This window comes from Rhipicephalus microplus, chromosome 5, assembly GCF_043290135.1.
Source record: "Rhipicephalus microplus isolate Deutch F79 chromosome 5, USDA_Rmic, whole genome shotgun sequence".
In the NCBI taxonomy this organism is placed as follows: Eukaryota; Metazoa; Arthropoda; class Arachnida; order Ixodida; family Ixodidae; genus Rhipicephalus; species Rhipicephalus microplus.
The window spans coordinates 164,469,546-164,585,435 of record NC_134704.1 but is presented as its reverse complement, the minus strand read 5'-3'; the positions used below and the strand labels follow the sequence as shown (position 1 = coordinate 164,585,435).

Genomic DNA, 115,890 nt, shown 5'->3' with positions numbered 1-115,890 from the left:
AACCTTCTGATCTGGAGTCAGACGTGCTAAAGTTGCGCTAGCGAGTTTGCTCAGTACAGCCGTTCGCAAACACGTGGTAGCATGTATTGCTCGGCCTTCTGTCGATGAAGCACAGGTAAAGAGACAAGACATTGTAGAAAGACAAAAAAGTAGATATACAGATGAAAATAACAAAAAAAAGAGAATTTGACCCGCACGCGGTTCCAACACGCAACCTTCTGATCTGGAGTCGGACGCACTACCAGTTCGCCACCGAGTCCGCTTAGGGTAGCTGTTGCACACACGTTGTAGCATGTTTTGCCTGGCCTTCTGTCGATGAAGCACAGCTAATGAGAAGAGTCACTGTAGACAGACAAATGAGTAGATAGACAGATAGATGAAAATAGTAAAAAGAGAACTTGACCCGGACGTGATTCGAACACGAGACCTTCTGATCTGGAGTCGGACGCGCTACCAGTTCACTACCGAGTCCGCTTAGGATAGCCGTTCGCACACACGTGGTAGCATGTTTTGCTCGGTCTTCTATCGAAGAAGCACAGGTAAAGAGACAAGTCATTGTAGACAGACAAAGAAGTAGTTAGACAGAAGAAAATAACAAAAAGAAATTTTGACCCGCACGCGGTTCCAACACGCAACCTTTTGATCTGGAATTGGACGCACTACCAGTTCGCCACCGAGTCCGCTTAGGGTAGCTGTTGCACACACGTGGTAGCATGTTTTGCCTGGCCTTCTGTCGATGAAGCACAGCTAAAGAGAAGAGTCACTGTAGACAGACAAATAAGTAGATAGAAAGAGAGATGAAAATAGTAAAAAAGAGAACTTGACCCGGACGTGATTCGAACACGAGACCTTCTGATCTGGAGTTAGACGTGCTACCGTGTCGCCACCGAGTCCACTTAGTGTAGCCGTTCGCACACACGTGGTAGCATGTTTTGCTCGGCCTTCTGTCGATGCAGCACAGGTGAAGAGTCAAGTCATTGTAGACAGACAAATAAGTAGATAGACAGATAGATGAAAAAAATATAAAAATAGAATTTGACCCGGACGTGATTTGAACACGCAACATTCTGATCTGGAGTCAGACGTGCTACCGTGTCGCCACCGAGTCCACTTAGTGTAGCCGTTCGCACACACGGGGTAGCATGTTTTGCTCGGCCTTCTGTCGATGCAGCACAGATAAACAGACAAGTCATTGTAGACAGACAAATAAGTAGATAGATAGATGAAAATATGAAAAAAGAGCATTTGACCCGGACGTGACTCGAACACGCAACCTTCTGATCTGGATTCGGACGCGCTACCAGTTCGCCACCGAGTCCACTTAGGGTGGCTGTTCACACGTGGTAGCATGTTTTGCTCGGCCTTCTATCGATGAAGCACAGGTGAAGAGATGTGTTATTGTAGACAGACAAATGAGTAGATAGACAGATAGATGAAAATATTAAAAAAAGAGAATTTGACCCGGACGTGATTCGAACACGCAACCTTCTGATCTGGAGTCAGACGTGCTACCGTGTCGCCATCAAGTCCACTTAGGGTAACCGTCCGCACCCACGCGGTAGCATGTTTTGCTCGGCCTTCTGTCGATGAAGCACAGGTAAAGAGACAAGTCATTGTAGAATGACAAATAGGTAGATAGACAGATAAAAATAACAAAAAAGAGAATTTGACCCAGACATGATTCGAACACGCATCCTTGTCATCTGGAGTCAGACGTGGTACCATTGCGCCACGGAGTCCGCTTAGGGTAGCCGTTCGCACACACACGGTAGCATGTTTTGCTCGGCCTTCTGTCGATGAAGCACAGGTAAAGAGACAAGTCATTGTAGACAGACAAATAAGTAGATAGACAGATGAAAATAATAAAAAAAGAATTTGACCCGGAAGTCATTCGAACACGCAACTTTCTGATCTGGTGTCGGACGCGCTACCGGTTCGCCACAGAGTCCGCTTAGGGTAGCCGTTTGCACACACGTGGTAGAATGTTTTGTTCGGCCTTCTATCGATAAAGCAAAGGTAAAGAGACAAATCATTGTAGACAGACAAATAAGTAGATAGACAGATAGATAAAAATATTAAAAAGAGAATTTGACCCGGACGTGATTCGAACACACAACCTTCTGATCTGGAGTCAGCCGTGGCACCGTTGCACCACTGAGTCCGTTTATAGGGTAGCTCTTCGCACACACGCGGTAGAATGTTTTGTTCGGCCTCCTGTCGATGAAGCACGGGTAAAGAGACAAGTCAATGTAGACAGACAAATAAGTAGATAGACAGATATATGAAAAAAATAAAAAAGAGAACTTGACCCGGACGTGATTCGAACACGCAACCTTCTGATCTGGAGTCAGACATGCTACCGTGTCGCCACCGAGTCCACTTTGTCTAGCCGTTCGCACACACGCGGTAGCATGTTTTGCTCGGCCTTGAGTCGATGCAGCACAGGTAAAGAGACAAGTCAATGTAGACTGACAAATAGGTAGATAAAAAGATAGATGAAAACATTAAAAAAGAGAATTTCACCCGAACGTGATTCGAACTCGCAACCTTCTGATCTGGAGTCAGACGTGCTACCGTGTCGCCACTACGTCTGTTTAGGGTAGACGTTCGCACACACGTGGTAGCATGTTTTGCTCGGCCTTCTGTCGATGAAGCACAGCTAAAGAGAAGAGTCATTGTAGACAGACAAATAAGTAGATAGACAGATAATGAAAATAGTAAAAAAGAGAACTTAACCCGGACGTGATTCGAACCCGTAACCTTCTGATCTGGAGTCAGAGTGCTGCCGTGTCGCCAACGAGTCCACTTAGTGTAGCCGTTCACACTCACGTGGTAGCATGTTTTGTTCGTCCTTCTGTCGATGCAGCACAGGTAAAGAGACAAGTCATGTAGACAGACAAATAAGTAGATTGACAGATGAAAATGATAAAAAAGAGAATTTGACCCGGACGTGATTCGAACACGCAACCTTCTGATCTGGCGTCAGACGGACTACCGTTGCGCCACCGAGTCCATTTAGGGTGGCCGTTCGCACACATGCGGTAGCAGGTTTTGCACGACCTTCTGTCGACAAAGCACAGATAAAGAACAAGTTATTGTAGAAGGACAAATAAGTAGATAGACAGATAGATGAAAATAACAAAAAAAAGAATTTGACACGGACGTGATTAGAACACGCAACCTTCTGAGCGGGAGTCAGACGTGCTAAGGTTGCGCCACCGAGTGCGCTTTGGGCAGACGTTCGCACACATGTGGTAGCATGTATTGCTCGGCCTTCTGTCGATGAAGCACAGGTAAAGAGACAAGTCATTGTAGAAAGACAAATAAGTAGATAGACAGATAGATGAAATAATAGAAAAGAGAACTTGACCCGGAGGTCATTCGAACACGCAACCTTCTGATCTGGAGTCAGACGTGCTACCAGTTCGCCACCGAGTCCGCTTAAGGTAGCTGTTGCACACACGTGGTAGCATGTTTTGCCTGGCCTTCTGACGATGAAACACAGCTAAAGAAAAGAGTCATTGTAGACAGACAAATAAGTAGATAAACAGATAGATGAAAATAATAAAAAAGAGAATTTGACCCGGACGCGATTCGAACTCGCAACCTTCTGATCTGGAGTGGGACGCGCTACCAGTTCACTACCGAGTCCGCTTAGGATAGCCGTTCGCACACACGTGGTAGCATGTTTTGCTCGGCCTTCTGTCGAAGAAGCACGGGTAAAGAGACAAGTCATTGTAGACAGACAAAGAAGTAGTTAGACAGATGAAAATAACAAAAAAGAGAATTCGACCCGCACGCGGTTCCAACACGCAACCTTCTGATCTGGAGTCGGACGCACTATGAGTTCGCCACCGAGTCCGCTTAGGGTAGCTGTTGCACACACGTGGTAGCATGTTTTGCTCAGGCTTCTGTCGATGAAGCACAGGTAAAGGGACAAGTCATTGCAGACAGACAAATAAGTAGATAGACAGGTAGATGAAAATAATAAAAAGAGAATTTGACCCGGACGTGATTAGAACACGCAACCTTCTGATCTGCTGTCAGACGTGCTAAAGTTGCGCTAGCGAGTCCGCTTAGGGTAGCCGTTCGCACAAACGTGGTAGCATCTTTTGCACGGCCTTTTGTCGATGAAGCACAGGTAAACAGACAAGTCATTGTAGACAGACAAATACGTAGACTGACAGATAGATGAAAATAATAAAAAGAGAGTTTGACCCAGACGTGATTAGAACACGCAACCTTATGAGCGGGAGTCCGACACGCTACAGTTGCGCCACCGAGTGCGCTTTGGGCAGACGTTCGCACACACGTGGTAGCATGTTTTGCACGGCCTTCTGTCGAAGAAGCACGGGTAAAGAGACAAGTCATTGTAGACAGACAAAGAAGTAGTTAGACAGATGAAAATAACAAAAAAGAGAATTTGACCCGCACGCGGTTCCAACACGCAACCTTCTGATCTGGAGTCGGACGCACTACCAGTTCGCCACCGAGTCCGCTTAGGGTAGCTGTTGCACACACGTGGTAGCATGTTTTGCCTGGCCTTCTGTCGATGAAGCACAGCTAATGAGAAGAGTCACTGTAGACAGACAAATAAGTAGATAGACAGATAGACGAAAATAGTAAAAAGAGAACTTGACCCGGACGTGATTCGAACACGAGACTTTCTGATCTGGAGTCGGACGCGCTACCAGTTCACTACCGAGTCCGCTTAGGATAGCCGTTCGCACACACGTGGTAGCATGTTTTGCTCGGTCTTCTATCGAAGAAGCACAGGTAAAGAGACAAGTCATTGTAGACAGACAAAGAAGTAGTTAGACAGAAGAAAATAACAAAAAAGAGAATTTGACCCGCACGCGGTTCCAACACGTAACCTTCTGATCTGGAGTTGGACGCACTACCAGTTCGCCACCGAGTCCGCTTAGGGTAGCTGTTGCACACACGTGGTAGCATGTTTTGCCTGGCCTTCTGTCGATGAAGCACAGCTAAAGAGAAGAGTCACTGTAGACAGACAATGAGTAGATAGAAAGAGAGATGAAAATAGCAAAAAAGAAAACTTGACCCGGACGTGATTCGAACACGAGACCTTCTGATCTGGAGTCAGACGTGCTACCGTGTCGCCCCCGAGTCCACTTAGTGTAGCCTTTCGCACACACGTGGTAGCATGTTTTGCTCGGCCTTCTGTCGATGCAGCACAGGTGAAGAGACAAGTCATTGTAGACAGACAAATAAGTAGATAGACAGATAGATGAAAAAAATAAAAATAGAATTTGACCCGGACGTGATTTGAACACGCAACATTCTGATCTGGAGTCAGACGTGCTACCGTGTCGCCACCGAGTCCACTTATTGTAGCCGTTCGGACACACAGGGTAGCATGTTTTGCTCGGCCTTCTGTCGATGCAGCTCAGATAAAGAGACAAGTCATTGTAGACAGACAAATAAGTAGATAGACAGATGAAAATATGAAAAAAGAGCATTTGACCCGGACGTGACTCGAACACGCAACCTTCTGATCTGGATTCGGACGCGCTACCAGTTCGCCACCGAGTCCACTTAGGGTGGCTGTTCGCACACACTTGGTAGCATGTTTTGCTCGGCCTTCTATCGATGAAGCACAGGTGAAGAGATGAGTTATTGTAGACAGACAAATGAGTAGATTGACAGATAGATGAAAATAATAAAAAAAGAGAATTTGACCCGGCCGTGATTCGAACACGCAACCTTCTTATCTGGAGTCAGACGTGCTACCATGTCGCCATCAAGTCCACTTAGGGTAGCCGTCCGCACACACGCGGTAGAAAGGTTTGCTCGGCCTTCTGTCGATGAAGCACAGGTAAAGAGACAAGTCATTGTAGAATGACAAATAGGTAGATAGACAGATAAAAATAACAAGAAAGAGATTTTGACCCAGACATGATTCGAACACGCATCCTTCTCATCTGGAGTCAGATGTGGTACCGTTGCGCCACTGAGTCCGCTCAGGGTAGCCGTTCGCACACACACGGTAGCATGTTTTGCTCGGCCTTCTGTCGATGAAGCACAGGTAAAGAGACCAGTCATTGTAGACAGACAAATAAGTAGATAGACAGATGAAATTAATAAAAAAGAGAATTTTACCCACACGTCATTCGAACACGCAACTTTCTGATCTGGTGTCAGACGCGCTACCGGTTCCCCACTGAGTCCGCTTAGGGTTGCCGTTCGCACACACGTGGTAAAATGTTTTGGTTGGCCTTCTATCGATAAAGCAAAGGTAAAGAGACAAATCATTATAGACAGACAAATAAGTAGATAGACAGATAGATAAAATAATAAAAAGAAAATTTGACCCGGACGTGATTAGAACACGCAACCTTCTGATCTGGAGTCAGACGTGCTAAAGTTGCGCCACCGAGTCCGCTTAGGGTAGCCGTTCGCACACACGCGGTAGCATGTTTTGCTCGGCCTTCTGTCGATGAAACACAGGTAAAGAGACAAGCCATTGTGGACAGACAAAGAGTTATATAGACAGATGAAAATAATAAAAAGAGAATTTGACCCGGACGTGATTAGAACACGCAACCTTCTGATCTGCAGTCAGACGTGCTAAAGTTGCGCCACCGAGTCCGCTTAGGGTAGCCGTTCGCACACACGCGGTAGCATGTTTTGCTCAGGCTTCTGTCGATGAAGCACAGGTAAAGGGACAAGTCATTGCAGACAGACAAATAAGTAGATAGACAGGTAGATGAAAATAATAAAAAGAGAATTTGACCCGGACGTGATTAGAACACGCAACCTTCTGATCTGCAGTCAGACGTGCTAAAGTTGCGCTAGCGAGTCCGCTTAGGGTAGCCGTTCGCACAAACGTGGTAGCATCTTTTGCACGGCCTTTTGTCGATGAAGCACAGGTAAACAGACAAGTCATTGTAGACAGACAAATACGTAGACTGACAGATAGATGAAAATAATAAAAAGAGAGTTTGACCCAGACGTGATTAGAACACGCAACCTTATGAGCGGGAGTCCGACACGCTACAGTTGCGCCACCGAGTGCGCTTTGGGCAGACGTTCGCACACACGTGGTAGCATGTTTTGCACGGCCTTCTGTCGAAGAAGCACGGGTAAAGAGACAAGTCATTGTAGACAGACAAAGAAGTAGTTAGACAGATGAAAATAACAAAAAAGAGAATTTGACCCGCACGCGGTTCCAACACGCAACCTTCTGATCTGGAGTCGGACGCACTACCAGTTCGCCACCGAGTCCGCTTAGGGTAGCTGTTGCACACACGTGGTAGCATGTTTTGCCTGGCCTTCTGTCGATGAAGCACAGCTAATGAGAAGAGTCACTGTAGACAGACAAATAAGTAGATAGACAGATAGATGAAAATAGTAAAAAGAGAACTTGACCCGGACGTGATTCGAACACGAGACTTTCTGATCTGGAGTCGGACGCGCTACCAGTTCACTACCGAGTCCGCTTAGGATAGCCGTTCGCACACACGTGGTAGCATGTTTTGCTCGGTCTTCTATCGAAGAAGCACAGGTAAAGAGACAAGTCATTGTAGACAGACAAAGAAGTAGTTAGACAGAAGAAAATAACAAAAAAGAGAATTTGACCCGCACGCGGTTCCAACACGTAACCTTCTGATCTGGAGTTGGACGCACTACCAGTTCGCCACCGAGTCCGCTTAGGGTAGCTGTTGCACACACGTGGTAGCATGTTTTGCCTGGCCTTCTGTCGATGAAGCACAGCTAAAGAGAAGAGTCACTGTAGACAGACAATGAGTAGATAGAAAGAGAGATGAAAATAGCAAAAAAGAGAACTTGACCCGGACGTGATTCGAACACGAGACCTTCTGATCTGGAGTCAGACGTGCTACCGTGTCGCCCCCGAGTCCACTTAGTGTAGCCTTTCGCACACACGTGGTAGCATGTTTTGCTCGGCCTTCTGTCGATGCAGCACAGGTGAAGAGACAAGTCATTGTAGACAGACAAATAAGTAGATAGACAGATAGATGAAAAAAATAAAAATAGAATTTGACCCGGACGTGATTTGAACACGCAACATTCTGATCTGGAGTCAGACGTGCTACCGTGTCGCCACCGAGTCCACTTATTGTAGCCGTTCGGACACACAGGGTAGCATGTTTTGCTCGGCCTTCTGTCGATGCAGCTCAGATAAAGAGACAAGTCATTGTAGACAGACAAATAAGTAGATAGACAGATGAAAATATGAAAAAAGAGCATTTGACCCGGACGTGACTGGAACACGCAACCTTCTGATCTGGATTCGGACGCGCTACCAGTTCGCCACCGAGTCCACTTAGGGTGGCTGTTCGCACACACTTGGTAGCATGTTTTGCTCGGCCTTCTATCGATGAAGCACAGGTGAAGAGATGAGTTATTGTAGACAGACAAATGAGTAGATTGACAGATAGATGAAAATAATAAAAAAAGAGAATTTGACCCGGCCGTGATTCGAACACGCAACCTTCTTATCTGGAGTCAGACGTGCTACCATGTCGCCATCAAGTCCACTTAGGGTAGCCGTCCGCACACACGCGGTAGAAAGGTTTGCTCGGCCTTCTGTCGATGAAGCACAGGTAAAGAGACAAGTCATTGTAGAATGACAAATAGGTAGATAGACAGATAAAAATAACAAAAAAGAGATTTTGACCCAGACATGATTCGAACACGCATCCTTCTCATCTGGAGTCAGATGTGGTACCGTTGCGCCACTGAGTCCGCTCAGGGTAGCCGTTCGCACACACACGGTAGCATGTTTTGCTCGGCCTTCTGTCGATGAAGCACAGGTAAAGAGACCAGTCATTGTAGACAGACAAATAAGTAGATAGACAGATGAAATTAATAAAAAAGAGAATTTTACCCACACGTCATTCGAACACGCAACTTTCTGATCTGGTGTCAGACGCGCTACCGGTTCCCCACTGAGTCCGCTTAGGGTTGCCGTTCGCACACACGTGGTAAAATGTTTTGGTTGGCCTTCTATCGATAAAGCAAAGGTCAAGAGACAAATCATTATAGACAGACAAATAAGTAGATAGACAGATAGATAAAATAATAAAAAGAAAATTTGACCCGGACGTGATTAGAACACGCAACCTTCTGATCTGGAGTCAGACGTGCTAAAGTTGCGCCACCGAGTCCGCTTAGGGTAGCCGTTCGCACACACGCGGTAGCATGTTTTGCTCGGCCTTCTGTCGATGAAACACAGGTAAAGAGACAAGCCATTGTGGACAGACAAAGAGGTATATAGACAGATGAAAATAATAAAAAAGAGAATTTTATCCGGACGTCGTTCGAACACGCAACTTTCTGATCTGGTGTCAGACGCACTACCGGTTCGCCACAGAGTCCGCTTAGTGTAGCCGTTCGTACACACGTGGTATCATGTTTTTCTCTGCCTTCTGTCGATGAATCCCAGGTAAAGAGACAAGTCATTGTAGACAGACAAGAGAGTAGATAGACAGATAGATGCAAATGATAAAAAGAGAATTTGACCCGGACGTGATTCGAACACACAACCTTCTGATCTGGAGTCAGCCGTGGTACCGTTGCACCACTGAGTCCGTTAATAGGGTAGCTCTTCGCACACACGCGGTAGCATGTTTTGTTCGGCCTCCTGTCGATGAAGCACAGGTAAACAGACAAGTCAATGTAGACAGACAAATAAGTAGATAGACAGATAGATGAAAAAAATAAAAAAGAGAACTTGACCTGGGCGTGATTCGAACACGCAACCTTCTGATCTGGAGTCAGACATGCTACCGTGTCGCCACCGAGTCCACTTTGTCTAGCCGTTCGCACACACGCGGTAGCATGTTTTGCTCGGCCTTGAGTCGATGAAGCACAGGTGAAGAGAAAAGTCAATGTAGACAGACAAATAGGTAGATAAACAGATAGATGAAAATAATAAAAAAGAGAATTTGACTCGAACGTGATTCGAACTCGCAACCTTCTGATCTGGAGTCAGACGTGCTACCGTGTCGCCACCACGTCCGTTTAGGGTAGACGTTCGCACACACGTGGTAGCATGTTTCGCTCGGCCTTCTGTCGATGAAGCACAGCTAAAGAGAAGAGTCATTGTAGACAGACAAATAAGTAGATAGACAGATAATGAAAATAGTAAAAAAGAGAACTTGACCCGGACGTGATTCGAACCCGTAACCTTCTGATCTGGAGTCAGAGTGCTGCCGTGTCGCCACCGAGTCCACTTAGTGTAGCTGTTCGCACTCACGTGGTAGCATGTTTTGTTCGTCCTTCTGTCGATGCAGCACAGGTAAAGAGACAAGTCACGTAGACATACAAATAAGTAGATTGACAGATGAAAATGATAAAAAAGAGAATTTGACCCGGACGTGATTCGAACACGCAACCTTCTGATATTGCCTCAGACGGACTACCGTTGCGCCACCGAGTCCACTTACGGTGCCCGTTCGCACACATGCGGTAGCAGGTTTTGCACGGCCTTCTGTCGACAAAGCACAGGTAAAGAACAACTCATTGTAGAAGGACAATTAAGTAGATAGACAGGTAGATGAAAATAACAAAAAAAGACTTTGACACGGACGTGATTAGAACACGCAACCTTCTGATCTGGAGTCAGACGTGCTAAGGTTGCGCCACCGAGTCCGCTTAGGGTAGCCGTTCGCACACACGCGGTAGCATGTTTTGCACGGCCTTCTGTCGAAGAAGCACAGGTAAAGGGACAAGTCATTGCAGACAGACAAATAAGTAGATAGACAGATAGATGAAAATAATAAAAAGAGAATTTGACCCGGACGTGATTTGAACACGCAACCTTCTGATCTGCAGTCAGACGTGCTAAAGTTGCGCTAGCGAGTCCGCTTAGGGTAGCCGTTCGCACAAACGTGCTAGCATCTTTTGCACGGCCTTTTGTCGATGAAGCACAGGTAAAGGGACAAGTCATTGCAGACAGACAAATAAGTAGATAGACAGGTAGATGAAAATAATAAAAAGAGAATTTGACCCGGACGTGATTAGAACACGCAACCTTCTGATCTGCAGTCAGACGTGCTAAAGTTGCGCTAGCGAGTCCGCTTAGGGTAGCCGTTCGCACAAACGTGGTAGCATCTTTTGCACGGCCTTTTGTCGATGAAGCACAGGTAAACAGACAAGTCATTGTAGACAGACAAATACGTAGACTGACAGATAGATGAAAATAATAAAAAGAGAATTTGACCCAGACGTGATTAGAACACGCAACCTTATGAGCGGGAGTCCGACACGCTACAGTTGCGCCACCGAGTGCGCTTTGGGCAGACGTTCGCACACACGTGGTAGCATGTTTTGCACGGCCTTCTGTCGAAGAAGCACGGGTAAAGAGACAAGTCATTGTAGACAGACAAAGAAGTAGTTAGACAGATGAAAATAACAAAAAAGAGAATTCGACCCGCACGCGGTTCCAACACGCAACCTTCTGATCTGGAGTCGGACGCACTATGAGTTCGCCACCGAGTCCGCTTAGGGTAGCTGTTGCACACACGTGGTAGCATGTTTTGCCTGGCCTTCTGTCGATGAAGCACAGCTAAAGAGAAGAGTCACTGTAGACAGACAAATGAGTAGATAGAAAGAGAGATGAAAATAGTAAAAAAGAGAACTTGACCAGGACGTGATTCGAACACGAGACCTTCTGATCTGGAGTCAGACGTGCTACCGTGTCGCCACCGAGTCCACTTTGTGTAGCCTTTCGCACACACGTGGTAGCATGTTTTGCTCGGCCTTCTGTCGATGCAGCACAGGTGAAGAGACAAGTCATTGTAGACAGACAAATAAGTAGATAGACAGATAGATGAAAAAAATAAAAATAGAATTTGACCCGGACGTGATTTGAACACGCAACATTCTGATCTGGAGTCAGACGTGCTACCGTGTCGCCACCGAGTCCACTTATTGTAGCCGTTCGCACACACAGGGTAGCATGTTTTGCTCGGCCTTCTGTCGATGCAGCACAGATAAAAAGACAAGTCATTGTAGACAGACAAATAAGTAGATACACAGATGAAAATATGAAAAAAGAGCATTTGACCCGGACGTGACTCGAACACGCAACCTTCTGATCTGGATTCGGACGCGCTACCAGTTCGCCACCGAGTCCACTTAGGGTGGCTGTTCGCACACACTTGGTAGCATGTTTTGCTCGGCCTTCTATCGATGAAGCACAGGTGAAGAGATGAGTTATTGTAGACAGACAAATGAGTAGATTGACCGATAGATGAAACTAATAAAAAAAGAGAATTTGACCCGGACGTGATTCGAACACGCAACCTTCTGATCTGGAGTCGGACGTGCTACCGTGTCGCCATCAAGTCCACTTAGGGTAGCCGTCCGCACACACGCGGTAGCAAGGTTTGCTCGGCCTTCTGTCGATGAAGCACAGGTAAAGAGACAAGTCATTGTAGAATGACAAATAGGTAGATAGACAGATAAAAATAACAAAAAAGAGATTTTGACCCAGACATGATTCGAACACGCATCCTTCTCATCTGGAGTCAGACGTGGTACCGTTGCGCCACTGAGTCCGCTCAGGGTAGTCGTTCGCACACACACGGTAGCATGTTTTGCTCGGCCTTCTGTCGATGAAGCACAGGTAAAGAGACAAGTTATTGTTGACCGACAAATAAGTAGATAGACAGATAGTTGAAAATAATAAAGAAGTGAATTTGACCCAGACGTGATTCGAACACGCAACCTTCTGATCTGGAGTCAGACGTGCTACCGTTGCACCACCGTGTCCGCTTAGGGTAGCCGTTCGCACACACGCGGTAGCATGTTTTGGTCGGCGTTCTGTCGAAGAAACACAGGTAAAGAGACAAGTCATTGTAGACAGACAAATAAGTAGATAGGCAGATAGTTGAAAATAATAAAAAAGAGAACTTGACCCAGACGTGATTCGAACACGCAACCATGTGATCTGGAGTCAGACGTGCTACTGTATTGCCACCGAGTCCACTTAGTGTAGGCGTTCGCACACACGCGGTAGCATGTTTTGCTCGGCCTTCTGTCGATGAAGCACAGGTAAAGAGACAAGTCATTGTAGACAGACAAATAAGTAGATAGACAGATAGATGAAAATAATAAAAAGAGAATTTGACCCGGACGTGATTCGAACACACAACCTTCTGATCTGGAGACAGCCGTGGTACCGTTGCACCACTGAGTCCGTTTATAGGGTAGCTCTTCGCACACACGCGGTAGAATGTTTTGTTCGGCCTCCTGTCGATGAAGCACAGGTAAAGAGACAAGTCAATGTAGACAGACAAATAAGTAGATAGACAGATAGATGAAAAAATAAAAAAGAGAACTTGACCCGGACGTGATTCGAACACGCATTCTTCTGATCTGGAGTCAGACATGCTACCGTGTCGCCCCCGAGTCCACTTTGTCTAGCCGTTCGCACACACGTGGTAGCATGTTTTGCTGGGCCTTGAGTCGATGAGGCACAGGTAAAGAGACAAGTCAATGTAGAATGACAAATAGGTAGATAAGAAGATAGATGAAAAAAATATAAAAATAGAATTTGACCCGGACGTGATTCGAACACGCAACATTCAGATCTGGAGTCAGACGTGCTACCGTGTCGCCATCAAGTCCACTTAGGGTAGCCGTTCACACACACGCGGTAGCATGTATTTCTCGGCCTTCTGTCGATGAAGCACAGGTAAAGAGATAAGTCATTGTAGAATGACAAATAAGTAGATAGACAGATAAAAATAAAAAAAGAGAGTTTGACCCAGACGTGATTTGAACACGCAACCTCCTTATCTGGAGTCAGACGTGGTACCGTTGCGCAACCGAGTCCGCCTATAGGGTAGCCCTTCGCACACACGCGGTAGCATGCTTTGCTCGGCCTTCTGTCGATGAAGCACAGGTAAAGAGACAATTCATTGAAGAAAGACAAATAAGTAGATAGACAGATAGATGAAAATAATAAAAAAGAGAACTTAACACGGACGTGATTCGAACACGCAAACTTCTGATCTGGAGTCAGACAAGCTACAGTGTCGCCACCGAGTCCACTTAGTGTAGCCGTTCGCACACACGTGGTAGCATGTTTTGCTCGGCCTTCTGTCGATGCAGCACAGGTAAAGGAACAAGTCATTGTAGAAGGACAAATAAGTAGATAGACAGATAGATGAAAATAATAAATAGAGAATTTGACACGGACGTGATTAGAACACGCAACCTTCTGATCTGGAGTCAGACGTGCTAAAGTTGCGCCACCGAGTCCGCTTAGGGTAGCCGTTCGCACACACGCGGTAGCATGTTTTGCTCGGACTTCTGTCGATGAAGCACAGGTAAAGGGACAAGTCATTGCAGACAGACAAATAAGTAGATAGACAGATAGATGAAAATAATAAAAAGAGAATTTGACCCGGACGTGATTAGAACACGCAACCTTCTGATCTGGAGTCAGACGTGCTAAAGTTGCGCTAGCGAGTTTGCTCAGTACAGCCGTTCGCAAACACGTGGTAGCATGTATTGCTCGGCCTTCTGTCGATGAAGCACAGGTAAAGAGACAAGACATTGTAGAAAGACAAATAAGTAGATAGACAGATGAAAATAACAAAAAAAAGAGAATTTGACCCGCACGCGGTTCCAACACGCAACCTTCTGATCTGGAGTCGGACGCACTACCAGTTCGCCACCGAGTCCGCTTAGGGTAGCTGTTGCACACACGTTGTAGCATGTTTTGCCTGGCCTTCTGTCGATGAAGCACAGCTAATGAGAAGAGTCACTGTAGACAGACAAATGAGTAGATAGACAGATAGATGAAAATAGTAAAAAGAGAACTTGACCCGGACGTGATTCGAACACGAGACCTTCTGATGTGGAGTCGGACGCGCTACCAGTTCACTACCGAGTCCGCTTAGGATAGCCGTTCGCACACACGTGGTAGCATGTTTTGCTCGGTCTTCTATCGAAGAAGCACAGGTAAAGAGACAAGTCATTGTAGACAGACAAAGAAGTAGTTAGACAGAAGAAAATAACAAAAAGAAATTTTGACCCGCACGCGGTTCCAACACGCAACCTTTTGATCTGGAGTTGGACGCACTACCAGTTCGCCACCGAGTCCGCTTAGGGTAGCTGTTGCACACACGTGGTAGCATGTTTTGCCTGGCCTTCTGTCGATGAAGCACAGCTAAAGAGAAGAGTCACTGTAGACAGACAAATAAGTAGATAGAAAGAGAGATGAAAATAGTAAAAAAGAGAACTTGACCCGGACGTGATTCGAACACGAGACCTTCTGATCTGGAGTTAGACGTGCTACCGTGTCGCCACCGAGTCCACTTAGTGTAGCCGTTCGCACACACGTGGTAGCATGTTTTGCTCGGCCTTCTGTCGATGCAGCACAGGTGAAGAGACAAGTCATTGTAGACAGACAAATAAGTAGATAGACAGATAGATGAAAAAAATATAAAAATAGAATTTGACCCGGACGTGATTTGAACACGCAACATTCTGATCTGGAGTCAGACGTGCTACCGTGTCGCCACCGAGTCCACTTAGTGTAGCCGTTCGCACACACGGGGTAGCATGTTTTGCTCGGCCTTCTGTCGATGCAGCACAGATAAACAGACAAGTCATTGTAGACAGACAAATAAGTAGATAGATAGATGAAAATATGAAAAAAGAGCATTTGACCCGGACGTGACTCGAACACGCAACCTTCTGATCTGGATTCGGACGCGCTACCAGTTCGCCACCGAGTCCACTTAGGGTGGCTGTTCACACGTGGTAGCATGTTTTGCTCGGCCTTCTATCGATGAAGCACAGGTGAAGAGATGTGTTATTGTAGACAGACAAATGAGTAGATAGACAGATAGATGAAAATATTAAAAAAAGAGAATTTGACCCGGACGTGATTCGAACACGCAACCTTCTGATCTGGAGTCAGACGTGCTACCGTGTCGCCATCAAGTCCACTTAGGGTAACCGTCCGCACCCACGCGGTAGCATGTTTTGCTCGGCCTTCTGTCGATGAAGCACAGGTAAAGAGACAAGTCATTGTAGAATGACAAATAGGTAGATAGACAGATAAAAATAACAAAAAAGAGAATTTGACCCAGACATGATTCGAACACGCATCCTTGTCATCTGGAGTCAGACGTGGTACCATTGCGCCACGGAGTCCGCTTAGGGTAGCCGTTCGCACACACACGGTAGCATGTTTTGCTCGGCCTTCTGTCGATGAAGCACAGGTAAAGAGACAAGTCATTGTAGACAGACAAATAAGTAGATAGACAGATGAAAATAATAAAAAAAGAATTTGACCCGGAAGTCATTCGAACACGCAACTTTCTGATCTGGTGTCGGACGCGCTACCGGTTCGCCACAGAGTCCGCTTAGGGTAGCCATTTGCACACACGTGGTAGAATGTTTTGTTCGGCCTTCTATCGATAAAGCAAAGGTAAAGAGACAAATCATTGTAGACAGACAAATAAGTAGATAGACAGATAGATAAAAATATTAAAAAGAGAATTTGACCCGGACGTGATTCGAACACACAACCTTCTGATCTGGAGTCAGCCGTGGCACCGTTGCACCACTGAGTCCGTTTATAGGGTAGCTCTTCGCACACACGCGGTAGAATGTTTTGTTCGGCCTCCTGTCGATGAAGCACAGGTAAAGAGACAAGTCAATGTAGACAGACAAATAAGTAGATAGACAGATATATGAAAAAAATAAAAAAGAGAACTTGACCCGGACGTGATTCGAACACGCAACCTTCTGATCTGGAGTCAGACATGCTACCGTGTTGCCACCGAGTCAACTTTGTCTAGCCGTTCGCACACACGCGGTAGCATGTTTTGCTCGGCCTTGAGTCGATGAAGCACAAGTAAAGAGACAAGTCAATGTAGACTGACAAATAGGTAGATAAAAAGATAGATGAAAACATTAAAAAAGAGAATTTCACCCGAACGTGATTCGAACTCGCAACCTTCTGATCTGGAGTCAGACGTGCTACCGTGTCGCCACTACGTCTGTTTAGGGTAGACGTTCGCACACACGTGGTAGCATGTTTTGCTCGGCCTTCTGTCGATGAAGCACAGCTAAAGAGAAGAGTCATTGTAGACAGACAAATAAGTAGATAGACAGATAATGAAAATAGTAAAAAAGAGAACTTAACCCGGACGTGATTCGAACCCGTAACCTTCTGATCTGGAGTCAGAGTGCTGCCGTGTCGCCACCGAGTCCACTTAGTGTAGCCGTTCACACTCACGTGGTAGCATGTTTTGTTCGTCCTTCTGTCGATGCAGCACAGGTAAAGAGACAAGTCATGTAGACAGACAAATAAGTAGATTGACAGATGAAAATGATAAAAAAGAGAATTTGACCCGGACGTGATTCGAACACGCAACCTTCTGATCTGGCGTCAGACGGACTACCGTTGCGCCACCGAGTCCATTTAGGGTGGCCGTTCGCACACATGCGGTAGCAGGTTTTGCACGACCTTCTGTCGACAAAGCACAGATAAAGAACAAGTTATTGTAGAAGGACAAATAAGTAGATAGACAGATAGATGAAAATAACAAAAAAAAAGAATTTGACACGGACGTGATTAGAACACGCAACCTTCTCAGCGGGAGTCAGACGTGCTAAGGTTGCGCCACCGAGTGCGCTTTGGGCAGACGTTCGCACACATGTGGTAGCATGTATTGCTCGGCCTTCTGTCGATGAAGCACAGGTAAAGAGACAAGTCATTGTAGAAAGACAAATAAGTAGATAGACAGATAGATGAAATAATAGAAAAGAGAACTTGACCCGGAGGTCATTCGAACACGCAACCTTCTGATCTGGAGTCAGACGTGCTACCAGTTCGCCACCGAGTCCGCTTAAGGTAGCTGTTGCACACACGTGGTAGCATGTTTTGCCTGGCCTTCTGACGATGAAACACAGCTAAAGAAAAGAGTCATTGTAGACAGACAAATAAGTAGATAAACAGATAGATGAAAATAATAAAAAAGAGAATTTGACCCGGACGCGATTCGAACTCGCAACCTTCTGATCTGGAGTGGGACGCGCTACCAGTTCACTACCGAGTCCGCTTAGGATAGCCGTTCGCACACACGTGGTAGCATGTTTTGCTCGGTCTTCTATCGAAGAAGCACAGGTAAAGAGACAAGTCATTGTAGAAAGACAAAGAAGTAGTTAGACAGATGAAAATAACAAAAAGAGAATTTGACCCGCACGCGGTTCCAACACGCAACCTTCTGATCTGGAGTTGGACGCACTACCAGTTCGCCACCGAGTCCGCTTAGGGTAGCTGTTGCACACACGAGGTAGCATGTTTTGCCTGGCCTTCTGTCGATGAAGCACAGCTAAAGAGAAGAGTCACTGTAGACAGACAAATAAGTAGATAGAAAGAGAGATGAAAATAGTAAAAAAGAGAACTTGACCCGGACGTGATTCGAACACGAGACCTTCTGATCTGGAGTCAGACGTGCTACCGTGTCGCCACCGAGTCCACTTAGTGTAGCCGTTCGCACACACGTGGTAGCATGTTTTGCTCGGCCTTCTGTCGATGCAGCACAGGTGAAGAGACAAGTCATTGTAGACAGACAAATAAGTAGATAGACAGATACATGAAAAAAATATAAAAATAGAATTTGACCCGGACGTGATTCGAACACGCAACATTCTGATCTGGAGTCAGACGTGCTACCGTGTCGCCATCAAGTTCACTTAGGGTAGCCGTTCGCACACACGCGGTAGCATGTATTGCTCGGCCTTCTGTCGATGAAGCACAGGTAAAGAGATAAGTCATTGTAGAATGACAAATAAGTAGATAGACAGATAAAAATAACAAAAAAGAGAGTTTGACCCAGACGTGATTCGAACACGCAACCTTCTTATCTGGAGTCAGACGTGGTACCGTTGCGCAACCGAGTCCGCCTATAGGGTAGCCCTTCGCACACACGCGGTAGCATGTTTTGCTCGGCCTTCTGTTGATGAAGCACAGGTAAAGAGACCAGTCATTGTAGAATGACAAATGGGTAGATAGACAGATAAAAATAACAAAAAAGAGAATTTGACCCGCACATGGCTCGAACACGCAACCTTCTGATCTGGAGTATGACGCGCTAAAAATGCGCCACCGAGTCCGCTTAGGGTAGCCGTTCGCACACACGCGGTAGCATAATTTGCTCGGCCTTCTGTCGATGAAGCGCAGGTAAAGAGACAAGTCATTGTAGACAGACAAATAAGTAGATAGACAGATAGTTGAAAATAATAAAAAAGAGAATTTGACCCCGACGTGATTCGAACACGCAACCTTCTGATCTGGAGTCAGACGCGCTACGGTCGCGCCACCGAGTCCGCTTATGGTAGCCGCTAGCACAAACGTGGTAGCATGTTTTGCTCGGCCTTCCATCGATGAAGCCCAGGTAAAGGGACAAGTCATTGTACACAGACAAATGGGTAGATAGATAGATAGATGAAAATAAATAAAAGAGAGAATTTGACTCGGACGTGACACGAACGCGCAACCTTCTGATCTGGAGTCAGACGCGCTAAGGTTGCGCCACCGAGTCCGCTTATAGGGTTGCCCTTCACACACACGCGGTAGCATGTTTTGCTCGGCCTTCTGTCGATGAAGCACAAGTAAAAAGACAAGACATTGTAGAGAGACAAATAAGTATATAGACAGATAGTTGAAAATAATAAAAAAGAGAATTTGACCCAGACGTCATTCGAACACGCAACTTTCCGATCTGGAATCAGACGCGCTACCGGTTCGCCACAGAGTCCGCTTAGGGTTGCCGTTCGCACACACGTGGTAGAATGTTTTGGTCGGCCTTCTATCGATGAAGCAAAGGTAAAGAGACAAGTCATTGTAGACAGACAAATAGGTATATAGACGGATTGATAAAAATATTAAAAAGAACATTTGACCCGGACGTGAATACAACACGGAACCTTCTGATCTGGATTCAGACGTGCTAAAGTTGCGCCACCGAGTCCGCTTAGGGTAGCCGTTCGCACACACGCGGTAGCATGTTTTGCTCGGCCTTCTGTCGATGAAGCAAAGGTAAAGAGACAAGTCATTGTAGACAGACAAATAAGTAGATAGACCGATAGTTGAAAATAATAACAGAAAGAATTTCACTCAGACGTGATTCGAACACGCTACCTTCTGATCTGGAGTCTGACGCGCTACCGTTGCGCCTCAGAGTCTGCTTAGGGTAGCCGTTCGCACACACGTGGTAGCATGTTTTGGTTGGCCTTCTGTCGGTGAAGCACAGGTGAAGATACAAGTCATTGTAGACAGTCAAAAGAGTAGATAGACAGATAGATGAAAATAATAAAAAAGAGAATTTGACCCGCACGCGGTTCGAACACGCTACCTTCTGATCTGGAGTCTGACGCGCTACCGTTGCACCTCAGATTCTTCTTAGGGTAGCCGTTCGCACACACGTGGTAGCATGTTTTGCTTGGCCTTCTGTCGGTGAAGCACAGGTGAAGAGACAAGTCATTGTAGACAGACAAATAAGTAGATAGACAGATACATGAAAAAAATATAAAAATAGAATTTGACCCGGACGTGATTCGAACACGCAAAATTCTGATCTGGAGTCAGACGTGCTACCGTGTCGCCATCAAGTTCACTTAGGGTAGCCGTTCGCACACACGCGGTAGCATGTATTGCTCGGCCTTCTGTCGATGAAGCACAGGTAAAGAGATAAGTCATTGTAGAATGACAAATAAGTAGATAGACAGATAAAAATAACAAAAAAGAGAGTTTGACCCAGACGTGATTCGAACACGCAACCTTCTTATCTGGAGTCAGACGTGGTACCGTTGCGCAACCGAGTCCGCCTATAGGGTAGCCCTTCGCACACACGTGGTAGAATGTTTTGGTCGGCCTTCTATCGATGAAGCAAAGGTAAAGAGACAAGTCATTGTAGACAGACAAATAGGTATATAGACGGATAGATAAAAATATTAAAAAGAAAATTTGACCCGGACGTGAATACAACACGGAACCTTCTGATCTGGATTCAGACGTGCTAAAGTTGCGCCACCGAGTCCGCTTAGGGTAGCCGTTCGCACACACGCGGTAGCATGTTTTGCTCGGCCTTCTGTCGATGAAGCACAGGTAAAGAGATTGACGCGCTAAAGTTGCGCCACCGAGTCTGCTTAGGGTAGCCGTTCGCACACACGCGGTAGCATGTTTTGCTCGGCCTTCTGTCGATGAAGCACAGGTAAAGAGATAAGTCATTGTAGAATGACAAATAAGTAGATAGACAGATAAAAATAACAAATAAGAGAGTTTGACCCAGACGTGATTCGAACACGCAACCTTCTTATCTGGAGTCAGACGTGGTACCGTTGCGCAACCGAGTCCGCCTATAGGGTAGCCCTTCGCACACACGCGGTAGCATGCTTTGCTCGGCCTTCTGTCGATGAAGCACAGGTAAAGAGACAATTCATTGCTGATTGATATGTGGGGTTTAACGTCGCAAAACCACTATATGATTATGAGAGACGCCGTAGTGGAGGGCTCCGGGAATTTAGACCACCTGGGGTTCTTTAACGTGCACCCAAATCTGATCACACAGGCCTACAAACTTCCGCCTCCATCGGAAATGCAGCCGCCGCAGCCGGGATTCGAACCCGCGCCCTGCGGGTCAGCAGCCGAGTGCCTTAGCCACTAGACCACCGCGGCGGGGCGACAATTCATTGTAGAAAGACAAATAAGTAGATAGACAGATAGATGAAAATAATAAAAAAGAGAACTTAACACGGACGTGATTCGAACACGCAAACTTCTGATCTGGAGTCAGACGTGCTATGCTGTCGCCACCGAGTCCACTGAGCGCAGCCGTTCGCACACACGCGGTAGCATGTTTTTCTCGGCCTTCTGTCGATGAAGCACTGGTAAAGAGACCAGTTATTGTAGAATGACAAATGGGTAGATAGACAGATAAAAATAACAAAAAAAAGAGAATTTGACCCGCACATGGCTCGAACATGCAACTTTTTGATCTGGAGTATGACGCGCTAAAGTTGCGCTACCGAGTCCGCTTAGGGTAGCCGTTCGCACACACGCGGTAGCATAATTTGCTCGGCCTTCTGTCGATAAAGCACAAGTAAAGAGACAAGTCATTGTAGACAGACAAATAAGTAGATAGACAGATAGATGAAAATATTAAAAAGAGAATTTGACACGGACGTGATTAGAACACGCAACCTTCTGATCTGGAGTCAGACGTGCTAATGTTGCGCCACCGAGTCCGCATTGGGTAGCCGTTCGCACACACGCGGTAGCATGTTTTGCTCGGCCTTCTGTCGATGAAGCACAGGTAAAGGGACAAGTCATTGTAGGGAGACAAATAAGTAGATATTCAGATTGATAAAAATAATAAAAAAAATTTGACCCAAACGTGATTCGAACACACAACCTTCTGATCTGGAGTCAGACGTGGTACCGTTGCGCCTCAGAGTCCGCTTAGGGTAGCCGTTCGCACACACGTGGTAGCATGTTTTGCTTGGCCTTCTGTCGGTGAAGCACAGGTAAGAACAAGTCATTGTAGAAAGACAAATAAGTAAATAGACAGATAGATGAAAATAACAAAAAAGAATTTGACACGAACGTGATTAGAACACGCAACCTTCTCATCTGGAGTCAGGCGTGCTAAGATTGCGCCACCGAGTCCGCTTAGGGTAGCCGTTCGCACACACGCGGTAGCATATTTTGCTCGGCCTTCTGTCGATGAAGCACAGGTAAAGGGACAAGTCATTGTAGGGAGACAAATAAGTAGATATTCAGATTGATAAAAATAATAAAAAAAATTTGACCCAAACGTGATTCGAACACACAACCTTCTGATCTGGAGTCAGACGTGGTACCGTTGCGCCTCAGAGTCCGCTTAGGGTAGCCGTTCGCACACACGTGGTAGCATGTTTTGCTTGGCCTTCTGTCGGTGAAGCACAGGTAAGAACAAGTCATTGTAGAAAGACAAATAAGTAAATAGACAGATAGATGAAAATAACAAAAAAAGAATTTGACACGAACGTGATTAGAACACGCAACCTTCTCATCTGGAGTCAGGCGTGCTAAGATTGCGCCACCGAGTCCGCTTAGGGTAGCCGTTCGCACACACGCGGTAGCATATTTTGCTCGGCCTTCTGTCGATGAAGCACAGGTAAAGGGACAAGTCATTGTAGACAGACAAATAAGTAGACAGACAGAAAGATGAAAATAATAAAAAGAGAATTTGACCCAGACGTCATTAGAACACGCAACCTTCTGAGCGGGAGTCAGACACGCTACAGTTGCGCCACCGAGTGCGCTTAGGGCAGACGTTCGCACACACGTGGTAGCATGTTTTGCACGGCCTTCTGTCGATGAAGCACAGGCAAAGAGACAAGTCATTGTGGAGAGACAAATAAGTAGATAGACAGATAGCTGAAAACAATAAAAATGAGAAATTGACCCGGACGTGATTCGAACATGCAACCTACTAATCTGGAGTCAGACGCGCTACCGTTGCGCCTCCGAGTTTGCTCAGGGCAGCCGTTCGCACACACGTGGTAGCATGTATTGCTCGGCCTTCTATCGATGAAGCACAGGTAAAGAGACAAGTCATTGTAGAAAGACAAATAAGTAGATAGACAGATAGATGAAAATAATAGAAAAGAGAACTTGAGCCGGACGTCATTCAAACACGCAACCTTCTGATCGGGAGTCAGACGTGCTACCGGGTCGCCACCGAGTCCGCTTAGGGTCGCCGTTCGCACACACGTGGTAGCATGTTTTGCTCGGTCTTCTATCGAAGAAGCACAGGTAAAGAGACAAGTCATTGTAGACAGACAAATAAGTAGATAGACAGATGAAAATAATAAAAATGGAATTTGACCCGGACGTCATTCCAACACGCAACTTTCTGATCTCGTGTCAGATGCGCTACCGGTTCGCCACAGAGTCCGCTTAGGGTTGCCGTTCGCACACACGTGGTAGAATGTTTTTCTCGGCCTTCTGTCGATGAAGCACAGGTAAAGAGACAAGTCATTGTAGACAGACAAATAAGTAGATAGACAGATAGATAAAAATATTAAAAAGAGAACTTAACACGGACGTGATTCGAACTCGCGAACTTCTGATCTGGAGTCAGATGTGCTACCGTGTCGCCAGCAAGTCCACTTAGAGGGTAGCGGTTCGCACACACGCCGTAGCATGTTTTGCTTGGCCTTCTGTCGGTGAAGCACAGGTGAAGAGACAAGTCATTGTAGACAGACAAATAAGTAGATAGACAGATACATGAAAAAAATATAAAAATAGAATTTGACCCGGACGTGATTCGAACACGCAACATTCTGATCTGGAGTCAGACGTGCTACCGTGTCGCCATCAAGTTCACTTAGGGTAGCCGTTCGCACACACGCGGTAGCATGTATTGCTCGGCCTTCTGTCGATGAAGCACAGGTAAAGAGATAAGTCATTGTAGAATGACAAATAAGTAGATAGACAGATAAAAATAACAAAAAAGAGAGTTTGACCCAGACGTGATTCGAACACGCAACCTTCTTATCTGGAGTCAGACGTGGTACCGTTGCGCAACCGAGTCCGCCTATAGGGTAGCCCTTCGCACACACGTGGTAGAATGTTTTGGTCGGCCTTCTATCGATGAAGCAAAGGTAAAGAGACAAGTCATTGTAGACAGACAAATAGGTATATAGACGGATAGATAAAAATATTAAAAAGAAAATTTGACCCGGACGTGAATACAACAGGGAACCTTCTGATCTGGATTCAGACGTGCTAAAGTTGCGCCACCGAGTCCGCTTAGGGTAGCCGTTCGCACACACGCGGTAGCATGTTTTGCTCGGCCTTCTGTTGATGAAGCAAAGGTAAAGAGACAAGTCATTGTAGACAGACAAATAAGTAGATAGACCGATAGTTGAAAATAATAACAGAAAGAATTTCACCCAGACGTGATTCGAACACGCTACCTTCTGATCTGGAGTCTGACGCGCTACCGTTGCGCCTCAGAGTCTGCTTAGGGTAGCCGTTCGCACACACGTGGTAGCATGTTTTGGTTGGCCTTCTGTCGGTGAAGCACAGGTGAAGATACAAGTCATTGTAGACAGTCAAAAGAGTAGATAGACAGATAGATGAAAATAATAAAAAAGAGAATTTGACCCGCACGCGGTTCGAACACGCTACCTTCTGATCTGGAGTCTGACGCGCTACCGTTGCACCTCAGATTCTTCTTAGGGTAGCCGTTCGCACACACGTGGTAGCATGTTTTGCTTGACCTTCTGTCGGTGAAGCACAGGTGAAGAGACAAGTCAGTGTAGACAGACAAAGAGTAGATAGACGGATAGATGAAAATAATAAAAAAGAGAATTTGACCCGCACGCGGTTCGAACACGCAACCTTCTGATCTGGAGTCGGACGCGCTACCAGTTCGCCACCGAGTGCGCTTAGGGTAGCCGTGGCACACACGTGGTAGCATGTTTTGCCTGGCCTTCTGTCTAAGAAGCACAGCTGAAGAGAAGAGTCACTGTAGACAGACAAATAAGTAGATAGACAGATAGATGAAAATAGTAAAAAAGAGAACTTGACGTGGACGTGATTCGACCACGAGACCTTCTGATCTGGAGTCAGACGTGCTACCGTGTCGCCATCAAGTCCACTTAGTGTAGCCGTTCACACACAAGCCGTAGCATGTTTTGCTCGGCCTTCTGTCGATGAAGCAAAGGTAAAGAGACAAGTCATTGTAGAATGACAAAAAGGTAGATAGACAGATAAAAATAACAAAAAAGAGAATTCGACCCGCACATTGTTCGAACACGCAACCCTCTAATCTGGAGTATGACGCGCTAAAGTTGCGCCACCGAGTCTGCTTAGGGTAGCCGTTCGCACACACGCGGTAGCATGTTTTGATCGGCCTTCTGTCGATGAAGCACAGGTAAAGAGATTGACGCGCTAAAGTTGCGCCACCGAGTCTGCTTAGGGTAGCCGTTCGCACACACGCGGTAGCATGTTTTGCTCGGCCTTCTGTCGATGAAGCACAGGTAAAGAGATAAGTCATTGTAGAATGACAAATAAGTAGATAGACAGATAAAAATAACAAATAAGAGAGTTTGACCCAGACGTGATTCGAACACGCAACCTTCTTATCTGGAGTCAGACGTGGTACCGTTGCGCAACCGAGTCCGCCTATAGGGTAGCCCTTCGCACACACGCGGTAGCATGCTTTGCTCGGCCTTCTGTCGATGAAGCACAGGTAAAGAGACAATTCATTGCTGATTGATATGTGGGGTTTAACGTCGCAAAACCACTATATGATTATGAGAGACGCCGTAGTGGAGGGCTCCGGGAATTTAGACCACCTGGGGTTCTTTAACGTGCACCCAAATCTGATCACACGGGCCTACAAACTTCCGCCTCCATCGGAAATGCAGCCGCCGCAGTCGGGATTCGAACCCGCGCCCTGCGGGTCAGCAGCCGAGTGCCTTAGCCACTAGACCACCGCGGCGGGGCGACAATTCATTGTAGAAAGACAAATAAGTAGATAGACAGATAGATGAAAATAATAAAAAAGAGAACTTAACACGGACGTGATTCGAACACGCAAACTTCTGATCTGGAGTCAGACGTGCTATGCTGTCGCCACCGAGTCCACTGAGCGCAGCCGTTCGCACACACGCGGTAGCATGTTTTTCTCGGCCTTCTGTCGATGAAGCACTGGTAAAGAGACCAGTTATTGTAGAATGACAAATGGGTAGATAGACAGATAAAAATAACAAAAAAAGAGAATTTGACTCGCACATGGCTCGAACATGCAACTTTTTGATCTGGAGTATGACGCGCTAAAGTTGCGCTACCGAGTCCGCTTAGGGTAGCCGTTCGCACACACGCGGTAGCATAATTTGCTCGGCCTTCTGTCGATAAAGCACAAGTAAAGGGACAAGTCATTGTAGGGAGACAAATAAGTAGATATTCAGATTGATAAAAATAATAAAAAAAATTTGACCCAAACGTGATTCGAACACACAACCTTCTGATCTGGAGTCAGACGTGGTACCGTTGCGCCTCAGAGTCCGCTTAGGGTAGCCGTTCGCAAACACGTGGTAGCATGTTTTGCTTGGCCTTCTGTCGGTGAAGCACAGGTAAGAACAAGTCATTGTAGAAAGACAAATAAGTAAATAGACAGATAGATGAAAATAACAAAAAAGAATTTGACACGAACGTGATTAGAACACGCAACCTTCTCATCTGGAGTCAGGCGTGCTAAGATTGCGCCACCGAGTCCGCTTAGGGTAGCCGTTCGCACACACTCGGTAGCATATTTTGCTCGGCCTTCTGTCGATGAAGCACAGGTAAAGGGACAAGTCATTGTAGGGAGACAAATAAGTAGATATTCAGATTGATAAAAATAATAAAAAAAATTTGACCCAAACGTGATTCGAACACACAACCTTCTGATCTGGAGTCAGACGTGGTACCGTTGCGCCTCAGAGTCCGCTTAGGGTAGCCGTTCGCACACACGTGGTAGCATGTTTTGCTTGGCCTTCTGTCGGTGAAGCACAGGTAAGAACAAGTCATTGTAGAAAGACAAATAAGTAAATAGACAGATAGATGAAAATAACAAAAAAAGAATTTGACACGAACGTGATTAGAACACGCAACCTTCTCATCTGGAGTCAGGCGTGCTAAGATTGCGCCACCGAGTCCGCTTAGGGTAGCCGTTCGCACACACGCGGTAGCATATTTTGCTCGGCCTTCTGTCGATGAAGCACAGGTAAAGGGACAAGTCATTGTAGACAGACAAATAAGTAGACAGACAGAAAGATGAAAATAATAAAAAGAGAATTTGACCCAGACGTCATTAGAACACGCAACCTTCTGAGCGGGAGTCAGACACGCTACAGTTGCGCCACCGAGTGCGCTTAGGGCAGACGTTCGTCACACGTGGTAGCATGTTTTGCACGGCCTTCTGTCGATGAAGCACAGGCAAAGAGACAAGTCATTGTGGAGAGACAAATAAGTAGATAGACAGATAGCTGAAAACAATAAAAATGAGAAATTGACCCGGACGTGATTCGAACATGCAACCTACTAATCTGGAGTCAGACGCGCTACCGTTGCGCCTCCGAGTTTGCTCAGGGCAGCCGTTCGCACACACGTGGTAGCATGTATTGCTCGGCCTTCTATCGATGAAGCACAGGTAAAGAGACAAGTCATTGTAGAAAGACAAATAAGTAGATAGACAGATAGATGAAAATAATAGAAAAGAGAACTTGAGCCGGACGTCATTCAAACACGCAACCTTCTGATCGGGAGTCAGACGTGCTACCGGGTCGCCACCGAGTCCGCTTAGGGTCGCCGTTCGCACACACGTGGTAGCATGTTTTGCTCGGTCTTCTATCGAAGAAGCACAGGTAAAGAGACAAGTCATTGTAGACAGACAAATAAGTAGATAGACAGATGAAAATAATAAAAATGGAATTTGACCCGGACGTCATTCCAACACGCAACTTTCTGATCTCGTGTCAGATGCGCTACCGGTTCGCCACAGAGTCCGCTTAGGGTTGCCGTTCGCACACACGTGGTAGAATGTTTTTCTCGGCCTTCTGTCGATGAAGCACAGGTAAAGAGACAAGTCATTGTAGACAGACAAATAAGTAGATAGACAGATAGATAAAAATATTAAAAAGAGAACTTAACACGGACGTGATTCGAACTCGCGAACTTCTGATCTGGAGTCAGATGTGCTACCGTGTCGCCAGCAAGTCCACTTAGAGGGTAGCGGTTCGCACACACGCCGTAGCATGTTTTGCTCGGCCTTCTGTCGACGAAGCACAGATGAAGAGACAAGTCATTGTAGACAGACAAATAAGTAGATAGACAGATAGATGAAAATAATAAAAAAAGAGAATTTGACCCGGACGTGATTTGAACACGCCACCTTCTGATCTGGAGTCAGACGTGCTACCGTTTCGCCATCAAGTCCACTTAGTGTAGCCGTTCGCACACACGCGGTAGCATGTTTTGCTCGGCCTTCTGTCGATGAAGCACAGGTAAAGGGACAAGTCATTGCAGACAGACAAATAAGTAGATAGACAGATAGTTAAAATAATAAAAAAAATTTCACCCAGACGTGATTCGAACACGCTACCTTCTGATCTGGAGTCTGACACGCTACCGTTGCGCCTCAGAGTCTGCTTAGGGTAGCCGTTCGCACCCACGTGGTAGCATGTTTTGCTTGGCCTTCTGTCGGTGAAGCACAGGTGAAGATACAAGTCATTGTAGACAGACAAAAGAGTAGATAGACAGATAGATGAAAATAATAAAAAAGAGAATTTGACCCGCAGGCGGTTCGAACACACTACCTTCTGATCAGGAGTCTGACGCGCTACCGTTGCGCCTCAGAGTCTTCTTAGGGTAGCCGTTCGCCCACACGTGGTAGCATGTTTTGCTTGGCCTTCTGTCGGTGAAGCACAGGTGAAGAGACAAGTCAGAGTAGACAGACAAAAGAGTAGATAGACAGATAGATGAAAATAATAAAAAGAGAATTTGACCCGCACGCGGTTCAAATACGCAACCTTCTGATCTGGAGTCGGACGCGCTACCAGTTCGCCACCGAGTGCGCTTAGGGTAGCCGTTGCACACACGTGGTAGCATGTTTTGCCTGGCCTTCTGTCGATGAAACACAGCGGAAGAGAAGAGTCACTGTAGACAGACAAATAAGTAGATAGACAAATAGATGAAAATAGTAAAAAAGAGAACTTGACGCGGACGTGATTCGACCACGAGACCTTCTGATCTGGAGTCAGACGTGCTACCGTGTCGCCACCGTGTCCACTTAGGTTGGCTGTTCGCACACACGTGGAAGCATGTTTTGCTCAGCCTTCTATCGATGAAGCACAGGTGAAGAGATCAGTCTTTGTAGACAGACAAATGAGTAGATAGACAGATAGATGAAAATAATAAAGAAGAAAATTTCACCCAGACGTGATTCGAACACGCAACCTTCTGATCTGGAGTCAGACGCGCTACCATTGCGCCACCGAGTCCGCTTAGGGTAGCCGTTCGCACAAACGTGGTAGCAAGTTTTGCTCGGCCTTTGTCGATGAATCCCATATAAAGGGACAAGTCATTGTAGGGAGACAAATAAGTAGATATTAAGATTGATGAAAATAATCAAAAAAAATTTGACCCAAACGTGATTCAAACACACAACCTTCTGATCTGGAGTCGGACGTGGTACCGTTGCGCCTCAGAGTCCGCTTAGGGTAGCCGTTCGCACACACGTGGTAGCATGTTTTGCTTGGCCTTCTGTCGGTGAAGCACAGGTAAAGAACAAGTCATTGTAGAAGGACAATTAGGTAGATAGACAGATAGATGAAAATAACAAAAAAAGAATTTGACACAGACGTGATTAGAACACGCAACCTTCTGATCTGGAGTCAGGCGTGCTAAGGTTGCGCCATCGAGTCCGCTTAGGGTAGCCGTTCGCACACACGCGGTAGCATGTTTTGCACGGCCTTCTGTCGACGAAGCACAGGTAAAGGAACAAGTCATTGTAGAAGGACAAATAAGTAGATAGACAGATAGATGAAAATATTAAAAAGAGAATTTGACACGGACATGATTAGAACACGCAACCTTCTGATCTGGAGTCAGACGTGCTAAAGTTGGGCCACCGAGTCCGCTTAGGGTAGCCGTTCGCACACACGCGGTAGCATGTTTTGCTCGGCCTTCTGTCGATGAAGCACAGGTAAAGAGACAAGTCATTGCAGACAGACAAATAAGTAGATAGACAGATAGATGAAAATAATAAAAAGAGAATTTGACCCGGACGTGATTAGAACACGCAACCTTCTGATCTGGAGTCAGACGTGCTAAAGTTGCGCTAGCGAGTCCACTTAGGGTAGCCGTTCGCACAAACGTGGTAGCATCTTTTGCACAGCCTTTTGTCGATGAAGCACAGGTAAAGAGACAAGTCATTGTAGACAGACAAATAAGTAGACAGACAGATAGATGAAAATATTAAAAAAGAATTTGACCCAGACGTCATTAGAACACGCAACCTTCTGAGCGGGAGTCAGACACGCTAAAGTTGCGCCACCGAGTGCGCTTTGAGCAGACGTTCGCACACACGTGGTAGCATGTTTTGCACGGCCTTCTGTCGATGAAGCATGGATAAAGAGACAAATCATTGTGGAGAGACAAATAAGTAGATAGACAGATAGCTGAAAACAATAAAAATGAGAAATTGAAACGGACGTGATTCGAACATGCAACCTACTAATCTGGAGACAGACGCGCTACCGTTGCGCCTCCGAGTTTGCTCAGGGCAGCCGTTCGCACACACTTGGTAGCATGTATTGCTCGGCCTTCTGTCGATGAAGCACAGGTAAAGAGACAAGTCATTGTAGAATGAGAAATAGGTAGATATACAGATAAAAATAACAAAAAAGAGAATTTGACACGCACATTGTTCGAACACGCAACCCTCTGATCTGGAGTATGACGCTCTAAAGTTGCGCCACTGAGTCCGCTTAGGGTAGCCGTTCGCACACACGCGGTAGCATGTTTTGCTCAGCCTTCTGTCGATGAAGCACAGGTAAAGAGACAAGTTATTGTAGAGCGACAAATAGGTAGATAGACAGATAGTTGAAAATAATAAAGAAGAAAATTTCACCCAGACGTGATTCGAACACGCAACCTTCTGATCTGGAGTCAGACGCGCTACCATTGCGCCACCGAGTCCGCCTAGGGTAGCCGTTCGCACAAACGTGGTAGCATGTTTTGCTCGGCCTTTGTCGATGAATCCCATATAAAGGGACAAGTCATTGTAGGGAGACAAATAAGTAGATATTAAGATTGATGAAAATAATAAAAAGAAAATTTGACCCAAACGTGATTCGAACACACAACCTTCTGATCTGGAGTCGGACGTGGTACCGTTGCGCCTCAGAGTCCGCTTAGGGTAGCCGTTCGCACACACGTGGTAGCATGTTTTGCTTGGCCTTCTGTCGGTGAAGCACAGGTGAAGAACAAGTCATTGTAGAAGGACAATTAGGTAGATAGACAGATAGATGAAAATAACAAAAAAAGAATTTGACACGGACGTGATTAGAACACGCAACCTTCTGATCTGGAGTCAGGCGTGCTAAGGTTGCGCCATCGAGTCCGCTTAGAGTAGCCGTTCGCACACACGCGGTAGCATGTTTTGCACGGCCTTCTGTCGACAAAGCACAGGTAAAGGAACAAGTCATTGTGGAAGGACAAATGAGTAGATAGACAGATAGATGAAAATATTAAAAAGAGAATTTGACACGGACATGATTAGAACACGCAACCTTCTGATCTGGAGTCAGACAGCTAAAGTTGGGCCACCGAGTCCGCTTAGGGTAGCCGTTCGCACACACGCGGTAGCATGTTTTGCTCGGCCTTCTGTCGATGAAGCACAGGTAAAGGGACAAGTCATTGCAGACAGACAAATAAGTAGATAGACAGATAGTTTAAAATAATAAAAAAAATTTCACCCAGACGTGATTCGAACACACTACCTTCTGATCTGGAGTCTGACAAGCTACCTTTGCGCCTCAGAGTCTGCTTAGGGTAGCCGTTCGCACACACGTGGTAGCATGTATTGCTCGGCCTTCTGTCGATGAAGCACAGGTAAAGAGATAAGTCATTGTAGAATGACAAATAAGTAGATAGACAGATAAAAATAACAAAAAAGAGAGTTTGACCCAGACGTGATTCGAACACGCAACCTTCTTATCTGGAGTCAGACGTGGTACCGTTGCGCAACCGAGTCCGCCTATAGGGTAGCCCTTCGCACACACGTGGTAGAATGTTTTGGTCGGCCTTCTATCGATGAAGCAAAGGTAAAGAGACAAGTCATTGTAGACAGACAAATAGGTATATAGACGGATAGATAAAAATATTAAAAAGAAAATTTGACCCGGACGTAAATACAACAGGGAACCTTCTGATCTGGATTCAGACGTGCTAAAGTTGCGCCACCGAGTCCGCTTAGGGTAGCCGTTCGCACACACGCGGTAGCATGTTTTGCTCGGCCTTCTGTTGATGAAGCAAAGGTAAAGAGACAAGTCATTGTAGACAGACAAATAAGTAGATAGACCGATAGTTGAAAATAATAACAGAAAGAATTTCACCCAGACGTGATTCGAACACGCTACCTTCTGATCTGGAGTCTGACGCGCTACCGTTGCGCCTCAGAGTCTGCTTAGGGTAGCCGTTCGCACACACGTGGTAGCATGTTTTGGTTGGCCTTCTGTCGGTGAAGCACAGGTGAAGATACAAGTCATTGTAGACAGTCAAAAGAGTAGATAGACAGATAGATGAAAATAATAAAAAAGAGAATTTGACCCGCACGCGGTTCGAACACGCTACCTTCTGATCTGGAGTCTGACGCGCTACCGTTGCACCTCAGATTCTTCTTAGGGTAGCCGTTCGCACACACGTGGTAGCATGTTTTGCTTGACCTTCTGTCGGTGAAGCACAGGTGAAGAGACAAGTCAGTGTAGACAGACAAAGAGTAGATAGACGGATAGATGAAAATAATAAAAAAGAGAATTTGACCCGCACGCGGTTCGAACACGCAACCTTCTGATCTGGAGTCGGACGCGCTACCAGTTCGCCACCGAGTGCGCTTAGGGTAGCCGTGGCACACACGTGGTAGCATGTTTTGCCTGGCCTTCTGTCTAAGAAGCACAGCTGAAGAGAAGAGTCACTGTAGACAGACAAATAAGTAGATAGACAGATAGATGAAAATAGTAAAAAAGAGAACTTGACGTGGACGTGATTCGACCACGAGACCTTCTGATCTGGAGTCAGACGTGCTACCGTGTCGCCATCAAGTCCACTTAGTGTAGCCGTTCACACACAAGCCGTAGCATGTTTTGCTCGGCCTTCTGTCGATGAAGCAAAGGTAAAGAGACAAGTCATTGTAGAATGACAAAAAGGTAGATAGACAGATAAAAATAACAAAAAAGAGAATTCGACCCGCACATTGTTCGAACACGCAACCCTCTAATCTGGAGTATGACGCGCTAAAGTTGCGCCACCGAGTCTGCTTAGGGTAGCCGTTCGCACACACGCGGTAGCATGTTTTGATCGGCCTTCTGTCGATGAAGCACAGGTAAAGAGATTGACGCGCTAAAGTTGCGCCACCGAGTCTGCTTAGGGTAGCCGTTCGCACACACGCGGTAGCATGTTTTGCTCGGCCTTCTGTCGATGAAGCACAGGTAAAGAGATAAGTCATTGTAGAATGACAAATAAGTAGATAGACAGATAAAAATAACAAATAAGAGAGTTTGACCCAGACGTGATTCGAACACGCAACCTTCTTATCTGGAGTCAGACGTGGTACCGTTGCGCAACCGAGTCCGCCTATAGGGTAGCCCTTCGCACACACGCGGTAGCATGCTTTGCTCGGCCTTCTGTCGATGAAGCACAGGTAAAGAGACAATTCATTGCTGATTGATATGTGGGGTTTAACGTCGCAAAACCACTATATGATTATGAGAGACGCCGTAGTGGAGGGCTCCGGGAATTTAGACCACCTGGGGTTCTTTAACGTGCACCCAAATCTGATCACACGGGCCTACAAACTTCCGCCTCCATCGGAAATGCAGCCGCCGCAGTCGGGATTCGAACCCGCGCCCTGCGGGTCAGCAGCCGAGTGCCTTAGCCACTAGACCACCGCGGCGGGGCGACAATTCATTGTAGAAAGACAAATAAGTAGATAGACAGATAGATGAAAATAATAAAAAAGAGAACTTAACACGGACGTGATTCGAACACGCAAACTTCTGATCTGGAGTCAGACGTGCTATGCTGTCGCCACCGAGTCCACTGAGCGCAGCCGTTCGCACACACGCGGTAGCATGTTTTTCTCGGCCTTCTGTCGATGAAGCACTGGTAAAGAGACCAGTTATTGTAGAATGACAAATGGGTAGATAGACAGATAAAAATAACAAAAAAAAAGAGAATTTGACCCGCACATGGCTCGAACATGCAACTTTTTGATCTGGAGTATGACGCGCTAAAGTTGCGCTACCGAGTCCGCTTAGGGTAGCCGTTCGCACACACGCGGTAGCATAATTTGCTCGGCCTTCTGTCGATAAAGCACAAGTAAAGGGACAAGTCATTGTAGGGAGACAAATAAGTAGATATTCAGATTGATAAAAATAATAAAAAAAATTTGACCCAAACGTGATTCGAACACACAACCTTCTGATCTGGAGTCAGACGTGGTACCGTTGCGCCTCAGAGTCCGCTTAGGGTAGCCGTTCGCACACACGTGGTAGCATGTTTTGCTTGGCCTTCTGTCGGTGAAGCACAGGTAAGAACAAGTCATTGTAGAAAGACAAATAAGTAAATAGACAGATAGATGAAAATAACAAAAAAGAATTTGACACGAACGTGATTAGAACACGCAACCTTCTCATCTGGAGTCAGGCGTGCTAAGATTGCGCCACCGAGTCCGCTTAGGGTAGCCGTTCGCACACACTCGGTAGCATATTTTGCTCGGCCTTCTGTCGATGAAGCACAGGTAAAGGGACAAGTCATTGTAGGGAGACAAATAAGTAGATATTCAGATTGATAAAAATAATAAAAAAAATTTGACCCAAACGTGATTCGAACACACAACCTTCTGATCTGGAGTCAGACGTGGTACCGTTGCGCCTCAGAGTCCGCTTAGGGTAGCCGTTCGCACACACGTGGTAGCATGTTTTGCTTGGCCTTCTGTCGGTGAAGCACAGGTAAGAACAAGTCATTGTAGAAAGACAAATAAGTAAATAGACAGATAGATGAAAATAACAAAAAAAGAATTTGACACGAACGTGATTAGAACACGCAACATTCTCATCTGGAGTCAGGCGTGCTAAGATTGCGCCACCGAGTCCGCTTAGGGTAGCCGTTCGCACACACGCGGTAGCATATTTTGCTCGGCCTTCTGTCGATGAAGCACAGGTAAAGGGACAAGTCATTGTAGACAGACAAATAAGTAGACAGACAGAAAGATGAAAATAATAAAAAGAGAATTTGACCCAGACGTCATTAGAACACGCAACCTTCTGAGCGGGAGTCAGACACGCTACAGTTGCGCCACCGAGTGCGCTTAGGGCAGACGTTCGTCACACGTGGTAGCATGTTTTGCACGGCCTTCTGTCGATGAAGCACAGGCAAAGAGACAAGTCATTGTGGAGAGACAAATAAGTAGATAGACAGATAGCTGAAAACAATAAAAATGAGAAATTGACCCGGACGTGATTCGAACATGCAACCTACTAATCTGGAGTCAGACGCGCTACCGTTGCGCCTCCGAGTTTGCTCAGGGCAGCCGTTCGCACACACGTGGTAGCATGTATTGCTCGGCCTTCTATCGATGAAGCACAGGTAAAGAGACAAGTCATTGTAGAAAGACAAATAAGTAGATAGACAGATAGATGAAAATAATAGAAAAGAGAACTTGAGCCGGACGTCATTCAAACACGCAACCTTCTGATCGGGAGTCAGACGTGCTACCGGGTCGCCACCGAGTCCGCTTAGGGTCGCCGTTCGCACACACGTGGTAGCATGTTTTGCTCGGTCTTCTATCGAAGAAGCACAGGTAAAGAGACAAGTCATTGTAGACAGACAAATAAGTAGATAGACAGATGAAAATAATAAAAATGGAATTTGACCCGGACGTCATTCCAACACGCAACTTTCTGATCTCGTGTCAGATGCGCTACCGGTTCGCCACAGAGTCCGCTTAGGGTTGCCGTTCGCACACACGTGGTAGAATGTTTTTCTCGGCCTTCTGTCGATGAAGCACAGGTAAAGAGACAAGTCATTGTAGACAGACAAATAAGTAGATAGACAGATAGATAAAAATATTAAAAAGAGAACTTAACACGGACGTGATTCGAACTCGCGAACTTCTGATCTGGAGTCAGATGTGCTACCGTGTCGCCAGCAAGTCCACTTAGAGGGTAGCGGTTCGCACACACGCCGTAGCATGTTTTGCTCGGCCTTCTGTCGACGAAGCACAGATGAAGAGACAAGTCATTGTAGACAGACAAATAAGTAGATAGACAGATAGATGAAAATAATAAAAAAAGAGAATTTGACCCGGACGTGATTTGAACACGCCACCTTCTGATCTGGAGTCAGACGTGCTACCGTTTCGCCATCAAGTCCACTTAGTGTAGCCGTTCGCACACACGCGGTAGCATGTTTTGCTCGGCCTTCTGTCGATGAAGCACAGGTAAAGGGACAAGTCATTGCAGACAGACAAATAAGTAGATAGACAGATAGTTAAAATAATAAAAAAAATTTCACCCAGACGTGATTCGAACACGCTACCTTCTGATCTGGAGTCTGACACGCTACCGTTGCGCCTCAGAGTCTGCTTAGGGTAGCCGTTCGCACCCACGTGGTAGCATGTTTTGCTTGGCCTTCTGTCGGTGAAGCACAGGTGAAGATACAAGTCATTGTAGACAGACAAAAGAGTAGATAGACAGATAGATGAAAATAATAAAAAAGAGAATTTGACCCGCAGGCGGTTCGAACACACTACCTTCTGATCAGGAGTCTGACGCGCTACCGTTGCGCCTCAGAGTCTTCTTAGGGTAGCCGTTCGCCCACACGTGGTAGCATGTTTTGCTTGGCCTTCTGTCGGTGAAGCACAGGTGAAGAGACAAGTCAGAGTAGACAGACAAAAGAGTAGATAGACAGATAGATGAAAATAATAAAAAGAGAATTTGACCCGCACGCGGTTCAAATACGCAACCTTCTGATCTGGAGTCGGACGCGCTACCAGTTCGCCACCGAGTGCGCTTAGGGTAGCCGTTGCACACACGTGGTAGCATGTTTTGCCTGGCCTTCTGTCGATGAAACACAGCGGAAGAGAAGAGTCACTGTAGACAGACAAATAAGTAGATAGACAAATAGATGAAAATAGTAAAAAAGAGAACTTGACGCGGACGTGATTCGACCACGAGACCTTCTGATCTGGAGTCAGACGTGCTACCGTGTCGCCACCGTGTCCACTTAGGTTGGCTGTTCGCACACACGTGGAAGCATGTTTTTCTCAGCCTTCTATCGATGAAGCACAGGTGAAGAGATCAGTCTTTGTAGACAGACAAATGAGTAGATAGACAGATAGATGAAAATAATAAAGAAGAAAATTTCACCCAGACGTGATTCGAACACGCAACCTTCTGATCTGGAGTCAGACGCGCTACCATTGCGCCACCGAGTCCGCTTAGGGTAGCCGTTCGCACAAACGTGGTAGCAAGTTTTGCTCGGCCTTTGTCGATGAATCCCATATAAAGGGACAAGTCATTGTAGGGAGACAAATAAGTAGATATTAAGATTGATGAAAATAATCAAAAAAAATTTGACCCAAACGTGATTCAAACACACAACCTTCTGATCTGGAGTCGGACGTGGTACCGTTGCGCCTCAGAGTCCGCTTAGGGTAGCCGTTCGCACACACGTGGTAGCATGTTTTGCTTGGCCTTCTGTCGGTGAAGCACAGGTAAAGAACAAGTCATTGTAGAAGGACAATTAGGTAGATAGACAGATAGATGAAAATAACAAAAAAAGAATTTGACACAGACGTGATTAGAACACGCAACCTTCTGATCTGGAGTCAGGCGTGCTAAGGTTGCGCCATCGAGTCCGCTTAGGGTAGCCGTTCGCACACACGCGGTAGCATGTTTTGCACGGCCTTCTGTCGACGAAGCACAGGTAAAGGAACAAGTCATTGTAGAAGGACAAATAAGTAGATAGACAGATAGATGAAAATATTAAAAAGAGAATTTGACACGGACATGATTAGAACACGCAACCTTCTGATCTGGAGTCAGACGTGCTAAAGTTGGGCCACCGAGTCCGCTTAGGGTAGCCGTTCGCACACACGCGGTAGCATGTTTTGCTCGGCCTTCTGTCGATGAAGCACAGGTAAAGAGACAAGTCATTGCAGACAGACAAATAAGTAGATAGACAGATAGATGAAAATAATAAAAAGAGAATTTGACCCGGACGTGATTAGAACACGCAACCTTCTGATCTGGAGTCAGACGTGCTAAAGTTGCGCTAGCGAGTCCACTTAGGGTAGCCGTTCGCACAAACGTGGTAGCATCTTTTGCACAGCCTTTTGTCGATGAAGCACAGGTAAAGAGACAAGTCATTGTAGACAGACAAATAAGTAGACAGACAGATAGATGAAAATATTAAAAAAGAATTTGACCCAGACGTCATTAGAACACGCAACCTTCTGAGCGGGAGTCAGACACGCTACAGTTGCGCCACCGAGTGCGCTTTGAGCAGACGTTCGCACACACGTGGTAGCATGTTTTGCACGGCCTTCTGTCGATGAAGCATGGATAAAGAGACAAATCATTGTGGAGAGACAAATAAGTAGATAGACAGATAGCTGAAAACAATAAAAATGAGAAATTGAAACGGACGTGATTCGAACATGCAACCTACTAATCTGGAGTCAGACGCGCTACCGTTGCGCCTCCGAGTTTGCTCAGGGCAGCCGTTCGCACACACTTGGTAGCATGTATTGCTCGGCCTTCTGTCGATGAAGCACAGGTAAAGAGACAAGTCATTGTAGAATGAGAAATAGGTAGATATACAGATAAAAATAACAAAAAAGAGAATTTGACACGCACATTGTTCGAACACGCAACCCTCTGATCTGGAGTATGACGCTCTAAAGTTGCGCCACTGAGTCCGCTTAGGGTAGCCGTTCGCACACACGCGGTAGCATGTTTTGCTCAGCCTTCTGTCGATGAAGCACAGGTAAAGAGACAAGTTATTGTAGAGCGACAAATAGGTAGATAGACAGATAGTTGAAAATAATAAAGAAGAAAATTTCACCCAGACGTGATTCGAACACGCAACCTTCTGATCTGGAGTCAGACGCGCTACCATTGCGCCACCGAGTCCGCCTAGGGTAGCCGTTCGCACAAACGTGGTAGCATGTTTTGCTCGGCCTTTGTCGATGAATCCCATATAAAGGGACAAGTCATTGTAGGGAGACAAATAAGTAGATATTAAGATTGATGAAAATAATAAAAAGAAAATTTGACCCAAACGTGATTCGAACACACAACCTTCTGATCTGGAGTCGGACGTGGTACCGTTGCGCCTCAGAGTCCGCTTAGGGTAGCCGTTCGCACACACGTGGTAGCATGTTTTGCTTGGCCTTCTGTCGGTGAAGCACAGGTGAAGAACAAGTCATTGTAGAAGGACAATTAGGTAGATAGACAGATAGATGAAAATAACAAAAAAAGAATTTGACACGGACGTGATTAGAACACGCAACCTTCTGATCTGGAGTCAGGCGTGCTAAGGTTGCGCCATCGAGTCCGCTTAGAGTAGCCGTTCGCACACACGCGGTAGCATGTTTTGCACGGCCTTCTGTCGACAAAGCACAGGTAAAGGAACAAGTCATTGTGGAAGGACAAATGAGTAGATAGACAGATAGATGAAAATATTAAAAAGAGAATTTGACACGGACATGATTAGAACACGCAACCTTCTGATCTGGAGTCAGACAGCTAAAGTTGGGCCACCGAGTCCGCTTAGGGTAGCCGTTCGCACACACGCGGTAGCATGTTTTGCTCGGCCTTCTGTCGATGAAGCACAGGTAAAGGGACAAGTCATTGCAGACAGACAAATAAGTAGATAGACAGATAGTTTAAAATAATAAAAAAAATTTCACCCAGACGTGATTCGAACACGCTACCTTCTGATCTGGAGTCTGACACGCTACCTTTGCGCCTCAGAGTCTGCTTAGGGTAGCCGTTCGCACACACGTGGTAGCATGTTTTGCTTGGCCTTCTGTCGGTGAAGCACAGGTGAAGATACAAGTCATTGTAGACAGACAAAAGAGTAGATAGACAGATAGATGAAAATAATAAAAAAGAGAATTTGACCCGCACGCGGTTCGAACACACTACCTTCTGATGAGGAGTCTGACGCGCTACCGTTGCGCCTCAGAGTCTTCTTAGGGTAGTCGTTCGCCCACACGTGGTAGCATGTTTTGCTTGTCCTTCTGTCGGTGAAGCACAGGTGAAGAGACAAGTCAGAGTAGACAGACAAAAGAGTAGATAGACAGATAGATGAAAATAATAAAAAGAGAATTTGACCCGCACGCGGTTCAAATACGCAACCTTCTGATCTGGAGTCGGACGCGCTACCAGTTCGCCACCGAGTGCGCTTAGGGTAGCCGTTGCACACACGTGGTAGCATGTTTTGCCTGGCCTTCTGTCGATGAAGCACAGCGGAAGAGAAGAGTCACTGTAGACAGACAAATAAGTAGATAGACAGATAGATGAAAATAGTAAAAAAGAGAACTTGACGCGGACGTGATTCGACCACGAGACCTTCTGATCTGGAGTCAGACGTGCTACCGTGTCGCCACCGAGTCCACTTAGGTTGGCTGTTCGCACACACGTGGAAGCATGTTTTGCTCAGCCTTCTATCGATGAAGCACAGGTGAAGAGATCAGTCTTTGTAGACAGACAAATGAGTAGATAGACAGATAGATGAAAATAATAAAAAAAGAGAATTTGACCCGGACGTGATTTGAACACGCCACCTTCTGATCTGGAGTCAGACGTGCTACCGTTTCGCCATCTAGTCCACTTAGTGTAGCCGTTCGCACACAAGCCGTAGCATGTTTTGCTCGGCCTTCTGTCGATGAAGCACAGATAAAGAGACAAGTCATTGTAGAATGAGAAATAGGTAGATATACAGATAAAAATAACAAAAAAGAGAATTTGACCCGCACATTGTTCGAACACGCAACCCCCTGATCTGGAGTATGACGCTCTAAAGTTGCGCCACCGAGTCCGCTTAGGGTAGCCGTTCCCACACACGCGGTAGCATGTTTTGCTCAGCCTTCTGTCGATGAAGCACAGGTAAAGAGACAAGTTATTGTAGAGCGACAAATAAGTAGATAGACAGATAGTTGAAAATAGTAAAGAAGAAAATTTCACCCAGACGTGATTCGAACACGCAACCTTCTGATCTGGAGTCGGACGTGGTACCGTTGCGCCTCAGAATCCGCTTAGGGTAGCCGTTCGCACACACGTGGTAGCATGTTTTGCTTGGCCTTCTGTCGGTGAAGCACAGGTAAAGAACAAGTCATTGTAGAAGGACAATTAGGTAGATAGACAGATAGTTGAAAATAATAAAAAAGAGAATTTGACCCAGACGTGATTCGAACACGCAAATATGTGATCTGTAGTCATACGCGCTACCGGTTCGCCACAGAGTCCGCTTAGGGTTGGCGTTCGCACACACGTTGTAGAATGTTTTGGTCGGCCTTCTATCGATGAAGCAAAGGTAAAGAGACAAGTCATTGTAGACAGGCAAATAAGTATATAGACACATAGATAAAAATATTAAAAAGAAAATTTGACCAGGACGTGAATAGAACACGCAACCTTCTGAACTGGAGTCAGACATGCTAAAGTTGCGCCACCGAGTCCGCTTAGGGTAGCCGTTCGCACACACGCGGTAGCATGTTTTGCTCGGCCTTCTGTCGATGAAGGAAAGGTAAAGAGACAAGTCATTGTAGACAGACAAATAAGTAGATAGACAGATAGTTGAAAATAATCAAAGAAACAATTTCACCCAGACGTGATTCGAACACGCTAGCTTCTGATCTGGAGTCGGACGTGGTACCGTTGCGCCACCGAGTCCGCCTATGGGGTAGCCCTTCGCACACACGCGGTAGCATGTTTTGCTCGGCCTTCTGTCGATGAAGCACAGGTAAAGAGACAAGTCATTGTAGAAAGACAACTAAGTAGATAGACAGATAGATGAAAATAATAAAAAAGAGAACCTAACAAGGACGTGATTCGAACACGCAACTTCTGATCAGGAGTCAGACGTGCTACTGTGTCGCCACCGAGTCCACTGAGCGCAGCCGTTCGCACACACGAGGTAGCATGTTTTGCTCGGCCTTCTGTCGATGAAGCACACGTAAAGAGACCAGTCATTGTAGAATGACAAATGGGTAGATAGACAGATAAAAATAACAAAAAAAGTGAGTTTGACCCGCACATGGCTCGAACACGCAACCTTCTGATCTGGGGTATAACGCGCTAAAGTTGCGCCACCGAGTCCGCTTAGGGTAGCCATTCGCACACACGCGGTAGCATGTTTTGCTCGGCCTTCTGTCGATGAAGCACAGGTAACGAGACAAGTCATTGTAGACAGACAAATTAGTAGATAGACAGATAGTTGAAAATAATAAAAAAGAGAATTGGACCCGGACGTGATTCGAACACGCAACCTTCTGATATAGAGTCAGACGTGCTGCCGTTGCGCCAACAAGTCCGCTTATAGGGTTGCCCTTCGCACACACGCGGTAGCATGTTTTGCTCGGCCTTCTGTCGATGAAGCACAGGTAAAGAGGCAAGTCGTTGTAGACAGACAAATAAGTAGACAGACAGATAGTTGAAAATAATAAAAAAGAGAATTTGACCCAGACGTGATTCGAACACGCAACCATGTGATCTGGAGTCAGTTGGCTACCGTATCGCCACCGAGTCCACTTAGTGTAGGCGTTCGCACACACGCGGTAGCATGTTTTGCTCGGCCTTCTGTCGATGAAGCACAGGTAAAGAGACAAGTCATTGTAGACAGAAAAATAAGTAGATAGACAGATGAAAATAATAAAAAAGAGAATTTGACCCGGACGTCATTCGAACACACAACTTCCGGATCTGGAATCAAACGCGCTACCGGTTCGCCACAGAGTCCGCTTAGGGTTGTCGTTCGCACACACGTGGTAGAATGTTTTGGTCGGCCTTCTATCGATGAAGCAAAGGTAAAGAGACAAGTCATTGTAGACAGAGAGATAAGTATATAGACAGATAAATAAAAATATTAAAAAGAAAATTTTACCCGAACGTGATTAGAACACGCAACCTTCTGATCTGGAGTCAGACGTGCTAAAGTTACGCCACCGAGTCCGCTTAGGGTAGCCGTTCGCACACACGCGGTAGCATGTTTTGCTCGGCCTTCTGTCGATGAAGCAAAGGTAAAGAGACAAGTCATTGTAGACAGACAAATAAGTAGATAGACAGATAGTTGAAAATAATAAAAGAAAGAATTTCACCCAGACGTGATTCGAACACGCTACCTTCTGATCTGGAGTCAGACGTGCTACCGTGTCGCCACCGAGTCCACTTATTGTAGCCGTTCGCACACACGTGGTAGCATGTATTGCTCGGCCTTCTGTCGATGCAGCACAGAAAGAGACAAGTCATTGTAGAATGACGAATAAGTAGATAGACAGATAAAAATAACAAAAAAGAGAATTTGACCCGGACGTGATTCGAACACGCATTCTTCTCTTCTGGAGTCAGACGTGGTACCGTTGCGCAAACGAATCCGGCCATAGGGTAGCCCTTCGCACACACGCGGTAGCATGTTTTGCTCGGCCTTCTGTCGATGAAGCACAGGTAAAGAGACAAGTCATTGTAGACAGACAAATAAGTAGATATACAGATAGATGAAAATAATAAAAAAAGAGAATTTCACCCGGACGTGATTCGAACACGCAACCTTCTGATCTGGAGTCAGACGTGCTACCGTATCGCCAGCGAGTCCACTTAGTGTAGGCGTTTGCACACACGCGGTGGCATGTTTTGCTCGGCCTTCTGTGGATGAAGCACAGGTAAAGAGACAAGTCATTGTAGACAGACAAATAAGTAGATAGACAGATGAAAATAATAAAGAAGAGAATTTGACCCGGACGTCATGCGAACACGCAACTTTCAGATCTGGTGTCAGACGCGCTACTGCGTCGCCACCGAGTCCACTGAGCGCAGGCGTTCGCACACACGCGGTAGCATGTTTTGCTCGGCCTTCTGTCGATGAAGCACAGGTAAAGAGACAAGTCATTGTAGACAGACAAATAAGTAGATATTCAGATAAATGAAAATAATAAAAAAAGAGAATTTCATCCGGACGTGATTCGAACACGCAACCTTCTGATCTGGAGTCAGACGTGCTACCGTATCGCCAGCGAGTCCACTTAGTGTAGGCGTTTGCACACACGCGGTGGCATGTTTTGCTCGGCCTTCTGTGGATGAAGCACAGGTAAAGAGACAAGTCATTTTAGACAGACAAATAAGTAGATACCCTAATGAAACGTTCCGTATGAAATCTTACGGAATATATGTGGACTCCGTAACATTTCCTTATGCTACGTACGGAAAAAATATGGAGTTTCATGGAAATATACGGAAGTTGTATGGCATTTACGGAAAGCTTCTTATGGAGTATAAGGAAGGATAAGGAAATTTTATGGCGTATACGGAATGCTTTTTATGGAGTATACGGAAAGATAAGGAAAATGTATGGCATATATGGAATGCTTTTTATGGAGTATATGGAAGGATAAGGAAAGATATGGAAACTTATGGAGCATACGGAGAGTTCATGATGGAAGATATGGAAGGATAAGAAAAGTGTACGGAGTGTACAGAAGCTTTCATAAGGAAAATGCAGAATGTGTGGTCTTACGGAAATATACAGATTTTGTAAGGTGCTTACGAAAATGTGCAATAGTGTATGAAAGGCATGTGGATTGTTGCAAAAATGTGGAAACTGTACAGTTGTTGTCACACTTTTAGCAGGAAATCCGAGCTCTATAAAGTTATAAATGAATGCACAGTGACATATATAGTACAAAAAAATAACGCAGGGTAGTCTGTGTTGTCAGTCACCGCTGTTCGCCCTTTTCCAGAATGAATACAACTTTTGCAGATGACCAGGTGCTAAAGTCTGTCACACGGAAAATGTGTCATTCACAAGGAATGACAATAACTCATTTTACTTGCATGCTGTCACACGAAAACAAATCAAGCAAAAATGCATAAATTCAAGGGCTCGTTTTTTGGTAGAGACAATAATAATGAGAACTAAATTCAATGTGAATGAACTTGTTAATAATAATTAAATTGTTCTCATTAACATTGGCAAAGAGAAATGTCATTTTAAAATATCGAACATGAGCTTAGCTCTCCTGAGCACCGACAAAAGAAATGAAAATGTATGAAAACTAATTGCATGTAGCCTAAAAATAATTTTTTATTGATAGTATGTGCTCCTACAATATTAATACAGCTATACACAACTTGCCACAGCTTCACGACGGAAACGAGGTAGGGGCAGAGGGAGTGGACAGAAAAATAATTAAGTATGAGAGCACAACTGATATGTACAAACAGATAATGGTGCTTATCATTGATGCATGGATAGTCGTGTATATTGCTGGGTCGTTTTGAGATTTTCAAAAGCATTGTTTCAGACCAACTTGCAGATAACGCTTCAATTGTAGTGCTACATAAGACACAACCTATGGGCCAGCTTTAATGAATAAGAAGATTATAGGTTAAACAAATGCTTTAAAATATATCATATCATGGCTGCATGAACGCATACAAGCTATGTAAAGCGCAATAAAGTGAGGACGCATGAGCTTCTCTTGATGCTTCAGTTTCATAGATGCTTCAACTGTGCTGCAAAGAAATTTAACCAATGTCTGTGTGTGCAACATTGTCCATTTTAAACTATCTATATGCATATATAAAATTCCTACTGCGAGTTAAGCTACGTAGCACTCATAACATTTCCTTTTATTAAGGGCAATTTTTCAAACAATCAACATTATTCATTTTCTGTCTCACTTTGTGCCCGCAATTCTTGGTTTGGCTCGATCACAATTGTGCAGCCCTTATTTTGGAGAAATCAAAAAACATCCACCAAAATATATTTTGGAATTGCTTCTCGGTGATATTGCCTTCCCTCAACTGCCACAGCTTGAGATGAGTCATATAGCAAGTCTCGCGCATACCTAGGGCCTATCCTTGAAGAAACTGGTCCGGCTGTGAAATGCTCAGTTTTTTCTCAAATAAATTTTTTGGTTCGAGTTTTCTCACTTCTCGAGTCCCTTCACAATCAAGCAGACCCAATGTTCCCCTTAGTCCTTAATTTTGTTATATTATGAAATAAATTAAAAAATTATTAATGAAAATAAAAATACTAATAACTGTTGCGCAAAAAACACAGTCCCACATACGTACTTGAACGCAATATTGCTTTTATTTTGTTTTAGAACCTCAGGCATTAGAAAAGATAGCAGTAAAATAAAAACGTTGAAAAAAAAATTAGACTTGGTGGGACTCGAACCTGCGCCACTCAGTTGTGCTCGCGTACGTGATCTGAGTGCGTTAGCTTGCTGAGCTATTCGCGCTGAAGGGTGTCATGGCTTTAAGTTATGTATATAAGTTTGCTTTTTACACGCTATGTGTTGGCATATTTATGTACGATATGCGATCGTATCTATTGTTGTGTGCATATGTTTTGGGATTGTATATACGTCACATGCTTTTCGCATGTCTTTCAACTATAGATTGCTGCCCCGCCTCGGATAAAACAAGTATTTTTACACCCACACACAAGCTTGAGCAGTTGAAAGTTGTTTCCCGGGGCTCTCTTGCGATTGAGTCGGCCACCACAGGAAATTAGAGTGATACGCCATTAATCCCTCCATCTAGCTGTATTCCACTTAGTAGCTCTATCGCTTGATGACAAATCTAGCGCAGGGCGCGACGCTATTGCGCACGACCATGCCTCGCGTAGTGGCTACATCAGCTGATTGCGCCGGCCGGCTTGCTTCGATTTGCTTCAGAGCAAAGAAATGTCATACCTTGAAAGATTGCCTACTGCACTATGTCAAAACGTTACTGCTTTGTAGCCATTCTATGATTCATTGAGAATTGATCCCTCTGATATCACTACTGTAGAGCTTTGCGTCGGCGACACGCACCGAACGTGAAACCGCACTACGTCTGTCGTAGAAGCAGTAGGAGGCTGTCGTCTGCTAGAACAAAGACAAAACAAAGACCTGGAAAATATTCATAAGTTGTAACTTGTTTTTTGAATAACCGTTTATCACTTTTAAAGTTATTTTGCCAGATAACATACAGTTTTTTTGGTTTATAGCAGCGACAGATGTTTTTTTTATTTTCTTCACACAGATATCCAAGTCAAATCCATTCACAACTAAGCCACATGTTGTTTGTCTTCTTTGTTTTCGTGGGCATGCCGTGTCGGTTCGTCTGTCATGTGTTCGCGCTGCTACACACGAGAGCACGAAATGTGAAATTTACGCAAGGAAGCGCCGTTACTCGTTCGTGTGATGTGCTAAGATTGCGCACTATTCCCGCGGTTGTTCGAGTGCGGATCAACTGCGAGTCGTCCAAGGAATCGGCGGGTTGGGCGGGCGCTCGAAGGACTCCCAGGTGACGGCTGACCCCTGTGGTCGCTTCCCTCAGGACAGTGTGAAAGAAACTAAATGTATGGGGGACACTTTTTTATGTAGACCAAGTCTGCCACTCAGTGCAAGTGTGTGTTGCTGCACTCGAACGAGGCGTCGTGAAACGGCAACCTTACGCGCCTTTGCGAGTGCGGTTGCCGATTCGCTTTGACAATGCTAACACCAGCAGAGCCATGGCACATCGGCGCGGCCTTACTGGAGCTAATTCGAGACAACTGCGGCAACATGCATGTGTATGGTGATCGATTTTTTTTATATTTGCAATGTAGTGAGGAAGACGCACATGGCGCTTGCTACGTTGTTGATTAAACGAAGCCTGCAGTGCCATTTGGTGCAAAGCAGCATTTTGTTTACGTTCGCGGGCGATACAATTTGTAACTTGGCTCGATTCACCTAGCCAACCGCCTAAGTGGGTTGATTAGCATACGTTCACGGTAGAGTGTTATTATGCCCCTAAACAGTGGCGTGTGCTTGTTAAAAGATATAATGTGTGTGCCTAGTGGAGAGAGAGAGAGGTGTTCGTGCAATCTGCATGTGTACCTGCAAGACGCCTTTGCTTGTAACTAATAATGTACCGGCCAGCACCTACATTGCACGCCTGACTTTAAAGAAAACTTGCATGCACAATGTGAGATTTTGTAATCTGCCAGAGTTGCTTTTTATAAAATAATACACTGCCAGCATGTTCAAAATATGTTTCGCTGCTGTGTGGCAGGGGTGCAGTTATCACGCTGTTGTGTAGTTGCTGATGCAAGCACTTATAGTTTTGATGCGTTAATATTTCTCATCTAACTCATCAGGTGTTTGGCTGTTTCAGCACAAACAAGGAAAAGAGAGAAGGAAGACGGGTAATGACAGGACCAGTGCCGACTTTTGTTTGCAGGAGAATACCCATGTTGGTGTATTTATTGTGACAGCTTTTCTGTGTTGCTTTTTTGCCCAATTTATGCAACAACACAGTTGTCAGCAATATGAGAGCGAACACTGAAATTAGCTTTTAAAGATCATGGTGACTAAATGCCTAGTGATTCACAGCACAAAGTAACAACAAAAGACATCAGTATGATCAATGTGGACGAGTACAGTCTCGCATATTAAAAATATATTGTGCAAAATGTTGCCTAATAAGAAACCTCTCAATGTTTGCAAATAGTGTGACGTCACTTCAAGCACCGTGCCAGCCATTCCCTCCCTCTGTGCAAGGGCTGGTTGGCAAGGAAGTTGTTTGTGAAGTTCCTGATAGACCACTGAGATGTATGCAATTCTAAACCTGTAGCCTAATATATACGTAATCTTTTGTGCAGTTACATCGCTGCATCTGACACCTACAACGTATTTGCATATTTACATTGCTGCCTTAGGACCTAACACACAAACTTGTTGTTTGCATCGTCACTTCATGAATATCGAGCGGTAAAGGTACTGAGTATATGTGAAACAAGAATCTCTGCCTAATACATGAGGACATATGAGGCCTTCGATAAAACGAGTTATACCTTTATTGGGCTTGCGTACTCGTCGGGGCGATTCATACATGCAGCTTCAGCAAATGGTATCTTCCAGCCCGGTGACCATGCAATTTTTTTCTGCACACAGCGCAAACACCGAGATGTACCCACTCGCATATTGTCGCGTCAAGTGCATATTTACCTTGACTAAAATGTCGAATCAAGTTTTTTCATCGACCGGTCCCTGTCATGAGTGCTAACGTCTTCGCAAACAAGACACATTGTTATTGACACTGCACACACTACACACAATATTCTCAGTTGAACCGATATTCTCAATACCTTTCAATGCACACTACATGCCGCAATCAACAGTGCACATTTTTGAAGACTATGCCGTTGTTTCTCGCACAGGCCACCACGTGTGTTCACTTCTTCAAGATAAACAGACAGCGTGGCAAATATTTTACCACACAGTTTACCACACAGCTAGATGTTTGCTGACACATACTACAGCTAATTTCGACATTGTAACGTGAAGTGTAAGCTTTGGAAAATTAAAACTTGCCCCAAACTCCGCACGACTGTACCGGGCTGAGCCACCAGCGGGAGTGTTTTTACCAGCCACACCTTTTACATGTGCCAGTGACATCATGCTGTGACGTACCTCGGTAGGGGCCTATCGCTGCATACTTATGTGAATGAGGGTCCTGTTAGTGAAAGCAGGCATTGTTGATTTCGTAACTTGTTCATTCCCAACTGGACCTTCATTTGCACGAGTTGTCTGACTGATATTCAGGTGAACTTTTGTGCAATAAATTATACAGTTGGCAGTCTGTGCTTGCCCCATACTGTTGTTACTGGTGTTTCTTGTTACTTTGCACTGCTCATTACTGCTCACCTACAGAAACTAGCCTATCTTGCCGCTGTTTTGGACAAGATGCAGCTGGCAAGTGCGATTGTGTTCATAACTCTAAATTCTCAAGCAAAAATTATCGTTTCATATTCAGTTAGTTGCATTCATATCAGTACAATATAAGAAATCATTGATTAAACATGAATCCGTGTTCCTTCACATAATGCTCACAACTTTTATATCAAATTGAATGGTGTTTATAAAAAACATGGGTTTTAGCTAAACTTCATGCTCTTTTCTCGAACAGCTGACAAAACGCTATTGCATGCTTACTTGCCATGAATTGGACTGTGTTTGAAATACATTGCAATTCTTCACCGGACTGCCAGTACAGTTCACATTGGGGGAACAATTAATAACCATGGATTGAATAATTTAGAACGGAAAGAAAGAATCGGCAGGCCGGGCTACTTGATATTGGCATCCGTTTTGCTACCCAGCGCATTATCATGCAAACTTGCTATAGTGTGGTTATGCGTCTTGCATGTGTGTCTGTAAACCAAGAACTTTGGGTAGAACTATATTTGTCTTACAAATGGTTGCAGGACTGTGGAGACTGTAGGGCTAATTAGGAATGGTGGAATCCTTGGACATGTGTTCAACCTTGCTGCATCAGCTCCTTGGTGTTTTCACGGCATCTTTACAGATGTGTTGGGTGAGTAAAGCAAGCAGGTTTCCACACAAGGAAAAGTATAATATGGCAGCACCTCTTGTGCGTGCCTTACATCCCAAGTATATCAAATATTTATCTTGCCTTGTGGCCTGTAATTTTTAAAGAGACACTTCTTTTTGCTTTATATTTGAGTCTTGATGCTTCGACAGCAATGTATTTGTGTTTGACAGCAAGTGTTCTTGAACAAATAACTGATCTCAATAATGACAAAACACCCTTCATACTTGGTCCTTAGCATAAGCTAGCACTTATCTGTAGCATATTCAATTATTCATTTTTTGCTGGGATGATAATGGGCAAGTAGCAAAGGCAAGTTCAGATTGGAGTGGTCGGTGACGTCTGTTTAGGCTCTGCCATATTGCTTTGCAACCAGAGTTACTTGTGGCCACATATACAATGAAGCCACATGACGTGCATTCTAAATGAGATTACCATATCACATTTCACTGTATCTTAGTATGTGCCAAACAAATGGAGATATCATTAGCTTGCCACTATAAAGGGATCCTAAACCAACACAAGGTTGAAATTTAGTCGTGGTGTTGCAGCTGTGTATGACTCTACAATGGATACATAGCCGTGATAATTTGTCTATATGTTGTCGCAATAGTAATGTTACACACATTGTACGATACAAAAGAGGTCCTCGCTTATTTCGCTTTTTTTCGCTATGCTTCTTTCTTGTCTCTTCTTGCCATGTGCTCCTCCTCACTGTACAATGAGCAAGAGCATTGGGCATACAAACACGTATTTAAAAAAAAATGTTGTAAGGTGAGCACTGAGAAGCTGAACACTTCCAAAAGGCTCAAAGAGGTAAAGGTATTGTTTCTAGCTACTTTTTGGGCACCCATAGCTATTTGTGCTGCTGCAGTTAAAAAATAAGTTAAATGGTAAAAATTAATTGGAGATGGTTTGGCACCCATAATTGCAGTTACATACAGAACTAGGTTTCAATGCGTAAGCAAAATCTGTTTATTCTAAATCAATCCTAATGATATCTGAAATTCAGTAAATATTCACAGAAAAGCTCAGGAAAAGGCTAAGTGGTTGCCCCATGAATGTGAAGGAGATACCCTTCTTCTAAAAGGTCAATAGACAGTCTAGTAGTCTCGATATTACATGCGCTATAAAATATTCTGGTGTGGTGCTTTTCATGCATGTTATAATGAGAGGGGTTTTTAATAGAACTGTTGTCACTTTGCCCTGCATTGCTGAAATTGTTCACATAGTTATAATACATGAATCAATTTATGCCTTTTGATTTTATGCAAATGGTTTGCTAACCCAGTCGGTTTAACTTGATTTGGATAAAATCATAAATGCTCTAAAATTTTTTTTACTATACAGCAGGTTTATTTTTAAAATACACGACCATTGATGTGAACGCAGTTGGTGGCGTGCTTGATTAATCCTTCACTATCACCACTATAACTACACCTGCTACAGTGCATAGTGTGACAAAAGTAATGGTACCTAACATTACTGGCAGCATACACTTTTATGTCTCAAAATAGGTTAAAAAGCCTGGTAAAAATGTGTGTACGTTTTTTTTTCGCTCCAACTAAATATTCTGGTCTACTCAAAGTAGCTTCCACTCTTTTAAGTTCCTCGAACTTTTAGGTGTTCAAAAGAAGTATCAGTGCCATATACTTTCTTTGTCAGCCTACTCACCACTCTAATAATGAGAATTACCCGACAACATTACCCAGTAAAATAAAGAGATGTTATAAAAAGTAATGTAAATTCAATTGTCAAAAAACGTTGCCAAGTTACGTTTTTGTTCACTTTTCTTTTCACAATTTTGTTAAAGTTACTTTTGATAACATCTCCTATTGTTTGTTTGGCATCCCGGCTGCAGCGGCTGCATTTCCGATGGAGGCGGAAATGTTGTAGGCCCGTGTGCTCAGATTTGGGTGCACGTTAAAGAACCCCAGGTGGTCTAAATTTCCGGAGCCCTCCACTACGGCGTCTCTCATAATCATATAGTGGTTTTGGGACGTTAAACCCCACATATCAATCAGTTTGTTTGGCATCATTTTCTGCTAGTTCTCTTTATAATGTGTTCAACAAAGACAAGAAACCCTTAAATTTATAGTTCTGTCCTTTACTCATGAATCTGAAACAGTGAATCTCAGTAATCTTAGCAGTGTGTGACTTGTTTTTTTTTTGATCAGTTGTGCATGTGTTCAAGTACATGCATTTAGGTGGGAGGGTGAACTATTGCCTCCTCCTGTGACTAGCAGATTTTCTGAAAACGGACAGATGCATAATGCTGCCAAAGAAGTATAGGGATATTGGAAGTAATCGTAACGTAATTGCAATCGTAATGTAATTGCCAGTAGGCAAAAAAAGGTGTCCCACATTCGCCATAATGGTAACAGGCAGCGCTGACTGACTGTTCCATGTATAAATGCACATATATACCGTACAAAATGGAAGAGCGATAGCCGCCATGGTAGCTCAGTTGATAGAGCATCGGACATGTTATTCGAAGTTCGCAGGCTCGGTCCCTGTACAGGGCAGGCTATCTTTTTTTTCCTGCCCCGCCACGGTGGTCTATTGGCTAAGGTACTCGGCTGCTGACCCGCAGGTCGCGGGTTTGAATCCCGGCTGTGGCGGCTGCATTTCCGATGGAGGCGGAAATGTTGTAGGCCCGTGTACTCAGATTTGGGTGCACGGTAAAGAACCCCAGGTGGTCAAAATTTCCGGAGCCCTCCACTACGACGTCTCTCATAATCATATGGTGGTTTTGGGACGTTAAACCCCACAAATCAATCAATATCTTGTTTTCCTTCTACTTTTCTTTCTTCACAATTACAACACTTCTATTCTTCTTGAAGATTTTCTGGTGTAAAAGAGGTAGCTTATAATCTGAAGAGGCAAACAGAATGTGCCAGTGTACGAGTTAGCTCTTGTAGTGGTTACAAGTAAGATATGTTTTGAAGAATAAATCATTCTGCCACTTGCCTAAAGAATGGCTACAGGACATGGCGCTGGATGCACTTTGTTATTTTTGAATCAAGCTATCTTGTATTCTATTTTTATAAATTACATGGGATACACATGACGGTATCACACACTTTAATGCCACTAAGATTATGTAGCGAACAATGTATTAAATGCGAAATTGCATAAGGATAAGGTGAAAACTGCACCCTCAACGAGAATGTACAGAAAGCACAGGGTGCAGGCGTCATTCCGTATGCCCATGCTTTTCAAGTGCGAGCTGTTTTCACCTAGTTCTGACCAACTAACTAGATTGAGATGTGTTGTTAGAGTGCAAGAGGATGCTCCACGGGAAACTAGGTTTGTCTCAAAGTCTGTGTGTGTCTTTCAACCTATATGGTGCCCGGTTCAAGAGTTCATGCAGACCAGATCGTGTAAAACAGGACCGTGCAAAATGGACCGTGTAAATAAAATAAAATGGACCATGTAAATAAACAGGATTGTGTAAAATGTCGTTTTCGCGTGCAACTGTAGTTGTGGTTGTGCTGAATGACCTTTCTTTATATACACTACATAACAAACTTGCTTCTTTAGAGTCGAGTGCATCTTCGGATCGATTGTAAATGTTTGCATATGCGAGGCCTTAAGTTTTATAAGAAATTCCTCAGTTGGCCACGAGGAAATGTGTGTTCAGCAAAAATTTGTATATCATTATATACAACTCTTAAAGCCTCGTCTACAACTTTGTGTAGGTTGACCTTGAGCAGAAAACGAGGAGCGGCAGCAGCCCCCAGAAAAGAGCAAGCACCCTCCAAGCTCCCGAAGCTCTCTTCGACAGGAACAGCAAGGTCACTGTGTGGCATTGAAAACCATTGCAAAGAGTGCCTTATCAGTACACTGTGCTGCTCTTTCATCGCAGAAGACGAAGTTGACCACTCCAGAGGAACTTCACGCTGTGTATTGTGAGTGCTTCAGTGGTTTTGTTTTTGTCCAGCCAGCAGTTATAAAATCATGTGTCAGATTCAGCCAGGATGGCTAGAGGGAGTCGGGCAGGCATGTTTGGACATTTGTCTAGCCAAGTAGTGCCAATTTTCGCACTGGTCCTGTTGGAGGTACTGCCAGAATCACAGAAGCTACGTCACCTCTCTAAATGTACAGATGTGTCGGGGAAGATTAGCTGCATTAGGTTTTTCTATAACTGATAGCTGCCAACATTCTTCATTATACAGGAGTTTTGTTCCTCACTTATGGGTGTAAAGCCCTCTACAGAAAAGATGCAACACGTCTACTTCCAGAAGACTCCAAGGCCCTATTTGTAGGTTTTTTCGGCTTGTATCATAAGCACCTCGTTTGGGGTACATAAACATTTTATAAACATGTACAGCGAAAATTTTGGGTGGCTGGTCGTTTTGTCGTTATCTTGTTCCTCGCAGTATTCTTAAGCATGTTGTGCATTACGTTGTCAATCTGGTTCATGTGCATAGAAGACATTACGAAGTTTCAGGCTACAGTATAAAAAGCCTGGAAGCAAGCTATCAATAATTTTTTAACAGAGTTGCTTAATCTGATACATGATACATCACTAAATATTCGTGCGTATTCATCAATGTAAGCTCGTCTTAGTGTTATCCAAAATGAAGATGTGAGTCGACAGATGGAAACATCTAGTGGGGTAATCAGGGTGAACAGTAGAAGTGCTTTAGACAGGCTGGCCGATGTTGCGATAGGAGGACCTATTTTTTAGAAGTCACCTTGTCATCCTTGGCGTGTTAGTTTAATTGGGGTCCGTAATGACATCATCTTTTGGTATAGGCGTGTGTGCCTGTTAAAAATGTTTGTCTGAAAAAAAAATCTATAACGCAGAAGAGTGCAGCCCTTGCTTCTTTTCAAGTTAGGTTGCGCTGATACAAAGTGTCCTCCTGTCGGAGGTTGGGGATAAGGGAAGCAAAAAAAAGATAAATGATAGAAAAGAAGAAAATGAAGAAAGAAAAGGGGAATGCAAAGTAAAAGTAGTGCTACACTGCTACTGCTTTGCATCCCCCCTTTTCTTTTTCTCCCTTGTTTTCTTTCTTCACCTTTTTTGTTACATTTGCATTGTCCCATCTAGTGCATGAATCAATGACACATGGCTTTGCTATAGCAAAGATGCCTATGTGGTGTTGGATTGAATAGTGCATTGTACTTCATTTAGTTAATAACAGACTGATCAGTCTTGCAATAAGTGCTTCCTGTCTATCACCACACATGTTCAATTGAAAAGTTTGTGCTTGGCTCTTAGTATGCTGGTATATAGCTTGTGTCTTGGACTACTCAAAATGAATGTTATTTTGCTGCTGTTTATGGTAATGAATTTATCCAACATGAAAATATCTTGCCTTGTGAACTTTGCCGGACCTGCCTTTCTTTTTCTTTCCTATGCAGGCATTGTTTGTGAGGGAGGCAGTAACAGAGAGGTGATAGCTTGAGCTTCGGAAGAATAAATGCTGGCAGTGAGGCAATTACGCATCAAACATCCCAGCCATTTTGCCAACCGTCCTAAATGTGTTTTTTGAAAAAAAAATTTTTTTTGCTCGTTTACTGTCTTTTATCTGAAAACAGCAAAATGCTAAAGTATATCGCAGAGAACAAAATATTAGGCCACGTTGGTGCCTTCTGGACTTCCCAGGATGCCATCTGGGTGTTGTTTGTAAAAAGTAAAGTGTTTCAAAAATACTGCCTCTTCTACACAAAATTCGGTCTTGGTATTAAATAAAGGTGATTGTGTGTAGTGCATGAAGCTCAGTAATATTAGTGCAATTTTTTCGCCACATCAAAAGCAAGGAAGCAGTTCTCTCTATATGGCAAGTTATATGATTACACTTTGTCTTAAAGTAGAAATGAATTTTTGAAGTTTTCTTATGATGGCTGTTTTCTGCATTTGATGTACAACAGCTTCCGTTCGGAAGTTCCCCATGGCCCTCAATAGGAGACTTCAAAAATCATTTTCCTCATTTAAACAAAAATTGTAATAATAACACTTGCCATGTAACAAGAACTGTTTATTTGCTTTCAACTTACATATAAAAGTAATTTTTAATTAGACAAACACACAGCTCAAATTGCATCTCAATATGGACAAAAACGATTATATAGTGATATTTGTATTCTGGACCTAACATTATTTTTTTTCGTAAAATATAACTTCTGTGCAGTGAGTATTTGTGGCTCAAATATCCATACAAAATGCAGTATTGCCATACAAGAAATGCAAACGATAAACAGTTTGGCTGAATTCTTCAAAGCCTATGTAGCAGAAAAATTGCACTAATGTTACTTGACTTCAAATACTTTAAGAAGCATCTTTACTTAATATGTAGATCCAATTTGATATGGCAAGAAAAAGCGGTACTTTGAAAATTTTCTCACAAATAACACCCGCACGACTTTTCTGCGAAATTCTGAAGCTACCCACGTGACCACTAGTCTTTTCTCTTCAAAACATTTCTGCAAATAACTATTTTCAGAAGAGTAAATTACCATCATTTTTTAAACTATACATCTGTGATGGTCGCCAGGCGGTATGGTTTGTATGTTTGGTGTAGAATAGCCCAGTGCAAAAAACAACAAATGGCTGAGCATCCTTTGACGCTCGGGCAATTTCGAAAGCATTTGTTTGTTAGCAGCAATTCAGTTAAGCCCTTGTCTTTATGCTTAGGCCCAGAAACAAAACACAAGTAACTAAAGTAGTCCTAAGAGTCATGTAGTCTCACTGTTTCACGGCTTGTGGAGCCTAATTTAGTGCAAGCTTCACCATTTAAAAAAAATTCAGATTCAACCAACAGGTTTTGGAGGCACAGTGCATTTTCAGCTAACTTGTTTCACACCAGTTACTTAGATAAAAAGCGGAAAGTAGAGGTAAAAATACCATTTTAAAGGCATTGTAGGTAATAACAAAAAGGACTGCTTTCTTTTTTTGTGTGGTGTTTTGCCTGAACGCTGTGCTTTTTGTGGTATAGTTCATTGTCTAGTGAACATAGGCCTTAAAAACTAACATTAGCCATGTTGAGGTCGATTTCTTGGTTATAGTCATAGTAGCCATATAAATAATTATGACTTCAAACTTGATTGTTCTTTTGAAGATTTTTTACTTGCATAATGATATTTGAGAGTCTTAGTCAATTTTGTTATAAGAAAACGTGATGTCATAATAGGGTCACTTTTTGTAGAGTCGTTCAGTTCTACCTTACCTTTTACATTCCTAATAGAGCAGTTATTTTCAATATCGGTATTTAAAATAGAATGAGCATGCTGTATGTAGTAAGGTGTAAGCACTTACAGATAGCACATGCACCCAACTTTTCTGTTGGCAGTTTATTTCTGTTATTCTTGTTTTATATGTGGGGTTTCACGTCCGAAAACCACTATATGATTATGAGAGGCGCCGTAGTGGAGGGCACTAGAAACTTCGACCACTTGGGGTTCTTTACTGTACACCCAAATCTGAGCACACGTGCCTACAGCATTTCTGCCTCCATCGGAAATGGAGCCGGGGTTTGATACCGCGACATGCGGGTCAGCAGCCGAATTTCTGTTACTCTTGCTCCCCTATATGTGTGCAGTTCGGCTATAGTTATCTGGCTTGCACAGATTTTTATAGGCACCTGCCTGGTCCTGCTTGCTTTCTTGGTGATTTTCACCTTCATAAGTTGCATAGGTTTAACTCTCAAAATTATTCAAGATGCCAATTTTGTGCACAAACTGTATAGTATAAAGGCAGCAGATGTACATGCACACACTATTAAATGAACATTGAGAGCTTTCACTTGCAGTTCCTAAAGTTTTACTGTGCAGGAAGCGTTTAAATTATAATTTCATAAGGACATATTAATCGATTATCTCTACCATTGAAAATCGTGGCAACATAATTATTTTCACTGTGATAAGCATGCTGTTTTTTTGATGTGGCAGAACTAATTTATACACTCATTCCTTCTATTATTCACATATGCATAACATGAAGGATTGCGTGCCTTAAATTTTCAGTTTCATTCTGTGTGTTATATTTCTTGTGCATGTAAACTATTGTGCTAACATGTGTCTCTGACATTATTTGTGCTAATTATTTCATTTCCAGGTGCCTATGAAGGGCACATAAGTTCTATCGCAGTGACCTTTGAAATTTACAGTGGTGCCGGAGCCTCAAGCAGCATTTCGCCGATCTCCACAATGCAATCATGAGATAAACACAGCGCCACACTTTCACATTTAGTGCTATGATTATTATTTATGTTTAAACATTCCGTTCTAAAATTGCTGTTACATTGTGCCACCATCCTGTGGCTTAGGTGGAGCTTGTGAAATTGCGGTGCAGTCACCTCATTTGTGTACGATCAACACTGCAATATCACTATTCACAGCTGGAGCATACAGACAAATAAAAAAACATATTGATTGTAGCAGGGCTGATGTGTATAATAATGCTTCTCTATTGATAATAATAACCTTTCAAGTTCTTCAAGTCTTGCATAGAACACTGCATTAATGTGTTGCAATGTAACCACCATGTATGATCGCTAGCATGTTAATTTAGTAGTTTTGTAATGTATTTTATTCAAAAGGTGATTTTGCTTCCGCATCACGATAATTAGTAAGACGCCGATGCTCCAATCCCTCACCATGCACATTTAGGAAATATTGTGATTTGTACACAGTATTGCATTTACTCAAGATGTGGACGTCTATTCAATATACACATTATATTGCTTTGCACTAGATTCAGACGTAACATGCACACATTTCAGTAATTTCCGCATGATACGTCTTTCCATAAGATGCGAAGTCCGCATCATACGTCTTATGCGGAGTCCGCATCATACGTCTTCCATATTCCAATAATTCCGTATGTGAGGTCTCCGCATCTTACGGAACGTTTCAGTAGGGTAGACAGATGAAAATAATAAAAAAGAAAATTTGACCCGGACGTCATGCGAACACGCAACTTTCTGATCTGGTGTCAGACGAGCTACTGTGTCGCCACCGAGTCCACTGAGCGCAGGCGTTCGCACACACGCGGTAACATGTTTTGCTCGGCCTTCTGTCGATGAAGCACACGTAAAGAGACCAGTCATTGTAGAATGACAAATGGGTAGATAGACAGATAAAAATAACAAAAAAAAGAATTTGACCCGCACAAGGCTCGAACACGCAACCTTCTGATCTGGAGTATGACGCGCTAAAGTTGCGCCACCGAGTCCGCTTAAGGTAGCCGTTCGCACACACGCGGAAGCATGTTTTGCTCGGCCTTCTGTCGATGAAGCACAGGTAAAGAGACAAGTCATTGTAGACAGACAAATAGGTAGATAAACAGATAGATGAAAATAATAAAAAAAGAGAATTTGACTCGAACGTGATTCGAACTCGCAACCTTCTGATCTGGAGTCAGACGTGCTATCGTGTCGCCGCCACGTCCGTTCAGGGTAGACGTTCGCACACACGTGGTAGCATGTTTCGCTCGGCCTTCTGTCGATGAAGCACAGCTAAAGAGAAGAGTCATTGTAGACAGACAAATAAGTAGATATACAGATATTGAAAATAGTAAAAAAGAGAACTTGACCAGGACGTGATTCGAACCCGTAACCTTCTGATCTGGAGTCAGAGTGCTGCCGTGTCGCCACCGAGTCCACTTAGTGTAGCCGTTCACACTCACGCGGTAGCATGTTTTGTTCGTCCTTCTGTCGATGCAGCACAGGTGAAGAGACAAGTCACGTAGACAGACAAATAAGTAGATTGACAGATGAAAATGATAAAAAAGAGAATTTGACCCGGACGTGATTCGAACACGCATCCTTCTGATCTGGCGTCAGACGGACTACCGTTGCGCCACCGAGTCCATTTAGGGTAGCCGTTCGCACACACGCGGTAGCATGTTTCGCTCGGCCTTCTGTCAATGAAGCACAGGTAAAGGGACAAGTCATTGCAGACAGACAAATAAGTAGATAGACAGATAGTTGAAAATAATAAAGAAGAGAATTTGACCCAGACGTGATTCGAACACGCAACCTTCTGATCTAGAGTTAGACGCGCTACCGTTGCGCCACCGTGTCCGCTTAGGGTAGCCGTTCGCACACACGCGGTAGCATGTTTTGGTCGGCCTTCTGTCGAGGAAACACAGGTAAAGAGACAAGTCATTGCAGACAGACAAATAAGTAGATAGACAGATAGTTGAAAATAATAAAAAAGAGAATTTGACCCAGACGTGACTCGAACACGCCACCATGTGATCTGGAGTCAGACGTGCTACTGTATCGCCACCGAGTCCACTTAGTGTAGCCGTTCGCACACACGCGGTGGCATGTTTTGCTCGGCCTTCTGTCGATGAACACAGGTAAAGGGACAAGTCATTGCAGACAGACAAATAAGTAGATAGACAGATAGTTGAAAATAATAAAGAAGAGAATTCGACCCAGACGTGATTCGACCACGAGACCTTCTGATCTGGAGTCAGACGTGCTACCGTGTCGCCACCGAGTCCACTTAGTGTAGCCGTTCGCACACACAGGGTAGCATGTTTTGTTCGGCCTTCTGTCGATGCAGCACAGATAAAGAGACAAGTCATTGTAGACAGACAAATAAGTAGATAGACAGATGAAAAATGAAAAAAGAGCATTTGACCCGGACGTGACTCGAACACGCAACCTTCTCATCTGGAGTCAGACGTGGTACCCTTGCGCCACTGAGTCCGCTTAGGGTAGCCGTTCGCACACACACGGTAGCATGTTTTGCTCGGCCTTCTGTCGATGAAGCACAGGTAACGAGACAAGTTATTGTAGATCGACAAATAAGTAGATAGACAGATAGTTGAAAATAATAAAGAAGATAATTTGACCCAGACGTGATTCGAACACGCAACCTTCTGATCTGGAGTCAGACGCGCTACCGTTGCGCCACCGTGTCCGCTTAGGGTAGCCGTGCGCACACACGCGGTAGCATGTTTTGGTCGGCCTTCTGTCGATGAAACACAGGTAAAGAGACAAGTCATTGTAGACAGACAAATAAGTAGATAGACAGATAGTTGAAAATAATAAATAAGAGAATTTGACCCAGACGTGATTCGAACACGCAACCATGTGATTTGGAGTCAGACGTGCTACTGTATCGCCACCGAGTCCACTTAGTGAAGGCGTTCGCACACACGCGGTAGCATGTTTTGCTCGGCCTTCTGTCGATGAAGCACAGGTAAAGAGACAAGTCATTGTAGACAGACAAATAAGTAGATAGACAGATGAAAATAATAAAAATAGAAGTAAAAATAGAAGCAATTGGAAGATCAGTTTCAATAAAACGCACTAACCTGAAAAAAGAAAGACAACTGCAATGTGAGCTTGATTGTTTGCTATGTCAAGAATGCGCGCAACCAGGAGAGCGCAGTAAAGAAATAAGAAGAGTGAAGCAAGAATTAGAAGCCGTAGATACGGAAAGGTACAGAGGAGCGGTGGTACGCGCACGCGCAGAAAGATTATGGTGTGGCGAGGTTCCCACAAAACGTGCCGTCACAGATGAAAAGAGCTACGCGACAAGAAACGAGATAAGGGCGATAGAACACAAAAATGAAGTCACCACAGATAAAACCGAGATTGAGCGCGCGGTGTGGAATATTTCCAAGAACTGTTGCGAGGCGTCAGAGCGGACACGAGTACCTATAGTCGGCGTTTCTTGTCACTTATGCCGAAGTTTGAGGATGACGTAAAAGCGAGATTAGAAACACCCATCTCGGTCAGAGAAATCGAAATTACCATTGAAAAAATGAAAAACGGTAAAACACCTGGTCCAGATGGACTAGGTGTACCATTCTATAAGAAATTTAAAAATCTTGTGGCAGAAGCTTTGTGGAATGTGTTCGATGAGGCATACGAGAGGAAAGAGTTGCCAATATCTTTTCGGAGAACACACATCGTGTTAATCTCAAAAACTGAAGATCCCAGGAAACAGCTGTCCGTCACATCCTACAGACCCATAACCCTAGCGAATGTTGACTACAAAATATTCATGGGTGTTTTGGCCAGGCGAATTCAAACAGTGATTAAAAAAATAGTCGGACCACATCAGACTTGTGGCATAAAAGGCAGAACAATTATGACGAACATTCATATAGCCCGAAATATGTTAGAATGCTGCGATGAGTTTGACGGTAAAGTAGCTATGCTACAAATCGATCTCGAGAAGGCATTTGACCGCGTGAACCTTGACATACTTTTCAGCATTCTTGACTATGTCAATATAGGGTCTGTGGTGTTGGAAGGGGTCCGAATGGCGTACACGGGATGCACTACAAAAATTGTAATAAACAAACAGCTTAGTGATAATATACAAGTCTTATCGAGTGTAAAACAAGGATGCCCTGCATCAGCACTGCTTTTTGCTATCTATTTAGAACCTCTATGCCAGAAAGTGATACAGAATGATCAGGTGCGGGGGTTTCATTTGATGTCTGCAGAGGTCAAAATACTTAGTTACGCCGACGATATTGCTGTGTTCTGCGAAGATCGGGAGAGTATTAGAGAAGCACTAAACGATGTGAAATTCTTCTGTGATTGCACTGATAGTAGAGTCAACTGGAGTAAATGTCTTGGAATATGGCACGGAAATTGGCAGAATACACCATCAATAATTGAAAGCATTACATGGAAGGTTATACCTGACAAGTACTTAGGGCTACCTCTCCAACACTACAGAGACACAACAGAATATTGGAAACAAGAGGCAGAACAACTAAGAGACAAGACAAAAACGTGGGGTGGGCGCGATTTCTTAATGTTTACGAGGTCAACAGTGAGCAACATATTTCTTATTTCACGAGTATGGTATGTTTTACAAGTGCTATTCATGTCACGTGTTGCTGTACGAAAGCTACACAGAGTGATCGCAGTGTTTATCTGGGCGTCCACGTGGGAAAGGACAAGCCGAACGAATCTGTTCCGTTCTGTGAAAAGTGGGGGGCTTGGTCTTGTACACTTGTTCCTGAGACAGATAGTATCTAGGTTTGTTTTTTTACGAGATCAAGATGATCGTTTTTTGAGAACGTTGATACATGTGCGGCTGTCCCATTTTTTGCCTGATTTCATTGTAACCACTGTCAATGGGGTGACAAAAAGACCTAAGGGGTACATGAAAGAAGTGATTGCTGCTGTGGAAATATTGAGAGTGCGATTTTCGATGGAGTATCTCTCTAGGGTTTCGCGAAAGAGACTGTACAAGGACCTTGTAGAAACCATGTTGCCAGAGCCTCTGTATAGAACATTGTACCCTAATGGGCCCGGGGATGACGTCTTGAAAAGAGTGAAGAAGATGCCAATTAGACCATCAATGAAGACATTCTTTTTCAAACTTCACAGCGGCACACTCCCTACCAATCCATGGCTCCGAGAAAAAGGAATATTCGTCCCGTCAGTTGATTGCATTATCTGCAGAAAACTCGAGACAGTTGACCACATCTTTCTAGACTGTACCGATGCAGTCTTTCTCTGGGACATCCTTCAAAGGACCCTGAAGAACGACCTGCCAGTTACACAGTATGGCATCCGTTTTTTGCCAGTCATAAAAGTAGGCGGTGTGCCCTACGATGTGTTCATGGTATTGGTTCTTCACAGTGTGTGGCGAACACGGATGGCAGTGCGAAACGTAGACGTGAATCCCCGGCCCGCTCGAGAGTACTTCATAGAAAGTGTACAGTATTTGATGACTGCATACGAGGCACAAGATAAGCCAGAGTGGTTGCCATGTTTAGATAAGTTGGTGGGCATAAAGCGTCTGCCTTTTAACCCCCATGTGCTGGAAGATGTGACAGCACTTTTACACGTGACACTGCACTGTATTCTTATATTGATTTGTACTGTTTGCGAAGCAGGCAATAAAGAAAAAAAACAGACGTGGTGGCGACACGGTAGCACGTCTGACTCCAGATCAGAAGGTTGCGAGTTTGAATCACGTTCGGGTCAAATTCTCTTTTTTTATTATTTTCATCTATCTGTTTATCTACCTATTTGTCTGTCTACATTGACTTGACTCTTTACCTGTGCTTCATCGACTCAAGGCCGAGCAAAACATGCTACCGCGTGTGTGCGAACGGCTAGACTAAGTGGACTGGGTGGCGACATGGTAGCATGTCTGACTCCAGATCAGAAGGTTGCGTGTTCGAATCACGTCCGGGTCAAGTTCTCTTTTTTATTTTTTTCATCTATCTGTCTAGCTACTTATTTGTCTGTCTACATTGAGTTGTCTCTTTACCCGTGCTTCATCGACAGGAGGCCGAACAAAACATGCTACCGCGTGTGTGCGAAGGGCTACCCTATAAACGGACTCAGTGGTGCAACGGTACCACGGCTGACTCAAGATCAGAAGGGTGTGTGTTCGAATCACGTCCGGGTTAAATTCTCTTTTTATTATTTTCATCTATCTGTCTATCTACTCTTTTGTCTGGCTACAATGACTTGTCTCTTTACCTGGGATTCATCGACAGAAGGCCGAGAAAAACATGCTACCACGTGTGTACGAACAGCTACACTAAGCGGACTCTGTGGTGAACCGGTAGCGCGTCTGACACCAGATCAGAAAGTTGCGTGTTCGAATGACGTCCGGATCAAATTCTCTTTTTTATTATTTTCATCTGTCTATCTACTTATTTGTCTGTCAACAATGACTTGTCTCTTTACCTGTGTTTCATCGACAGAAGGCCGAGCAAAACATGCTACCGCGTGTGTGCGAAGAGAAACCCTATAAGCGGACTTGGTGGCGCAACGGCACCACCTCTGACTCCAGATCAGAAGGTTGTGTGTTCGAATCACGTTTGAGTCAAACTTTCTTTTCATTATTTTCATCTATCTGAATATCTACTTAGTTGTCTGTCTACAATTACTTGTTCTTTATTTGGGATTCATCGACAGAAGGCCGAGCAAAACATGCTACCACGTTTGTGCGAACGGCTACCCTAAGCGGACTCGTTGGCGCAACGGTAGCGCGTCTGACTCCAGATCAGAAGGTCGCGTGTTCGAATCACGTCTGTGTCAAACTCTCTTTTAATTTTTTCATCTATCGTTTCTTCTACTTATTTGTCAATCTACAATGACTTGTCTCTTTACCTGTGCTTCATCGACAGAAGGCCGAGCAAAACATGCTACGGCGTGTGTGCGACCGGCTACACTAAGTGGACTTGATGGCGAAACGGTAGCACGACTGACTCCAGATCAGAAGTTCGCGTGTTCGAATCACGTCCGTGTTAAGTTCTTTTTTTTTATTATTTTCATCTATCTGTCTATCTACTTATTTGTCTGTCTACAATGACTTGTCACTTCACCTGTGCTTCATCGATAGAAGGCCGAGCAAAACATGCTACCAAGTTTGTGCGAACAGCCGCCCTAAGCGGACTCGGTGGCGAACTAGTAGCGCGTCCGACTCCAGATCAGAAGGTTGCGTGTTCGAGTCACCTCCGGGTCAAATTATCTTTTTTAATATTCTCATCTCTCTATCTGCTTAATTGTCTGTCTACAATGACTTGTCTCTTTATCTGTGCTGCATCGACAGAAGGCCGAGCAAAACATGCTACCACGTGTGTGCGAACGGCTACACTAAGTGGACTCGGTGGCGACACGATAGCACGTCTGACTCCAGATCAGAAGGTCTCGTGTTCGAATCAAGTCCGGGTCAAGTTCTCTTTTTTTACTATTTTCATCTATCTGTCTATCTACTTATTTGTCTGTCTACAGTGACTCTTCTCTTAAGCTGTGCTACATCGACAGAAGGCCAGGCAAAACATGCCACCACGTGTGTGAAACGGCTACCCTAAGCAGACTCGGTGGCGAACTGATAGCGCGTCCGACTCCAGATCAGAAGGTAGCGTGCTCGAATCACGTCTGGGTGAAATTCTTTCTTTTATTATTTTCAACTATCTGTCTATCTACTTATTTGTCTGTCTACAATGATTTGTCTCTTTACCTGGGATTCATCGACAGAAGGCCGAGAAAAACATGCTACCACGTGTGTACGAACGGCTACACTAAGCGGACTCTGTGGCGAACCGGTAGCGCGTCTGACACCAGATCAGAAAGTTGCGTGTTCGAATGACGTCCGGATCAAATTCTCTTTTTTATTATTTTTATCTGTCTATCTACTTATTTGTCTGTCTACAATGACTTGTCTCTTTACCTGTATTTCATCGACAGAAGGCCGAGCAAAACATGCTACCGCGTGTGTGCGAAGGGAAACCCTATAAGCGGACTTGGTGGCGCAACGGTACCACGTCTGACTCCAGATCAGAACGTTGTGTGTTCGAATCACGTTTGAGTCAAATTTTCTTTTTATTATTTTCATCTATATGAATATCTACTTATTTGTCTGTCTACAATTACTTGTTCTTTATTTGGAATTCATCGACAGAAGGCCGAGCAAAACATGCTACCACGTTTGTGCGAACGGCTACCCTAAGCGGACACGGTGGCGCAACGGTAGCGCGTCTGACTCCATTTCAGAAGGTTGCGTGTTCGAGTCATGTCCGGGTCAAATTATCTTTTTTAATATTTTCATCTGTCTATCTACTTATTTGTCTGTCTACAATGACTTGTCTCTTTATCTGTGCTGCATCGACAGAAGGCCGAGCAAAACATGCTACGGCGTGTGTGCGACCGGCTACACTAAGTGGACTTGATGGCGAAACGGTAGCACGTCTGACTCCAGATCAGAAGTTCGCGTGTTCGAATCACGTCCGTATTAAGTTCTTTTTTTATTATTTTCATCTATCTGTCTTTCTACTTATTTGTCTGTCTACAATGACTTGTCTCTTCACCTGTGCTTCATCGATAGAAGGCCGAGCAAAACATGCTACCACGTGTGTGCGAACAGCCACCCTAAGTGGACTCGGTGGCGAACTAGTAACGCGTCCGACTCCAGATCAGAAGGTTGCGTGTTCGAGTCATGTCCGGGTCAAATTATCTTTTTTAATATTTTCATCTGTCTATCTACTTATTTGTCTGTCTACAATGACTTGTCTCTTTATCTGTGCTGCATCGACAGAAGGCCGAGCAAAACATGCTACCGCGTGTGTGCAAACGGCTACCTTAAGCGGACTCGATGGTGCAACTTTAGCACGTCTGACTCCAGATCAGAAGGTTGCGTGTTCGAATCACGTCCGTGTTAAGTTCTCTTTTTTATTATTTTCATCTATCTGTCTATCTACTCTTTTGTCTGTCTACCATGATTTGTCTCTTTACCTTTGCTTCATCGACAGAAGGCCAAGCAAAACATGCTACCGCGTGTGTGCGAACGCCTACACTAAGTGGACTCGGTGGCGATACGGTAGCACGTCTGACTTCAGATAACATGGTTGCGTGTTCGAATCACGTGTAGGTCAAATTCTCTTTTTTATTATTTTCAACTATCTGCCTATCTATTTATTTGTCTGTCTACAATGACTTGCCTCTTTACCTGTGTTTCATCGACAGAAGGCCGAGCAAAACATGCTACCGCGTGTGTGCGAAGGGCTACCCTATAAACGAACTCAGTGGCGCAACGGTACCACGGCTTACTCCAGATCAGAAGGTTGTGTGTTCGAATCACGTCCGGGTCAAATTCTCTTTTTTAATATATACATTTATCTGTCTATCTACTTATTTGTCTGTCTACAATGACTTGTCCTTTTACCTGTGCTTCATCGACACAAGGCCGACCAAAACATGCTACCGCGTGTGTGCGAACGGCTAGACTAAGTGGACTCGGTGGCGACACGGTAGCATGTCTGACTCCAGATCAGAAGGTTGCGTGTTCGAATCACGTCCGGGTCAAGTTCTCTTTTTTATTTTTTTCATCCATCTGTCTATCTACTTATTTGTCTGGCTACATTGACTTGTCTCTTTACCTGTGCTTCATCGACAGGAGGCCGAACAAAACATGCTACCACGTGTGTGCGAACAGCCACCCTAAGCGGACTTGGTGGCGAACCGGTAGCGCGTCTGACACCAGATCAGAAAGTTGCGTGTTCGAATGACGTCCGTATCAAATTTTCTTTTTTATTATTTTCATCTGTCTATCTACTTATTTGTCTGTCTACAATGACTTGTCTCTTTACCTGTGTTTCATCGACAGAAGGCCGAGCAAAACATGCTACCGCGTGTGTGAAAACGGCTATACTGAGCGGACTCGGTGGCGACACGGTAGCACGTCTGACTCCATATCAGAAGGTTGCGTGTTCGAATAACGTCCAGGTCAAGTTTTCTTTTTTATTATTTTCATCTATCTGTCTATCTACTTATTTGTCTGCCTACAATGACTTGTCTCTTTACCTGTGCTTCATCGACAGAAGGCCGAGCAAAACATGCTACCGCGTGTGTGCGAAGGGAAAACCTATAAGCGGACTTGGTGGCGCAACGGTACCACGTCTGACTCCAGATCAGAACGTTGTGTGTTCGAATCACGTTTGAGTCAAATTTTCTTTTTATTATTTTTATCTATCTGAATATCTACTTATTTGTCTGTCTACAATTACTTGTTCTTTATTTGGGATTCATCGACAGAAGGCCGAGCAAAACATGCTACCACGTTTGTGCGAACGGCTACCCTAAGCGGACTCGGTGGCGCAACGGTAGCGCGTCTGACTCTAGTTCAGAAGGTCGCGTGTTCGAATCACGTCCGGGTCAAGTTGTCTTTTTTATTATTTTCATCTATCTGTCTATCTACTTATTTGTCTCTCTACAATGACTTGTCTTTTTACCTGTGCTTCATCGACAGAAGGCCGAGCAAAACATGCTACCGCGTGTGTGCGAAGGGAAACCCTATAAGCGGACTTGGTGGCGCAACAATACCACGTCTGACTCCAGATCAGAACGTTGTGTGTTCGAAGCACGTTTGAGTCAAATTTTCTTTTTATTATTTTCATCTATCTGAATATCTACTTATTTGTCTGTCTACAATGACTTGTCCCTTTACTTGGGATTCATCGACGGAAGGCCGAGCAAAACATGCTACCACGTTTGTGCGAACAGCTGCCCTAAGCGGACGCGGTGGCGCAACGGTAGCGCGTCTGACTCCAGATCAGAAGGTTGCGTGTTCGAATCACGCCTGGGTCAAATTCTCTTTTTTATTATTTTCAACTATCTGTCTATCTACTTATTTGTTTCTCTACAATGACTTGTCTCTTTACTTGGGATTCATCGACGGAAGGCCGAGCAAAACATGCTACCGCGTGTGTGCGAACGGCTACCCTAAGCGGACTCGGTGGCGCAACTTTAGCGCGTCATACTCCAGATCAGAAGGTTGCGTGTTCGAGCCATGTGCGGGTCAAATTCTCTCTTTTTTGTTATTTTTATCTGTCTATCTACCCATTTGTCATTCTACAATGACTTGTCTCTTTACCTTTGCTTCATCAACAGACGGCCGAGCAAAACATGCTTCCGCGTTTTTGCGAACGGCTACCTTAAGCGGACTCGGTGGTGCAACTTTAGCACGTCTGAATCCAGATCAGAAGGTTGCGTGTTCTAATCACATCCGGGTCAAATTCTCTTTTTATGAGTTTCATCTATCTGTTTATCTACTTCTTTGTCCTTCTACAATGACTTGTATCTTTACCTGTGCTTCGTCGACAGAAGGCCGTGCAAAACATGCTACCGCGTGCGTGCGAACGGCGACTCTAAACGGACTCGGTGGCGCTACGGTAGCACGTCTGACTCCATATCAGAATGTTGCGTGTTCGGATCACGTCCGGGTGAAGTTCTCTTTTTTATTATTTTCATCTATCTGTCTATCTACTTATTTGTCTGTCTACAATGACTTGTCTCTTTACTTGTGCTTCATCGACAGAAGGCCGAGCAAAACATGCTACCGCCTTTGTGCGAAGGGCAACCCTATAAGCGGACTTGGTGGCGCAACGGTAACACGTCTGACTTCAGATCAGAAGGTTGTGTGTTCGAATCACGTTTGGGTCCAATTCTCTTTTTAATATTTTCATCTATCTTAATATCTACTTATTTGTCTGTCTACAATGACTTGTCCCTTTAATTGGGATTCATCGACGGAAGGCCGAGCAAAACATGCTACCACGTTTGTGCGAACGGCTGCCCTAAGCGGACGCGGAGGCGCAACGTTAGCGCGTCTGACTCCAGATCAGAAGGTTGCGTGTTCGAATCACGTCCGGGTAAAATTCTCTTTTTAATATATACATCTATCTGTCTATCTACTTATTTGTCTGTCTACAATGACTTGTCCCTTTACCTGTGCTTCATCGACACAAGGCCGAGCAAAACATGCTACCGCGTGTGTGAAAACGGCTACACTAAGTGACTCGGCGGCGACACGGTAGCACGTCTGACTCCATATCAGAAGGTTGCGTGTTCGAATAACGTCCGGGTCAAGTTCTCTTTTTTATTATTTTCATCTATCTGTCTATCTTCTTATTTGTCTGTCTACAATGACTTGTCTCTTTACCTGTGCTTCATCGACAGAAGGCCGGGCAAAACATGCTACCGCGTGTGTGCGAGGGAAATCCTATAAGCGGACTTGGTGGCGCAACGGTACCACGCCTGACTCCAGATCAGAAAGTTGTGTGTTCGAATCACGTTTGAGTCAAATTTTCTTTTTACTATTTTCATCTATCTGAATATCTACCTATTTGTCTGTCTACAATTACTTGTCCCTTTATTTGGGATACATCGACAGAAGGCCGAGCTAAACATGCTACCACGTTTTTTCGAACAGCCACCCTAAGCGCACTCGGTGGCAAACTAGTGGCGCGTCCGACTCCAGATCAGAAGGTTGCGTGTTCGAGTCACGTCCAGGTCAAATTATCTTTTTTATTATTTTCATCTGTATATCTACTTATTTGTCTGTCTACAATGACTTGTCTCTTTATCTTTGCTGCATCGACAGAAGGCCGAGCAAAACATGCGACGGCGTGTGTACGACCGGCTACACTAAGTGGACTCGGTGGTGAAACGGTAGCACGTCTGACTCCAGATCAGAAGTTCGCGTGTTCTAATCACGTCCGTGTTAAGTTCTTTTTTTATTATTTTCATCTATCTGTCTCTCTACTTATTTGTCTGTCTACAATGACTTGTCTCTTCACCTGTGTTTCATCAATAGAAGACCAAGCAAAACATGCTACCACGTGAGTGCGAACGGCTACCCGAAGCGGACTTGGTGGCGCAACGGTACCACGTCTGACTCCAGATCAGAAGGTTGTGTGTTCGAATCACGTTTGAGTCAAATTTTCTTTTTATTATTTTCGTCTGTCTGAATATATACTTATTTGTCTGTCTACAATTACTTGTTCTTTATTTGCGATTCATCGACAGAAGGCCGAGCAAAACATGCTACCACGTTTGTGCGAACGGCTACCCTAAGCGGACTCGGTGGCGCAACGGTAGCGCGTCTGACTCCAGATCAGAAGGTCGCCTGTTCGAATCACGTCTGCGTCAAATTCTCTTTTTTTATTATTTTTATCTGTTCTTCTACCTATTTGTCATTCTACAATGACTTGTCTCTTTACCTGTGCTTCATCGACAGAAGGCCGAGCAAAACATGCTACGGCGTGTGTGCAACCGGCTACACTAAGAGGAATTATTGGCGAAACTGTAGCACGTCTGACTCCAGATCAGAAGTTCGCGTGTTCGAATAACGTCCGTGTTAAGTTCTTTTTTTATTATTTTCATCTATTTGTCTATCTACTTATTTGTCTGTCTACAATGACTTGTCTCTTCACCTGTGCTTCATCGATAGAAGGCCGAGCAAAACATGCTACCACGTGTGTGCGAACAGCCACCCTAAGCGGACTCGGTGGCGAGCTATTAGCGCGCCCGACTCCAGATCAGAAGGTTGCGTGTTCGAGTCACGTCCGGGTCAAATTATCTTTTTTAATATTTTCACCAGTCTATCTACTTAATTGTCTGTCTACAATGACTTGTCTCTTTACCTGTGCTTCACCGACAGAAGGCCATGCGAAACATGCTACCACGTCTGTGCGAACGGCTACCCTAAGCGGACTCGGTGGCGCAACTTTAGCACGTCTTACTCCAGATCAGAAGGTTGCGTGTTCTAATCACGTCCGGGTGAAATTTTCTTTTTGATATTTTTATCTATCTGTCTATCTACTTATTTGTCTGTCTACAATGACTTGTCTCTTTACCTTCGCTTCATCGATAGAAGGCCCACCAAAACATTCTACCACGTGTGTGCGAACGGCAACCCTAAGCGGACTCTGTGGCGAACCAGTAGCGCGTCTGACACCAGATCAGAAAGTTGCGTGTTCGAATGACGTCCGGATCAAATTCTCTTTTTTATTATTTTCATCTGTCTGTCTACTTATTTGTCTGTCTACAATGACTTGTCTCTTTACATCTGCTTCATCGACAGAAGGCCGAGCAAAACTTGCTACCGCGTGTGTGCGAACGCCCACACTAAGTGGACTTGGTGGCGAAACGGTAGCACGTCTGACTCCAGATCACATAGTTGCGTGTTCGAATCACGTCTGGGTAAAATTCTCTTTTTTATTATTTTCAACTATCTGTCTATCTACTTATTTGTCTTTCTACAATGACTTGCCTCTTTACCTGTGTTCAATCGACAGAAGGCCGAGCAAAACATGCTACCGCGTTTGTGCGAAGGGCAACCCTATAAGCGGACTTGGTGGCGCATTCCACTTCGGGCCGCGATAGCGAGCGGACGCGTTTGGAATGGGCTCCGTCGGAGCGGTATCAGCGGCCATTTCTGGCCGCGGAAACAGGGTGATAGCTGCCTCGGATAACGAGTATCGCGTTGTTCTGCCTAGTCTGCCTTCAGGACGTCTGGTTTTGAATACTGTTTTTGTGCACGCGGATGTGAGGGCACGGCCCTACCGTGTAGAAGACTTCAGGGATACGCTGAGTGATTTGAAACTGCTCTCCGAGGTTACGGCCTTGGGGGCGATTCAAATGAATCACGTTTGGGCCGTCACGTTCAAATGTGCCGAAGGTGCGAAGAGGCTGCTGGAAAAAGCGGAAGTGAAAGTGAAGGGCCAGCGTTGCCTCCTCATCGATCCATCGAACCAGGAGCTTCGATTGAAGCTGCACTGGCTCTTGCCTACCGTACCGGACGACGACGTGCGAGCGGCCTTCCTGAACTATGGCAGAGTGACGGACATTATCAAGGAACGGTGGAAGGTCAGTGGTGTGACTGACAAGGCATCAACGACGCGAAATGTGACGATGACACTTAAGGCGGGAGTCAAGCCAGAATATTTACCCCATCAAATAAGGATTGCTGGTGAGCTGGCTCTTGTGGTGGTGCCGGGAAGGGCACCGCTATGCCTTCGTTGCCAGTGCACTGGACACATTCGTCGGGACTGTAAGGTACCACGGTGCACGTTGTGTCATCGTTTTGGACACAACGAGTCGGAATGCGTGCGTACCTACGCCAGTGTTGCAGGGCCCGTGGGAAGCGACGACACTTCGGAGCTCCTAATGGACGAAGCAGATTCCGAGGCAGCAGCGAGAGTGGAGGCAGAAAGTGCCACGATGGACAGCGTGCCAGCTGAGCAAATCTCAGGTGAGAGTGCTCTCGTAAAGTCGACGAACCTCGAAGCCGAAGATACATTGTTGGTGAAAAATGATTCCTCGGAAGCACTGCAGACGCAGGAGGACAAAAGCAACGTGACAGAGGAGGTCAACAGGGAAGTAGTGGAGGAAATGGAGATTTCCAAGGAGGGCACCACGACGAATAAGCGATCACACGAAGGCGCCGAGGGAGAGAGCGAATCTACCGACCCAAGCAGTCGCGATGAACCTCCAGCAAAAGCAACCCCTGTACGTCGACAGACAGTGCGGCCACGGCCGAACATCACACAGGATCGGAGGCTGACGGCGACGACGAAGCCGCCGCCACCGCCCCCGGTCACGTAGCAGTAAGCTGTGTAAGCCCCGACCTATGTCGCGGGCCCCAAGGTCTTGTGTAGACAGGAGCGTAAGCCCATACTCTGGGTTTCTATTAATAATTATTCAAATGGCGCTGCCAGATAAATCCTTGCGATTTGCTACAATCAATGTTCGAGGGCTTGCGGCGAGGAGAAAACAACGGCAGTTGTATAGACTGGTGATCGAACATGATTTAGACATCATTGCCATACAAGAAACCAAAATTGGAAGTGATGATGAGACCAGGAGTACGGTGCTACCTTTCATGTCAATGTACTACGCGGGTGTGAGTCACGCCATAGGGCAATCCGCGGGGTGCGTTCTTTTTGTGCGCCAACACCCAGGCCTTGAAGTGAGGGGCGTGAGGTAAGATTTGGCGGGGCGCATGGTTTTGTGTGATTTTCGTTATGGTTCAGTTGAATGGCGAGTGATATGCCTTTATGCTCCTAATTTGCTCGACGAACGAAGACATTTCTTCGAGAGTGTTAGAAATTACTGCAACGTCGAAAGGAACCTGGTACTGATGGGGGACTTTAATTGTGTACTGGCAGCGCGTGATAAATCAAGTGGTACAGCGTATAGAGACGCCAGCACGGCTGAGCTTCGCGAATTAATTGATGAATACGGGCTTGAGGATGTGGCGGACTGCTTGGAGTGCGACCGCATTGTGCGTTTCACGCATTTCCAAGCAGCCAGCCACGCCCGACTGGACAGAGTGTATGTTCCGCCTGAATTGATAGCACTTGCGCAAGAATATCGTGTGCAGTCGGTGTCATTCAGTGACCACTGTCTAGTCATGTTCGATGTTAATAAGAAAGCGAAAAACCGAAATAAGTTTGCGTGGGAATTATGGAAACTTAATGCTAAAATTTTGGAGGATGAGGTTTTCTGTGAGAAAGTGTTAGCCCTGCTCGAAGAGATAAATAACCAGACAAACACAACAATATGTGAGAAATGGGAAACATTTAGGCAAACAGCTAAACTGAAGGCACTTGAACGAGTCAGCGCTTTAAAGCACGAAAAGAATAAGTACGAGGAAAACCTGCGGCAAAGCTTGCAAATGCTAACTTATGAAGAAAGCCTATCGCCTGGACGTTCGAAGACGACATTAACACACTGAAGCAAAAACTTGAGCAGGCTGATATCGAACGCTATCGGGGGGCGTTGGTGCCAGCTAGAGTAGAAGCAACGATAACAGGCCAGGCGCAAACTAAACGAGCCTTCGCAAAGGAAAAAAAGTGGGCCCGCCGGAACGAGATTCACGAAGTGGAACAAGACGGTGTTATCTTATATGATCAGAGCGGCATCGAACACGTGTTCACAGCGTTCTACAGAAAGCTGTTCGCGCGTTGCCCGGTGGACGCAGAGGGTTTCGAGACAGAATTCATGCCTTTAATGCCAAAGATTGACGATAGCTCAAAGGAAATGTTAGAGCGCCGTATTACGGCCGATGAGATTGCGGTGGCGATAGACGATTTGAAACGTGGGAAATCTCCCGGGCCCGACGGGCTAGGAGCCGATTTTTATAAGGCGTTCAAGTGCGAAGTAGCCCCTATACTGGCTGCAATTTTAGACGATGCATATGAGCGCAAACGACTACCACCTTCATTCCTGTCCACACACACAGTTCTTATCCCGAAAACAGATGATCGCGACACATTAAAGCGGGTAACAGCATATCGCCCTATCAGCTTAGCGAACGTCGACTATAAGATATTCATGAAAGTGTTGGCTAAAAGACTGCAAACAGTAGTGAAAGATATAGTTGGACCACACCAGACGTGCGGTATCAAGGAACGAACCATTTTCACGAACATTCATACGGCGAGAAGCATACTAGAGTGTTGTGACGTATTGTGCAAGAAGGTCGCAATGCTCCAGTTGGATCTGGAAAAGGCGTTCGACAGGGTACCGCACGACATACTATTTGCCATTCTGGAGTACGTGAACGTAGGATCTGTTATCACGGAAGGTGTCGCAATGGCGTACAGGGGTTGCACGACAAGGTTGATAATAAATAAGTCAGTAGGAGAGCTTATCGAAGTGCAGCGGTCGGTGCGCCAGGGGTGCCCACTATCGCCGTTACTTTTCGCTTTATATATTGAGCCCTTGTGCCTCAGCGTAATACGGGCTAACTGTATCAATGGCTTTAAAATGCAGCAAGCGGAGGTAAAACTACTCGCTTATGCGGACGACATCGCGGTGTTTTGTGGGGACCACGCCAGTATCATGAAAACTGTGGAAATTGTGAAGCGTTATTGTGTTACTAGTGGCAGTGCAGTTAACTGGGACAAGAGCCTCGGAATCTGGCATGGAGCATGGATAATGAAACCCAGTACCTTTGCCAACATTCAATGGATTTCCACTCCCACGAAATACCTAGGCGTTCCTTTAGAGTTTTGCCGGGACAGTGAACCCTACTGGCAGAACCAAGTTGCGGAAATGCGTGGAAGGACTGAGAGGACAAAGGGCTCGGAATTGTCTATGTTTGCACGTACCACGGCGTGTAATGTGTTTTTCATTACTAAACTTTGGTATGTGTTGAGTGTTTTGCACTGCTCACGCATTAACATACAAAAGCTCCACAGAATTCTGGCTGTTTTTATTTGGGGATCGAGTTGGGAGAGGACAGGCCGCACCAACTTGTTCCGACGTGTACGTCATGGAGGTCTTAGCCTGTTGCACTTATTCCTGAGGCAAATAGTGAACCGGTTCTGCTTCCTTAGGGATGTGAAGGACCCCTTTTTTTTTGCGCACTGTATTACAGCTCAGACTTTGCAAACTTGTGCCGGACTTTGTGGTATCCACCGAATGTATTGAAGGCGGGGTTTTCGGTTTTTTGAAGGAGGTTGTGATGGCTTATAAGTTCTTGCGTGCTCGATTCTCATGCGAATATCTGGCGGGAGTGAAACGAAGGAAGCTATACAAAGATCTTGTGGATATACTACACCCCGTGCCTTTGTATCGCACAATATATAGTGCCAAGTCTGGAAGTGATGTCCTGAAGCGTGTCAAACATATGTATGTAGCTCCAGGAGCCAAGTCCTTTTTCTTCAGATTGCACACCGGGACACTAGAGTTAAAAACATGGCTACAGGAAAAAGGAATGTATGTACCATGGGGAGTGCACTGTTTTTTATCCAGAAAGCCTGAAACCATTGAGCACGTCTTCTTAGAATGCTGGGAAGGCGTGTTCTTCTGGGATATATTACAAAGAACGCTAAAAAAGACCTCCCTTTAGACCCACAAGGAATTCGTTTCCTAACTGTGGACAACGAAGAAGGTGTCCCGTTTGATGCTGTTATGCTACTGGGTTTGCACTGCATATGGAAGACCTGCATGGCCGCACGACATGTAGATATAGATGCAAGATCGGCACAAGAGTACTTCCGCGAATCAGTGGGCAGGTTCCTGGAAGCACATAAATCTTTAGATCCGATACCTGAATGGGTATCGAGGATCGAGCCACTCATGAACATGAGACGATTTTAGTCATTACACGCCAGCCAAAGTTTGGTGTCTCCTTTTACCCATGCCCATTTATGTATCTATGTCTTATGTGCCTTGCATTATTACTTGTGTTCCCTGACTGTATTTGTGTTTCTATGTGTACGTCTAAGCAGGCAATAAAGAAAAAAAAAAGCGGACTTGGTGGCGCAACGGTAACACGTCTGACTCCAGATCAGAAGGTTGTGTGTTCGAATCACGTTTAGGTCAAATTCTCTTTTTATTATTTTCATCTATCTGAATATCTACTTATTTGTCTGTCTACAATGACTTGTCCCTTTACTTGGGATTCATCGACGGAAGGCCGAGCAACACATGCTACCACGTTTGTGCGAACAGCTGCCCTAAGCGGACACGGTGGCGCAACGGTAGCGCGTCTGACTCCAGATCAGAAGGTTGCGTGTTCGAATCACGCCTGGGTCAAATTCTCTTTTTTATTATTTTCAACTATCTGTCTATCTACTTATTTGTTTCTCTACAATGACTTGTCTCTTTACTTGGGATTCATCGACGGAAGGCCGAGCAAAACATGCTACCGCGTGTGTGCGAACGGCTACCCTAAGCGGACTCGGTGGCGCAACTTTAGCGCGTCATACTCCAGATCAGAAGGTTGCGTGTTCGAGCCATGTGCGGGTCAAATTCTCTTTTTTGTTATCTTTATCTGTCTATCTACCCATTTGTCATTCTACAATGACTTGTCTCTTTACCTTTGCTTCATCGACAGACGGCCGAGCAAAACATGCTTCCGCGTGTGTGCGAACGGCTACCTTAAGCGGACTCGGTGGTGCAACTTTAGCACGTCTGACTCCAGATCAGAAGGTTGTGTGTTCGAATCACGTTTGATTCAAATTTTCTTTTTATGAGTTTCATCTATCTGTTTATCTACTTATTTGTCCTTCTACAATGACTTGTCCCTTTAGCTGTGCTTCGTCGATAGAACGCCGTGCAAAACATGCTACCGCGTGTGTGCGAACGGCGACTCTAAACGGACTCGGTGGCGCAACGGTAGCACGTCTGACTCCATATCAGAAGGTTGCGTGTTCGGATCACGTCCGGGTCAAGTTCTCTTTTTTATTATTTTCATCTATCTGTCTATCTACTTATTTGTCTGTCTACAATGACTTGTCTCTTTACTTGTGCTTCATCGACAGAAGGCCGAGAAAAACATGCTACCGCCTTTGTGCGAAGGGCAACCCTATAAGCGGACTTGGTGGCGCAACGGTAACACGTCTGACTCCAGATCAGAAGGTTGTGTGTTCGAATCACGTTTGAGTCAAATTCTCTTTTTAATATTTTCATCTATCTGAATATCTACTTATTTGTCTGTCTACAATGACTTGTCCCTTTAATTGGGATTCATCGACGGAAGGCCGAGCAAAACATGCTACCACGTTTGTGCGAACGGCTGCCCTAAGCGGACGCGGAGGCGCAACGTTAGCGCGTCTGACTCCAGATCAGAAGGTTGCGTGTTCGAATCACGTCCGGGTAAAATTCTCTTTTTAATATATACATCTATTTGTCTATCTACTTATTTGTCTGTCTACAATGACTTGTCCCTTTACCTGTGCTTCATCGACACAAGGCCGAGCAAAACATGGTACCGCGTGTGTGAAAACGGCTACACTAAGTGGACTCGGTGGCGACACGGTAGCACGTCTGACTCCATATCAGAAGGTTGCGTGTTCGAATAACGTCCGGGTCAAGTTCTCTTTTTTATTATTTTCATCTATCTGTCTATCTACTTATTTGTCTGTCTACAATGACTTGTCTCTTTACCTGTGCTTCATCGACAGAAGGCCGAGCAAAACATGCTACCGCGTGTGTGCGAGGGAAATCCTATAAGCGGACTTGGTGGCGCAACGGTACCACGTCTGACTCCAGATCAGAAGGTTGTGTGTTCGAATCACGTTTGAGTCAAATTTTCTTTTTACTATTTTCATCTATCTGAATATCTACCTATTTGTCTGTCTACAATTACTTGTCCCTTTATTTGGGATACGGCGACAGAAGGCCGAGCAAAACATGCTACCACGTTTGTGCGAACAGCCACCCTAAGTGCACTCGGTGGCGAACTAGTGGCGCGTCCGACTCCATATCAGAAGGTTGCGTGTTCGAGTCACGTCCAGGTCAAATTATCTTTTTATTATTTTCATCTGTATATCTACTTATTTGTCTGTCTACAATGACTTGTCTCTTTATCTTTGCTGCATCGACAGAAGGCCGAGCAAAACATGCTACGGCGTGTGTACGACCGGCTACACTAAGTGGACTCGGTGGCGAAACGGTAGCACGTCTGACTCCAGATCAGAAGTTCGCGTGTTCTAATCACGTCCGTGTTAAGTTCTTTTTTTATTATTTTCATCTATCTGTCTCTCTACTTATTTGTCTGTCTACAATGACTTGTCTCTTCACCTGTGTTTCATCGATAGAAGACCGAGCAAAACATGCTACCACGCGTGTGTAACGGCTACCCTAAGTGCACTCGGTGGCGATACGGTAGCACGTCTGACTCCAGATCAGAAGGTTGCGTGTTCGAATCACGTCCGTGTTAAGTTCTTTTTTTATTATTTTCATCTATCTGTCTATGTACTCTTTTGTCTGTCTACAATGACTTGTCTCTTCACCTTTGCTTCATCGACAGAAGGCCGAGCAAACATGCTTCCGCGTGTGTGCGAACGGCTACCCTAAGCGGACTCTGTGGCGAACCGGTAGCGTGTCTGACACCAGATCAGAGAGTTGCGTGTTCGAATGAAGTCCGGGTCAAATTCTCTTTTTTATTATTTTCATCTGTCTATCTACTTATTTGTCTGTCTACAATGACTTGCCTCTTTACCTGTGCTTCATCGACAGAAGGCCGAGCAAAACATGCTACCGCGTGTGTGCGAACGCCTACACTAATGTTGAATTCCAATGGCGGAGTGGGTGCAGCCGACCGACTCCGCGAGCGAGCACTCTACTCTGGCGTTGTGCAAATCCTCCAAATCCGCCATCGGAACACAATTCGCCCTGCTGGAGCAAGGCGGAAGCTGCCGTGTTACCCAGGATACCTTGCGCGTGGTCTTTTCCGCTGTCTGTTTACCACGTGGCTTACCAGCATCGCCGCATCGTTCGTTTGCTTGTTCAGCGCTATTCACCTGTGTGAAATGGATATCACGCCAAGTGTGCAGCAGCTATTGTCCACGATGTCTGCGATGGTGACCACACAGTATGCGGAGAACATGGTAAGTGTCTCCTCAATTTCAACACTGTGCTGTAATTGTAAGTTGAATGCAACACACGTGTTGGGTGGAGCGATTGTCTGCACACGCTATGTTCATGTTGCAACGTTGCTCTACTGCTGATGCGATCATGTCACTGAAACGCTTCGCATGCGTCATACCGTTGTTCGTTTGCCTGTGTCCGTAGACAACGAAAACCTTCACCACATTGATTGCACAAACACCGCTGTAAATATACAGCAAAAAGTAAACGTGCGCGTGACGCCGCTCTTCTTGCACGGAACGGCGTCATTAGTAAGAAGCGACTTCCTATCACTTTAGAATGTAGCCACACGAATAGAAACGAACCGCGTTGGTGACAAGCGTGTTTGGTATAAGGGCAATTGGACCGATCGCCCAAAACAATTGTTTTCTGCCCCCTACTCCGCTCCCGCGGCGAATCTCCCGATTTCAGAAATCCCTAGGTTGGCAGGTACGCATTTGCGGCGAGATACCTCCAATTTAACCCCCAGGAAGTTTTAGCTGCAGAGGTAGCAGCGTGTGTGCATGTTCTGCTATCTAATGGGTTGGCAATGTTACCAAGTTCAGGACATTGAGCACATCCAAATTAGGAATCGGTCTCAGTCCACAGAAATTACGTTGCTTTTCCTGGAGTGTCACTGCCTGTTTCAGGCCTGAAAGATCCTGCTTCATTTTGATGAACATTCAGCTGATCAGAAACTCTGTGCATCATGATGAGAGTGTGTAATTCAATCAAGAATGTGCACAATGTGTTGAGCTATTGTTGAAGAACTTGTATGCCACCATGTATGCTTACGTGAAATTGTTATTCAAGATTTTGTGTCGTGATGAGATAGCATAGCAAACATAGAGTTACTGTTTTGTGAAGCTGTGTTAGGAAGCCTCACATGGCTTAGCTTAAGTGCATACATAGTTGCATGAAATTCACATGGTGCTTCAATGTACAGCAATTTGTGTCACAGAACACAAATCGGTCGTTATGTCGCTTCATGTATACCAGCTGTATGAATAACAATGCATTTGGTTTTTCCATTCACAGTGCCAGAACACAGCCAAATGAGCGAGCAACGCAGTGAGTCCATTTATTTATTTATTTAGAGAAAACTGCAGGCCCATTTAGAGGCCCTAGCAGGAGAGGATACAAATGCATTCAAGTAATGAATTATACATGATATATACAGTTAGATCAGTGCAAAGAACACCAAGCACTGTAACGACAAAATCAAAGTAGAAAAATCGATATCAAGACAAACTAAAACAGGTTGTTGTTTCTATATGCCTATAAGCTCTACATTATTACCAACACAGCAGAATACCCCAACTCTCTAACAACTGTGTCGGGTGACGTGCAACTGGTAACGTCTGTACAAATGTCTCAAGCACTTTTTTTTTCAGGTACAGGCTGTGAGTGGACGGCGGGAGAAACAAAGCTGTTGCTCGAGTACTACCAGCAGTATTTTTCCCAAATAGGGCCGATGAAGAAATTTTAAAATAAAAAGGCAATGTGTTGCCAAAATAGCGGCCGACATTACAGAGGTTGTCGGGGTCCCTAAAACAGGTGACCAGTGCTGCAGCCGCTACAAAACAGTCATGCGACGAAAAAGAAGCGCTGCAGCACATAACAGCAAATCGGGGAATTCTCCTTGCGACGTTCCTTTTGAAGATGACATAGCCAAAATACGCTGGCTAGATGACAGCCTTCAGCCAGAAGAGCTCAGGGACAGCTCTGGAATAGTCTCCATAAAAAGACCGCCCAGACAAGCGTCGACGAGCCAATCGTCGACAAGCCAAGCATCGGGGAGCCAGGAGCTGACAAGCCAAGGTTCAACTAGCCAGGAGTCTACCAACACAACGAAGGAGCCTGAGCCCAAAAAGTCGAAACCCTCGGCTTCTAGATTACTGGAAATGAATCACTTCTTTGATGAAATGAGGAAAATTCAGGAAGAAAAAGACAATAAACGAACTGAACGCGAGAATGAAAGAAGGAAGCGTCATGAAGAGAGGCAAGAGCGGAAGGAGCGCATTCGGCAAGAAAAAGCAAAACAGCACGAAGAAAAAATGAAGCTTTTGAGCCGCTTTCTTGGCCTAGACAATGAATAATTTCAGTGGCCTAAAATACTATTAGCTAGTTGAAATAAAATGTGCAGTGCAAAACATGTGTTTGTGTATATAAAGGGGGCTGCGCATTGGTGCACACACACAGCCTCCAAACTACTGTGGGGAACTAAAGGGCCAGTTCAGACAAAACAGAGAATTATGGTGTTATTTCCCACAATCACTTTGCAGGAGCTTGGTCAATACCTTTGCACGCTTAATTTCGCCAAGCTTGTGCAAAGCTCGCTCCTCATCAGTTTTATCACTGTGGTTATCTGTGCAGTTCTCCCACTGAATAGCATTGGGTGCTCCATCATCATCATTATCATCATCTGGCTCTTCATCACCGTAATCGATGCACAAGTTATGAAGGATAAAGCAGCTTATAATAAACTTATTGAGCCAGGGGATAGTGTCAACTCCAGGTACATGAGCTGCCAGAAGCGCTTCTTGAGTGTGCTGAATGCATTTTCAATGAGCACTCGTGTGCCTGAAAACTTAAAATTGAAGCTTTTTTGTTGCTTATTCATTGCACCGTAATCCCTGTATGGTGTCAACAGGTACTCCCGCAGCGGATATGCTGCGTCCCCTAATATATGATAACGGCCCTGACATACTGAAGCTATGTTCTTTGAAAGAGGCGATAAGCTAAACACATGAGAATCATGCATTTTGCTGGCGGTTCCAGTGAACTCATCGAGGAAGCGCCTCTTGTGGTCACAGACGGCTTGCAGCGTTAGTGAAAGGTAATGGTGCCTGTTGCAGTATGTGGAGGCAACCTTGTTGGCTGGGCACTGTATCTTGACATACGATCCATCTATACAGCCAATAACAGCAGGCATTCCAGACAACTGCAAGCAAGTTGTACTCTTCTAATGAGTGATATAATCCATGCCTGAGCAAGAAATGAGCATTTGCGAGGAGTTTTAACAGGAAATACTGGTGATCAAGCCCATTAACTCACAATCACAGCATACGCTTCATGACTCAGCACAATATATTTTATGGTAAAGATTCAAAATGCAAACCAAATTCAACTTTAAGAACTATTTAAGATAACATACATTGCTGTCCACACCATATACTACACGTTTTCTTGCTATCCAACTCTCTTTTTACAATGGTAAAATGGGAGAGAAAACAAAACAAAGCCTGCATATGTTTTTTTTCCTAAAGGGAGCTGAAGTACGTAATTGCAATTTAATTCTTAAATTTAAAACCAAACCTCATCCATATTGTATCGTACATCTGACAAGAAATGACAAAGCATGCAGCATCATCCGCATGCAAGGAATCGACTGTGACTGCAGGAGAGACATAAGTTGAATGTTTCGAACACAACTGGATGAAGCTCGGTATTATCATCACGACCTATCACATTTTTCTAGTCCCACCTCAGCTTAAAATTGAGCTTGAAATAACCCACAATAAAATGTGCACTCGTGTTTGTGATATGATCAACATAGCTTGGCCGGCCAATATTATTGGTCCTCACAGTAAATAAAATCAAAGCAAAGCTTCTCAAAACTGCTAGTGAGGTTCTTCAAGTCTGCGTGAAACTTGATCACCGATGGGCCCAGCGTCATCAGAAACTGCGCTACTCTCTGAAGAACTCTGTACACGGTGCTTTCTGACATGTCGAAACGGCTTGCCACGTCTCGCATGCAGGTTTTGTTGGCCGCGTACCTGCGCAGGGGGATTACAGGTACCCGAAAGAAAAAAAAACAGCTTCAGATCACACTGCACTGTACGCAACAGGCTCATAGTCAAATGCGTTCTTGTGCAGGCATCGTTCAAAGAAAAAGAAAGGGGGGGTGAAGGTGGGGAGGTGTAACTAACCAGATAAATGTCAAGACATGCGTTTCCGCGGATTTCGCTTGAACTCCTCCGTGTGTGCTCGAATGGCACATTGTCGAGACAGCAAACTCCGCGAACAACTTTTCGGCCACAGGTCGAGCCAGCCTAAAGTGCCTCCGGAACTGCTCAAGAAAAGAAACAAACGAAAACACCACAACGTGTTAAACCTTGAGCATAATGCTTTCCTTCTTTTTTTCTATTTCTTTACCTCGTGGCCCGAGTACTGCCGAACGACGTCCTCGATGAAACCGACGACTTTGGGCCTCTTCGCGGGAATGCGGAACAACTTGTTAAATTCCCGCTCGTAAGCGCAAGCTTTAGCGTCGCTGTCGCTGTCCGACGAATCACTCGTGTCAGTACTTGAGCTTTCCGACTCAGAGCTGTCGCTATCGAGTAGCAGAAGCATTGCCGCGTGCTTTGCCGAGGTAGCCGAGCCGTCCATGCCGTCCGCCATTATCAACACAACTCGCGCCGCGCCAGCCGCGCCAGCCGCGCCCCCAAGCAGGCAAACGTGTTAAAGGAAATGCGTCACGCTGAGTTCCGGTCCACTCCACCGATTTCGGCAGAGCAGTTTTTCCTGCTCCACGGAGGGACTCCCGCTCTGAATCCACTCCGGCTCTCTCATTGGAACATTTGACTCTCGCTCTCACTCTGTCATTGGAACACACTTGCTCTGAAAGGAGCAGAAAAACTTGCTCCGACTCCGCCATTGAAATTCAACATAAGTGGACTCGGTGGTGATACGGTAGCACGTCTGACTCCAGATCACATGGTTGCGTGTTCGAATCACGTCTGGGTCAAATTCTCTTTTCTATTATTTTCAACTATCTGCCAATCTACTTATTTGTCTGTCTACAACGACTTGCCTCTTTACCTGTGTTTCACCGACAGAAGGCCGAGCAAAACATGCTACCGCGTGTGTGCGAACGGCTACCTTAAGCGGACTTGGTGGTACAACTTTAGCGCGTCATACTCCAGATCAGAAGGTTGCGTGTTCGAGCCATGTGTGGGTCAATTTCTCTTTTTTGTTATTTTTATCTGTCTATCTACCCATTTGTCATTCTACAATGACTGGTTTCTTTACCTGTGGTTCATCGACAGAAGGACCAGCAAAACATGCCACCGTGTGTGTGCGAACGGCTGCGCTCAGTGGACTCGGTGGCGCAACTTTAGCACGTCTGACTCCAGATCAGAAGGTTGCGTGTTCTAATCACGTCCGGGTCAAATTCTCTTTTTATTATTTTCATCTATCAGCCTATCTACTTATTTGTCTGTCTGCAATGACTTGTCCCTTTACCTGTGCTTCATCGACAGAAGGCCGAGCAAAACATGCTACCGCGTGTGTGCGAACGGCTACCCTAAGCGGACTCGGTGGCGCAACCTTAGCACGTCTGACTCCAGATCAGAAGGTAGCGTGTTCTAATCACGTCCGTGTCAAATTCTCTTTTTGTTATTTTCATCCATCTGTCTATCTACTTATTTGTCCTTCTACAGTGACTTGTTCATTACCTGTGCTTCGTCGACAGAAGGCCGTGCAAAACATGCTACCGCGTGTGTGCGAACGGCTACCCTAAGCGGACTCGGTGGCGCAACCTTAGCACGTCCGACTCCAGATCAGAAGGTTGCGTGTTCTAATCACGTCCGTGTCAAATTCTCTTTTTGTTATTTTCATCTATCTGTCTATCTACCTATTTGTCCTTCTACAGTGAGTTGTTCTTTACCTGTGCTTCGTCGACAGAAGGCCGTGCCAAACCTGCTACCGCATTTGTGCGAACGGCCACCCTAAATGGACTCGGTGGCGCAACGGTAGCCCGTCTGACGCCAGATAAGAAGGTTGCGTGTTCGAATCACGTCCACGTCAAATTCTCTTTTTTATCATTTTCATCTGTCAATCTACTTATTTGTCTGTCTACAATGACTTGTCTCTTTACCTGAGCTGCATCGACAGAAGGACGAAGAAACCTTCTACCACGTCAGTGCGAACGGCTACACTAAGTGGACTCGGTGGTGACACGGTAGCACGTCAGACTCCAGATCAAAAGGTTACGGGTTCGAATCACGTCCGGGTCAAGTTCTCTTTTCTTACTATTTTCATCTATTTGTCTATCTACTTAATTTTCTGCCTACAATGACTCTTCTCTTTAGCTGTGCTTCATCGACAGAAGGCTGAGCAAAACATGCTACCACGTTTGTGCGAACGGCTACTCTAAACGGACGCGCTGGCGACACGCTAGCACGTCTGACTCCAGATCAGAAGGTTGCGGGGTCGAATCACGTCCGGGTTAAGTTCTCGTTTTTACTATTTTCATTATCTGTCTATCTACTTATTTGTCTGTCTACATTGACTTGTCTCTTTACCTGTGCTTCATCGACAGGAGGCCGAACAAAACATGCTACCGCGTGTGTGCGAAGGGCAACCCTATAAACGGACTCAGTGGCGACACGGTAGCATGTCTGACTCCAGATCAGAAGGTTGCGTGTTCGAATCACGTCCGGGTCAAGTTCTCTTTTTTATTTTTTTTATCTATCTGTCTATCTACTTATTTGTCTGTCTACATTGACTTGTCTCTTTACCTGTGCTTCATCGACAGGAGGCCGAACAAAACATGCTACCGCGTGTGTGCAAAGGGCTACCCTATAAACGGACTCAGTGGTGCAACGGTACCACGGGTGACTCCAGATCAGAAGGATGTGTGTTCGAATCACGTCCGGGTCAAATTCTCTTTTTAATATTTTCATCTATCTGTCTATCTACTCTTTTGTCTCTCTACAATGACTTGTCTTTTTACCTGGGATTCATCGACAGAAGGCCGAGAAAAACATGCTACCACGCGTGTACGAACGGCTACACTATGCGGACTCTGGGCGAACCGGTAGCGCGTCAGACACCAGATCAGAAAGTTGCGTGTTCGAATGACGTCCGGATCAAATTTTCTTTCTTATTAGTTTCATCTGTCTATCTACTTATTTGTCTGTCTCCAATGACTTGTCTCTTTACCTGTGTTTCATCGACAGAAGACCGAGCAAAACATGCTACCGCGTGTGTGCAAACGGCTACCTTAAGCAGACTCGGTGGTGCAACTTTAGCATGTCTGACTCCAGATCAGAAAGTTGCGTGTTCGAATAACGTCCGGGTCAAGTTCTCTTTTTTATTATTTTCATCTTTCTGTCTATCTACATATTTGTCTGTCTACAATGACTTGTCTCTTCACCTGTGCTTCATCGACAGAAAGCCGAGCAAAACATGCTACCGCGTGTGTGCGAAGGGAAATCCTATAATCGGACTTGGTGGCGCAACGGTACCACGTCTGACTCCAGATCAGAAGGTTGTGTGTTCGAATCACGTTTGAGTCAAACTTTCTTTTTATTATTTTCATCTATCTGAATATCTACTTATTTGTCTGTCTACAATTACTTGTCCCTTTATTTGGGATTCATCGACAGAATGCCGAGCAAAACATGCTACCACGTTTGTGCGAACGGCTACCCTAAGCGGACTCGGTGGCGAACTGGTAGCGCGTCCGAATCCAGATCAGAAGGTTTCGTGTTCGAACCGCGTGCGGGTCAAATTCTCTTTTTTATTATTTTCATCTATCTGTCTATCTACTCTTTTGTCTGTCTACAATGACTTGTCCCTTTACCAGTGCTTCACCGACAGAAGGCCATGCGAAACATGCTACCACGTGTGTGCGAACGGCTACCTTAAGCGGACTCGGTGGTGCAACTTTAGCACGTCTGACTCCAATTCAGAAGGTTGCGTGTTCTAATCACATCCGGGTCAAATTCTCTTTTTATGATTTTCATCTATCTGTTTATATACTTATTTGTCCTACAATGACTTGTTCCTTTACCTGTGCTTCGTCGACAGAAGGCCGTGCAAAACATGCTACCGCGTGTGTGCGAACGGCGACCCTAAACGGACTCGGTGGCGCAACGGTAGCACGTCTGACTCCATATCAGAAGGTTGCGTGTTCGAATCACGTCCGGGTCAAGTTCTCTTTTTTATTATTTTCATCTATCTGTCTACCTACTTATTTGTCTGTCTACAATGACTTGTCTCTTTACTTGTGCTTCATCGACAGAAGGCCGAGCAAAATATGCTACCGCGTTTGTGCGAAGGGCCACCCTATAGGCGGACTTGGTGGTGCAAAGGTAACACGTCTGAATCGAGATCAGAAGTTCTAATCACGTCCGGGTCAAATTCTCTTTTTATTATTTTCATCTATCTGTCTATATACTTATTTATCTGTCTGCGATGACTTGTCCCTTTACCTGTGCTTCATCGACAGAAGGCCGAGCAAAACATGCTACCGCGTGTGTGCGAACGGCTACCCTAAGCGGACTCGGTGGCGCAACTTTAGCGCGTCATACTCCAGATCAAAAGGTTGCGTGTTCGAGCTATGTGCGGGTCTAATTCTCTTTTTTGTTATTTTTATCTGTCTATCTACCCATTTGTCATTCTACAATGACTGGTCTCTTTACCTTTGGTTCATCGACAGAAGGCCGAGCAAGACATGCTACCGCGTTTGTGCGAACGGCTGCGCTCAGTGGACTCACTGGCGCAACTTTAGCACGTCTGACTTCAGATCAGAAGGTTGCGTGTTCTAATCACGCCCGGGTCAAATTCTCTTTTTATTATTTTCATCTATCTGTCTATCTACTTATTTGTCTGTCTGCAATGACTTGTCCCTTTACCTGTGCTTCATCGACAGAAGGCCGAGCAAAACATGATACCGCGTGTGTGCGAACGGCTACCCTAAGCGGACTAGGTGGCGCAACTTTAGCACGTCTGACTCCAGATCAGATGTTTGCGTGTTCTGATCACGTCCGTGTCAAATTATCTTGTTATTTTTTTCATCTAACTGTCTATCTACTTATTTGTCCTTCTACAATGACTTGTTCTTTACCTGTGCTTCGTCGACAGAAGGCCGTGCAAAACCTGCTACCGCATGTGTGCGAACGGCCACCCTAAATGGACTCGGTGGCGCAACGGTAGCCCGTCTGACGCCAGAACAGAAGGTTGCGTGTTCGAATCACGTCCACGTCAAATTCTCTTTTTTATCATTTTCATCTGTCAATCTACTTATTTGTCTGTCTACAATGACTTGTCTCTTTACCTGAGCTGCATCGACAGAAGGACGAAGAAACCTTCTTACACGTGAATGTGAACGGCTACCCTAAACGGACCCGTTGGCGACACGCTAGTACGTCTGCCTCCAGATCAGAAGGTTGCGGGTTCGAATCACGTCCGGGTTAAGTTCTCTTCTTTACTATTTTCATTATCTGTCTATCTACTTAGTTGTCTGTCTACATTCACTTGTCTCTTTACCTGTGCTTCATCGATAGAGGCCGAACAAAACATGCTACCGCGTGTGTGCGAAGGGCTACCCTATAAACGGACTCAGTGGTGCAACGGTACCAAGGCTGACTCCAGATCACAAGGATGTGTGTTCGAATCACGTCCGGGCCAAATTCTCTTTTTAATATTTTCATCTATCTGTCTAACTACTTTTTTGTCTCTCTACAATGACTTGTCTCTTTACCTGGGATTCATCGACAGAAGGCCGAGAAAAACATGCTACCACGCGTGTACGAACGGCTACACTAAGCGGACTCTGTGGCGAACCGGTAGCGCGTCTGACACCAGATCAGAAAGTTGCGTGTTCGAATGACGTCCAGACCAAATTCTCTTTCTTATTAGTTTCATCTGTCTATCTACTTATTTGTATGTCTCCAATGACTTGTCTCTTTACCTGTGTTTCATCGACAGAAGGCTTAGCAAAACATGCTACCGCGTGTGTGCGAAAAGCCACCCTAAGCGGACTCGGTGGCGATCTAGTAGCGCGTCCGACTCCAGATCAGAAGGTTGCGTGTTCGAGTCACGTCCTGGTCAAATTATCTTTTTTAGTATTTTCATCTGTCTATCTACTTATTTGTCTGTCTACAATGACTTGTCTCTTTATCTGTGCTGCATCGACAGAAGGCCGAGCAAAACATGCTACCACGTGTGTGCGAAGGGCTACACTAAGTGGACTCGGTGGCGACACGGTAGCACGTCTCACTCCAGATCAGAAGGTCTCGTGTTCGAATCACGTCCGGGTCAAGTTCTCTTTTTTACTATTTTCATCTATCTGTCTATCTACTTATTTGTCTGTCTACAGTGACTCTTCTCTTCAGCTGTGCTTCATCGACAGAAGGCCAGGCAAAACATGCTACCATGTGTGTGTAACGGCTACCCTAAGCGGACTCGGTGGCGAACTGGTAGCGCGTCCGAATCCAGATCAGAAGGTTTCGTGTTCGAACCGCGTGCGGGTCAAATTCTCTTTTTTATTATTTTCATCTATCTGTCTATCTACTTATTTGTCCTTCTACAGTGACTTGTTCATTATCTGTGCTTCGTCGACAGAAGGCCGTGCAAAACATGCTACCGCGTGTGTGCGAACGGCTACCCTAAGCGGACTCGGTGGCGCAACCTTAGCACGTCCGACTCCAGATCAGAAGGTTGCGTGTTATAATCACGTCCGTGTCAAATTCTCTTTTTGTTATTTTCATCTATCTGTCTATCTACCTATTTGTCCTTCTACAGTGAGTTGTTCTTTACCTGTGCTTCGTCGACAGAAGGCCGTGCAAAACCTGCTACCGCATTTGTGCGAACGGCCACCCTAAATGGACTCGGTGGCGCAACGGTAGCCCGTCTGACAACAGATCAGAAGGTTGCGTGTTCGAATCACGTCCACGTCAAATTCTCTTTTTTATCATTTTCATCTGTCAATCTACTTATTTGTCTGTCTACAATGACTTGTCTCTTTACCTGAGCTGCATCGACAGAAGGACGAAGAAACCTTCTACCACGTCAGTGCGAACGGCTACACTAAGTGGACTCGGTGCTGACGCGGTAGCACGTCAGACTCCAGATCAAAAGGTTGCGGGTTCGAATCACGTCCGGGTCAAGTTCTCTTTTCTTACTATTTTCATCTATTTGTCTATCTACTTAATTTTCTGCCTACAATGACTCTTCTCTTTAGCTGTGCTTCATCGACAGAAGGCTGAGCAAAACATGCTACCACGTTTGTGCGAACGGCTACTCCAAACGGACGCGTTGGCGACACGCTAGCACGTCTGACTCCAGATCAGAAGGTTGCGGGGTCGAATCACGTCCGGGTTAAGTTCTCGTTTTTACTATTTTTATTATCTGTCTATCTACTTATTTGTCTGTCTACATTGACTTGTCTCTTTACCTGTGCTTCATCGACAGGAGGCCGAACAAAACATGCTACCGCGTGTGTGCGAAGGGCAACCCTATAAACGGACTCAGTGGCGACACGGTAGCATGTCTGACTCCAGATAGAAGGTTGCGTGTTCGAATCACGTCCGCGTCAAGTTCTCTTTTTTATTTTTTTTCATCTATCTGTCTATCTACTCATTTGTCTGTCTACATTGACTTGTCTCTTTACCTGTGCTTCATCGACAGGAGGCCGAACAAAACATGCTACCGCGTGTGTGCAAAGGGCTACCCTATAAACGGACTTAGTGGTGCAACGGTACCACGGGTGACTCCAGATCAGAAGGATGTGTGTTCGAATCACGTCCGGGTCAAATTCTCTTTTTAATATTTTCATCTATCTGTCTATCTACTCTTTTGTCTCTCTACAATGACTTGTCTTTTTACCTGGGATTCATCGACAGAAGGCCGAGAAAAACATGCTACCACGCGTGTACGAACGGCTACACTAAGCGGACTCTGTGGCGAACCGGTAGCGCGTCAGACACCAGATCAGAAAGTTGCGTGTTCGAATGACGTCCGGATCAAATTTTCTTTCTTATTAGTTTCATCTGTCTATCTACATATTTGTCTGTCTACAATGACTTGTCTCTTCACCTGTGCTTCATCGACAGAAAGCCGAGCAAAACATGCTACCGCGCGTGTGCGAAGGGAAATCCTATAATCGGACTTAATGGCGCAACGGTACCACGTCTGACTCCAGATCAGAAGGTTGTGTGTTCGAATCACGTTTGAGTGAAACTTTCTTTTTATTATTTTCATCTATCTGAATATCTACTTATTTGTCTGTCTACAATTACTTGTCCCTTTATTTGGGATTCATCGACAGAATGCCGAGCAAAACATGCTACCACGTTTGTGCGAACGGCTACCCTAAGCGGACTCGGTGGCGCAACGGTAGCGCGTCTGACTCCAGATCAGATGGTCGCGTGTTCAAATCACGTCTTTGTCAAATTCTCTTTTTTATTAATTTCATCTGTATATCTACTTATTTGTTATTCTACAATGACTTGTCTCTTTACCTGTGCTTCATCGACAGAAGGCCGAGAAAACATGCCACGGCGTGTGTGCGACCGGCTACACTAAGTGGACTTGATGGCGAAATGGTAGCACGTCTGACTCCAGATCAGATGTTCGCGTGTTCGAATCACGTCCGTGTTAAGTTCTTTTTTATTATTTTCATCTATCTGTCTATCTACTTATTTGTCTGTCTACAATGACTTGTCTCTTCACCTGTGCTTCATCGATAGAAGGCCGAGCAAAACATGCTACCACGTGTGTGCGAAAAGCCACCCTAAGCGGACTCGGTGGCGATCTAGTAGCGCGTCCGACTCCAGATCAGAAGGTTGCGTGTTCGAGTCACGTCCGGGTCAAATTATCTTTTTAGTATTTTCATCTGTCTATCTACTTATTTGTTTGTCTACAATGACTTGTCTCTTTATCTGTGTTGCATCGACAGAAGGCCGAGCAAAACATGCTACCACGTGTGTGCGAAGGGCTACACTAAGTGGACTCGGTGGCGACACGGTAGCATGTCTCACTCCAGATCAGAAGGTCTCGTGTTCGAATCACGTCCGGGTCAAGTTCTCTTTTTTACTATTTTCATCTATCTGTCTATCTACTTATTTGTCTGTCTACAGTGACTCTTCTCTTCAGCTGTGCTTCATCGACAGAAGGCCAGGCAAAACATGCTACCATGTGTGTGTAACGGCAACCCTAAGCGGACTCGGTGGCGAACTGGTAGCGCGTCCGAATCCAGATCAGAAGGTTTCGTGTTCGAACCGCGTGCGGGTCAAATTCTCTTTTTTATTATTTTCATCTATCTGTCTATCTACTCTTTTGTCTGTCTACAATGACTTGTCTCTTGACCAGTGCTTCTCCGACAGAAGGCCATGCGAAACATGCTACCACGTGTGTGCGAACGGCTACCTTAAGCGGACTCGGTGGTGCAACTTTAGCACGTCTGACTCCAGATCAGAAGGTTGCGTGTTCTAATCACATCCGGGTCAAATTCTCTTTTTATGATTTTCATCTATCTGTTTATATACTTATTTGTCCTACAATGACTTGTCCCTTTACCTGTGCTTCGTCGACAGAAGGCCGTGCAAAACATGCTACCGCGTGTGTGCGAACGGCGACCCTAAACGGACTCCGTGGCGCAACGGTAGCACGTCTGACTCCATATCAGAAGGTTGCGTGTTCGAATCACGTCCGGGTCAAGTTCTCTTTTTTATTATTTTCAACTATCTGTCTACCTACTTATTTGTCTGTCTACAATGACTTGTCTCTTTACTTGTGCTTCATCGACAGAAGGCCGAGCAAAATATGTTTCCGCGTTTGTGCGAAGGGCAACCCTATAGGCGGACTTGGTGGTGCAACGGTAACACGTCTGAATCGAGATCAGAAGGTTGCGTGTTCTAATCACGTCCGGGTCAAATTCTCTTTTTATTATTTTCATCTATCTGTCTATCTACTTATTTGTCTGTCTGCAATGACTTGTCCCTTTACCTGTGCTTCATCCACAAAAGGCCGAGCAAAACATGCTGCCGCGTGTGTGCGAACGGCTACCCTAAGCGGACTCGGTGGCGCAACTTTAGCACGTCTGACTCCAGATCAGAAGGTTGCGTGTTCTAATCACGCTGTGTCAAATTCTCTTTTTGTTATTTTCATCCATCTGTCTATCTACTTATTTGTCCTTCTACAGTGACTTGTTCATTACCTGTGCTTCGCCGACAGAAGGCCGTGCAAAACATGCTACCGCGTGTGTGCGAACGGCTACCCTAAGCGGACTCGGTGGCGCAACCTTAGCACGTCTGACTCCAGATCAGAAGGTTGCGTGTTCTAATCACGTCCGTGTCAAATTCTCTTTTTGTTATTTTCATCCATCTGTCTATCTACTTATTTGTCCTTCTACAGTGACTTGTTCATTACCTGTGCTTCGTCGACAGAAGGCCGTGCAAAACATGCTACCGCGTGTGTGCGAACGGCTACCCTAAGCGGACTCGGTGGCGTACCTTAGCACGTTTGACTCCAGATCAGAAGGTTGCGTGTTCTAATCACGTCCGTGTCAAATTCTCTTTTTGGTTATTTTCATCTATCTGTCTATCTACTTATTTGTCCTTCTACAGTGACTTGTTCTTTACCTGTGCTTCGTCGACAGAAGGCCGTGCAAAACCTGCTACCGCATGTGTGCGAACGGCCACCCTAAATGGACTCGGTGGCGAAACGGTAGCCCGTCTGACGCCAGATCAGAAGGTTGCGTGTTCGAATCACGTCCACGTCAAATTCTCTTTTTTATCATTTTCATCTATCTGTCTATCTACCTATTTGTCCTTCTACAGTGACTTGTTCTTTACCTGTGCTTCGTCGACAGAAGGCCGTGCAAAACCTGCTACCGCATGTGTGCGAACGGCCACCCTAAATGAACTCGGTGGCGCAACGGTAGCCCGTCTGACGCCAGATCAGAAGGTTGCGTGTTCGAATCACGTCAACGTCAAATTCTCTTTTTTATCATTTTCATCTGTCAATCTACTTATTTGTCCGTCTACAATGTCTTGTCTCTTTACCTGAGCTGCATCGACAGAAGGACGAAGAAACCTTCTACCACGTCAGTGCGAACGGCTACACTAAGTGGACTCGGTGGTGACACGGTAGCACGTCAGACTCCAGATCAAAAGGTTATGGGTTCGAATCACGTCCGGGTCAAGTTCTCTTTTCTTACTATTTTCATCTATTTGTCTATCTACTTAATTTTCTGTCTACAATGACTCTTCTCTTTAGCTGTGCTTCATCGAAAGAAGGCTGAGCAAAACATGCTACCACGTTTGTGCGAACGGCTACCCTAAACGGACGCGTTGGCGACACGCTAGCACGTCTGACTCCAGATCAGAAGGTTGCGGGGTCGAATCACGTCCGGGTTAAGTTCTCGTTTTTACTATTTTCATTATCTGTCTATGTACTTATTTGCCTGTCTACATTGACTTGTCTCTTTACCTGTGCTTCATCGACAGGAGGCCGAACAAAACATGCTACCGCGTGTGTGCGAAGGGCAACCCTATAAACGGACTCAGTGGCGACACGGTAGCATGTCTGACTCCAGATCAGAAGGTTGCGTGTTCGAATCACGTCCGGGTCAAGTTCTCTTTTTTTATTTTTTTTTCATCTATCTGTCTATCTACTTATTTGTCTGTCTACATTGACTTGTCTCTTTACCTGTGCTTCATCGACAGGAGGCCGAACAAAACATGCTACCGCGTGTGAGCGAAGGGCTACCCTATAAACGGACTCAGTGGTGCAACGGTACCACGGCTGACTCCATATCAAAAGGTGGCGTGTTCGAATAACGTCCGGGTCAAGTTCTCTTTTTTATTATTTTCATCTATCTGTCTATCTACTTATTTGTCTGTCTGCAATGACTTGTCCCTTTACCTGTGCTTCATCGACGGAAGGCCGAGCAAAACATGCTACCGCGTGTGTGCGAACGGCTACCCTAAGCGGACTCGGTGGCGCAACTTTAGCACGTCTGACTACAGACCAGAAGGTTGCGTGTTCTAATCACGCTGTGTCAAATTCTCTTTTTGTTATTTTCATCCATCTGTCTATCTACTTATTTGTCCTTCTACAGTGACTTGTTCATTACCTGTGCTTCGCCGACAGAAGGCCGTGCAAAACATGCTACCGCGTGTGTGCGAACGGCTACCCTAAGCGGACTCGGTGGCGCAACCTTAGCACGTCTGACTCCAGATCAGAAGGTTGCGTGTTCTAATCACGTCCGTGTCAAATTCTCTTTTTGTTATTTTCATCCATCTGTCTATCTACTTATTTGTCCTTCTACAGTGACTTGTTCATTACCTGTGCTTCGTCGACAGAAGGCCGTGCAAAACATGCTACCGCGTGTGTGCGAACGGCTACCCTAAGCGGACTCGGTGGCGCAACCTTAGCACGTTTGACTCCAGATCAGAAGGTTGCGTGTTCTAATCACGTCCGTGTCAAATTCTCTTTTTGTTATTTTCATCTATCTGTCTATCTACCTATCTGTCCTTCTACAGTGACTTGTTCTTTACCTGTGCTTCGTCGACAGAAGGCCGTGCAAAACCTGCTACCGCATGTGTGCGAACGGCCACCCTAAATGGACTCGGTGGCGCAACGGTAGCCCGTCTGACGCCAGATCAGAAGGTTGCGTGTTCGAATCACGTCAACGTCAATTTCTCTTTTTTATCATTTTCATCTGTCAATCTACTTATTTGTCTGTCTACAATGTCTTGTCTCTTTACCTGAGCTGCACCGACAGAAGGACGAAGAAACCTTCTACCACGTCAGTGCGAACGGCTACACTAAGTGGACTCGGTGGTGACACGGTAGCACGTCAGACTCCAGATCAAAAGGTTATGGGTTCGAATCACGTCCGGGTCAAGTTCTCTTTTCTTACTATTTTCATCTATTTGTCTATCTACTTAATTTTCTGCCTACAATGACTCTTCTCTTTAGCTGTGCTTCAGCGAAAGAAGGCTGAGCAAAACATGCTACCACGTTTGTGCGAACGGCTACCCTAAACGGACGCGTTGGCGACACGGTAGCATGTCTGACTCTAGATCAGAAGGTTGCGTGTTGGAATCACGTCTGGGTCAAGTTCTCTTTTTTTTATTTTTTTTTCATCTATCTGTCTATCTACTTATTTGTCTGTCTACATTGACTTGTCTCTTTACCTGTGCTTGATCGACAGGAGGCCGAACAAAACATGCTACCGCGTGTGATCGAAGGGCTACCCTATAAACGGACTCAGTGGTGCAACGGTACCACGGCTGACTCCAGATCAGAAGGATGTGTGTTCGAATCACGTCCGGGTAAAATTCTCTTTTTAATATTTTCATCTATCTGTCTATCTACTCTTTTGTCTCTCTACAATGACTTGTCTCTTTACCTGGGATTCATCGACAGAAGGCCGAGAAAAACATGCTACCACGCGTGTACGAACGGCTACACTAAGCGGACTCTGTGGCGAACCGGTAGCGCGTCCGACACCAGATCAGAAAGTTGCGTGTTCGAATGACGTCCGGATCAAATCCTCTTTTTTATTAGTTTCATCTGTCTATCTACTTATTTGTCTGTTTACAATGACTTGTCTTTTTACCTGTGTTTCATCGACAGAAGGTCGAGCAAAACATGCTACTGCGTGTGTGCGAACGGCTATCTTAAGCAGACTCGGTGGGGCAACTTTAGCACGTCTGACACCAGATCAGAAGGTTGCGTGTTCTAATCACGTCCGGGTCAAATTCTCTTTTTATGATTTTCATCTATCTGTTTATCTACTTATTTGTCCTTCTACAATGACTTGTCATTTAACTGTGCTTCGTCGACAGAAGGCCGTGCACAACATGCTACAGCGTATTGCGAACGGCGGCCCTAAACAGACTCGGTGGCGCAAGGGTAGCGCGTCTGACTCCAGATTAGAAGGTTGCGTGTTCGGATCACGTCCGGGTAAAATTCTCTTTTTTAATATATACATCTATCTGTCTATCTACTTATTTGTCTGTCTAAAATGACTTGTCCCTTTACCTGTGCTTCATCGACACAAGGCCGAGCAAAACATGCTACCACGTGTGTGAAAACGGCTACACTAAGTGTATTCGGTGGCGACACGGTAGCACGTCTGACTCCATATCAGAAGGTGGCGTGTTCGAATAACGTCCGGGTCAAGTTCTCTTTTTTATTATTTTCATCTATCTGTCTATCTACTTTTTTGTCTGTCTACAATGACTTGTCTCTTTACCTGTGCTTCATCGACAGAAAGCCGAGCAAAACATGCTACCGCGTGTGTGCGAAGGGAAATCCTATAATCGGACTTGGTGGCGCAACGGTACCACGTCGGACTCAAGATCACAAGGTTGTGTGTTCGAATCACGTTTGAGTCAAATTTTCTTTTTATTATTTTCATCTATCTGAATATCTACTTTATTTGTCTGTCTACAATTACTTGTCCCTTTATTTGGGATTCATCGACAGAGGGCCGAGCAAAACATGCTACCACGTTTGTGCGAACGGCCACCCTAAGCGGACTTGGTGGCGCAACTTTAGCGCGTCATACTCCAGATCAGAAGGTTGCGTGTTTGAGCTATGTGCGGGTCAAATTCTCTTTTTTGTTATTTTTATCTGTCTATCTACCCATTTGTCATTCTACAATGACTGGTCTCTTTACCTGTGGTTCATCGACAGAACGCCGAGCAAAACATGCTACCGCGTGTGTGCGAACGGCTGCGCTCAGTGGACTCACTGGCGCAACTTTAGCACGTCTGAATCGAGATCAGAAGGTTGCGTGTTCTAATCACGTCCGGGTCAAATTCTCTTTTTATTATTTTCATCTATCTGTCTATCTACTTATTTGTCTGTCTGCAATGACTTGTCCCTTTACCTGTGCTTCGCCGACAGAAGGCCGTGCAAAACATGCTACCGCGTGTGTGCGAACGGCTACCCTAAGCGGACTCGGTGGCGCAACCTTAGCACGTCTGACTCCAGATCAGAAGGTTGCGTGTTCTAATCACGTCCGTGTCAAATTCTCTTTTTGTTATTTTCATTCATCTGTCTATCTACTTATTTGTCCTTCTACAGTGACTTGTTCATTACCTGTGCTTCGTCGACAGAAGGCCGTGCAAAACATGCTACCGCGTGTGTGCGAACGGCTACCCTAAGCGGACTCGGTGGCGCAACCTTAGCACGTTTGACTCCAGATCAGAAGGTTGCGTGTTCTAATCACGTCCGTGTCAAATTCTCTTTTTGTTATTTTCATCTATCTGTCTATCTACTTATTTGTCCTTGTACAGTGACTTGTTCTTTACTTGTGCTTCGTCGACAGAAGGCCGTGCAAAACCTGCTACCGCATGTGTGCGAACGGCCACCCTAAATGGACTCGGTGGCGAAACGGTAGCCCGTCTGACGCCAGATCAGAAGGTTGCGTGTTCGAATCACGTCCACGTCAAATTCTCTTTTTTATCATTTTCATCTGTCAATCTACTTATTTGTCTCTCTACAATGACTTGTCTCTTTACCTGAGCTGCATCGACAGAAGGACGAAGAAACCTTCTACCACGTGAGTGCGAACGGCTACCCTATAAACGGACTCAGTGGTGCAACGGTACCACGGCTGACTCCAGATCAGAAGGATGTGTGTTCGAATCACGTCCGGGTCAAATTCTCTTCTTTACTATTTTCATTATCTGTCTATCTACTTATTTGTCTGTCTACATTGACTTGTCTCTTTACCTGTGCTTCATCGACAGGAGGCCGAACAAAACATGCTACCGCGTGTGTGCGAAGGGCTACCCTATAAACGGACTCAGTGGTGCAACGGTACCACGGCTGACTCCAGATCAGAAGGATGTGTGTTCGAATCACGTCCGGGTCAAATTCTCTTTTTAATATTTTCATCTATCTGTCTATCTACTCTTTTGTCTCTCTACAATGACTTGTCTCTTTCCCTGGGATTCATCGACAGAAGGCCGAGAAAAACATGCTACCACACGTGTATGAACAGCTACACTAAGCGGACTCTGTGGCGAACCGGTAGTGCGTCTGACACCAGATCAGAAAGTTGCGTGTTCGAATGACGTCCGGATCAAATTCTCTTTCTTATTAGTTTCATCTGTCTATCTACTTATTTGTCTGTCTCCAATGACTTGTCTCTTTACCTGTGTTTCATCGACAGAAGGCCGAGCAAAACATGCTACCGCGTGTGTGCGAACGGCTACCTTAAGCAGACTCGGTGGTGCAACTTTAGCACGTCTGACTCCAGCTCAGAAGGTTGCGTGTTCGAATAACGTCCGGGTCAAGTTCTCTTTTTTATTATTTTCATCTATCTGTCTATCTACTTATTTGTCTGTCTACAATGACTTGTCTCTTTACCTGTGCTTCATCGACAGAAAGCCGAGCAAAACATGCTACCGCGTGTGTGCGAAGGGAAATCCTATAATCGGACTTGGTGGCGCAACGGTACCACGTCTGGCTTCAGATCAGAAGTTTGCGTGTTCGAATCACGTCCGTGTTAAGTTCTTTTTTATTATTTTCATCTATCTCTCTATCTACTTATTTGTCTGTCAACAATGACTTGTCTCTTCACCTGTGCTTCATCGATAGAAGGCCGAGCAAAACATGCTACCACGTGTGTGCGAAAAGCCATCCTAAGCGGACTCGGTGGCGATCTAGTAGCGCGTCCGACTCCAGATCAGAAGGTTGCGTGTTCGAGTCACGTCTGGGTCAAATTATCTTTTTTAGTATTTTCATCTGTCTATCTACTTATTTGTCTGTCTACAATGACTTGTCTCTTTATCTGTGCTGCATCGACAGAAGGCCGAGCCAAACATGCTACCACGTGTGTGCGAACGGCTACACTAAGTGGACTCGGTGGCGACACGGTAGCACGTCTCACTCCAGATCAGAAGGTCTCGTGTTCGAATCATGTCCAGGTCAAGTTCTCTTTTTTTACTATTTTCATCTATCTGTCTATCTACTTATTTGTCTGTCTACAGTGACTCTTCTCTTTAGCTGTGCTTCATCGACAGAAGGCCAGGCAAAACAGGCTACCACGTGTGTGTAACGGCTACCCTAAGCGGACTCGGTGGCGAACTGGTAGCGCGTCCAACTCCAGATCAGAAGGTTTTGTGTTCGAACCGCGTGCGGGTCAAATTCTCTTTTTTATTATTTTCATCTATCTGTCTATCTACTCTTTTGTCTGTCTACAATGACTTGTCTCTGTACCAGTGCTTCACCGACAGAAGGCCATGCGAAACATGCTACCGCGTGTGTGCGAACGGCTACCTTAAGCGGACTCGGTGGTGCAACTTTAGCACGTCTGACTCCAGATCAGAAGGTTGCGTGTTCTGATCACATCCGGGTCAAATTCTCTTTTTATGATTTTCATCTATCTGTTTATATATTTAATTGTCCTACAATGACTTGTCCCTTTACCTGTGCTTCGTCAACAGAAGGCCGTGCAAAACATGCTACCGCGTGTGTGCGAACGGCGACCCTAAACGGACTCGGTGGCGCAACGGTAGCACGTCTGACTCCATATCAGAAGGTTGCGTGTTCGAATCACGACCGGGTCAAGTTCTCTTTTTTATTATTTTAATCTATCTGTCTACCTACTTATTTGTCCGTCTACAATGACTTGTCTCTTTACTTGTGCTTCATCGACAGAAGGCCGAGCAAAATATGCTACCGCGTTTGTGCGAAGGGCAACCCTATAGGCGGACTTGGTGGTGCAACGGTAACACGTCTGAATTCAGATCAGAAGGTTGCGTGTTCTAATCACGTCCGGGTCAAATTCTCTTTTTATTATTTTCATCTATCTGTCTATCTACTTATTTATCTGTCTGCGATGACTTGTCCCTTTACCTGTGCTTCATCGACAGAAGGCCGAGCAAAACATGCTACCGCGTGTGTGCGAACGGCTACCCTAAGCGGACTCGGTGGCGCAACTTTAGCGCGTCATACTCCAGATCAGAAGGTTGCGTGTTCGAGCTATGTGCGGGTCTAATTCTCTTTTTGTTATTTTTATCTGTCTATCTACCCATTTGTCATTCTACAATGACTGGTCTCTTTACCTGTGGTTCATCGACAGAAGGCCGAGCAAAACATGCTACCGCGTGTGTGCGAACGGCTGCGCTCAGTGGACTCACTGGCGCAACTTTAGCACGTCTGACTCCAGATCAGAAGGTTGCGTGTTCTAATCACGTCCGGGTCAAATTCTCTTTTTATTATTTTCATCTATCTGTCTATCTACCTATTTGTCTGTCTGCAATGACTTGTCTCTTTACCTGTGCTTCATCGACAGAAGGCCGAGCAAAACATGCTACCGCGTGTGTGCGAACGGCTACCCTAAGCGGACTTGGTGGCGCAACTTTAGCACTTCTGACTCCAGATCAGAAGGTTGCGTGTTCTAATCACGTCCGGGTCAAATTCTCTTTTTATTATTTTCATCTATCTGTCTATCTACTTATTTGTCTGTCTGCATTGACTTGTTCCTTTACCTGTGCTTCATCGACAGAAGGCCGAGCAAAACATGCTGCCGCGTGTGTGCGAACGGCTACCCTAAGCGGACTCGGTGGCGCAACCTTAGCACGTCTGACTCCAGATCAGAAGGTTGCGTGTTCTACTCACGCTGTGTCAAATTCTCTTTTTGTTATTTTCATCCATCTGTCTATCTACTTATTTGTCCTTCTACAGTGACTTGTTCATTACCTGTGCTTCGTCGACAGAAGGCCGCGCAAAACATGCTACCGCGTGTGTGCGAACGGCTACCCTAAGCGGACTCGGTGGCGCAACCTTAGCACGTCTGACTCCAGATCAGAAGGTTGCGTGTTCTAATCACGTCCATGTCAAATTCTCTTTTTGTTATTTCCATCTATCTCTCTATCTACTTATTTGTCCTTCTACAGTGACTTGTTCTTTACCTGTGCTTCGTCGACAGAAGGCCGTGCAAAACCTGCTACCGCATGTGTGCGAACGGCCACCCTAAATAGACTCGGTGGCGCAACGGTAGCCCGTCTGACGCCAGATCAGAATGTTGCGTGTTCGAATCACGTCCACGTCAAATTCTCTTTTTTATCATTTTCATCTGTCAATCTACTTATTTGTCTGTCTACAATGACTTGTCTCTTTACCTGAGCTGCATCGACAGAAGGACGAAGAAACCTTCAACCACGTGAGTGCGAACGGCTACACTAAGTGGACTCGGTGGTGACACGGTAGCACGTCTGACTCCAGATGAAAAGGTTACGGTTTCGAATCACGTCCGGGTCAAGTTCTCTTTTTTTACTATTTTCATCTATTTGTCTATCTACTTAATTTTCTGCCTACAGTGACTTTTCTCTTTAGCTGTGCTTCATCGACAGAAGGCTGAGCAAAACATGCTACCACGTTTGTGCGAACGGCTACCCTAAACGGACGCGTTGGCGACACGCTAGCACGTCTGACTCCAGATCAGAAGGGTGCGGGTTCGAATCACGTCCGGGTCAAATTCTCTTTTTAATATTTTCATCTATCTGTCTATCTACTCTTTTGTCTCTCTACAATGACTTGTCTCTTTACCTGTGCTTCATCGACAGAAGGCCGAGAAAAACATGCTACCACGCCTGTACGAACGGCTACACTAAGCGGACTCTGTGGCGAACCGGTAGCGCGTCTGACACCAGATCAGAAAGTTGCGTGTTCGAATGACGTCCGGATCAAATTCTCTGTCTTATTAGTTTCATCTGTCTATCAACTTATTTGTCTGTCTACAATGACTTGTCCCTTTACCTGTGCTTCATCGACACAAGGCCGAGCAAAACATGCTACCGCGTGTGTGAAAACGGCTACTCTAAGTAGACTCGGTGGCGACACGGTAGCGCGTCTGACTCCATATCAGAAGGTTGCGTGTTCGAATAACGTCCGGGTCAAGTTCTCTTTTTATTATTTTCATCTATCTGTCTATCTACTTAATTGTCTGTCTACAATGATTTGTCCCTTCACCTGTGCTTCATTGATAGAAGGCCGAGCAAAACATGCTACCACGTGTGTGCGAACAGCCACCCTAAGCGGACTCGGTGGCGATCTAGTAGCGCGTTCGCCTCCAGATCAGAAAGTTGCGTGTTCGAGTCACGTCCGGGTCAAATTATCTTTTTTAATATTTTCATCTGTTTATCTACTTATTTGTCTGTCTACAATGACTTGTCTCTTTATCTGTGCTGCATCGACAGAAGGCCGAGCAAAACATGCTACCACGTGTGTGTGAACAGCTACACTAATTGGACTCGGTGGCGACACGGTAGCAAGTCTGACTCCAGATCAGAAGGTCTCGTGTTCGAATCACGTTCGGGTCAAGTTCTCTTTTTTACTATTTTCATCTATCTGTCTATCTACTTAATTGTCTGTCTACAGTGACTCTTCTCTTTAGCTGTGCTTCATCGACAGAAGGCCAGGCAAAACATGCTAGCACGTGTGTGTAACGGCTACCCAAAGCGGGCTCGGTGGCGATCTGGTAGTGGACCGACTCCTGATCAGAACGTTGCGTGTTCGAACCGCGTGGGGGTCAAATTCTTTTTTTTTATTATTTTCATCTATCTGTCTATCTACTCTTTTGTCTCTCTACAATGACTTGTCTCTTTACCTGTGCTTCACCGACAGAAGGCCATGCGAAACATGCTACCACGTGTGTGCGAACGGCTACCCTAAGCGGACTCTGAGGCGCAACGGTAGCACGTCAGACTCCAGATCAGAAGGTAGTGTGCTCGAATCACGTCCGGGTCAAGTTCTCTTCTTTATTATTTTCATCTATCTGTCTATCTACTTAATTGTCTGTCTACAATGACTTGTCTCTTCACCTGTGCTTCATCGACAGAAAGCCGAGCAAAACATGCTACCGCGTGTGTTCGAACGGCTACCCTAAGCGGACTCGGTGGCGCAACTTTAGCACGTCTGACTCCAGATCAGAAGGTTGCTTGTTCTAATCACGTCCGGGTCAAATTTTCTTTTTGATATTTTATCTATCTGTCTATCTACTTATTTGTCTGTCTACAATGACTTGTCTCTTTACCTCTGCTTCATCGACAGAAGGCCGAGCAAAACATGCTACTGCGTGTGTGCGAACGCCTACACTAAGTGGACTCGGTGGTGATACGGTAGCACGTCTGACTCCAGATGACATGGTTGAGTGTTCGAGTCACGTCTGGGTCAAATTCTCTTTTTTTATTATTTTCAACTATCTGTCTATCTACTTTTTTGTGTTGTCTACAATGACATGTCTCTTTACCTGTGCTTCATCGATAGAAGGCCGTGCAAAACATGCTACCGCGTGTGTGCGAACGGCTACCCTAAGCGGACTCGGTGGCGCAACCTTAGCATGTCTGACTCCAGATCAGAAGGTGGCGTGTTCTAATCGCGTCCGTGTCAAATTCTTTTTTTGTTATTTTCATATATCTGTCTATCTAATTATTTGTCCTTCTACAGTGACTTGTCCCTTTACCTGTGCTTCATCGACAGAAGGCCGAGCAAAACATGCTATCGCGTGTGTGCGAACGGCTACCCTAAGCGGACTCGGTGGCGCAACCTTAGCACGTCTGACTCCAGATCAGAAGGTTGCGTGTTCTAATCACGTCCGTGTCAAATTCTCTTTTTTTATTTTCATGCATCTGTCTATCTACTTATTTGTCCTTCTTCAGTGACTTGTTCTTTACCTGTGCTTCGTCGACAGAAGGCCGTGCGAAACATGCTACCACGTGTATGCGAATGGCTACCCTAAGCGGACTCGGTGGCGCAACCTTAGCACGTCTGACTCCAGATCAGAAGGTTGCGTGTTCTAATCACGTCCGTGTCAAATTCTCTTTTTGTTATTTTCATCTATCTGTCTATCTACTTATTTGTCCTTCTACAGTGACTTGTTGTTTACCTGTGCTTCGTCGACAGAAGGCCGTGCAAAACCTGCTACCGCATGTGTGCGAACGGCCACCCTAAATGGACTCGGTGGCGCAACGGTAGCCCGTCTGACGCCAGATCAGAAGGTTGCGTGTTCGAATCACGTTTGGGTCAAATTCTCTTTTTTATTATTTTCAACTATCTGTCTATCTACTTATTTGTCTGTCTACAATGACTTGTCTCTTTACCTGTGCTTCATCGACACAAGGCCGAGCAAAACATGCTACCACGTGTGTGAAAACGGCTACACTAAGTGGACTCGTTGGCGACACGGTAGCACGTCTGACTTCATATATGAAGGTTGCGTGTTCGAATAACGTCTAAGTCAAGTTCTCTTTTTTATTATTTTCATCTATCTGTCTATCTACTTATTTGCCTGTCTAGAATGACTTGTCTCTTTATCTGTGCTGCATCGACAGAAGGCCGAGCAAAACATGCTACCACGTGTGTGCGAATGGCTACACTAAGTGGACTCGGTGGCGACACGGTAGCACGTCTGACTCCAGATCAGAAGGTCTCGTGTTCGAATCACGTCCGGGTCAAGTTCTCTTTTTTACTATTTTCATCTATCTGTCTATCTACTTATTTGTCTGTCTACAGTGACTTTTCTCTTTAGCTGTGCTTCATCGACAGAAGGCCAGGCAAAACATGCTACCACGTGTGTGTAACGGCTACCCTAAGCGGACTCGGTGGCGAACTGGTAGCGCGTCCGACTCCAGATCACAAGGTTGCGTGTTCGAACCGCGTGCGGGTCAAATTCTCTTTTTATTATTTTCATCTATCTGTCTATCTACTCTTTTGTCTGTCTACAATGACTTGTCTCTTTACCTGTGCTTCACCGACAGAAGGCCATGCGAAACATGCTACCACGTGTGTGCGAACGGCTACCCTAAGCGGACTCTGTGGCGAACCGGTAGCGCGTCTGACACCAGATCAGAAAGTTGCGTGTTCGAATGACGTCCGGGTCAAATTCTCTTTTTTATTATTTTCATCTGTCTGTCTACTCATTTGTCTGTCTACAATGACTTGTCCCTTTACCTGTGCTTCATCGACACAAGGCCGAGCAAAACATGCTACCGCGTGTGTGAAAACGGCTACTCTAAGTAGACTCGGTGGCGACACGGTAGCGCGTCTGACTCCATATCAGAAGGTTGCGTGTTCGAATAACGTCCGGGTCAAGTTCTCTTTTTATTATTTTCATCTATCTGTCTATCTACTTAATTGTCTGTCTACAATGACTTGTCCCTTCACCTGTGCTTCATTGATAGAAGGCCGAGCAAAACATGCTACCACGTGTGTGCGAACAGCCACCCTAAGCGGACTCGGTGGCGATCTAGTAGCGCGTCCGCCTCCAGATCAGAAAGTTGCGTGTTCGAGTCACGTCCGGGTCAAATTATCTTTTTTAATATTTTCATCTGTCTATCTACTTATTTGTCTGTCTACAATGACTTGTCTCTTTATCTGTGCTGCATCGACAGAAGGCCGAGCAAAACATGCTACCACGTGTGTGTGAACAGCTACACTAATTGGACTCGGTGGCGACACGGTAGCAAGTCTGACTCCAGATCAGAAGGTCTCGTGTTCGAATCACGTTCGGGTCAAGTTCTCTTTTTTACTATTTTCATCTATCTGTCTATCTACTTAATTGTCTGTCTACAGTGACTCTTCTCTTTAGCTGTGCTTCATCGACAGAAGGCCAGGCAAAACATGCTAGCACGTGTGTGTAACGGCTACCCAAAGCGGGCTCGGTGGCGAACTGGTAGTGGACCGACTCCTGATCAGAACGTTGCGTGTTCGAACCGCGTGGGGGTCAAATTCTTTTTTTTTTTTATTATTTTCATCTATCTGTCTATCTACTCTTTTGTCTCTCTACAATGACTTGTCTCTTTACCTGTGCTTCACCGACAGAAGGCCATGCGAAACATGCTACCACGTGTGTGCGAACGGCTACCCTAAGCGGACTCTGAGGCGCAACGGTAGCACGTCAGACTCCAGATCAGAAGGTAGTGTGCTCGAATCACGTCCGGGTCAAGTTCTCTTCTTTATTATTTTCATCTATCTGTCTATCTACTTAATTGTCTGTCTACAATGACTTGTCTCTTCACCTGTGCTTCATCGACAGAAAGCCGAGCAAAACATGCTACCGCGTGTGTTCGAACGGCTACCCTAAGCGGACTCGGTGGCGCAATTTTAGCACGTCTGACTCCAGATCAGAAGGTTGCTTGTTCTAATCACGTCCGGGTCAAATTTTCTTTTTGATATTTTATCTATCTGTCTATCTACTTATTTGTCTGTCTACAATGACTTGTCTCTTTACCTCTGCTTCATCGACAGAAGGCCGAGCAAAACATGCTACTGCGTGTGTGCGAACGCCTACACTAAGTGGACTCGGTGGTGATACGGTAGCACGTCTGACTCCAGATGACATGGTTGAGTGTTCGAGTCACGTCTGGGTCAAATTCTCTTTTTTTATTATTTTCAACTATCTGTCTATCTACTTTTTTTGTTGTCTACAATGACATGTCTCTTTACCTGTGCTTCATCGATAGAAGGCCGTGCAAAACATGCTACCGCGTGTGTGCGAACGGCTACCCTAAGCGGACTCGGTGGCGCAACCTTAGCATGTCTGACTCCAGATCAGAAGGTGGCGTGTTCTAATCGCGTCCGTGTCAAATTCTTTTTTTGTTATTTTCATATATCTGTCTATCTAATTATTTGTCCTTTACAGTGACTTGTTCCTTTACCTGTGCTTCATCGACAGAAGGCCGAGCAAAACATGCTATCGCGTGTGTGCGAACGGCTACCCTAAGCGGACTCGGTGGCGCAACCTTAGCACGTCTGACTCCAGATCAGAAGGTTGCGTGTTCTAATCACGTCCGTGTCAAATTCTCTTTTTTTTATTTTCATGCATCTGTCTATCTACTTATTTGTCCTTCTTCAGTGACTTGTTCTTTACCTGTGCTTCGTCGACAGAAGGCCGTGCGAAACATGCTACCACGTGTATGCGAATGGCTACCCTAAGCGGACTCGGTGGCGCAACCTTAGCACGTCTGACTCCAGATCAGAAGGTTGCGTGTTCTAATCACGTCCGTGTCAAATTCTCTTTTTGTTATTTTCATCTATCTGTCTATCTACTTATTTGTCCTTCTACAGTGACTTGTTGTTTACCTGTGCTTCGTCGACAGAAGGCCGTGCAAAACCTGCTACCGCATGTGTGCGAACGGCCACCCTAAATGGACTCGGTGGCGCAACGGTAGCCCGTCTGACGCCAGATCAGAAGGTTGCGTGTTCGAATCACGTTTGGGTCAAATTCTCTTTTTTATTATTTTCAACTATCTGTCTATCTACTTATTTGTCTGTCTACAATGACTTGTCTCTTTACCTGTGCTTCATCGACACAAGGCCGAGCAAAACATGCTACCACGTGTGTGAAAACGGCTACACTAAGTGGACTCGTTGGCGACACGGTAGCACGTCTGACTTCATATATGAAGGTTGCGTGTTCGAATAACGTCTGGGTCAAGTTCTCTTTTTTATTATTTTCATCTATCTGTCTATCTACTTATTTGCCTGTCTAGAATGACTTGTCTCTTTATCTGTGCTGCATCGACAGAAGGCCGAGCAAAACATGCTACCACGTGTGTGCGAATGGCTACACTAAGTGGACTCGGTGGCGACACGGTAGCACGTCTGACTCCAGATCAGAAGGTCTCGTGTTCGAATCACGTCCGGGTCAAGTTCTCTTTTTTACTATTTTCATCTATCTGTCTATCTACTTATTTGTCTGTCTACAGTGACTTTTCTCTTTAGCTGTGCTTCATCGACAGAAGGCCAGGCAAAACATGCTACCACGTGTGTGTAACGGCTACCCTAAGCGGACTCGGTGGCGAACTGGTAGCGCGTCCGACTCCAGATCACAAGGTTGCGTGTTCGAACCGCGTGCGGGTCAAATTCTCTTTTTATTATTTTCATCTATCTGTCTATCTACTCTTTTGTCTGTCTACAATGACTTGTCTCTTTACCTGTGCTTCACCGACAGAAGGCCATGCGAAACATGCTACCACGTGTGTGCGAACGGCTACCCTAAGCGGACTCTGTGGCGAACCGGTAGCGCGTCTGACACCAGATCAGAAAGTTGCGTGTTCGAATGACGTCCGGGTCAAATTCTCTTTTTTATTATTTTCATCTGTCTGTCTACTCATTTGTCTGTCTACAATGACTTGTCTCTTTACCTCTGCTTCATTGACAGAAGGCCGAGCAAAACATGCTACCGCGTGTGTGCGAACGGCTGCCCTAAGCGGACTCGGTGGCGATACGGTAGCACGTCTGACTCCCGATCACATGGTTGCGTGTTCGAATCACGTCTTGGTCAAATTCTCTGTTTTATTATTTTCAACTATCTGTCTATCTACTTATTTGTCTGTCTACAATGACTTGTCTCTTTACCTGTGTTTCATCGACAGAAGGCGGAGCAAAACATGCTACCGCGTGTGTGCGAACGACTACCTTAAGCGGACTCGGTGGTGCAACTTTAGCACGTCTGACTCCAGATCAGAAGGTTGCGTGTTCGAATCACGTCCGTGTTAAGTTCTCTTTTATATTAGTTTCATCTATCTGTCTATCTACTCTTTGGTCTGTCTACAATGACTTGTCTCTTTACCTTTGCTTCATCGACAGAAGGCCGAGCAAAACATGCTTCCGCGTGTGTGCGAACGGCTACCCTAAGCGGACTCTGTGGCGAACTGGTAGCGCGTCTGACACCAGATCAGAAAGTTGCGTGTTCGAATGACGTCCGGGTCAAATTCCCTTTTTTATTATTTTCATCTGTCTATCTACTTATTTGTCTGTCTACAATGACTTGACTCTTTACCTGTGCTTCATCGACAGAAGGCCGAGCAAAGCATGCTACTGCGTGTGTGCGAACGCCTACACTAAGTGGACTCGGTGGCGATACGATAGCACGTCTGACTCCAGATCACATGGTTGCGTGTTCGAATCACGTCTGGGTCAAATTTACTTTTTTATTATTTTCAACTATCTGCCTATCTACTTATTTGTCTGTCTACAATGACTTGTCTCTTTACCTGTGTTTCATCGACATAAGGCCGAGCAAAACATGCTACCGCGTGTGTGCGAACGGCTACCTTAAGTGGACTCGGTGGTGCAACTTTAGCACGTCTGACTCCAGATCAGAAGGTTGCGTGTTCTAATCACATCCGGGTCAAATTCTCTTTTTATGATTTTCATCTATCTGTTTATCTACTTATTTGTCCTTCTACAATGACTTGTCTCTTTACCTGTGCTTCGTCGACAGAAGGCCGTGCAAAACATGCTACCGCGTGTGTGTGAACGGCGACCCTAAACGGACTCGGTGGCGCAACGGTAGCACGTCTGACTTCATATCAGAAGGTTGCGTGTTCGAATCACGTTTGGGTCAAATTCTCTTTTTATTATTTTCATCTATCTGAATATCTACTTATTTGTCTGTCTACAATGACTTGTCCCTTTACTTGGGATTCATCGACGGAAGGCCGAGCAAAACATGCTACCACGATTGTGCGAACGCCTACACTAAGTGGACTCGGTGGCGATACGATAGCACGTCTGACTTCGGATGACATGGTTGCGTGTTCGAATCACGTCTGGGTCAAATTTTCTTTTTTATTTTTTCATCTATCTGTCTATCTACTTATTTGTCTGTCTACATTGACTTGTCTCTTTACCTGTGCTTCATCGACAGGAGGCCGAACAAAACATGCTACCGCGTGTGTGCGAAGGGCTACCCTATAAACGGACTCAGTGGTGCAACGGTACCACGGCTGACTCCAGATCAGAAGGATGTGTGTTCGAATCACGTCCGGGTCAAATTCTCTTTTTAATATTTTCATCTATCTGTCTATCTACTCTTTTGTCTGTCTACAATGACTTGTCTCTTTACCTGGGATTCATCGACAGAAGGCCGAGAAAAACATGCTACCACGCGTGTACGAACGGCTACACCAAGCGGACTCTAAGGCGAACCGGTAGCGCGTCCGACACCAGATAAGAAAGTTGCGTGTTCGAATGACGTCCGGATCAAATTCTCTTTTAGATGCGGAGCATCTTATACTCGCGCCTTGTAGTGCGCCGTCCGCACCGCTTCTCGAACATTCGACAGCTGACGCGCGCATGCGCCGTCGCGCCGTCGCCCACTCTTCCACCATCTGTGCATCCCTTCCTCCTCTACACACCGCGCGCGCTTCACTCCTCCACCATCTGTGCACCCTTCCTCCTCTACACACCGCGTTCGACATCTACAATTCTCCTGATTCTCCAGTGGACGCGCATGTGGCGTCGCGCTTCGAGAACATTCAACAGCTGACAGTGCATGCGCCGTCGCGCTGTATATATACTCAAGGTCGGCGCTCGCTCGCTCAGTTGCCGCTCGTCGGTTGGTTTGTACGGCGCGTCGACGTCCAAGGTCGCGGTGAAATTAATTCCAACGAATCCACAAACACAATGATCGACGTCCCTTCGACCAGCGCCGCCCTTTCGCATACGTGTGTACGTGTTCACTCATTTAACACCCCCTCCTGCAACCACGTTAACCAATTTAGCCATCGACCCAAGTAAGTCGCAATTTAACACCCCATTTCACAACCACATTAACCAATTTAGCCATCGACCCAGGTAAGTCGCACTTTAACACCCCGTTAACCAAAATATGCTCCGCATCCTCCTCAGTGTTCCCCCGAGGGAAGCTTCGGGCAATTTTTTTTATTAGTTTCATCTGTCTATCTACTTATTTGTCTGTCTACAATGACTTGTCTCTTTATCTGTGCTGCATCGACAGAAGGCCGAGCAAAACATGCTACCACGTGTGTGCGAATGGCTACACTAAGTGGACTCGGTGGCGACACGGTAGCACGTCTGACTCCAGATGAGAAGGTCTCGTGTTCGAATCACGTCCGGGTCAAGTTCTCTTTTTTACTATTTTCATCTATCTGTCTATCTACTTATTTGTCTGTCTACAGTGACTTTTCTCTTTAGCTGTGCTTCATCGACAGAAGGCCAGGCAAAACATGCTACCACGTGTGTGTAACGGCTACCCTAAGCGGACTCGGTGGCGAACTGGTAGCGCGTCCGACTCCAGATCACAAGGTTGCGTGTTCGAACCGCGTGCGGGTCAAATTCTCTTTTTATTATTTTCATCTATCTGTCTATCTACTCTTTTGTCTGTCTACAATGACTTGTCTCTTTACCTGTGCTTCACCGACAGAAGGCCATGCGAAACATGCTACCACGTGTGTGCGAACGGCTACCCTAAGCGGACTCTGAGGCGCAACGGTAGCGCGTCAGGCTCCAGATCAGAAGGTAGCGTGCTCGAATCACGTCTGGGTGAAATTCTTTCTTTTAATATTTTCAACTATCTGTCTATCTACTTATTTGTCTGTCTACAATGACTTGTCTCTTCACCTGTGCTTCATCGACAGAAGGCCGAGCAAAACATGCTACCGCGTGTGTGCGAACGGCTACCCTAAGCGGACTCGGTGGCGCAACTTTAGCACGTCTGACTGCAGATCAGAAGGTTGCGTGTTCTAATCACGTCCGGGTCAAATTTTCTTTTTGATATTTTTATCTATCTGTCTATCTACTTATTTGTCTGTCTACAATAACTTGTCTCTTTACCTTTGCTTCATCGATAGAAGGCCGACAAAAACATTCTACCACGTGTGCGAACGGCAACCCTAAGCGGACTCTGTGGCGAACCGGTAGCGCGTCTGACACCAGATCAGAAAGTTGCGTGTTCGAATGACGTCCGGGTCAAATTCTCTTTTTTATTATTTTCATCTGTCTGTCTACTCATTTGTCTGTCTACAATGACTTGTCTCTTTACCTCTGCTTCATTGACAGAAGGCCGAGCAAAACATGCTACCGCGTGTGTGCGAAGGCCCACACTAAGTGGACTCGGTGGCGATACGGTAGCACGTCTGACTCCAGATCACATGGTTGCGTGTTCGAATCACGTCTTGGTCAAATTCTCTGTTTTATTATTTTCAACTATCTGTCTATCTACTTATTTGTCTGTCTACAATGACTTGTCTCTTTACCTGTGTTTCATCGACAGAAGGCGGAGCAAAACATGCTACCGCGTGTGTGCGAACGACTACCTTAAGCGGACTCGGTGGTGCAACTTTAGCACGTCTGACTCCAG

The 115,890-nt window shown here is 45.2% G+C and overlaps 18 non-coding genes across 18 annotated transcripts; 12 read left to right on the top strand and 6 right to left on the bottom strand.

Moving 5' to 3' along the window:
• Window positions 1-12,687: 12,687 nt before the first annotated feature.
• TRNAW-CCA (transfer RNA tryptophan (anticodon CCA)) lies at window positions 12,688-12,759 on the bottom strand. The gene has a single exon. It is a non-coding gene; the product is annotated as a tRNA-Trp (tRNA).
• A 17,223-nt stretch (window positions 12,760-29,982) lies between these two features.
• TRNAW-CCA (transfer RNA tryptophan (anticodon CCA)) lies at window positions 29,983-30,054 on the bottom strand. The gene has a single exon. It is a non-coding gene; the product is annotated as a tRNA-Trp (tRNA).
• Window positions 30,055-31,681: 1,627 nt separating this feature from the next.
• TRNAW-CCA (transfer RNA tryptophan (anticodon CCA)) lies at window positions 31,682-31,753 on the bottom strand. The gene has a single exon. It is a non-coding gene; the product is annotated as a tRNA-Trp (tRNA).
• A 6,445-nt stretch (window positions 31,754-38,198) lies between these two features.
• On the bottom strand, window positions 38,199-38,270 carry TRNAW-CCA (transfer RNA tryptophan (anticodon CCA)). The gene has a single exon. It is a non-coding gene; the product is annotated as a tRNA-Trp (tRNA).
• A 1,627-nt stretch (window positions 38,271-39,897) lies between these two features.
• TRNAW-CCA (transfer RNA tryptophan (anticodon CCA)) lies at window positions 39,898-39,969 on the bottom strand. Its single transcript has one exon. It is a non-coding gene; the product is annotated as a tRNA-Trp (tRNA).
• A 22,263-nt stretch (window positions 39,970-62,232) lies between these two features.
• Window positions 62,233-62,304, bottom strand: TRNAW-CCA (transfer RNA tryptophan (anticodon CCA)). The gene has a single exon. It is a non-coding gene; the product is annotated as a tRNA-Trp (tRNA).
• Window positions 62,305-66,341: 4,037 nt separating this feature from the next.
• Window positions 66,342-66,413, top strand: TRNAW-CCA (transfer RNA tryptophan (anticodon CCA)). The gene has a single exon. It is a non-coding gene; the product is annotated as a tRNA-Trp (tRNA).
• Window positions 66,414-70,388: 3,975 nt separating this feature from the next.
• Window positions 70,389-70,460, top strand: TRNAW-CCA (transfer RNA tryptophan (anticodon CCA)). Its single transcript has one exon. It is a non-coding gene; the product is annotated as a tRNA-Trp (tRNA).
• A 2,271-nt stretch (window positions 70,461-72,731) lies between these two features.
• Window positions 72,732-72,803, top strand: TRNAW-CCA (transfer RNA tryptophan (anticodon CCA)). Its single transcript has one exon. It is a non-coding gene; the product is annotated as a tRNA-Trp (tRNA).
• Window positions 72,804-78,917: 6,114 nt separating this feature from the next.
• On the top strand, window positions 78,918-78,989 carry TRNAW-CCA (transfer RNA tryptophan (anticodon CCA)). The gene has a single exon. It is a non-coding gene; the product is annotated as a tRNA-Trp (tRNA).
• Window positions 78,990-79,130: 141 nt separating this feature from the next.
• Window positions 79,131-79,202, top strand: TRNAW-CCA (transfer RNA tryptophan (anticodon CCA)). The gene has a single exon. It is a non-coding gene; the product is annotated as a tRNA-Trp (tRNA).
• Window positions 79,203-79,767: 565 nt separating this feature from the next.
• Window positions 79,768-79,839, top strand: TRNAW-CCA (transfer RNA tryptophan (anticodon CCA)). Its single transcript has one exon. It is a non-coding gene; the product is annotated as a tRNA-Trp (tRNA).
• Window positions 79,840-79,983: 144 nt separating this feature from the next.
• On the top strand, window positions 79,984-80,055 carry TRNAW-CCA (transfer RNA tryptophan (anticodon CCA)). The gene has a single exon. It is a non-coding gene; the product is annotated as a tRNA-Trp (tRNA).
• A 9,833-nt stretch (window positions 80,056-89,888) lies between these two features.
• On the top strand, window positions 89,889-89,960 carry TRNAW-CCA (transfer RNA tryptophan (anticodon CCA)). Its single transcript has one exon. It is a non-coding gene; the product is annotated as a tRNA-Trp (tRNA).
• Window positions 89,961-94,131: 4,171 nt separating this feature from the next.
• TRNAW-CCA (transfer RNA tryptophan (anticodon CCA)) lies at window positions 94,132-94,203 on the top strand. Its single transcript has one exon. It is a non-coding gene; the product is annotated as a tRNA-Trp (tRNA).
• Window positions 94,204-103,276: 9,073 nt separating this feature from the next.
• Window positions 103,277-103,348, top strand: TRNAW-CCA (transfer RNA tryptophan (anticodon CCA)). Its single transcript has one exon. It is a non-coding gene; the product is annotated as a tRNA-Trp (tRNA).
• A 4,390-nt stretch (window positions 103,349-107,738) lies between these two features.
• TRNAW-CCA (transfer RNA tryptophan (anticodon CCA)) lies at window positions 107,739-107,810 on the top strand. Its single transcript has one exon. It is a non-coding gene; the product is annotated as a tRNA-Trp (tRNA).
• A 3,122-nt stretch (window positions 107,811-110,932) lies between these two features.
• Window positions 110,933-111,004, top strand: TRNAW-CCA (transfer RNA tryptophan (anticodon CCA)). The gene has a single exon. It is a non-coding gene; the product is annotated as a tRNA-Trp (tRNA).
• Window positions 111,005-115,890: the final 4,886 nt, after the last annotated feature.